Below are 144,179 nucleotides of genomic sequence, written 5' to 3'. Positions count from 1 at the left end.
CTTGTTAAGCTGCAGCATTACATTTAATGATTGGTGGAGCTGAACCCCAGATCTCTTTGCCATTTAAACTGTTATATTGCAAGGAGTATGTGAGCTCATTTCTCCGACCACAAATGCATCATCTTACACATATCGACATTGAAATCGTTTGCCATTTACACGCCCGTGCTTCGAGTTTTCAGCCTCTCCGGTGTAAAAAAGATTTCGAGCATCTTCTGTTCATGGGGACTGAGTGATTTCTGCTCCTCCCCTGGGGCATTTCTTTGGTAACAGGCTATGGGTCAGTGAGAAGAGAATGCTAAAGTTATTGAGCTGTCATGGACATTATCTCCCAAATGAGTGCATGCATCCCGTGGTGCTGAACCGCAGTAATGCATTATCCCTTTAAATGCAGTGTAGGATCTTTCCGCTCTCTTGTTCACAATACACCAGTTCAAGGGGTAAGTCAGACACTAGTTACTTTCTAACTTCAAAGAATTTAATTTGATTTACAGACATGACAGTTTTTTAGAAACATAGAAATTTACAGCACAGAAGGAGGCCATTTCGGCCCATCATGTGCGACAAAGAGCCGCACGGCCCTTGGTCAGCAGCCCTGACGGTTACATATAAACCTATGAACAATGAACAATGGCGGAAAGAGTATCTGGCTCAACCAGTCCGCCTCACACAACTGCGACACCCCTTACACTAAAACATTCTACACTCCACCCCAACTGGAGCCATGCGATCTCCCGGGAGAGGCAAAAACCAGGTACGTTTTGACCCAAAAGAAGGCAATAGCTTCCCACACAATCTTTTTCTAGCGAGTACAATTCAAATCAAAGGATTGATCAAGTTCTGTCTTCTTGAGAGAATATGCCGCCTTGTTCTCACGTCGCATGTGGCTGCCCCGAAAACCCTTGTAGAATGGGTGGTTTTAATCTACTATTGAAGATCACACCATATTTGGGATGTTTGCAATGTCAACACCAAGGAATGTCTGATCATTTACATAAACCATTCCATTCTGGCCTTGCTGACACACTGAGCCTGAAATTCCGATGTCCCGGGTCCGTACGAAGTTCCTACGGATCCGGGAAGGCATCGGAAAAGCTGGTTTTTGGCGCGCAAGGCACATGCGCTGAAAACCGGCTTTTCCGATCTGTCAAATTTCTGGCTTGACAGATCATCCGCAGATCGGGAGTGAGGACACTTGCAGGGCAAGATTTCCGATATTTACGAATATCTTGCCCAGCAAATGTCCTCAAAAATCTTGCGTCTGAAAAAGCAGGCGCATAGCCTACTTTTACAGGCCAAGTGTTTAAAAACATACATAAAGGCAATAAAATTAAATTAAATAAACACATATGAAATCTTATTTTATTGTTAGAAACCCTCCCCACTACGGTAAGTGTATTTTAAGGCATAATTAAAAAAACTAAAACAAGTCAGGAAAATATATTTTTTTATAATAACTTTCATTTAAATGAATCTTAAATATGTGGTGTATTTTTCTATTTTTTTATTAGTGTTTTGTGTGTTTGGGTGGGGGGGGGGTTCTCATTCATAACAATGGGAATTCCAACTTATGGATTTCCCATTATTATGAATGAGAAAATACTGTACCTTGATTGGCTGCCCAGAGCCATGTGACTCCAGCTCCAGCATGCGCATGTCCCAAGGTGCACGCACTCCGACGCGCAGGGAGTGAAGGCCTCAGGATTGGGATCTCGAGTGGGTGCAGCATCTTTAGGTAAATGCACATTTTTTTTCCTTTTTTCAGTAATTTGCACATGGGGAGACCTCGACCGGGATTTCTGGGCCATTGTCTCTGCAAACCTGCAACCTGCCCGGAGAGATTATTTGCAACAACTTTATTGTGTCCATCTGCGCATGCGTGCTTGATCTGGTTACGTATGCGCAGTGTGACAGAGAGAAGCTGTAGGAGGCGGGGGACCGAACCGTGTGGAGCTCAGTGCCGCTGGAACTGCTTCTCTGGCTTTTGCCTAAAATATCACTGTGATTATTGTCATGTATCTCACATTACTGTATATAACTGTATCTTACCATGCTATACATGACTGTAACTGGATATGACTTGTAACAATAAGCATACCTTACCACCAGGGGTGCACTTGCAGGAGACACTCCATACCTGTCCCACTGTGGTATATAAAGGGAGGTCTCAGGCAAGTGCAGCACTGGAGAGCTAGAATTAAAGGTTCCTGAGTGACCTTGACTTCAGCATGTGTCTCATGTAAGTCAGTACATTAGAGTCAGGACTTAACAGTGGCGATGAGTTACGGGATCACAGAATCCACAGAATGGCTACCAACAGCTCAGATGGGAAATACAATGCTGGAGACAATTGGGATGACTTTATAGAAAGGCTCTAGCAAAGCTTTGTGACCAAAGACTGGCTGGGCCACAATAAGGCAGACAAGAGAAGAGCCCAGCTCTTGACCAGCTGTGGCTCAAAAACATACGCTTTAATGAAAGACCTGCTGTCACCCGAGAAACCAGCAAGCAAGTCGTTTGAGGAGTTGAGCACACTGGTGAGAGACCACCTGAAGCCAGCGAGCAGCCTACACATGGCCAGACACAGGTTCTACAACTACAGACGCTGTGTGGGCCAAAGCATACCCGACTTCGTGGCGGAACTTCGGAGGCTGGCTAGTTCATGTGAGTTTCCCGATGAACTCAGGAGAGAAGTACTGAGAGACTTTTTTATTGAAGGAATAGGCCATGCAGGCATATTCCAAAAGCTTATAGAGACTAAGAACTTGACTCTAGAGGCAGCAGCACTGGTCGCACAGACGTTCTTGGCAGGTGAAGAAGAAACGAGGCTGATCTATACTTCGGGTACGACAACCAACGAGGCATCGGAACAAGAGGTTCACATTGTAAAACAAACCGCTACCCCCACACACAGACAAAGGCAGGAGAGCAGGCCTTCAACAGCAGACAGTGGCGCCAGAGGCCATCAAAATCAAGGGCCACATGAACGGCCGATCACACCTCATCAACCCACAATGCGATCAATTAATAACAGATTGAGAGAAGCTCAAGGGAGATCAGCCAGATACAACTCATCCTTCGGAAACAATGGAAATGGTCTGTGTTGGAGATGTGGGGGAAGGCACTCAACCAGGGTGTGTCGATTTCAGCATGCCGTTTGCAGAAACTGCAACTACACAGGGCATCTGGCTCACATGTGCAGAAAAACAGCAGCTCGGCTGGTATATGAATCGGAAGGGTCGGAAAGCGGACCAGAAGATGGTTGGAACAGTGCACGGGTCGCCGAGGTACAGCGGTTAACACGATCAATGTTCACTGTTCTTACACCACGACGCTTCCAATTATGATGAGGGTTCTACTCAATGGGATACCCGTCAACATGGAACTGGACACGGGGGCCAGCCAATCCCTCATGGGCAGTTTGAACAGCTGTGGCCGCACAAAAGCAACAGACCAAAACTCACAAAGATCGACACCAAACTAAGGACCTATGCTAAAGAAAACGTCCCAGTCCTTGGCAGCTCTCTGTCACACACAAAGGGATGGTGAACCGACTTCCCCTGTGGATTGTCCCCGGAGATCTCCCAGCACTGTTGGGGAGAAGCTGGCTGGCAAAACTAAATTGGAAATGGGATGATGTTCACGCCATGTCGTCAGAGGAATGGAGCTCCTGCTCAACAGTTCTAAGTCACTTGGAACATCTCTTTCAGCCAGGTGTGGTCACTTTCAAAGGGGCTAAAGTTAAAATCTACATCACACAGGATATCAGACAGGTCCATCACAAGGCTAGAGCTGTGCCTTATGTAATGAGGGAAAAGATTGAACATTAACTGGACCAGCTTCTGCGGGAAGGCATTATCTAATCCGTGGAATTTAGCGACTGGGCAAGTCCCATCGTCCCCGTCATGAAGCCTGATGGATCCGTATGAATCTGTGGGGATTACAAATCCACCATAAACAGAGTCTCCTTACAGGACCAATACCAGCTGCCCAGAGCGGAGGACTTATTTGCCACATTGGCTGGAGGAAAACTTTTCTCGAAACTTGACTGTGTGCAGTTTTGGTCACCTTACTTAAGGAAGGATATACTAGCTTTGGAGGGGGTACAGAGACGATTCACTCGGCTGATACCGGAGATGAGGGGGTTACCTTATAATGATGGATTGAGTAGACTGGGTCTTTACTCGTTGGAGTTCAGAAGGATGAGGGGTGATCTTATAGAAACATTTAAAATAATGAAAGGGATAGACAAGATAGAGGCAGAGAGGTTGTTTCCACTGGTCGGGGAGACTAGAATTAGGGGGCACAGCCTCAAAATACGGGGGAGCTAATTTAAAACTGAGTTGAGAAGGAATTTCTTCTCCCAGAGGGTTGTGAATCTGTGGAATTCTCTGCCCAAGGAAGCAGTTGAGGCTAGCTCATTGAATGTATTCAAATCACAGATAGATAGATTTTTAACCAATAAGAAAATTAAGGGTTATGGGGAGCGGGCGGGTAAGTGGAGCTGAGTCCACGGCCAGATCAGCCATGATCTTGTTGAATGGCGGAGCAGGCTCGAGAGGCTAGATGGCCTACTCCTGTTCCTAATTCTTATGTCTTTATGACCTCACATCTGCGTATATGACGCAAGAACTGATCGAAGAGTCTAAGCTACTCACCACCATCAACACACATCGAGGCCTTTTTGTGTACAATCGATGTCCATTCGGCATCAGGTCGGCAGCTGCTATATTCCAGCGCAACATGGAAAGTCTGCTCAAGTCCATCCCGGGGACGGTTGTGTTTCAAGATGACATATTCATCACGGGCAGGGACACCGATTCTCATCTCCGCAATCTTGAGGAAGTACTAAGTCGATTGGATCAGGTAGGCCTAAGAGTTAAGAAATTCAAGTATCTGTTTCTCGCGCCTGAGGTTGAATTTTTGGGCAGAAGGATTGCCGCTGATGGAATCCGCCCAACCGAATCCAAAACCGAAGCGATTCGCCTGGCACCCAGGCCCCGGAACTGCGCGCCTATCTCGGGCTACTCAATTACTTTGGGAACTTTATGCAGAACTTGAGCATGCTGATGGAGCCTCTCCACATGCTGCTCAGAAAGGGGTACGATTGGTTTTGGGGGGACGCCCAAGAATGCGCCTTCAATAAGGCACGCAACCTTCTATGTTCCAAGAGTGTTTTAGTCTTTTTTGACCCAGGTAAAAAGTTAGTCCTTACATGTGATGCATCAGCATACGGGATCGGCTGTGTTTTACAGCACGTCAATGATGCGGGTAAATTGCAGCCCGTTGCTTATGCCTCCAGGTCACTTTCGCGGGCGGAGCGCGGGTACGGTATGGTTGAGAAGGAGGCGCTCGCGTGCATGTACGGTGTCAAAAAGATGCACCAATGCCTTTTCGGGGCCAAATTTGCATTAGAAACCGACCATAAACCCCTCACGTCCCTACTATCCGAGTGCAAGGCAATCAACGCCAATGCTTCGGTGCGCATTCAGCGCACTCATGCTGGCGGCTTACGACTACACGATAAGGCACAGAACAGGCACAGACAACTGTGCCAACGCGCTTAGCAGGCTACCCCTGGCGACCACAGAAGGGTCCGACGAACAGGACTGTGAGATGGTCATGGCAATAAATGCCTTTGAATCCACAGGTTCGCCCATGACGGCTTGCCAAATCAAAGCCTGGACGACCAGCGACCCCATGTTATCTCTAGTTAATAGATGTGTTTTAACCAGTGACTGGGCAGAGGCTCGCGATGCCTGCCCCGAGGAGGTCAAACTCTTCCATAGGCGCATGCATGAACTCTCACTATAGACAGACTGCCTGATGTGGGGCAGCTGAGTAGTTATGCCCTTACGAGGCAGGGAGGCGTTTGTCCGGGAGCTCCATCGCGAGCACCCGGGGATCGTCCTTATGAAGGCCACAGCCAGATCTCATGTCTGGTGGCCTGGTATTGACGCGGACTTGGAGCTCTGCGTCCATCGGTGCACCATTTGTGCCCAACTCAGTAATGCCCCCAGGGAGGCCCCCCTAAGCCCCTGGCCCTGGCCCACCAAACCGTGGTCGCGGGTGCATGTGGATTATGCAGGCCCATTCATGGGCAAAATGTTCCTCGTAGTCGTTGATGCATTTTCAAAGTGGATCGAGTGCACCATTTTAAACTCGAGCACCATCTCCACCACTGTGGAGAGCCTTAGAACCATGTTTGTAACGCACGGCATTCCTGACATATTGGTCAGTGATAATGGTCCGTGCTTCACCAGCGCAGAATTTCACGATTTTGTAGTTGACCATAGTATAAATCACGTTAAGACGGCACCTTGGCAAGGCGGAGCGAGCAGTGCAGATCATTAAACAAGGCATGCTCAGAATCCAAGGTCCCACGCTGCAGAGCCGCCTGACGCGACTGCTGCTGGCATACAGATCTCGTCCGCGTTCGTTGACTGGGGGTTCCCCCCGCGCATCTATTGATGAAACGAACCTTAAAGACAAGGCTCTCGTTAATCCTCCCAGACATGCATGAAATTGTTGAGGTTAAGCGTCAAAAGCTAACTGAGTGCCATGACCGAAATTCGAAGGGGAGGTGGAATGAGATAGGGGACAAAGTGTTTGCGCTAAACTATGGCCGGGGTCCCAAATGGCTTGCAGGGACAGGAGCAGGCAAAGAGGAAAACAGGCTACTGGTTGTACAAATGGACAATGGCCAAACCTGCCGGAGGCATGTAGACCAAGTTAAAAAGTAGATTCACTGATAACACTGAAGAACCAGAGGCAGACTACAATGTGGAACTCACACCACACCTGGTGGACAGACAGGTGGAACAACCTGAGGAAAGGGCAGTCTCAACAGACATCCCAGGCGAGATACCAGCAATCACACAAAATGAAACAGACAGCCCAGGCAAGATACCAGCAATCACACCAAATGAAAAACAGGCACCAAGGCAAACAACTGAACCACAACTAAGACGCTCCACGTGCGAGTGCAGACCACCTGAGAGACTGAATCTATAAAGGCAATAAGACCTTGGGGGAGGTTGATGTCATGTATCTCACATTACTGTATATAACTGTATCTTACCATGCTATACATGACTGTAACTAGATATGACCTGTAACAATAAGCATACCTTACCACCAGGGGTGCACTTGCAGGAGACACTCCATACCTGTCCCACTGTGGTATATAAAGGGAGGTCTCAGGCAAGTGCAGCACTGGAGAGCTGGAATTAAAGGTGCAAGTCCTGAGTGAACTTGACTTCAACATGTGTCTCGTGTAAGTCAGTACATTAGAGTCAGGACTTAACAATTATCTACACAAACATTTTCACGGCCTTCTGTGGGAGAGAAAACATCAGAGGTGGGAGAGAGAGAGAGACTGGGGGAGACAGAGGGGGTGGGGCAGAGAGAGAGAGAGAGAGAGAGAGAGAGAGAGAGAGAGAGAGAGAGAGAGAGGAAGAAAGGGGCAGAGAGGGAGAGAGAGTGGGACAGATAGAGGGAGCGAGAGAGTGGGGGGCAGAGAGGAAGAGAGCGTTGGACAGAGAAAGAGAGTAGGACACAGAGAGAGAGTGGGACAGAGCAAGAGAGAGAGAGGGGGGGCAGAGAGGGAAAGACTGGAGGAGAGTGGGGGGCAGAGAGAGAGAGAGGGGTGGAAGAGAGGGAGAGAGAGCGGGACAGAGAGAGAGAGAGTGGGGCAGAGAGAGAGAGAGAGGGGGTCAGAGAGGGAGGGAGAGAGGCAGAGGGAGGGAGAGAGAGAGAGAGAGACGGGGAGAGAGAAAGTGCGGCAGAGAGAGAGGGGGGGGCAGAGAGGGAAAGAGAGTGGGCAGAGAGGGAGAGAGAGTGGGCAGAGAGGGAGAGAGAGTGGGGCAGAGAGGGAGAGAGAGTGGGGCAGAGAGGGAGAGAGAATGGGGCAGAGAGAGAGAGAAAGTGGGGCAGAGAGGGAGAGAAAGTAGGCAGAGAGGGAGCGAGAGTGGGGCAGAGAGGGAAAGAGAGTGGGGCAGAGAGGGAGAGAGAGTGGGGCAGAGAGAGAGAGCGTGAGAGAGGCTGGGTGAGAGAGAGTGGGGCAGAGAGAGAGAGGGGGTCAGAGGGGGGCGGCAGAGAGAGAGAGTGGGGCAGAGAGAGAGGTCAGAGAGGATGAGAGATGGGGGGCAGAGAGAGAGAGGGGGGGGCAGAGGCAGAGAGAGTGGGACAAAAAGAAAGAGGGGGGGCAGAGAGGGAGAGAGGGCGGGCAGAGAGGGAGAGAGTGGGGCAGAGAGGGAAAGTGAGTGGGGCAGAGAGGGAAAGAGAGAGAGAGACTGGGGGAGAGAGGGAATGAGGGAGAGGGGATAGGAGGGGAGGGAAAGAGGGAACTCAGGGAAGACAGATCACGTTCTTCCAACCCCACCCCCTTTACACCCGTACCCTTTCACCTTCTCCTTCCCCCATACCTGGTTGATTTCTCGGAAAGCTTAATGCGTGTGTGAGAAGTGACATCATTGGAGTGGATGATATCCTGAAATCACAACACTGTCACAACTCACTTCATACCCAATAAACCGGTTAATAATCTGTGACCCACACACAATGCCACATTATTGGCAGCAGGGCGGGGGATGTGGGCGGGTCAGGTCAGGAACTTGGGCTGGGGGCTGGGCAGGAACTTGGGCTGGGGGGTGGGCAGGAATTTGGGCTGGGGGGTGAGCAGGAACTTGGGCTGGGGGGTGGGCAGGAATTTGGGCTGGAAGGTTGGCAGGAACTTGGGCTGGGGAGGGATCAGGAACTTGGGCTGGGGGGGTGTCAGGAACTTGGGCTGGGGAGGGGTCAGGAACTTGGGCTGGGGAGGGGTCAGGAACTTGGGCTGGGGGGGGTGTCAGGAACTTGGGCTGGGGAGGGGTCAGGAACTTGGGCTGGAGGGGTGTCAGGAACTTGGGCTGGGGGGGTGTCAGGAACTTGGGCTGGGGAGGGGTCAGGAAAGTGAGTTGAAGTTGATGATCAGCCATGATCTTATTGAATGGCTGAGCAGGCTGGAGGGAGTGTAAGGCCTTCTCCTGCTCCTATTTCTTATGTTCTTATGCTCTGCTGTTAGGGAGGGAGTTCCAGGATTTAGACCCAGCGGCGATGAAGGAACGGCGATATATGTCCAAGTCGGGATGGTGTGTGACATGGAGGGGAACGTAGAGGTAGTTCTGTTCAGATGGTCTTGCTGTTCTAGTTTTTCTTGGTGGTAGAGGTCACGGGGCTGGGCAGTGCTGTCGAAGTAAGCTCAATGAATTGCTAAAATACACACTCCAGGTGGAGGCCAGAACATTGTTATCTGATACCACCTGGGACACTTAATTCATTCTCAGGATATGGACGTCGCTAGCAAAGCAGCCATTTATTGCTAATCCTTAGTTGCCCTTGAGAAGGGGTGGTGAACCTTCTTCTTGAACCACTGCAGTCTGTGTGGTGATGGTACACTCACAATGCTGTTAAGAAAATGTTGTGTGTGGACTAGCTGCTGTGTGGCTGTGTTCACTGATTTGCTGACTCTATCTCTCCAGCATTATCCATGATGTAATGCTGGGACCTGGGAGCAACCATTGTAATACTGAAAGTGAAGGGTATATAATAGTGACTGGGCTGTGGAGACCTATTTCATCCTTTCCTTTGTCCATCCCCCAAAACAACAACAACTTGTATTTGTATAGCACCTTTAACATAGTAAAACGTCCCAAGGCGTTTCACAGGAGTATTATAAGATGAAAAAATTGACACCGAGCCACATAGGAGAAATTAGGGCAGATGAACAAAAGCTTGGTCAACGAGATAGGTTTTAAAGAGAATCTTAAAGGAGGATAGAGAGGTTTAGGGAGATGATTCCAGAGCTTGGGGCGGCAGAAGGCGCGGCCACCAGTGGTTGAGCGATTATAATCAGTGATGCTCAAGAGGGCAGAATTAGAGGGGTGGTTGTGGAGCTGGAGGACATTACAGAGATAGGCAGGGGCGAGGTGATGACGGGATTTGAAAACAAGGATGAGAATTTTGAAATCGAGGCATTGTTTAACCAGGAGCTTATTCAGGGTTGTACCACCTCCAATAAACATATTGAATATTTCTACCGTTCTGTCAAAGTAGAATCTAGGTGGTAGAATTTCTGTGGCGATTCTCCAGATCGCCTTCCGTTTCTCTGGGATTTCCATGGATCTACAGCCAAAATTATGGTGGACGATCGGGAGGACCCCTGTAGAATATACTAGTGTAGGTGTCTCCACCAGGATCATACTGAAGAACTAACAGTGGGGTAGTACCATCTCAGCACATTTCACACATTCCCATAATGTAAGTGATAATGAGGGTTACCTGTCAATATCTTGGCAGAGGTTTTCAATGACCGGGGTAGTTATTCTCTTCACCAACTGGGCAGTAATCTGGTGAAGGGGATTGGCTGCCTTTTACAGAAACCGTCTGATTTTCACAATTGATTTTTAAGATGAAAATCTCCATAGTATTTATGGGGTTGAATTGCTCCGGGGTTTATCCTGATTAACAGCTATAACTTTGGTGGAATATCCATAAAAAACCTGGACAAATCACGTAAATGCTGTTTGTCATTTCCCCAGGGTTTCTGCAAATCTCACCATCATTTGCAGTGTCTGATAAAATGTAAATTCCCAGATGTTTAATCTGTGTGTCCAGAGTAAAACTGGTGAAGTAACCACAAGAATGTTGATGATACCAGTCCCGGAGGAGGATGAGCAAATGGGGATGTGAAATTTGGGATGGAGGAATCTTCAGTGATGCACTCTGGTCATATGGAATCTAGGTAACAAATGTGTTGAACTATCTGCAGGGAGGGTAGGGAAAGGAGTCAGAGTAGAGTTGCCACAAACTACACGGACTTGCAGGTAGTAGATCAAAACCCCTAAGTTCTGAGAGGTGGAACAGTTTCAAGTTCCAACTTGCCTTGCTTTTCAGTTTACTAAAAATGTGAAGAATTCACGCAGGTGAATTGCTGTGTGGAATTTCTAACTCTTGATAGAATTGAAATGTGATACATATCTCAACAGATCACTACAATTACAGGATTACACACACTTAAATGCAGCTAAATGAATTTTATATTCTGGGGTAAGGTCTGACTAAGATTTCTTTTTCTGCCAGCAACATTTACATTTGAGGCAGGCAGAAGGTGCGATTCAGGACAAGGGCTTTTTCTATTCAAAGAAGTCGGAAAAGTTTTCCACATTATTGAAATAATATCCAACAGAAAAAAAAGTTTAAGTTTAATCTCTGTTGGCTCTGAGAGTTCCACAGCATTCAATCGACTACTGCCAAATGCATTAAATTCTTCTCGAGAATCCTTCGATGAAAAATCACAAGATGGAAGGATGCCTGTCTTGAAGGATGTACAGAGGCCAGCCGCTCGACTCGACTGCGTGGAGTCAACACAGACCGCTCAACCCAAAGGCGAGATGATCCAGCCCCAACGACCCGACCTCACCTTCCAGGCTCCAGTGGCAGGACTCCGGAGGAAGAAAATCGACGCAGAAGGTAACTTCTCTGCTTCCGTGGCAGAACCTGGGGAGAAAAGGATCACCACAGCGTACTCGTGGAGAGAAAGAAGATGGCGCCTGCACCACGAGGTGAATCGCCTGAAGTAAAGAAGGCGGTGGCCAGACCACAAGGGGCAGCATTGAGGGAGCAACACATGATGCCGAGCAGCAAATCGGATTGGGGTAAAGATTGCAAGGCCCTCTTAAAGGAGACTGGCAACCCATCACATTTAAAGGGACAGTTCCACTCTTTCTAGAGTGATGCCGGTAATACACATGTAAAGGATGTAATTGACAAGTGCAAGTATGTAAATGTAACTAACCGTGTTGAGTCAGGCGATTGCGGTCGGAGCCAATGTATTATGACAGTAAATGAAGTAATGATGTGCGATGCCGGGTTCTACATGTATACCGACAAAACAAAGGGCAACCTCCCGTCGGAGGCACCCAGGTCCAGCAGGCTACCCGATCATGTAGCCTGTGCCCCCGGGACCAATGTGATGCCCCAGGGAGCGTGGCCACACACAGAGGGTGCATACCAGCTGCAGGGCCAGCGATCAGTGGACGGCAAAGGCACCACTATTGGTACCCTGCCCCAGATCGGCTCTATCTGTCTGGCCACCAGGGCCAGTACCGGGAGCAAGAGTCTTGCACCCACCAGCCGTCCCAATGGGACCTGGGATGACCAGGCTCCCACTACCATCGATGGGCGGAAGGGAGACACTGCAGCCCTCAAAGGAGGACAGGGAGGCCACACACTCCTGTGGCTCTGCCCACACTAGGCAATGGCAAAGGTCCTGAGACTCAGTTAGGTGAGCGATCTGAGCCCACCCAGCCGGCAGTGCGCGCAGTGCCGCCATCAGACAATCTGGACACAATCCGATTACTCTGGAACTAGCGTCCTCACCCACCTGCACCTCTACAACCCAGGGGCAAAACTGTGATACCACGTATGTACCTTACCTGTAAAATGTACTTGTTCCACTACTGCTAAACTCAAACAGTCATATAATTATTCCCATATTCTTGTTTTTGTTCTTTCCTTCTTTACATGTATGCACATGCAGGGTGGGGGGAGGGGGGGGGGGAATGGATGGATGTAGCCATGGACACACATAGATCACACCCAGAACCCACTCAACCCCCAAAGCAACCTCTAACCGTCCACTGCTGACCATTTCCCAATGTTGTGGCAATAAGGACTTGGGTGTCAACAGGGAGCGAGCCTAGCCAAAACATAGACATGGTGCAAGGGCTTTGGACACTCAAGTCTCGTGCCAGAGCACACAATGCAAAGGCCAGTGGCACAAGACTTAAGGGAGAGTGATGTTGTCTATGTAAAACATCAGTATATACCCTGTACACTCAATGTACAGTTACATAAGACCATTGAATGTATCTTCACACTGTGTACGCTAGACTTGTACCACCAGAGGGTGCAACTGGTGGAGACCTAGGGGTCACCTGAACATGACAGGTAACTGTCATGTATCTTACATTATTATATATAACTGTATCCTAACATGCTATACATGACTGTAATAAGATATGACCTGTAACCACCAGCATACCTTACCACCAGGGGTGCACTTGCAAGAGACAGGTATATAATGACAGGTCTCAGGCAAGTGCAGCATTCCACAGCTGTGAAATAAAGGTGCAGGTGCAGAGTGACCTTGACTTCACTACATGTCTCGTGTGAATCTGTACTGAGGGGACAGGACTTTACAGTGGCGACGGGTTACGGGATTACAGAATCCACAGAATGGTGAACAACGGATCAGATGAAAAGTACAATGCGGGAGACAAATGGGAGGACTTTATAGAAAGGCTCCAGCAAAGCTTTGTAACCAAAGACTGGTTAGGCGACGATAAGGCAGACAAGAGAAGAGTCTATCTCTTGACCAGCTGTGGCTCGAAAACATACGCTTTAATGAAGGATCTGTTGGCACCCGAGAAACCAGCAAGCAAGTCGTTTGAAGAATTGGGCACACTGGTAAGAGACCACCTGAAGCCAGTGAGCAGCCTACACATGGCCAGACACAGGTTCTACAACTACAGACGCTGTGTGGGCCAGAGCATACCCGACTTTGTGGCGGAACTTCGGAGGTTGGCTAGTTTATGTGAGTTCTCCGATGAACTGAGGAGAGAAATGCTGAGGAACTTTTTCATTGAAGGAATAGGCCACGTAGGCATATTCCAAAAGCTCATTGAGAACAAGAACCTGACCTTAGAGGCAGCAGCACTGGTTGCACAGACATTCTTGGTCGGGGAAGAAGAAACAAGGTTGATTTACAATGCAGGTACGACAACTAACGAAATATCGGAAGAAGAAGTTCACAGCAGTAAACAAGCACCAAACGAAAATGAATTTAAGGAGCTAGGAGCTAAATTTAAAAGTAGGACCTCAAAAGTAGTAATCTCGGGATTGCTACCAATGCCACATGCTAGTCAGAGTAGGAATCGCAGGATAGCGCAGATGAATACATGGCTTGAGCAGTGGTGCAGCAGGGGGGGATTCAAATTCCTGAGGCATTGGAACCGGTTCTGGGGGAGGTGGGACCAGTACAAAGCGGACGGTCTGCACCTGGGCAGCACCGGAACCAATGTCCTAGGGGGAGTGTTTGCTAGTGCTGTTGGGGAGGAGTTAAACTAATATGGCAGGGGGATGGGAATCAATGCAGGGAGACAATGGGAAACAAAAAGGAGACAAAAGCAAAAGACAGAAAGGAGATGAGGAAAAGTGGAGGGCAGAGAAACCCAAGACAAAAAACAAAAAGGGCCACTGTACAGCAAAATTCTAAAAGGAATAAGGGTGTTAAAAAAACAAGCCTGAAGGCTTTGTGTCTTAATGCAAGGAGTATCCGTAATAAGGTGGATGAATTAACTGTGCAAATAAATGTTAACAAATATGATGTGATTGGGATTACGGAGACGTGGCTCCAGGATGATCAGGGCTGGGAACTCAACATCCAGGGGTATTCAACATTCAGGAAGGGTAGAATAAAAGGAAAAGGAGGTGGGGTAGCATTGCTGGTTAAAGAAGAGATTAATGCAATAGTTAGAATGGACATTAGCTTGGATGATGTGGAATCTATATGGGTAGAACTGCAGAACACCAAAGGGCAAAAAACGTTAGTGGGAGTTGTGTACAGATCTCCAAACAGTAGTAGTAATGTTGGGGAGGGCATCAAACAGGAAATTAGGCGTGCATGCAATAAGGATGCAGCAGTTATAATGGGAGACTTTAATATGCACATAGATTGGGCTAACCAAACTGGAAGCAATACGGTGGAGGAGGATTTCCTGGAGTGCATAAGGGATGGTTTTCTAGACCAATATGTCGAGGAACCAACTAGGGGGGAGGCCATCTTAGACTGAGTGTTGTATAATGAGAGAGGATTAATTAGCAATACCATTGTGCGAGGCCCCTTGGGGAAGAGTGACCATAATATGGTGGAATTCTGCATTAGGATGGAGAATGAAACAGTTAATTCAGAGACCATGGTCCAGAACTTTAAGAAGGGTAACTTAGAAGGTATGAGGCGTGAATTAGCTAGGATTGATTGGCGAATGATACTTAAGGGGTTGACTGTGGATGGGCAATGGCAGACATTTAGAGACCGCATGGATGAACTACAACAATTGTACATTCCTGTCTGTCTTAAAAATAAAAAAGGGAAGGTGGATCAACCGTGGCTATCAAGGGAAATCAGGGATAGTATTAAAGCCAAGGAAGTGACATACAAATTGGCCAGAAATAGCAGTGAACCCGGAGACTGGGAGAAATTTAGAACTCAGCAGAGGAGGACAAAGGGTTTGATTAGGGCAGGGAAAATGGAGTACGAGAAGAAGCTTGCAGGGAACATTAAGACGGATTGCAAAAGTTTCTATAGATATGTAAAGAGAAAAAGGTTAGTAAAGACAAACGTAGGTCCCCTGCAGTCAGAATCAGGGGAAGTCATAACAGGGAACAAAGAAATGACGGACCAATTGAACAAGTACTTTGGTTCGGTATTCACTAAGGAGGACACTAACAACCTTCCGGATATAAGAGGGGTCAGAGGGTCTAGTAAGGAGGAGGAACTAAGGGAAATCCTTATTAGTTGGGAAATTGTGTTGGGGAAATTAATGGGATTGAAGGCCGAAAAATCCCCAGGGCCTGATGGACTGCACCCCAGAGTAATTAAGGAGGTGGCCTTGGAAATAGCGGATGCATTGACAGTCATTTTCCAACATTCCATTGACTCTGGATGAGTTCTTATCGAGTGGAGGGTAGCCAATGTAACCTCACTTTTTAAAAAAGGAGGGAGAGAGAAAACAGGGAATTATAGACCGGTAAGCCTGACATCGGTAGTGAGTAAGATGATGGAATCAATTATTAAGGATGTCATAGCAGCGCATTTGGAAAGAGGTGACATGATAGGTCCAAGTCAACATGGATTTGTAAAAGGGAAATCATGCTTGACAAATCTTCTAGAATTTTTTGAGGATGTTTCCAGTCGAGTGGACAAGGGAGAACCAGTTGATGTGGTATATTTGGACTTTCAGAAGGCTTTCGATAAGGTCCCACACAAAAGATTAATGTGCAAAGTTAAAGCACATGGGATTGGGGGTAGTGTGCTGACATGGATTGAGAACTGGTTGTCAGACAGGAAGCAAAGAGTAGGAGTAAATGAGTACTTTTCAGAATGGCAGGCACTGACTAGTGGGGTACCACAAGGTTCTGTGCTGGGGCCCCAGCTGTTTACACTGTACATTAATGATTTAGACGAGGGGATTAAATGTAGTATCTCCAAATTTGCGGATGACACTAAGTTAGGTGGCAGTGTGAGCTGCGAGGAGGATGCTATGAGGCTGCAGAGTGACTTGGATAGGTTAGGTGAGTGGACAAATGCATGGCAGATGAAGTATAATGTGGATAAATGTGAGGTTATTCACTTTGGTGGTAAAAACAGAGAGACAGACTATTATCTGAATGGTGACAGATTAGGAAAAGGAGAGGTGCAACGAGACCTGGGTGTCATGGTACATCAGTCATTGAAGGTTGGCATGCAGGTACAGCAGGCGGTTAAGAAAGCAAATGGCATGCTGGCCTTCATAGCGAGGGGATTTGAGTACAGGGGCAGGGAGGTGTTGCTACAGTTGTACAGGGCATTGGTGAGGCCACACCTGGAGTATTGTGTACAGTTTTGATCTCCTAACCTGAGGAAGGACATTCTTGCTATTGAGGGAGTGCAGCGAAGGTTCACCAGACTGATTCCCGGGATGGCGGGACTGACCTATCAAGAAAGATTGGATCAACTGGGCTTGTATTCACTGGAGTTCAGAAGAATGAGAGGGGACCTCATAGAAACGTTTAAAATTTTGATGGGTTTCGACAGGTTAGATGTAGGAAGAATGTTCCCAATGTTGGGGAAGTCCAGAACCAGGGGTCACTGTCTAAGGATAAGGGGTAAGCCATTTAGGACCGAGATGCGCAGAAACATCTTCACCCAGAGAGTGGTGAACGTGTGGAATTCTCCACCGCAGAAAGTTGTTGAGGCCAATTCACTAAATATATTCAAAAAAGAGTTAGATGTAGTCCATACTACTAAGGGTTCAAGGGGTATGGTGAGAAAGCAGGAATGGGGTACTGAAGTTGCATGTTCAGCCATGAACTCATTGAATGGCGGTGCAGGCTAGAAAGGCCGAATGGTCTACTCCTGCACCTATTTTCTATGTTTCGAAGCTGCTACCCCCACACACAGACAAAACCGGGAGAACAGGCTCTCGACAGCAGGCAGAAGCCATCAAGCTGCTACCCCCACACACAGACAAAACAGGGAGAACAGGCTCTCGATAGCAAGCAGAGGCCATCAAGGGCCACAGGAATGGCCGTTCACACCTCAGCAACCCACAATGCGAGCAATCAACTACAAACTGAGAGAAACTCAAGAGAGATCAGCCAGACGCAGCTCATTCTTTCGGAACTCTTTGAACAATGGAACAGGTCTGAGCTGGAGGTGTGGGGGTGGGCACTCATCAAGGGGATGTCGATTTCAGCAGGCTGTTTGCAGAAATTGTGAATATACAGGGCATTTGGCCCGCATGTGCAAAAAAACGGCAGCTCGGCTGGTATACGAATCAGATGGGTCGGAAAGCGGACCAGAAGCGGACAGTACCCGGGACACCGATGTTCAGCGGGTCAACGCGATCAATGGCCGCTGCTCCTACAACAGTACACCTCCTATAATGATGAGGGTTCTACTCAACGGGATATCTATCAACATGGAGCTGGATACAGGAGCGAGTCAATCTCTCATGGGCGCTCAACAATTTGAACAACTGTGGCCGCATAAAAGAGACAGACCAAAACTCACAAGGGTCGACACCACACTAAGGACCTATACCAAAGAAATCGTACTAGTCCTCGGCAGTGCCATGCTCTCTGTCACACACAAAGGGACAGTAAACCGACTTCCCCTTTGGATTGTCCCTGGAGACCCCCCAGCACTGCTGGGGAGAAGCTGGCTGGCAAAACTAAACTGGAAATGGGATGATGTCCATGCCATGTCATTAGAGGAACAGACCTCCTGCTCAACAGTTATAAAGCGATTTGAACATCTCTTTCAGCCAGGTGTGGGCACTTTCAAAGGGGCCAAAGTCAAAATCTACATCACACAGGATGCTCAACCGGTCCATCACAAGGCCAGAGCTGTACCCTATGTGATGAGGGAAAAGATTGAACACAAACTAGACAGGCTTCTGCGGGAAGGCATTATATCACCTGTGGAATTTAGCGACTGGGCAAGTCCCATCGTCCCAGTCATGAAGCCTGATGGATCCGTACGAATCTGTGGGGACTACAAATCTACCATAAACAGAGTCTCCCTACAGGACCAGTACCCGCTGCCCAGAGCGGAGGACTTATTTGCCACATTGGCTGGAGGTAAACTTTTCTCAAAATTAGACCTGCGTATATGACGCAAGAATTGACCGAGGAATCCAAGCTACTCAGCACCATCAACACACATCGAGGCCTTTTCATGTACAATCGATGCCCATTCGGCATCAGGTCGGCAGCTGCCATATTCCAGTGCAACATGGAGAGTCTGCTCAAGACCATCCCGGGGACGGTTGTATTTCAAGACGACATACTTATCATGGGCAGGGACACCGACTCCCTTCTCCGAAATTTGGAGGAAGTACCAAAACGGTTGGATCGGGTAGGGCTACGAGTCAAGAAATCCAAGTGCCTGTTTCTCGCACCCGAGGTTGAATTTTTGGGCAGAAGGATTGCCGCTGATGGAATCCGCCCAACAGAGTCCAAAACAGAAGCAATTTGCCTGGTACCCAGGCCCTGGAATGTCTCAGAACTTCGCACCTTTCTCGGGCTACTCAATTACTTTGGGAACCTTATGCAGAACTTAAGCACGCTGCTGGAGCCTCTCCATGTGCTCCTCAGGAAGGGGTGTGATTGGTTTTGGGGGGACGCCCAGGAACGCGCCTTCAATAAGGCACGCAACCTCCTGTGTACCAACAGCGTTTTGACTTTCTTTGACCCAGATAAAAAGCTCGTTCTCACATGTGATGCATCAGTGTATGGGGTTGGGTGTGTTTTGCAACATGTCAATAGTGCGGGCAAATTACAACCCATAGTTTATGCCTCCAGGTCACTTTCGCGGGCGGAGCGCGGGTACGGAATGGTAGAGAAGGAGGCGCTCGCGTGCGTATATGGTGTCAAAAAGATGCACCAATACTTTTTCGGGGCCAAGTTCATTAGAAACCGACCACAAGACCCTCACGTCCCTCCTATCCGAGAGCAAGGCAATAACCGCCAACGCCTCAGCGTGAATTCAACGGTGGGCACTCATGCTGGCGTCCTACGACTGTACCATAAGGCACAGACCAGGCACAGAGAACTGTGCCGACGCGCTCAGCAGGCTACCCCTGGCGACCACGGAAGTGTCTGACGAACAGGACTGTGAGATAGTCATGGCAATCAATGTCTTTGAGTCTACAGGTTTGCCCATGACGGCTCGCCAACTCAGAGCCTGGACGGCCAGTGACCCGACGTTATCCTTAGTAAAAAGATATGTCCTAACCGATGACTGGGCAGAGGCTCGCGATGCCTGCCCCGAGGAATTAAAACCCTTTGACAGTCGCATGCATGAGCTATCACTACAAGCAGACTGCCTGATGTGGGGCAGCCGAGTAGTCATGCCTCTGCGAGGCAGAGAGGCATTTGTCCGGGAGCTCCAGCTCGAGCACCCGGGGATCGTTCTCATGAAGGCCATAGCCAGATCCCACGTCTGGTGGCCTGGTATTGACGCGGATTTGGAGCTCTGCATCCGAAGGTGCACCATTTGTGCCCAACTCAGCAATGCCCCCGGGGAGGCTCCACTGAGCCCCTGGCCCTGGCCTTCAAAACCGTGGTCGCGAGTGCACGTAGACTATGCGGGCCCATTCATGGGCAAAATGTTCCTCGTAGTTGTAAATGCATTTTCAAAGTGGATCGAAAGCACCATTTTAAACTCGAGCACAACCTCCACCACTGTGGAGAGCCTCGCAACCATGTTTGCAACGCACGGAATCCCTGACATATTGGTCAGTGACAATGGTCCGTGCTTCACCAGCGCAGAATTCTAAGACTTCATAATTGACCACGGCATAAATCACGTCAAGACAGCACCATTCAAGCCGGCCTCCAACGGCCAGGCGGAGAGAGCAGTGCAAATCATTAAACAAGGCATGCTTAAAATCCAAGGTCCCACGCTGCAGGGTTGCCTGTCGCGACTGCTGCTGGCATACAGATGTTGTCCGCACTCACTGACTGGGATCACCCCCGCGCAACTGTTGATGAAAAGGACTTTAAAAACAAGGCTCTCATTAATCCTCCCAGACATGCACAAAATCGTTGAGGCAAAGCACCGTAAGCTGACTGAGTACCATGACAGAAATTCGAGGGGGAGATGGATTGAGATAGGGGACAAAGTGTTTGGACTAAACTATGCAGGGGTCCCAAATGGCTTGCAGGGACAGTAACGGGCATGGAAGGAAACCGGCTACTGTAGTACAAATGGACAATGGCTGAGGCGTGTAGACCAAGTCAAAAGCAGATTTACCAACAGCAATGTGGAACTCGCACCACACCTGGTGGACAGACAGAGGGAACAACCTGAGGAAAGGGCAATCCCAACAGACAGCCCAGGCAAGTCAACAACAATCACACCAATCGAAACAGACAGCCCAGACGAGATACCAGCAACCACGCCCAAAGAAAAACAGACACCAAGGCAAACAACTGAACCACAACTCAGACGCTCCACGCGAGAGCGTAGACCACCTGAGAGACTGAACCTATAAAGACAATAAGACCTTGGGGGAGGGTGATGTCATGTATCTTACATTATTATATATAATTGTATCCCAACATGCTATACATGACTGTAATAAGATATGACCTGTAACCACTAGCATACCTTAGCACCAGGGATGCACTTGCAAGAGACAGGTATATAAGGACAGGTCTCAGGCAAGTGCAGCATTCCAGAGCTGTGAAATAAAGGTGCAGGTCCAGAGTGACCTTGACTTCACTACATGCCTCGTGTGAATCTGTACTGAGGGGACAGGACTTTACATCTACAACATGGGCCTTACTCTAAACATCCGAAAGACAAAGGTCCTCCACCAGCCTGTCCTCACCGCACAGCCCTGCCCCCCAGTCATCAAGATCCATGACATGGCCCTGGACACCGTGGACCACTTCCCATATCTCGGGAGCCTCCAGTCAACAAGAGCAGGCATCGACGACGAGATCCAGTGCGTCCCCAGTGAGCCAGTGCAGTCTTCGGCCACCTGAGGAAAAGAGTGTTTGAAGACCAGCCCTCAAAACTGCCACCAAGCTCATGCTCTACAGGGCTGAAGTAATACCTGCCCTCCTGTATGGCTCAGAGACATGGACCATGTACAGTAGACACCTCAAGTTGCTGGAGAAATATCACCAATGATGTCTCTGCAAGATCCGACAAATCCCCTTGGTGGACAGACGCACCAACATTAGCGTCCTCGACCAGGCCAACATCCCCAGCATTGAAGCACTGACCACACTCGCTCGGCTCCACTGGGCAGGCCACATAGTTCGCATGCCAGGCACGAAACTCCCAAAGCAAGTGCCCTACTCGGAGCTCCTTCACGGCAAACGAGTCAAAGGTGGGCAGTGGAAATGCTACAAGGAAATCCTCAAAGCCTCCCTGATAAAGTACGACATCCCCAATGGCACCTGGGAGTCCCTGGCCCAAGACGGCCCTAAGTGGAGGAAGTGCCTCTGAGAGGGCGCTGAGCACCTCGAGTCTCAACACCGAGAGCATGCAGAAATTAAGTGCAGACAGCGGAAAGAGCATGCGGCAAACCAGTCCCACCCACCCCTTCCCTGAATGACTATCTGCCCCACCTGTGACAGAGTCTGTGGTTCTCATATTATACTGTTCAGCTCCCTAAGAACTCATATTAAGAGTGGAAGCAAGTCTTCCTCGATTCCAAGGGACTACCAATGATGATATTGAATTTATAATATTCACAGAATGGGTAAATCTAATTTGTGTATTCATAGGCTGGGTATATCTAATTTGTGTATTCATAGGATGAGTATATCCACTTGTGGTATTCAAGGGATGTGTATATCTAATTTGGTTATTCACAGGGTAGGTATATCTAATTTGAAGTATTCACAGGGTGGGTATATCTAATTTGGATATTCACAGGGCAGGGAGACTATTCAAGGGGTGTGTATATCTAATTTGGTTCCGTGAACTCATGTGAAAGCAAGTCATCCTCGTTCAAGGGACAGCCTATGATGATTCACAGGGTGGGTATAGCTAATTTGGTGTATTCGTAGGGTGGATATAACAAATTTGGGTATTCATACGATGGATTTATCTAATTTGCGATATTCATAATGTATCTAATTTGGATATTCATAGGTTGGGTATAACTCATTTGGGGTATTCACAGGGTGGATGATGATGATATCTAATTTGGGATATTTACAAAGTGGGTATATCCAATTTGGATATTCATAGGGGGAGGCGGTATATATAATTTGGTTAGTACACAGGGTGGGCCAGCCCACACTGCGATATGTGTTCGCACCAGGTCCGTGCAGCAGAGCTGGTCCCCAGTCCTCTTGGTTAACCCTTGCCATTGGACCAAGACCTAGCTCTGTCAAGCCCGTGTGATGGCTGGTGTGCAACGGTCACCACACGTTAAAAAAATCCACGTACAGGCATCTTCCACCCTTCAACATGTAGTTTGGGATCTGGAATATTAGGTCCTTCATTGAAACACCTGTGAACTCATCCCTTTTTGGCATGGAAGCAAGTCATCCTCGCTTCGAGGAAGTGCATATGATGATTCATTCACACGGTGGGAATATCTAATTTGTTGTATACACAGGCTGGATATATCTAATTTGGGATATTCACAGGCTGAGTGTATCTCATTTGGATATTCACAGGGTGGGTATATCTCACTTGGGTATTCACAGGGTGGGTAGATCTCACTTGGGTATTCACAGGGTGGGTAGATCTCACTTGGGTATTCACAGGGTGGGTAGATCTAATTTGGGGTATTCACAGGGTGGGTATATCTACTTGTGGTATTTAAGGGGTGTGTATATCTAATTTGGTGCCGTGAACTCAAGTGGGAACAAGCCGTCCTCGTTCAAGGGACTGTCTATGATGATGATGATGATTCACAGGGTGGGGATATCTAATTTGGATATTCATGGAGCAGGGGGGCCGGATATATCTAAATTGGTTTTTCACAGGGTGGGTATAACTAGGTTGGGATATTCACAGGGTGGGTATATCTAATTTGGACATTCATAGGGTGGGTATATCTAACTTAGGGCATTCACAGGGTGGGTATAACTAATTTAGGGTATTCACAGGGTGGGTATAACTAATTTAGGGTATTCACAGGGTGGGTATAACTAATTTAGGGTATTCACAGGGTGGGTATAACTAATTTGGGTATTCACAGGGTGGGTATATCTAATTTGGGCTATATAGACATCACCAAGGTCCAGGTCGCTGATTGGACGTGGGCAGGTACAGCTCGAGCGGCGAGGGTGGGGCGAAAGAGTGGCGAAAGATTGTCGAGGGACATGATCAGGGCCCAGGAGAGGCATGAGGTCGGGGCCCAGAAGAGGCAAAGGCCCAGGGGCAGCCCACAGTGTGATATTTGTGTGCACTAGGTCTGTGCAGCAGAGCAGGTCCCCAGTCGTCTTGAATAACCCTTGCCACTGGACCAAGACCTAGCTCTGTCAAGCCCGTGTGGTGGCTGGTGTGCAATGGCCACCACATGTTAAATAAATCCACGCACAGGCATCTTCCACCCTTCAGGATGTTGTTCAGGATATAGAATATTAGGCACTTCATTGAAACACATGGGAACTGATCACTTTTTGGCGTGGAAGCAAGTCATCCTCGATATGAGGGACCACCTATGATGATGATGATGATGATTCACAGGATGGGTATACCTAAGTTCAGGTATTCGCAGGGTGGGTATATCTCGTTTCGAGGGACTGCCTATGATGATGATATCTAATTAAGGGTATTGGGAATCTACAGCGGTGCCAATCCTTACAGCACACTATCCACTGGAAGATAAAGAAAGTGTACCTGGTTTGTTCTCCCTGTGTTTGTCATATGACTGCATCGACCAGCTAGATTCATGTTCCAGGGCTCTCGTGAACAAAGTGCGTTGAAGATGTGAGGGCACCAAATCTGTCCAGTGTAAGATGCAGCTGTGCGGTATGCCCTCTGTGTCTGGGTGTGTAGGAGGTTTAGCTGGGCCAGGCGTGACAGGGAGGAGAAAGATATCGAGAGGGAGGGAGTGCCTGGAAGGCAGGGGAGGAAGTGATCAAATGCGAGCCAGGATTGGGAGAGGGAGTGAGGAATTATGGCGGAGAGGGCTGACTGGGAGGGAAATCTGGGGCCAGAAACAATCCTGTGTGCTGCAGTGGACCAGGAATGAGCTCTCCTGTACCTTCTCGATCCACATTCAGGTTAAGTATTTTTGTTTTAAAATCTTTCCTATTTGATGGCAGCCTGCAGTGGCCCTTCACAGACGTCTGGTTAGGCTGCACGTTGACCATGTTTACCTCAACACAGCGGTGCGGCACTGGCTGCGTACATAGCAGCACAGTTTTGAACAGGGGACATTGAACTGGCGTTAGGCCGCCCAATTTCCACAAGCTGAGCGCATCCCCTGTTTCTGGTGCAGACTCAGGACGCCTCTTTTGAAGCCTATACTGATACGGTGGGCAAAGCGCCACCAGCGTAAAATTTGCAGCTATGACCCAGGGGGCAGCACTCTCGCCTCTGAGTCAGAAGGTTGTGGGTTCAAGTCCCACTCCAGGGACTGGAGCACAAAAATCCAGTGCAGTGCTGAGGGAGCGTCAGAGGTGCCTTTCGAATGAGAGGTTCAACCGAGGCCCCGTCTGCTCTCTCGGGTGGACATAAAACATCGATTGCCACTATCTCGAAGAAGAGCAGGGGTATTATCCCCAATGTCCTGGCCAATATTTATCCCTCAAATCAACAAAATTAATACAGATGATTTGGTCATAACCATATTGCTGTTTCCACATTACACTGTGAAAAGTACTTCATTGGTTGTCCGGTGGTCGTGATGTGAATGTTTAAAAATGTACAAAGTCGAGAAGTTGAGAACGTGGGAATTATATATGGACAGTATAAGCTAACAAAGAATTCATGGAGGAATAGCCATGACATCTCAGACTCGAGACTGCAAAATGTTACAATACTAACACATATTGAAACAAAACCCACAGCTTGCAGAAAAACCTCAAGGTCTTATTAAATCATGTTATTAACCTGAAACATTAACAGAAGGTCTTTGTTTAAAATCAGACCATACTTAGGTCGGCTTATGAGTGGACAAAGGGAAAGAGGGATCAAAAGGGATAGGCTGGACTAGGATGTCACTCTAGCCCTATCTTGTTATCTTTTGCCGAAAATGTATAACTGTCGTCCCTTTACAATGTAACGTCACCTTGTCCGTAGGAAATGTGTACGCTCTATCAAGAGAGTATTCCTTCTGTCTGATAAGGTCCCCGATCGGGATTTGCTTTTTAAATAAAAGCTTGCTTTGTTTAAAGCACAATCGGTATTCGACTCAGTGATTTCACTGAATCAGATTGAGGTAAAAGAATCCAGGAATCAACATTGAAAGGTGCTATATAAATGCAAGTCTTTCTTTTATACCGCCTGCCACATTGGGCTCTTGGCCGCAATTTCTGCGCCAGAAAAACAGTCGATGCAGCATCAAATTTCAATTCCACTGGCTTTTATAACCAACAACAACTTGTATTTATATAGTACCTTAAATGTAGTAAAACATCACAAGGTGCTTCACAGGAGCGTTATTAAATAAAATTCGCCACCGAGCCACATGAGGAGATATTAGGGCAGCTGACCAGAAGCTTGGTCAAAGAGGTAGGTTTTAAGGAGCGTCTTAAAGGAAGGGAGAGAGGTAGAGAGGAAGAGAGATTTAGGGTGGGAATTTCAAAGTTTTGGTGCTTGGCCGTTGAAGGCACAGCTGCCAATGTCGGAGTGATTAAAATAGGGGATCTGCAAGAGGCCAGAACTGCAGAGATCTGGGAGGGTATTAGGGCTGGAAGAGGTTACATAGATAGGGAGGGGTGAGAACACACAGATTTGAAAACAAGGATGAGTATTTAAAATTGAGCCTTTGCTGGACCGGGAGCCAATGAATGTCATCATGCACAGGGGTGATGGGTGAACGGGACTTGGTGCAAGTTAGAATACAGGCAGCAGAGTTTTGGATCAAGTTTATGGAGAGTGGAAGATAGGAGGCCAGCCAGGAAAGCATTGGGATATTCAAGTCTGGAGGCAACAAAGACATGGATGAGGTTTTCAGCAGCAGATGATCTGAGGCAGGGGTGGAGATGGGTGATGTTACAGAATGGAACTAGACGGTGTTGGTGATGGTGTGGATAGGTAGTCAGAAGCTCATCTCAGGGTCAAATACAACACCATTGTTGCGGATGATCTGGTTCAGCCTCAGACTGTTGCAAAGTAGAGAATGGAGGCAGTAGGTGTCACAATTTCTGCCCCAATATATGTGAGCCCATCCCTTTAAATGTACCCACAATGCAATGTCAGCAGCACTAAAGGACAAGTCCTCTCTGGTTTATTTGCACCAGGTGAGTTCAGACTAATTTATTGTCACATTAAATTCATTCAATTGACAATTTGCAAATATGAAACTCCCAGAATAACCCAGGACTGGTGACAGAATCATTACTTCTTCCTGTAGACAGCCACAAGCCCATCAACGTACTCTTCTGTTATGTGGGTTGGCAGAATTGCCTTCTGCCACTGCTCCACATGTTGCTCCACAATCTTCTCCCACTGCCCTTTGCACACCAGCTCGTGGACTGAAGCAAGCACTTTATTTCTGTAATCACACTTTATAGTTGGCAGTGTGAAACAGATCAAGCCTCCTGCAAGAGAGATGAGTACCTGTCAGACAGCTCCATTTAATACAAGCATTCTCCAAGAACAGAGTTATACTGCACGCAATATAGCAGTCTCAGGCCATTTGAACAGTCGGCACCTGCAGTATCGCTCAGTGCACTCTGACCCTGCAGTACCGCTCAGTGCACTCTGACCCTGCAGTATCACTCAGTGCACTCTGACCCCACTCTAACAGCCGGTACCTGCAGTATAACTGAACATTCACCTGCAATTATTCTACAAGCAGTATGATTTTGAAGATGAACAATATGATTGGAACATCCCCCTCCTACAGCTAGATATTTCTGTTTGCCGACACATGACTGTAAAAGGAGCTTTCTGTGTAGAATTAGACCTGCCCCTGGAGCTGTTGCCTTGTGACAGTCACCTTGTTTGGGTGGCACGGCCTGTGGATGCTACAATGGCAGGCCGAGCTGTCTTACGGGGATGGGCCTTTCTACTCACCTGGTTTGGTGACTCTCAGTATCTCGGGAAGGATGTCCCACGGCAGATGTTGTTGAACCAGTCCACCAACAATAGTCACTAAATCATAGGTACCTACAGCAATTTAATCCAACAACAAAGAGGTTTGTTAGACTGCACAGGCCAACTGTTACCTGACGTCATATTAAAAAAGGTCTCTCATTTTGTTATAAGTCGAGTTCCCTTTAAACTCAACCAGTCAGATCAAAGAAGACACCACTCCTCTACCAGTAGAGGAATATCCTATGAATAATCTTTTAAAAATCCGATTATTGAAGTGGTTTATGTTTCACCTTTAATTAAGACAACTTAAGTGCAAACCGTAACATTGGGTTACTTACACTAACTGGTCTGTAATTTACCCTCTAATTTCCTGGTACAAGATGAATATCTGAGAAAAATTGAAAATCTATGGTCTTGCCCTGATCTTCTCTCTGGCATCTTTCAACAGGCCAGTGTGCATGGCACCAGGGCCCAGTGACATATCCACCGAGTTCTGATTATTTGTTCAGAACCAATTCCTTTTCCCAGCTCCCCAACAATTCCTGCATTATTTGTAAAAAGCCATTTATTTACTATATCTCCACCATATCCACTCGCCATCACTAGACTCCCTGCTCTCCTTTAACTGTTTTTACTTATGATAATGAAAACCCTACTTCCTTCTAAATTATCGGCTAACCTTTTTCTTGTATAATCCCGTTTAACCCTTTAGATCTCCCTCTTCAGCTCCCTACTTCACTTTCGACATTCCTCAGGATTTTCTTCAGTAATATAAGCCCTAATTTATCACTCTCGTCCTTTTAAGTTTCAATTTACTTTTAATCTTTCTACTTATCCGTGGAACTCTAGTGTTTGATACACAACTTCTCATTGAAGATTTCTTGTTGCTGATTCTGCACTTTTAGGGGTAGAAAGTGGCCCCCGCCCAAAACACACACATGGCGATGGTTTATACCGCAACTGCGGTTTAGGTCAAATATTTTGCAAAATTGCGCTTTGTTTTTTTCTTGTTTTGATCCAGAAGTCGGTGTTAGTGGTGGGCGGTGACTACACCGGAGCGGCAAAGACGGGTGGTGACAGCAACTGAGAGGCGGAAGTATGGGGCGGTGCAAATCACCGCAGATAACGTCATTGTGGAGTCACATTACCACGGCTCTCCTTTCACTTAAAGGGGAGAGCCTCCGCCATTTTAAAACTGTCAGCCCACTGGGCCACCAGGGAACAGCGGCCTGGCACGCAAGAGAGAGTGCCAGGCTGCCTTTTGGCGGTCTGGCCGAACTCGGGCATAATTGTCGGGCTGACATGGCAATCGGCCGACAAAAACACAGCGGCAGTGCGCCCTCCCCTTTAAGGGGAGCCGCACAACCGCTGCAGAAGGCCACAGCCTCGCTGGACCACCAGGAAAAGGTTGTTTTGGCACCGCCGGGCAAGCCGAAGACTTTCCATGGGTAATATTGCAGTCGGGGTTTAGATCGGCGGTACGCATGGTGCTGATGTGCTTAACACTGAACGGCAGCAACGGAGTGGTAAGGCGGGGATCGGTGCACCGTTGGGAAAACTCGGGAGGGCAATTGGACTAGCAGCGGCCATTCCACTCCGCAGCATGGCTGCCAATTTGCGGTGGCAACACGCCTTAAGGAGAGGGGCAATTTCAGCCCCTTAACTTCTAATTTTTCTGCTCTGTTAATGGGTCATGTCACTTTTTTGTTGCACTGAACTTAGCCTGATTCCAGTATCATTGGGCAAACAATTTGTGTGGTTTGCACCACCCATTAACGCCATGAAATGTTGAAAACAGCGATCGGTGCTCTTCTGCCAGTTGGTGCCATTTTGCCAGGACTGGTAGCCCTGCCCGTAAATGCGATCGCAGAGGGCTTTAAATGAACAAGATATTGATGTCAGTGAGTGTGTAACGCTCACTTGACACCCGGTCTACAACAATTGTGTTCACCATTCAACTTAGCGGTGTCTCTAAACGACAGGGAGAGCAGGCACCCAACAGCAGGAGGGAGGCAGCAGCAGCGATATTTAACGGGATCAGCAGCAATCAGTTACAGTGACATGGTTCTGCAGATTGAGTGGCTGTGTGCTACTTTCTGCAACTCCAACAGCTCTTTACTTATTTCAAGGTTCTTTGGTAACAGGATGTTGTTGCAAGGCTTCTGTTCACAACATTTACTCATAGTCATGGGGGCTGTACTGGCTGCCGACCTCACCTCCAGGATCTACGGTAGAGGGAGTGGAGACAGACAGAAACATGTGCACAGAGGGAGGAGGAGGGCCATGAGCCTCTCAACCAAGAGACCTTACCCAGCTAGGGTCTTCCGCAGCACTCCCCCCTCCAATTAAGTGAGGAGAAATGTATTAGGAGGCCACACTTCACCAAGGAGGTGGTCACAGAACTCTGCTGCCTCCTGCAACCAGACCTGCAGCCTCAGAGCAAGGCGACCATGGCTCTCCCAGTGGCCCTCACGGTCACCATGGCACTAAATTTCTTCACCAGCGGATCCTTCCAGTCTGCAGCAGGAGACGTAGCTTACACCAGTTCTCCATCCATCACAGCATCCAAGAGGTTGCTGAGGCTCTGTACCAGGAGAAGGGATTACATTGGCTTCACTCACAGCAGAGAGAAGCAGGATGAGTGCGCATGTGGCTTTGCCAGGATAGTGGGCTTCCTCATTGTTATGTTCAGAATAACTCCACAAGACTGTATGCTGCAAGCTCAAACTGTTGTGACCTTGGTCTCTAATGTAACTCCAGGGTGCCTAAGCAGCATGGTAGACTAACTTTTATACCGGTTTGCCCGGGGTGTGCAGGTGACCCTTGGGTCTCCCACAGGTGCACCCCCTGGTGGCAAGTCTTACACCTATGTATGTAAACTTTACCAAACACCCATGGTGCAAGGCGTCATTGACTGTACCCACGTGTCTTTCCAGGCACCACATAACTATCCGGCAATCTTCCGTAACCGCAAAGGCCTTCACTCACTTAATGTGTTGTGGGTGTGCCACCATACCCAGTGAATCCTCAATCTCAATGACCACTATCCTGGCAGCAACCATGACGCCTTCATCCTATGCCAGACCGGAGTGCCAGCAATCTTCCAGCCACCACCGCAAACCTCAGTGTGGCTCCTCGGAGACGGGCTATCTGCACTACAGCTGGTTCATGACTCGCCTCCTCGGAGACGGGCTATCTGCACTACAGCTGGTTCATCACTCGCTTCCAGCAGTCAGTGAGAGCTCTGCCTCCACCAGGAACATCATCGAGCAGACCATCGACCTACTGAAGTAACAGTTCCGCTCCCGTGACCACTCAGGAGGAGCCCTCCAGTACTCGCCAGAGAGGGTGTCCCATTTTGTGGTGGTCTGCTATATGCTCCACAACTTGACCATGAGGGCATACCCATTGCCACCAGGGATTGTGGAACCACCTCAGGAGGAGGACAAGGGAGTGAAGAAGGATAAAGGCGAGGAGGAAGAGGATGAGGACAAAGAAGTTGAAGAAGGAGTGAGGAGGCAGGTAGACAATTATCCATCTGGACAGGCTGTCCATGAACGGCTCATCAGACTCCGATTCCAATGAATAAAACCCAAGCTCCCCATTGCTAAACATGTCCCCATCCTACCACCCCCATCTGATGTGAAGGAGGTGCAAAATTCACAAGAACCCCTCCCAGTGTTTGGGCTCATTCAAAAGCAAATTTAATTTAGGACTACCTACCAAGAAGTTTGGAACTCTCAAGTGCTTACTGAAGAAACTACAAACTAATATAATTTTGTATTTTTTAAAAAGACAAATTCAAGGCTGTGGGCGGGCCTAAGGAACTAGCAGGAGACAATCTGATTAAGTGAGGTTACCTGGGTGTGATGACTAAGTTAATCTGTCTGAAGGAATGAGTATTCAAGAATCCTTCTCCACAAGAGACATTAACATCATAAAATCACCCAGAGATAGCTACCCATCAACATAGGTCTGGAAAACCATTTCAGCATATACATCACAAAGAGGCCCAATCCAGCCTGCATGCGAAAGACTGAGCACAAAAGGACATTGCAATTACAAAACTAATATTTCCATTAGGAAACAGTTTTCGAACATCAACTCACCCAAAACATGTCAACGTTTAACGAGCCCGCCAAAATATTACAAAGAAGAGCCAAGCCCACCAAATTTATACAAAGAATTTTGAACTGATTTGACGCCAAGATTAGAACCACTGAAATCGTAAAACTGCCCCTGTTTTCAACAGAGAGTAAGACATACTTGGCTATACACCAATCTATACACTTGTGTCATCAAGACAAGGAGAGAAACCATTGTAAACTAACTTCTCCAGCCTCGAAGTCCTGAAGTCCTGAAGGAAGGAAGAACATTACCATCGCGGCAGCAACCGATCACAGTCAACGTTGTATCAACCGAAAAACCACCGCGATCGACCAAACTCGAACCAAACTCCAACGGGAAAAAAACGAAGAATCGAAAAGCTTCCACTCTACAATCTAATCCTGACCTACCAACGGGTAAAACATTACCTAAAAGACTGTAGACACCTATTTCTAACCAAAGAAAACGGGTACTTACCCCCCAGATCCAAAACGCACCTTACCACATCAGCAGACTCAACCCAACTGAAGATTGTGCAGCTAGAAGTCTTCTCTGACATTCGGGGTACGGCAAGCAGACCCTAACCGCATGCAGCAAACCCAAAACCGCGATCTACTGTTAACTGTCAAAAGGATTAGTAATCTTAGTCCCTACCTGCCCTGGAGTCCAACCTAGCTAGAATTAGGTATTGGAAGGTGGGAGGTATAATTTTACTGTAACTCCCTTTGAATGTTTAGTGTATGGTTCTTTATTCGAGTATTATAAGTTTGACCTTGTACCTTTCCTTGTATTGTCCCTTATTACAATGATTGTAAGTTTGGCCTTGTATTTCCTTGCGAGTGTAATAAGCTTGTATTTCCTTGACTAATAAAAACAAAGTTCTTTTGCATCAATCCAGTGTCCTTTGCACTTTTGTCATACCCCCCAAATAAATCCAGAGTATAGAACCCAAGGGAGTGGGAGTGATTCGAACCGCTCAAGTTGGTCAGAAGGGAACCTGACCCCCTCATAGAAACCACCCCCTTACAGATGGAATATCACAGTATTCTGGACGCAAAGCTGAAATGAAAGTCAGCACAAAATTAAGATTCCAAACAAAATGAATGAAACTGATCAATGATCACATGACATATTTACAATAATACTATTAACTAATCACCTTTGTGCAATCCCTTAGTGTCTGTTGTTCGTGTGGGTTTTCCTGATGAATTAACTGTGCAAATAGATGTTAACAAATATGATGTGATTGGGATTACGGAGACGTGGCTCCAGGATGAGCAGGGCTGGGAACTCAACATCCAGGGGTATTCAACATTCAGGAAGGATAGAATAAAAGGAAAAGGAGGTGGGGTAGCATTGCTGGTTAAGGAGGAGATTAAGGCAATAGTTAGGAAGGACATTAGCTTGGATGATGTGGAATCTGTATGGGTAGAGCTGCAGAACACCAAAGGGCAAAAAACGTTAGTGGGAGTTGTGTACAGACCTCCAAACAGTAGTAGTGATGTTGGGGAGGGCATCAAACAGGAAATTAGGGGTGCGTGCAATAAAGGTGCAGCAGTTATAATGGGAGACTTTAATATGCACATAGATTGGGCTAACCAAACTGGAAGCAATACGGTGGAGGAGGATTTTCTGGAGTGCAATATGTCGAGGAACCAACTAGGGGGGAGGCCATCTTAGACTGGGTGTTATGTAATGAGAAAGGATTAATTAGCAATCTTGTTGTGCGAGGCCCCTTGGGGAAGAGTGACCATAATATGGTGGAATTCTGCATTAGGATGGAGAATGAAACAGTTAATTCAGAGACCATGGTCCAGAACTTAAAGAAGGCTAACTTTGAAGGTATGAGGCGTGAATTGGCTGAGATGGATTGGCGAATGATACTTAAGGGGTTGACTGTGGATGGGCAATGGCAGACATTTAGAGACCGCATGGATGAACTACAACAATTGTACATTCCTGTCTGGCATAGAAATAAAAAAGGGAAGGTGGCTCAACCGTGGCTATCAAGGGAAATCAGGGATAGTATTAAAGCCAAGGAAGTGGCATACAAATTGGCCAGAAATAGCAGCGAACCTGGGGACTGGGAGAAATTTAGAACTCAGCAGAGGAGACAAAGGGTTTGATTAGGGCAGGGAAAATGGAGTATGAGAAGAAGCTTGCAGGGAACATTAAGACGGATTGCAAAAGTTTCTATAGATATGTAAAGAGAAAAAGGTTAGTAAAGACAAACGTAGGTCCCCTGCAGTCAGAATCAGGGGAAGTCATAACGGGGAACAAAGAAATGGCGGACCAATTGAACAAGTACTTTGGTTCGGTATTCACGAAGGAGGACACGAACAACCTTCCGGTTATAAAAGGGGTCGGGGGGGTCTAGTAAGGAGGAGGAACTGAGGGAAATCCTTATTAGCCGGGAAATTGTGTTGGGGAAATTGATGGGATTGAAGGCCGATAAATCCCCAGGGCCTGATGGACTGCATCCCAGAGTACTTAAGGAGGTGGCCTTGGAAATAGTGGATGCGTTGACAGTCATTTTCCAACATTCCATTGACTCTGGATCAGTTCCTATGGAGTGGAGGGTAGCCAATGTAACCCCACTTTTTAAAAAAGGAGGGAGAGAGAAAACAGGGAATTATAGACCGGTCAGCCTGACATCGGTAGTGGGTAAAATGATGGAATCAATTATTAAGGATGTCATAGCAGTGCATTTGGAAAGAGGTGACATGATAGGTCCAAGTCAGCATGGATTTGTGAAAGGGAAATCATGCTTGACAAATCTTCTGGAATTTTTTGAGGATGTTTCCAGTAGAGTGGATAAGGGAGAACCAGTTGATGTGGTATATTTGGACTTTCAGAAGGCGTTCGACAAGGTCCCACACAAGAGATTGATGTGCAAAGTTAGAGCACATGGGATTGGGGGTAGTGTACTGACATGGATTGAGAACTGGTTGTCAGACAGGAAGCAAAGAGTAGGAGTAAATGGGTACTTTTCAGAATGGCAGGCAGTGACTAGTGGGGTACCGCAAGGTTCTGTGCTGGGGCCCCAGCTGTTTACACTGTACATTAATGATTTAGATGAGGGGATTAAATGTAGTATCTCCAAATTTGCGGATGACACTAAGTTGGGTGGCAGTGTGAGCTGCGAGGAGGATGCTGTGAGGCTGCAGAGCGACTTGGATAGGTTAGGTGAGTGGGCAAATGCATGGCAGATGAAGTATAATGTGGATAAATGTGAGGTTATCCACTTTGGTGGTAAAAACAGAGAGACAGACTATTATCTGAATGGTGACAGATTAGGAAAAGGGGAGGTGCAAAGAGACCTGGGTGTCATGGTACATCAGTCATTGAAGGTTGGCATGCAGGTGCAGCAGGCGGTTAAGAAAGCAAATGGCATGTTGGCCTTCATAGCAAGGGGATTTGAGTACAGGGGCAGGGAGGTGTTGCTACAGTTGTACAGGGCATTGGTGAGGCCACACCTGGAGTATTGTGTACAGTTTTGGTCTCCTAACCTGAGGAAGGACATTCTTGCTATTGAGGGAGTGCAGCGAAGGTTCACCAGACTGATTCCCGGGATGGCGGGACTGACCTATCAAGAAAGACTGGATCAACTGGGCTTGTATTCACTGGAGTTCAGAAGAATGAGAGGGGACCTCATAGAAACATATAAAATTCTGACGGGGTTAGACAGGTTAGATGCAGGAAGAATGTTCCCAATGTTGGGGAAGTCCAGAACCAGGGGTCACAGTCTAAGGATAAGGGGTAAGCCATTTAGGACCGAGATGCGGAGGAACTTCTTCACCCAGAGAGTGGTGAACCTGTGGAATTCTCTACCACAGAAAGTTGTTGAGGCCAATTCACTAAATATATTCAAAAAGGAGTTAGATGAAGTCCTTACTGCTAGGGGGATCAAGGGGTATGGTGAGAAAGCAGGAATGGGGTACTGAAGTTGAATGTTCAGCCATGAACTCATTGAATGGCGGTGCAGGCTAGAAGGGCCGAATGGCCTACTCCTGCACCTATTTTCTATGTTTCTATGTTTCTACCTCATGCCCCTACGAAGTGCTGCCCCAGTGGCTGCAGAATACCTGGTGGGAGGCTGCTGTGTTTCCATGTGAGACACCTCAGATAGCCTTGCAAGACGAACTCGAGCAGCTCGGGACCTTGAAACCCGGCTGTACAGAGCACCATCTCAGCATGGGCAGCAGCAGTCTGGGCTGGCTGGATGGTGGAGCGACAAGGACAATTGCAGAGTGGCAGCAGTCTGGGCTGGCTGGATGACAGGCAGCGACAAGGGCAATTGCAGAATGGCAGTGGCAGGTACAGGAATCCTTTCATCCCGAGAGAGGAGAGCAGGTTCCTGCTCCATTGACCCATTGACCCCCGGAGCAGCGCTTCAACATTCCTCGCAATCGGTTGGAGCACAGGTTGCTGGCCTGCTGTGACCGTGAAAGGCCCGGTCAATGGTGGTAGACCCAACCATGGTGGCAGCAGTCAGAGCTTGCTTGGCTTCAAACTGAGGCTGAATGAAAGCAGTCTGAGCGTGGGTAGGCTCAAGTTGAGACGACACGAGAGCAGTCTGAGCTTCCACTGCAGCACTAAGACGATGAGTGGCTCCTGCCTGTGCGACAATGGAAGATGCAAAATCACCCAGCATGTGTGACGTCACGTCCGAATCGCCATAGTCTCTCTGGGAGTGTACAATCACTTCCAGGCTGGAAATCCTGGGCTCCTCGCTCTGCTCAAAGCCACATGCAATGTTGGAGCCGGACTCCTCCATGCTCTTTGACATTGTCGAGAGACTCTCGGGCAGCCTTGCCATTGCACCCATCAATTATTTGTGCATGTCCATCACCCTTCTTCTGAAGACTTGCCCATTGAGGACCTGATGTGAATCGTGTGCAGCAGACCTCATGCATGTACCCGCCTTCTGGGGAGCTGGCCCCGGAGCTATCCTTTCCCCCTGGTCTTGCTGCAGCCCACTCATGCCTGGTGCCTCACCCTGTGCAGCTCCCGCTTCCACACTAACCTCTAAAGTTGACGTAGTGCCAATTTCCGAGCTAGTGTCTGCGAGTGAGAGATGCAGCGATGCAGTGTCTTCTCCCCCCTGCCTCGCTCGCTCTCTGCGCTGCCCTGGGGACAGGCTACTCGGGAGCTTGTTGATTATCGGAAAGCAGCAAGGCCCAAGAGTTGGGTTACGGTGGGGCATGGGGGGAGGGGGGGGGGGAGGCATACAGCATGGATTGAGAAAAGATTGAGGTCTGAGGGGGAAGTGGGGTGCGAAAAGGATTAGGAATAAGCAAACTGTTGTTGTCCCCAAGGGGTTCAACCTTGCCGGTTACCACAGCGTCGAGCAATACCTGCTCCTCAGACTGGCTTAATTGCTGACTGCCTGCCTGGCCCCTGCCTGCTCCCACTCACAGCGATTATGTGCCACCTTGGCCTACAAGAGAAAGAGAAGTGTTGAGTGAGTTCAGTGCAATGCGTTTGAATGCTGTGCCTGCCATAGTTGAATAGCTGTCAGTATGTGCAAGGTGTGGGATATGGGTGTCAGTGTTGCATCTGTGATGATTGTGAGGGTTAAGTGAAGCTATGATTGTGAGGTGTGAGTGGTGATAGGTAGTGATTGTAGCTTTGGAAGTGCTGGGCAGTATGATGCATTCATAGAGTCATAAAATCATGGAATGGTGGTTACAGCTCAGAAGGAAGCCATTCAGCCAATCAAACCCATGCAGGCTCTCTGCAAGAGCACTTTAGCTAGTCCCAGCCCCCACCCTTTCCCCTACAAATTTTTTTTCCCCCGTTCAAGGTTTTCCAATTCCCTTTTGAAAGCTGTGATTGAATCTGCCTCCACCACCCTTTCAGGCCGTGCATTCCAGATCCTAACCACTCGCTGCAGAGACATGTTTTTCCTCATGTTGCCTTTGTTTCTTCTCCAAATCACCTTAAATCTGCATCCTCTAGTTCTCAACCCTTCCACCAATAGGAACAGTCTGTCTCTGTCTAGATCCCTCATGAATTTGAGCAGCTATCAAATCTTCTCTCAATCTTCTCTGTTCAAATGGAAACCTCAGCTTCTCTAGTCTATCCACGTAATTGAAGTCCCTCAACCCTGGAACCATTCTTGTAGATTTCTTCTGCACCTTCTCCAAGGCCTTCACATCCTTCCTAAAGTGCGGTGCCCAGAATGGAACACAATACTTCCGTTGAGGCCGAAGCAGTGTTTTATAAAGGTTCATCATAACTTCCTTGCTTTTATGCTCTATGCCACTATTTATGAAACACAGGATCCCATTTGGTTTGTGAACTGTTTTCTCAACTTGCCCTACCACCTTCAAAAATTTGTGCACATATACCCCCCAAGTCTCGCTGTTCATGCACCCCCTTTACCCTTTAGTTTATATTGCCACTCCTCATTCTTTCTAACAAAATGTATCACTTCGTACTTTTTTGCGGAAAATTTTATCTACCATATGTCCACCTATTCCACCAGCCTATGTATGTCCTCTTGAAGTCTATCATTATCCTCCCCACTGTTCATTATACTTCCAAGTTTTGTATCATCTGAAAATTTTGAAATATTGCCCTGTACACCCAAGTCAAAGTCCTTAATACACATCATGAAAAGCAGTAGCCCTAGTACCAGCCCTCAAAGCAGAGTGTGAAGCTTGTGGTGCAGATGGTAGTATGTGGCACTTGCTGAAATATTCACTCACCTTGACGAACCATGTGAGGTCATTAAACTTCTTCCTGCACTGGGTGTGGATCCTGGTGACAAGAGTGTGAGCCGTGACGTGGCCTGCGATCTCACGCCATATGGTCCAGGATGTGTGTAGCGAGGGCCTCCTGCCAGTCTGCGGGTATGGGACCACCTACCCGCCCACTGTGAATACCGATGCTGCATAGCTTCACCAGTGACTTCTGGGCTCTCTCCCTTGGTCTCGGTTCTGCCATGATGATTTGTAACTGTCTGTTACTTATCCTTAACCTTGTCCAGTTTGTTGTTAGGGCAGCTGAAGACCCAACCACCCTGACAATGAGGTGCTGCAGCATTAATGCACCTCCCCTTTAAGTGGAAAAAGCCTGTGGCAAGCATGACTGTGAATTAGACTGGCCCAGATATTGGTCCATCTGTTGAGTGTTAAGCCAATGAGCATCAGTTTTAGCACTGAAATCATGAGTACAATCATGTTAATAAAGAGTGAGCAGAATTTTGCGTGCTAACTAGACCATTTTCAGGTGGCACAGTTTAACCTCACTTAGTCTTAACTCTGAACATTGCTGGGCTACAACCAATCTCTAGGCCCTTGTCTTTGACTCTTCATTGTCCTTTGCTGTTTTCACATTGAGCCTATTGTATTGCTGCTATTCCCCAATTAATGCTTACTTTCACGTTGGCGATCTTACCCAAACTCATTCCCAGATATAAAGCTAGCAACGCTTTCTCACCATCTTAGGAGAAGACATAAAACTCAGAATGTCTGAAGAATGAAGGGGCTTGCTCCCTGAGGGCTATGAGTGCTGTTTAGATGAGTTAGAATGAGCTGCTTTACCTGCTTTTAGAGGCAGTGGCTTATCTGCAGTTATCATCCACTGTGTGAGACGCTGATACAGGCCTTTGGATTCAGCTGTCTTCAGCATTCCTTCATTGCCGTCTATTCCATGGATATTCTTAAATCCCACTTTCTGCAACTACAGAAATCAGATTTATTTACATTATGTGTTATCCAACAAGCCACCGATTGTCCATTACACTTGTCTCCACGGTATTTTATCAAGCTCCGCATGAAGGGTTAAGTGTGCCACACAATTTGGAGTCCCAGCATCTACACTACTCCATGATTTGGTCAGGAGAGTATCATTTTGGGGACTTGCACCAATTGCAACAAACTGAAACAAATTTATGACAAAAATGAAGCATTTTTCTCTCTCGTGTCATTATCATAGGCAGTCTATCATGTATCTTACATTATTATATATAACTGTATCCTAACATGCTATACATGACTGTAATAAGATATGACCTGTAACCACCAGCATACCTTACACCAGGGGTGCACTTGCAAGAGACAGGTATATAAGGACAGGTCTCAGGCAAGTGCAGCATTCCAGAGCTGTGAAATAAAGGCGCAGGTGCAGAGTGACCTTGACTTCACTACATGCCTCGTGTGAATCTGTACTGAGGGGACAGGACTTTACACAGTCCTCCGAAATCGAGGAAGACTTGCTTCCACTCAAAAAGTGGGTTCTCTGGTGACGGTACAGTCCAATACGGGAATTATAGTCTCTGTCACAGGTGGGGCAGACAGTTGTTGAAGGAAAGGGTGGGTGGGGAGTCTGGTTTGCCGCACGCTCCTTCCGCTGTCTGCCTTTGATTTCCGCATGCTCTCGGCGACGAGACTCGAGGTGCTCTGTACCTCCCGGATGCTCTTCCTCTTCTTTGGGCGGTCTTGGGCCAGGAATACCCAGGTGCCCATGGGGATGTTGCACTTTATCAAGGAGGCTTTGAGGGTGTCCTTGAAATGTTTCCTCTGCCTACTTGGGGTTCGCTTGCCGTGTCGGAGCTCTAAGCAGAGCACTTGCTTTGGGAGTCTCGTGTCGGGCATGCGGACAATGTGGCCCGCCCAACGGAGCTAGTCAAGCTTCGATGCTGGGGATATTAGCCTGAGTGAGAACTCGTGTATCTTTTTCTACCACGGTTCATGGGACCAAAAACAGAAAATGTTACTAACAGAAAATGGGCTTGCTTCTTTTCATACCCCGAGATTTCCCTGCGTCTGTGCCCAACTGAGCTGGATTTCCTGTGTGCAGGACAGTAGCAGGTAAGGTGCTGGATTAACTGTCCAGAAGTTGTGAGTTCAAATCCCACCAGGGCAAGTTGGGAAATTGAATTCATTAAATCTTGAAATTTGTGGGCTGACAACAGAAAAAATGATCTTGGAAGCTGCCGGATTGTCATAAAATCCCAACTTGTTCATTTATGTCCTTCAGGGAAGGGAACCTGCTTCTCCTCCCCATCCTGGCCTCCGTACTCCAGTCCCACGCTACATGGTTCACTCTTAATGTCCTCAGAGAAACTTGGGCTGGGCAACAATTGCTGCTTTCCCAGCGTTGCTCACATCCTGAGAATGAATTAAATTAGAAATGTTTGGAAAGTTGGTCAGGCTACAGCGCATATCTACAAAAGAGCCTCCTGATTGCAGCGATACGGGCAAAGAGTGGGGGAGTGGGGCTAACTGGCTCTTCGATAGAGCCACCACAGACTCGATGGACTGAATGGCCTCCTTCTGTACTGTGCTATTCGATGATTCCATGATATTCCAGCAATACTTTAAATGGAGGGAAATTGAGCAGTTCCTTTAGGTGTGTGTGCTCCAACACACCTGATTTTCTGATACCCACTGTGCACAGATGTGATAATGTGTAGCAAGCAGGGTCAATAACAGGAAGATCTGCCCTGTTATGTCAGGTATCTGAGGGAGGGGCCGTTTAATTCAAATACAAGCACCCCGTGGGTTCTGTTTGCACACGTGTTGGATCGGCACCTTTATTTAAGTTTAAGCGATTCACATTTCTCTTTGTCCTGGGGAATTTTGGGAAGCCCATCTCAGCCTGTCTTGTTCAAATGGAATCACCACTGGAAACTTTTAGAGATAAAAAGATATATTCCCCCAGGAATATACAGTGATCATTGTCAGTATATTTGAACATGCTTGTGGGGAAGTTGTCAGTACCTTCACCCACTTCACACTTTCTCTTCCTCCGCTCACACCAACAATAGCAGCATGTTCAATAACAGGAAATGTAGACATTCTAAAACCTTCACACTATCGAAAGAAAGAAAGACTTGCATTTATATAGCACCTTTCACAACCACTGGTCGTCCCAACAGGTTTACAGCCAACAAAGTACTTTTTGGAAGTATTGTAGTGTAGGAAATGCAGCAACCAATTTGTGGACAGCAATATTCCACAAATAGCAATGTGATAATGACCAGAAGATCTGTTTTTGTTGTGTTGATTGAGGAATAAATATTGGCAGGACACCAGGGATAACTCCCCTGTTCCTCTTCAAAATTGTGCCATGAGATCTTTTACGTCCACCTGAGAGAGCAGACAGGGCCTCAGTTTAACATCTCATACGAAAGACGGCACCTCCGACAGTGCAGCATTCCCTCAGCACTGCACTGGAGTGTCGGCCTAGATTTTTCTGCTCAACTATCTGGAGTGGGTCTTGAACCCACAACCTTTTGACTCAGGTGAGAGTGCTACCCACTGAGTCACAGCTGACACTACGCTGCCCAGAGCGATGAATGTAAGGGTAGTTTGCACGGGTTTATATCAATATCTCCGTGGCATTTGATTACCGTTTCATTGTCTCTTACCCCTTCAGCCACCTGTCCTGTTCCACAGGGCACGTCAAGGACCAGTGCACTGCCTCGATCTTCTGGATACACAGAGTCCAAGGTCTCCACACCGAACCTGGGAGCCTCGTACTCCATCACAGTCATTTGCTGAGGGCAAAAAGAGATTTCATTCATTCATACATCTGGCTACTGAAGAGTTTCGCTCTCCACAATCTTTATCTTGGAGAATGGCAGTGGGGCGGGGTCACGGGGGAAGTGAGGGGGAGCTCATTCTGGAGTATGCACTGGACCAGGGGAGTCGATTGAACCAGGCTACCCATGACCCTGCTTGTATCCATCGCCACTCTGCTCACCCATACACCCACTGCTGTCCTTTACTGTACCTAACCTGCTCTCAGAACAGCCGTGCTTCTGCAGTCTGAGATTGTCACATCTGATGGTGACAGATAGATCTGCTGCCTATCTGCTGTACCTAGTGACCACCACCCTCACCCTTTTTGTCTCCGGACCCTTCCTGGGCACTACCGGAGACTCCAGAATCTCCTAGTCAGTTGCACAAAAAAAGCATAAGGCAGCCCACTGATGGATTGTTTGCTAAGGCTGGCAATGATGTAAGTTTCCCTAGTGATAACAGCCAGACTGAGCAGGAATTCAGAATGGGAGACTTCAACTATCCTATTATAGACTGGAACAGTGGTAGTGTAAAGGACAGAGTAGGGGAGAAAATTCTGTAGTGTGTTCAGGAGAACTTTCTTGATCAGTACATTTCTGGCCCAAAGAGGAAGGAGACATTGTTGGATCTGGTCCTTGGGAATGAGATGGGTCAAATGAAGCAAGTGTCAGTGGAGGAACATTTCGAGAACAGTGATTGAGATTTGGGTGCACAGGGCACAATTTCAAAGTCTGCAGATGACACAAAACTTGGAAGTATAGTGAACAGTGAGGAGGATAGTGATAGACTTCAAGAGGACATATACAGACTGGTGGAATGGGCGGACACGTGGTAGATGAAATTTAATGCAGCAAAGTGTGAAGTGATACATTCTGGTAGGAAGAACGAGGAGAGGCAATATAAGCTAAAGGGTACAATTGTAAAGCGTGTGAAGGAAGAGCGGGACCTGGGGGTACATGTGCTCAAATCATTGAAGGTAACAGGGCAGGTTGAGAAACCATTTAAAAAATCTTACGGGATCCTGGGCTTCATAAATAGAGGCAGAGTACAACAACAAGGAAGTTATGATGAACCTTTATAAAACACTGGTTCGGACTCAACTGGAGTATTGTGTCCAATTCTGGGCACCGTACTTTAAGAAGGATGTGAAGGCCTTGGGGAAGGTGCAGAAAAGATTTACAAGACTGTTTCCAGGGATGAGGGACTTCAATTATGTTGATGGACTGGAGAAGCTGGGTTGTTCTCCTTAGAGCAGAGAAGGGTGAGAGGAGAATTAATAGAGGTGTTCGAAATCATGAGGGGCTCAGACAGAGTAGATAGAGAGAAACTGTTCCCATTGGCGGTAGGATGGAGAACCAGAGGACACAGATTTAAGGTGGTGGACAAAAGAACCAAAGGTGACACGAGGAAAAAAACTTTACGCAGCGAAGGGTTGGGATCTGGAATGCACGGCCTGAAAAGGTGATCGAGGCAGATTCAATTGTGGCTTTCAACAGGAGTGTGAGAGTGACATGTGCTACCTGGTCATAGTTCTCACACCAAGAGTTGTAAAACGCGAGTTTCTCTTCAATTTCCATGTCTCGGTACATACTGAGTACATTCTCGGTGGCAGCAACAACATCTATTTCAGACTGTTCCATCCTGTGGAAATATAGAATAAGAGCCGGTAATAGGAAGGTTCGGATAAAATATTGCAGCAAAAAGGTCCTTTCTTTCAAATTACAAGGGATTGAAATGAGACTGTTGTGTATGTATAACCGAAGTATATACCTTGTACACTCAATGTACAGTTATATAAGACTACTGGATGTATCTTCACACTGTATACACGATGCTTGTACCACAAGAGGGCGCAACTGGTGGAGACCTAGGGGTCACCTGTACACGACAAGTAACCAGGTATAAAAGGGAGCTCACCATGCTGTACCCTCAGGAGATGTAATAAATGGACTAAGGTCACCACAGTTCAAGTACAATACCTTACCTCGTGAAGTCATTACTAGAGTGCTTACAGACACAATAATTGGCAACGAGATTACGAATTTCCACTCGAAAAATGGCTAACCTTGGCATCTTTCAACAATTCGCCGATGGGGAAGATTGGGAGGCCTTTGTGGAAAGGCTCAAACACTTTCATTGCGAATGACCTGGCGGGAGACACACCGACCTCGCTGGCTGATAAGAGCAGAGCTATCCTGCACAGCAGTTGTGGGCCCACCGTCTATGGCCTTGTCAGGGACTTGCTAGCCCCAGAGAAGACAACAACAAAAACATATACGGAGCTCATAACGATGATACAGGGACAGCGCAAACCTAAAGAGAGCATCCTCACCGCCAGACACCGGTTCTACACCCACTGGCAGCCCGAAGGCCAAGAAATCGCGAAATATGCTGCAGACCTCAGACGATCGCCTGCACCATGTGATTTTGGCAACCACCTCACCGAAGCACTGCGGAACATCTTCGTTATCGGAATCGACCACGAGGACCTTCTCCACAGGCTGCTTTCTGCAGACACCACGGTCACCCTGCAGAAGGCAATTAACGTCAGCCAGGCATTCATGGTCTCGGCCTGCGATTCCAAGCGGATGACTCACCTCCAGGACTCTAACCCGGCAAGTTCTGTGAACCGACTGGCACCTTTTAGAGGCAAGGCTGCTGCTAGCAGTCTCTCTCAGGGTAGAGAGAACAGAACCCCGAGTCCCGCAACCCTGAGTCCGCCACATGGGGCCAACTGGCCAACCCCATGCTGGTGCTGTGCGGGAAATCACAGGGCCCACCAGTGCCACTACAAAGACTATACTTGCAAAGGCTGTAACCCGAAGGGCCACCTCCAGCGAATGTGCAAGAAAAATTTTACTCACCGAGTCAATGAAGAGTCGGCCGATCATCCGGACTCCAGCGAGATGAAGAGAGAATCCATGAGGCGGCTCAGCCCCTCAAAGAGGTGTACGGAGTGTTTACCTGCTCCACTGAGAGTTCTCCGTTGAAAATGGGAGTTAAAATAAACGGTGTTCCAGTCATGATGGAGGTGGACATGGGGGCGAGCCATTTGCTGATGAATCAGGCGGCCTTTGAGAAACTTTGGGAAAATCCAATCGAACGACTTAAAATGATCCTGATCTAAGTGAAGCTGCTCACCTACACAAACGACACCATCCCAGTCGCTGGCAGCGTGGATGTCCAGGTGTCCCATGATGGCGCGATGTATAAGCTACCTTTGTGGATCGTTGCTGGTGATCCTCTTTCTACAGCGATGCCGGTAATACTCATGTAAAGGATGTAATTGACAAATGCAAGTATGTAAATGTAACTAACCGTGTTGAGTCGGTGATTGCGGTCGGAGCCAATGTATTATGACAGTAAATGAAGTAATGATGTGCGATGCCGGGTTCTACATGTATACCGACAAAACCAAGGGCAACCTCCCGTCGGAAGCACCCAGGTCCAGCAGGCTACCCGATCATGTAGCCTGTGCACCCGGGACCAATGTGATGCTCCAGGGAGCGTGGCCACACACAGAGGGAGCATACCAGCTGCAGGGTCAGCGATCAGTGGATGGCAAAGGCACCACTATTGGTACTCTGCCCCAGATCGGCTCTATCTGTCTGGCCTCCAGGGCCAGTACCGGGAGCAAGAGGCTTGCACCCTCCAGCCGTCCCAATGGGACCTGGGATGACCAGGCTCCCACTACCATCGATGGGCGGAAGGGAGACACTGCAGCCCTCAAAGGAGGACAGGGAGGCCACACACTCCTGTGGCTCTGCCCACACTAGGCAATGGCAAAGGCCCTGAGACTCAGCCAGGTGAGCGATCCGAGCCCACCCAGCTGGCAGGGGGCGCAGTGCCGCCATCAGACAACCTGGACACTGTCCGGTTACTCTGGAACTAGCGTCCTCACCCACCTGCACCTATACAGCCCAGGGGCAAGACTGTGATACCACGTATGTACCTGACCTGTAAAATGAACTTGTTCCACTACTGCTAAACTCAAACAGTGATATAATTAATCCTATGAGTTTTTTTTGTTCTTTCCTTCTGTACATTTATGCACATGCAGGTGTTGAGCCACACACATGGTCTATGTATGGGGGCAGGGGGAGGGGGGGGAAATGGATGTATGTAGCCATGGACACACATGGATCACACCCAGAACCCACTCAAACCCCAATGCAACCTCTAACCGTCCACTGCTGACCATTTCCCAATGTTGCGGCAATAAGGACTTGGGTGTCAACAGGGAGAGAGCCTAGCCAAAGCATAGACAAGGTGCAAGGGCTTTGGGCACTCAAGTCTCTTGCCAGAGCACACAATGCAAAGGCCAGTGGCACAAGACTTAAGGGAGAGTGATGTTGTGTATGTAAAACGTAAGTATATACCATGTACACTCAATGTACAGTTACATAAGACCATTGAATGTATCTTCACACTGTGTACACTACACTTGTACCACCAGAGGGTGCAACTGGTGGAGACCTAGGGGTCACCTGTACATGACAGGTAACCAGGCATAAAAGGGAGCTCTCACCATGCTGTACTCTCACTCAGGAGCTGTAATAAATGGACTAAGGTTATCACAGTTCAAATACAATACCTTGTCTCATGGAGTCATCACTAGAGTGCTTACAGACACAATAGAGATGATACACCCTACCTGTAATTACAGGATAGGACAACAATGAGATAGATACACTCTGCCTTGCAGGCAACAAGGAAACAATTCAGTGTTTTGACTTTTCCATAATTGCATTACATTTTGAGACTGAGAAAGAAAGGGGGCGAAATTGCCCCGCGCCTGTTTGGAGGCGGTAACCTTCCGGGGCTGGGACATTTATTGCATGGCCTGAAATTTCTGCCCCCAGCGAGGAATTCGACCCCTTAACGGAGGTGGAGCATGATGAGTCCAACGCCCCACCAGCAACGTCAGTGCTCCACATTGCACTGACACGGCAGAACGTCCTACCTCTTCAATTAAAGGGGAGGGGCATTGTGCGCTCCGCAGTCCCTTTGGTGACTGCCACTGGGCCACCAGGAACACCATTGACTGGGTCAGGCTGCAGGATGCCGGCAAACAGAAAAATATGACGGCCATTGCGTAAACAGCCTCCCCTGTAAAAGGCGCCCCGGCTGCGGATGTCCCCCAGCTTCACGACCCGCGAAGGTGGCGGTAACATCGGCCAGCGCCATCCTCGCCGTCTGCGGGGTAATTTCCCCCCCGCGGGACACAAAGGGGTCAACGCAGGGCGAGGAGGGGTCAGCACGCATGGCGATGTCGTCATTGGCGTGTGTGCGCCAACCCAGGGCGCAAATCGTGGGGAACAGCACTAACAACACAACCACCCCTAAACCTCCGGGGCAGAGGCACTGACTTTTACACCCTTTTTGCTGATCAGAACTCCGGTCAATCTCGACTCCACATTGACGCAGATTCTTACAACATTCACCTTGATAAATTATTGTCAATGCTGAGCCAGTAGTTTATGTGTCCCTCTGCTTCGACAGGAGGAGGAAGCAGCAGTATTAGAGGATATAGACATGGGATTCCAGGAATCTTACACTCAGTTACAGACCACCAACGTATGGGTTCAGAGCTCTGAAGACATTCTCACTGTAAAACCTCTTCAGATTGCACTGTTCTATTCATCGAATCATAGAATCTTACAGCACCGGGGGAGGCCATTTGGCCCATCGTGCCCGGGTTATCTCTTTGAAAGTGATCCCCAATTAGTCCCACTCCCCTGCCCTTTCCTCATAGCCCAGCAATTTTCCTTTTTAAATGATTTACTCAATTGGGTGTGAAAGTTACTATTGAATCTGCTGCCACCACCCTTTCAGGCAGTGCATTCCAGATCATAACAGCTCGGTTTAAACACAATTTCCCCATCTCACCTCTGGTTCTTTTGTTAATTATCCTAAATCTGTGGACTCTGGTTACCGACCCCCTGCCAGTGGAAACCATTTCTCCAAATTTACTCTGAAAATCCTTCATAATTTTGAACACCTCAATGAAACCTTCCCTTAACCCTCTCTGCTCTAAGGAGATGAATTCTCCAGTCACTCCACATAACTAATGTCTCTCATCCTTGGTCTCATTCGAAATCCCCTCCACCACCTTGACATGCTTCCTAAAGTGTGGTGCCCAGAATACTCCAGCTGGGGCTGAACTAGTGATTTATAAAGGTTTAGCAACTTCCTTTCAGAAGTCCAACCATTAGCCCCATTAATAAGTTGGTTCCCACTTCAGATGTATTAGTCAGTGTTTTTTGATTTTCACAAGGTTTAGGGGGTGGAATTGCCCCTCTGCGCAAAGCCCGTCAGCGCCTCCAGCCGGCGCTAACATGGCGATAAGTGGTTTGCGCCCGGGGGCAGACGGCGGAAGCGACCTGGCCGGAATTGTTTCCAGGAGGCTGCGGGTGAATACGGCTTTGCGGCTCTGACCCCTTATTGCCCCTTTGCGTCCGGCGGGGGAAATTGCCCTGCTGGAGCGCGGTCAGTGCTGGACGATGCCACCGACTGTTTCAGTGACTGGGGCGCTGTGGCCTCTCTTAAAGGGGAGGGCCTAGCGCTGTGACCGCCATCTTAATTGAATTGTGGGCTGACTCTGGAGTCGACCCAATGATGACAGCTGCTGGTTCGGTCAGGCCTCCAACAATTAGCACCGGCAGCCCCTTTTGAGTGCCGGACCACTGGCCCAGCCGAAACCCTCCCTGGTAGCCCAGTGAGCACCACGGAGCCGGCCCGAAGTATCACAGCATCCCTCCCCTTTAAGAGAACAGGATCATTTTTAAAATTAAATAAGACATAAGAACATCAGAAATAGGAGCAGGAATAGGCCATACTGCCCCTTGAGCCTGCTCCGCCATTCAATAAGATTATGGCTGATCTGATCATGGACTCGGGTCCACTTCCCTGCTCTCCATAACCCCTTATTCCCTTATCAGTTAAGAAACTGTCTATCTCTGTCATAAATTTATTTAATGTCCCAGCTGCCACAGCTCTCTGAGGCAGCAACTTCCACAGATTTACAACCCCCTGAGAGAAGAAATTCCTCCTCAATTCAGTGTTAAATGGGCGGCCCTTTATTGTAAGATTATGCCCCCTAGTTCTAATCTCTCCCATCAGTGGAAATATTCTCTCTGCATCCACCTTGTCAAGCCCCCTCATAATCTTAAACGTTTCGATAAGATCACCTCTCAATCTTCTGAATTCCAATGAGTAGAGGCCCAACCTACTCAACCTTTCCTCATAAGTTAACCCCCTCATCTCCAGAATCAACCTAGTGAACATTCTCTGAACTGCCTCCAAAGCAAGTATATCCTTTCGTAAATACGAAAAACAAAACTGCGCGCAGTATTCCAGATGTGGCCTCAACTTCCCTGCTTTTATACTCCATCCCCTTTGCAATAAAGGCCAAGATTGCATTGGCCTTTCTGATCAGTTGCTGTACCTGCATACTAACCTTTTGTGTTTCATGCATAAGTACCCCCAGGTCCTGCTGAACTGCAGCACTTTGCAAACTTTTTCCATTTAAATAATAATTGGTCTTTGATTTTTTCTGCCAAATTAAGTGCATGACCTCACATGTTCCAACATTATACTGCATCTGCCAAATTTTTGCCCGCTCACTTAGCCTGTCTATGTCCTTTTGCAAATTTTTTGTGTCCTCCTCACACATTGCTTTTCCTCCCATCTTTGTATTGTCAGCAAACTTGGCTACATTACACTCAATCCCTTCTTCCAAGTCGTTAATATAGATTGTAAGTAGTTGGGGTCCCAGCAGTGATCCCTGCGACACCCCACTGGTTAAATAAGAACATAAGAACATAAGAATTAGGGACAGGAGTAGGCCATCTAGCCCTCGAGCCTGCTCCGCCATTCAACAAGATCATGGCTGATCTGGCCGTGGACTCAGCTCCACTTACCCGCCCGCTCCCCGTAACCCTTAATTCCCTTATTGATTAAAAATCTATCTATCTGTGATTTGAATACATTCAATGAGCTAGCCTCAACTGCTTCCTTGGGCAGAGAATTCCACAGATTCACAACCCTCTGGGAGAAGAAATTCCTTCTCAACTCGGTTTTAAATTGGCTCCCCCGTATTTTGAGGCTGTGCCCCCTAGTTCTAGTCTCCCCGACCAGTGGAAACAACCTCTCTGCCTCTATCTTGTCTATCCCTTTCATTATTTTAAATGTTTCAATAAGATCACCCCTCATCCTTCTGAACTCCAACGAGTAAAGACCCAGTCTACTCAATCTATCATCATAAGGTAACCCCCTCATCTCCGGAATCAGCCGAGTGAATCGTCTCTGTACCCCCTCCAAAGCTAGTATATCCTTCCTTAAGTAAGGTGACCAAAACTGCACACAGTACTCCAGGTGCGGCCTCACCAATACCCTATACAGTTGCAGCAGGACCTCCCTGCTTTTGTACTCCATCCCTCTCACAATGAAGGCCAACATTCCATTCGCCTTCCTGATTACCTGCTGCACCTGCAAACTAATTTTCTGGGATTCATGCACAAGGACCCCCAGGTCCCTCTGCACCGCAGCATGTTGTAATTTCTCCCCATTCAAATAATATTCCCTTTTACTGTTTTTTTTCCCAAGGTAGATGACCTCACACTTTCCGACATTGTATTCCATCTGCCAAACCTTAGCCCATTCACTTAACCTATCTAAATCTCTTTGCAGCCTCTCTGTTTCCTCTACACAACCCGCTTTCCCACTAATCTTTGTGTCATCTGCAAATTTTGTTACACTATACTCTGTCCCCTCTTCCAGGTCATCTATGTATATTGTGACCCCAGCACCGATCCCTGTGGCACACCACTAACCATCGATTTCCAACCCGAAAAGTACCCATTTATCCCGACTCTCTGCTTTCTGTTAGCCAGCCAATTCTCTATCCATGCTAATACATTTCCTCTGACTCCGCATACCTTTATCTTCTGCAGTAACCTTTTGTGTGGCACCTTATCGAATGCCTTTTGGAAATCTAAATACCCTATATCCATCGGTACACCTCTATCCACCATGCTCATTATATCCTGATACTGATTGCCAAACAGAGAATGACCCATTTATCCCGACACCCTGTTTTCTGTTAGTTAGCCAATCCTCGATCCATGCGAATATATTACCCCCAATCCTGTGAACTTTTACCTTGTGCAATAACCTTTCATGTGACACCTTGTCAAATGCCTTCTGGAAATCCAAATACACCACATCCACTGGTTCCCCTTTTTATTAAAGTCCGCAATTACGGGCTCATACGTCCACCTTACGCTGGGCGATAAAAAAAACCTGTGTCCCAAACCCAGGCGGGGCTATTTCGCCCCTCAGTCGGTCTGACAAATGAATGCACAGCTGGAGACTAGCAGATATTTACTGTTGCTGAGCGACAAAACACAAAGTGAAAAGTTGAAACCTTATCTGAGCGTTCCAGATTCTGCAGCAACTCGATGCCAAGATCAGGGAATTAGTTGTGCTTGACTCTGCTTATAAACCGTCACTTTTACAGAATAGACTCTTAGCTACTGGACAATTCAAATCACCAATGAAACAGTACGAAGCAGCTTCTAACGACAGTCAAACCTGTTTTCAGTACAGTTGACAAACTACAATTTACATTAATTCCAGGAATTAAGCTTTATCAGATTGTGACACGCCTGTATGAAGCGAAAGGTCTTTATTGAACTACATTATTAACCCTGTGGATGTGGTGTATTTAGACTTTCAAAAGGCCTTTAACAAGGTCCCACACAAGAGGTTAGTGTGCAAAACTAAAGCACATGGTATTGTGGGTAATGTATTGACTTGGATAGAGAACTGGTTGGCAGACAGGAAGCAAAGAGTGGGAATAAAGGGGTCCTTTTCAGAATGGCAGACTAGTGGGGTACCACAAGGCTCAGTGCTGGGACCCCAGCTATTTACAATCTTGGTCGTCTGTCGTATCCAACAAAGATGTTGATGTGCTAATCATCAATGGCATGTGTCTTCAAGTGGCTGTATAGGCCAATGCTGCATGCACGTAGTCTCTTGCACGTCGGACAAGGGAAGTTCGATGTGCCTGATGCTGACAGTACTGCCACCTGATGTCGTCTATCTCTAGTGTCCCGCAGGCGTTGACATCGGCTTTCTTCGAAGGTCTGGCAGGCAGTCCTCGTGAGGGTTCTCCACTGGATTTTATTAGCGGCTGTATTCTCGAGGTCCTTTGGTCGGATGCCGCAGTACTGGAGCTTAGCCTTGATGCAATCTTTGTAGTGCTTGTGGGGGTGCCCCTGGTGTTTTGACCTTCACAGAGCTCGCTGTGAAGAAGCTGACAAGGGATCCTTGACTTATCCATGCGGATGACATGTCCAGCCCACCGGAACTGGGCTCGCATGATCATCACCTCGATGCTAGTTGATTGTGCTCTCTCCAGAACCTCACAGTTTGACACCTGGTTTTGCCAGCGTATGTGGAGTATAGATCTGAGACTGCGCATATGGAAAGCTTCCAACTTTTTGATGTGATGCCTGTAGGGTGTCCAGGTCTCACATCCATAAAGGAGAGATGAGAGAACGACTGCTCGATACACCAACAGTTTAGTTGACAGTCAGATGTGGTGGTGACTCAACACCTTAGTGTGCAAGCGACCAAGTGCCTGGCTGGCTTTACAGATCCTTGCATCAATCTCCTTGTCCAAGGACCCATCATTTGATATGATTCTGCCAAGGTACTTGAAGCTGTCCACTGACTTTAGTTGCATACTGCCGATGGAGACTGTGGGAGCAGGTGCTGTGGTGCCAGGGGCAGGCTGATAGAGAACCTCGGTTTTACTAAGGCTGACGGTTAGGCCAAACAATTCTGTTGCCTCAGCAAATTTGCTGAGTGTGAATTGTAGGTCACTCTCCTTGTGTGCCATGAGGGCGCAGTCGTCAGCAAAGAGTGCCTCTAGGATGGGTCGTTTCCGTACTTTGGTCTTTGCAGCAAGGCGGCGGAGGTCGAACAGTGAACCATCTAATCGATATTTCAGGTAGACCCTACACTATTGCTGGGAAGATCATCGCCCGAATAGTATTGAACTGACTCATAGCTCGTGTCTCAGAAGTAAATCTTCCAGAAACACAATGTGGCTTTCGACCTGGTCGGAGCACAGCAGACATGATCTTTGCACTCAGACAAGTGCAGGAAAAGTGCATTGAGCAGAACATGGACCTGTACACTGTATTTATTGACCTCACCAAGGCCTTTGATACTGTCAATGGAGCAGTGCTGTGGTCAATCTTGATGAAACTTGGGTGCCCAAGGAAATTTGTCCACATCATTGAGCTGTTTCATGACAACATGACAGGTGAAGTGCTCTCAGACAGCACAACCACGGCCCCATTTGCCATCTCAAATGGAGTGAAACAAGGTTGTGTACTCCCTTCAGTTCTGTTCAACCTATTCTTTACCTGCGTCTTGAACTGTGCCATAAAAGACTTGGAGTTTGGGGTCGACCTGAAATATTTACAATATACATTAATGATTTAGACGAAGGAATTGAATGTAATATCTCCAAGTTTGCAAATGACACTAAGCTGGGTGGCAGTGTGAGCTGTGAGGAGGATGCTAAGAGGCTGCAGGGTGACTTGGACAGGTTGGATGCATGGGCAAATACATGGCAGATGCTGTATAATGTAGATAAATTGAGGTTATCCACTTTGGTGGTAAAAACAGGAAGACAGACTATTATCTGAATGGTGACAGATTAGTAAAAGTGGAGGTGCAACGAGACCTGGGTGTCATGGTACATCAGTCATTGAAAGTAGGCATGCAGGTACAGCATGTAGTTAAGAAAGCAAAGAGCATGTTAGCCTTCATAGCGAGAGGATTTGAGTATAGCAGCAGGGAGGTCTTACTGCAGTTGTACAGGGCCTTGGTGAGGCCACACCTTGAATATTGTGTACAGTTTGGTCTCCTAATCTGAGGAAGGACATTCTTGCCATTGAGGGAGTGCAGCGAAGGTTCACCAGACTGATTCCCGGGATGGCAGGACTGACATATGAAGAAAGACTGGATCGACTAGGCTTATATTCACTGGAATTTAGAAGAATGAGAGGGGATCTCATAGAAGCATATAAAATTCTGACGGGACTGGACAGGTTAGATGCTGGAAGAATGTTCCCTATGTTGGGGAAGTCCAGAACCAGGGGTCATAGTCTACGGATAAAGGGTAAGCCATCTTGGACCGAGATGAGGAAAAACTTTTTCACCCAGAGAATTGAGAACCTATGGAATTCTCTACCACAGAAAGTTGTTAAGTCCAGTTTGTTGGATATATTCAAAAGGGAGTTAGATGTGGCCCTTACGGCTAAAGGGACCAGGGTGTATGGAGAGAAGACAGGAGTGGGGTACTGAAGTTGCATGATCAGCCATGATCATATTGAATGGTGGTGCAGGCTGGAAGGGCCGAATGGCCTGCTCTTGCACCTATTTTCTATGTTTTCTATGTTAATACCCTTATCTCCGGAATGAACCTGGTGAACCTTCTCTGAACAGCCTCCAATGCAAATATGTCCTTCCTTAAATACGGAGACCAAAACTGTACGCAGTACTCCAGGTGTGGTCTCACCAATACCCTGTACCTTTGTAGCAGGACGTCCCTGCTTTTATACTCTATCCCCTTGCAATAAAATCCAACAATCCATTTGCCTTCTTGATTACTTGCTGTGCCTGCATACTAACTTTTTGTGTTTCGTGCACAAGCCAGGTCTCTCTGTACTGCAGCACTTTGCAATTTTTCTCAATTTAAATTATAATTTACTTTTTTATTATTTCTGCCAAAGTGGATAACCTCACATTTTCCCACATTATACTCGATTTGCCAAATTGTTGCTCACTCACTGAGCCTTTCTATATCCCTTTGCAAATTTTTTGTTCCTCACAATTTGCTTTCCCACCCATCTTTGTATCATCAGCAAACTTGGCTGCATTACACTCAGTCCCTTCATCCAAGTCATTAATATAGATTGTACATAGTTGAGGACTCAGCACCGATCCTTGCGGTACCCCACTTGTTACTGTTTGCCAACTGGAAAATGACCCATTTATCCCGACTCTCTGTTTTCTGTTGGTTAACCAATCCTCCATCCATGCCAAAACATTACCCCCAACCCCGTGAACTTTTATCTTGTGCAGTAACCTCTTATGTGGCACCTTATCGAATGCCTTCTGAAAATCCAAATACACCACATCCACTGGTTCCCCCTTATCCACCCTGCTCGATACATCCTCAAAGAACTCAGCAAATTTGTCAAACATGATTTCCCTTTCATAAAACCATGCTGACTCTGCTTGATTGAATCGTGCTTTTCCAAATGTTCCGCTACTGCTTCCTTAATAACGGACTCCATACTACTATCCTTTGTAACATTATAAGCCTCTTCTTTTAATCTACTACCAATCTTAACTTCTTTATTTAGCCATAAATTCATCACTTTTCCTTTGGAGATTTTGTTTCTCAATGGAATGTATATTCGGTGAAAATTTTTGACTATTTCTTTAAATGTTTGCCACTGCTTATCCACTGTCATATCTTTCAATTTAATTTCCCAATCTAGCTTAGTCAACTCGTCCCTCATACTTGTGTAATTGGCTTTATTTAATGGGGAGAAATTGGCCTCCTTTGCGCCTGCCATTAGCGCCTCCGGTGGCGGGGTTGGGGGGGGCGATAATGGGGTGCTAAGGGCTTACCGAGCGGGCACGGTGAAATTACTGACGCCCACACTGATGGAGCAATGGATGCCAAACTGGGAGTTGTTGGAGATGTCTCCTGTTGCTCCCTGGAAAGATCCATTGGTGCAGAAATTGAGCGCGATGGTGACCTTGGCTGCCACTGAGAGAGCCTTGCTCACCCTGGTCTGAGCTCAAGGTCTGGTTGTAGCAGATGGCAGAGCTCTGTGACCACGTCCTTCCGGAAACACAGCCTCAGTGAAATTGATGTCAGTGAACTGCTGCCGGAATACCCATGGAGGGTAAAGCCTTCTGTTGCCACCCCGTGACACTTTCTTCCTCTGGCTGATGTGCTTCTCCCTGTGCTGCTAGATGTGCTTCGCTGCCTCTCCCTTTCCCTCTCCCTGTCCCTCTCCCTGTGGTGCTCCCTGTCCCTCTCCCTGTAACGTGCTCCCTGTCCCTCTCCCTGTAACGTGCTCCCTGTCCCTCTCCCTGTAACATGCTCCCTGTCCCTCTCCCTGTAACGTGCTCCCTGTCCCTCTCCCTGTAACATGCTCCCTGTCCCTCTCCCTGTAACGTGCTCCCTGTCCCTCTCCCTGTAACGTGCTCCCTGTCCCTCTCCCTGTAACGTGCTCCCTGTCCTTCTCCCTGTAACGTGCCCCCTGTCCCTCTCCCTGTAACGTGCTCCCTATCCCTCTCCCTGTAACGTGCTCCCTGTCCCTCTCCCTGTAATGTGCTCCCTGTCCCTCTCCCTGTAACGTGCTCCCTGTCCCTCTCCCTGTAACGTGCTCCCTGTCCCTCTCCCTGTAACGTGCTCCCTGTCCTTCTCCCTGTAACGTGCTCCCTGTCCCTCTCCCTGTAACGTGCTCCCTGTCCTTCTCCCTATAACGTGCTCCCTGTCCCTCTCCCTGTAACGTGCTCCCTGTCCCTCTCCCTGTAACGTGCTCCCTGTACCTCTCTCTGTAACGTGCTCCCTGTCCCTCTCCCTGTAACGTGCCCCCTGTCCCTCTCCCTGTAACGTGCTCCCTGTCCCTCTCCCTGTAACGTGCCCCCTGTCCCTCTCCCTGTAACGTGCTCCCTGTCCCTCTCCCTGTAACGTGCTCCCTGTCCCTCTCCCTGTAACGTGCTCCCTGTCCTTCTCCCTGTAACGTGCTCCCTGTCCCTCTCCCTGTAACGTGCTCCCTGTCCTTCTCCCTATAACGTGCTCCCTGTCCCTCTCCCTGTAACGTGCTCCCTGTCCCTCTCCCTGTTACGTGCTCCCTGTCCTTCTCCCTGTAACGTGCTCCCTGTCCTTCTCCCTGTAACGTGCTCCCTGTCCCTCTCCCTGTAACGTGCTCCATGGACCTCTCCCTGAGGTGCTCCCTGTCCTTCTCCCTGTAACGTGCTCCCTGTCCCTCTCCCTGTAACGTGCTCCCTGTCCCTCTCCCTGTAACGTGCTCCATGGACCTCTCCCTGTAACGTGCTCCATGGACCTCTCCCTGTAACGTGCTCCCTGTCCTTCTCCCTGTAACGTGTTCCCTGTCCTTCTCCCTGTAACGTGTTCCCTGTCCTTCTCCCTGTAACGTGCTCCCTGTCCCTCTCCCTGTAACGTGCTCCATGGACCTCTCCCTGTAACGTGCTCCCTGTCCTTCTCCCTGTAACGTGTTCCCTGTCCTTCTCCCTGTAACGTGCTTCCTGTCCCTCTCCCTGTAACGTGCTCCATGGACTTCTCCCTGTGGTGCTCCCTCCCTTTGTTGTAGCCTTTCTCTCTCCCACTTTCGATGCCTTTCCCCATATAATTGGCGGCGCCGTTGTCTTCGGCGAAGCATCTTCTGACAATGAAATGGTCGAGTGCCAGCACAGCTCCCATAAAGCGACAGGAATGGTAGTACGTCAAAATAGTTTTGAGTGAAACAGGTGAAAATGTAGGAGGCAGAAAAATATTTGAGCAAAATATCGCTGCTATTGGTTCAGCAGCCACACTGACTAACCGTTGCAAACCAGAAAAAATAATGGCCACCAAATTTTATTTTTCCAAGATTGTGCCTTGGAATAGTGCTGGAGAATCCTGTTCCCGACTGCAACACGCCAGTTCAAGCTGTCGTTGTCATCACCAAGCAGTAAGGTAGGGTGCGCGGGGCAAGTTCACTTCCGGGACGGTAACGGGGTTCTGCGCACGGTGATGACATCATCATGACCGAACGGGCCGCTCGCGCCATCAGTGCCTCCACAAAAGCACTGGCCAATTCCCCCTGGGCGATTCTCTCACCACGCCCGGGCCGTATCTCCTCGCTAAAAGAGGCAATTTAGGCCCCTCTAGCCCTTCCTGTACTGCTTATTTTTACCCAATTTCTAAACTGCTTCATTGCCTTGACTTTTCTCTTTAGATTTCTAAATTTCCCCATACCTGACCCCATTCCCCACCATTTTAGTTTCAAGCCCTATCTATAGCCCTCGTTATTCGCCAGGACACTGGTTCCAGCCAGTGAAGCCTGTCCCAATGGAACAGCTTCCTCTTTCCCCAGTACTGGTGTCAGTGCCCCATGAATCAAAACCCCTTCCTCCCACACCAGTCTTTGAGTCACACATTTAACTCTCTGATCTGCTTGCCCAATACCAATGCAGAGATCCCCGACCACTAACCAGACCTGTACCACTACCTATCCTAAAGGGTGTGACTGCCTCCTGGGTCAAGGTGTCCATGTAACTCATTCCCCTCCCGGAAGCTCAACAACTCTGAGCTGAAGACAGGCACTTACTGCAGACATGGTCATCCAGGATTGTGATGCTCTCCACAAACTCCCACAGCTGCATTTATAACACACTACCTGCACTGCCATCGCTATATAACTTTGTTTTATTTATTCATTAATTAGAGTTCATGGACTAGAAATTCATCTACTTACCACCACTCTGTAGTGTCATGAAATGGGGATAAAATGGCGGCTGCCACTCTTTTGCCAACTGATGGGGATCCCACAGTGGTCGCCATATTGGTCTCCCACTTTGCACGGCCAGTAACTGGTAGCGCCCTGAAACAGATATCGCAGCGTGGTGACATCAGTCGGCGTGCAGCGAATTCAGCGCTGGCTTTCAAGCCACTAAGCTAACCTGGCATGCAAGCAGGCTGACAGATGCTGACAGGGCGATGAAAAAACCTCTAAAAGGGACACACACATCATTAGGTAAGTTTGAATGAAAGGTTTTGGATAGTTTTTGATTTTATTGAAATGATGGCTTGCTGCAATAGATGTGAAAAACGTGCAGGGAGTGAAGCTGGAAGCCTGCAAGGGCTTCGAAGGTAAATGAAGGCCTGAGTAGGCCACAAGACCAAAGGGCTGGCATTGTGGCATCCTTCAAAGTGGGCAATGCTCAGAGGGCCTACTTTGTCCTGGAGCTGCAGGCGATGGCCAACTACCCACCGTAGAAGGCTAAGATCCAAGCCAGGGCTGGCATCACTTTAACTGCACAGGTGCAGGCGTTCAATGTCTGGATCTACCAGCAGGAAGAGGCACCTCGCTCTCAATTGTTTGACTTTCTACAAATGGCCCATTGGTTGCTTCAACTTGACAGCAGCTCCCCTCCCAGGATGGTGAAGCTTCTGATAATGGACGACTATCTACAAGTACTTCCATCCCAGATCAGGAAGTGGTAGGCCAAGGGCACCCAATCAATGCCCAGGAGTTGATTGCATTTGTAGGCAGACAACTTGCTGCAGAGGAACTGGTCAGATACCTAAACTTCTCCAGGCCACGCAACCCTGGGTGACCCCCAAGTCCAAAAAATGGGTCCGGATCCTGGGTGGATAAGACGCTAGGTGGTGCTGAAGACCAGCAAAGGCCAAAATCAGACTTGTGGTGGGGAAAACAGAAAACACGGGAAGATGTACTGGCAATTGCAATGTGGTGAATGGGGCCATGTTGTGGCACATGGCCCAAAGCAGGAGGAGCCCATGCAATGTAACTCTGTGAATTGGGGCTGCCAGCAGGGATTCCCCGCGTTGTCAGTACAGCTTGTGAGCCATGTGGAGGCTGCTCAGTCCTTCCTAGAAACAGTAAAGGTTAATGGAAAGGAGCTGATGGGCCTTACTGTCTCGGGGAGCGCAGTAACCCTGCTTTCCTTCAGATCGAGACCATGTGCATGAAACGGAATAAAGTGCGTACATGTTATGTATTCTATTACTCACCACCTGGGTCAAGGTGGAAATGAAGGGGGGTGCCTCAGAAGGAAAGGCTAGGTTGCTACACAAGCATCCTCAGCCTGCAATATGGATTTCTCGGGGTTTAATACCCTAATTCAAAGGAAGGGAGGGAGTCCAGACATGCTGTTTTTACTCATTTGAAATGTAGAGGTTTTTTTCGGAGTATTCCCAGTGATACTTATGGGCCTTGAAATTGGCCTCCTTAGCACCTCTATTATCACCTGCGGGGGGCGATAACGGCGCAATAACCACTAACCAACCAGACGCGGCGAGATGATCGACACCTGCTAAATTAAGCGGGAGGTTTGCGATAGGACGTTTTTCGGATTTCCTTCACCCGGAGATCGTGACATCATTGCCGGGCGACAACACCGGCAGCTGCAGGAGGCGTTCATCGGGAGGCCGGGCACTTTGGGGCGATGCTTAAAGGCCAGGTGGCTGAGGTAAGGAACAAAAATTCAGAAATGGTGTTTCTCTTTTTTTTAAGATTTGTCTTCGGCCGCAATCGATCAGCCTGGTACTCTGCTGCAGTGCATTGGGCTGATCGGGCCGACCACAGCTGCCCTCAGGTAAGTCTTTCCATTGCAGAGACTACAGCAATGGCCCTTCCCTTCAATGGAGGGAGGGAGCCTCTGAACTCGGCGGTGCTGCATGGCCCATTGTGCAGTGCTGCACACCTACTGTCCCACTTGCGTCCTGTTGCGCTCCAGGAAGGAAGTGGAGCACTTATTTTAGCGCTCCACTTCCTTCCTGGGGCACAAATCCTAAATTTTTTAATTAAATTCATTAGTGCCTGGTGCTAATTTAAAAGTTAACATCCCAACACACTTCTGAATTTCTCCCCCTTGAGGTTTCTGTACATATGGAATCCCCATAAGCATGAAAGGGGATTCTCTTCTGTCATTTGTTGGGCCAGCCCATGTGATCCCAGGGGCATTTGAGGATTGCATGAGCCCCTGAGATACGTGGGCCTCTACCCATAGGTACCCAAAGAGGCCCAGGACCGCGAGTCTCCGTACCTCCCAGACCACCAGGTACGCGGCGGGCACTTTATTTGCGGATCAGAAGCATTTCCCCGCAGGAAGCCACCGAACACAAATTCAGGGCCAAAATAACTTTGGAGGTTAACACCAGGAGATGATGCTAAAGCCCGGTGACAGCTGTAACAACAGCTGATGCCGATTCCAGCGCCGCATGCCATATCGGTGATGTCGTTGGCGGTGCCGGTAAACTCAATCGCCAGGGAGTTTGCAATGATGGAGAGTGCGACATCAGTGTGTGTACAACATTGAATGTAGCAACTTAACTTAACGGCAGCGCAGAACAACAACAGGGAGAGCTGGTGTCTACAAGCAGAAAGCAGGCAGCAGCAGCAATATTTAAAGGCACATAGAAACATAGAAAATAGGTGCAGGAGTTGGCCATTTGGCCCTTTGAGCCTGCACCACCATTCAATAAAATCATGGCTGATCATTCCCGCATTACCTCTTTCCTGCTTTCTCTCCATACCCCTTGATCCCTTTAGCCGCAAGGGCCATATCTAACTCCCACAAGAATATATCCAATGAACTGGCATCAACAACTCTCTGAGGCAGGGAATTCCACAGGTTAACAACTCTCTGAGTGAAGAAGTTTCCCCTCATCTCAGTCCAAAATGGCCTACCCCTTATCCTAAGACTGTATCCTCTGGTTCACGACTTCCCCAACATTGGGAACATTCTTCCTGCATCTAACCTGTCCTGTCCTGTCAGAATCTTATACGTTTCTATGATATCCCCTCTCATCCTTCTAAAATCCAGTGTATAAAGGCCCAGTTGATCCAGTCTCTCCTCATATGTCAGTCCAGCCATCCCTGGAATCAGTCTGGTGAAACTTCGCTGCACTCCCTCAATAGCAACAACGTCCTTCCTCAGATTAGGAGACCAAAACTGAACACAATATCCCAGGTGAGGCCTCACCAAGGCCCTGTCCAACTGCAGTAAGGCCTCCCTGCTCCTATACTCAAATACCCTAGCTATGAAGGCCAACATGCCATTTGCCTTCTTCACCACCTGCTGTACCTGCATGCCAACTTTCAATGACTGATGCACCATGACACCCAGGTTTCGTTGCACCTCCCCTTTTCCTAATCTGCCACAATTCAGATAATATTCTGCCTTCGTGCTTTTGTCACCAAAGAGAATAACCTCACATTTATCCACATTACACTGCATCTGCCATGCATTTGCCCACTCACCTAACCTGTCCAAGTCACCCTGCAGCCTCTTAGCGTCCTCCTCACAGCTCACATCGCCACCCAGTTTAGTGTCATTTGCAAACTTGGAGATATTACACTCAATTCCTTCATCCAAATCATTGATGCATATTGTAAAGAGCTGGGGTCCAAGCACTGAGCTCTGCGGCACTCCACTAGTCACTGCCTCCCATTCTGAAAAGGACCCGTTTATCCCGACTCTCTGCTTCCTGTCTGCTAATCAATTCTCTATCCACGCCAGTACATTACCCCGCAATACCATGTGCTTTGATTTTGCACACCAATATCTTATGTGGGACTTTGTCAAAGGCCTTTTGAAAGTCCAAATACATCAAATCCATTGGTTCTCCTTATCCACTCTACTAGTTACATCCTCAAAAAATTCCAGAAGATTTGTCAAGCATCATAAATCCATGCTGACTTGGACCGATCCTGTCACTGCTTTCCAAATGCGCTGCTATTTCATCCTTAATAATTGATTCCAACGTTTTCCCCACTACTGATGTCAGGCTAACCAGTCTATAATTACCCGTTTTCTCTCTCCCTCCTTTTTAAAAAGTGGTATTACATTAGCTACACTCCAGTCCATAGGAACTGATCCAGAGTCGATAGACTGTTGGAAAATGATCACCAGTGCATCCACTATTTCTAGGGCCACTTCCTTAAGTACTCTGGGATGCACACTATCAGGCCCCAGGGATTTATCGGCCTTCAATCCCATCAATTTCCCCAACACAATTTTCCGTCTAATAGGAATATCCTTGAGTTCTTCCTTCTCACGAGACCCTCGGTCCCTAGTATATCCGAAAGGTTATTTGTGTCTTCCTTTGTGAAGACAGAACCAAAGTATTTGTTCAATTGGTCTGCCATTTCTTTGTTCCCCATTATAAATTCACCTGAGTCCGACTGCAAGGGACCTACGTTTGTCTTCACTAATCTTTTTCTCTTCACATATCTATAGAAGCTTTTGCAGTCAGTTTTTATGTTCCCGGCAAGCTTCCTCTCGTACTCTATTTTCCCCCTCCTAATTAAATTGTTTGTCCTCCTCTGCTGAATTCTAAATTTCTCCAGGTCCTCAGGTTTGCTGCTTTTTCTGGCCAATTTATAGGCCTCTTCCTTAGATCTAACACTATCCTTAATTTCCCTTGTTAGCCACGGTTGAGCCACCTTCCCTGTTTTATTTTTACTCTAGACAGGGATGTATAATTATTGAAGTTCATCCACGTGATCTGTAAATGTTTGCCATTGCCTATCCACCGTCAACCCTTTAAGTATCATTTGCCAGTCTATTCTAGCCAATTCACGCCTCAGACTGTTGAAGTTAGCTTTCTTTAAGTTCAGGACCCTAGTTTCTGAATTAACTCTGTCACTCTCCATCTTAATAAAGAATTCTACCATATTATGGTCACTCTTCCCCAAGGGTCCTCGCACAACAAGATTGCTAATTAGTCCCTTCTCATTACACATCACCCACACTAGGATGGCCAGCTCTCTAGTTGGTTCCTCGTCGTATTGGTCAAGAAAATCATCCCTAATACACTCCAGGAAGTCCTCCTCCACCGCATTGCTACCAGTTTGGTTAGCCCAATCTATATGTAAATTAAAGTCGCCCATGATAACTGCTGTACCTTTATTGCACACAGCCCTTATTTCTTGTTTGATGCTGTCTTCAACCTCACTACTGCTGCTTGGTGGCCTGTACACAACTCCCACTAGCATTTTCAGTCCTTTGGTATTCCGTAGCTCCACCCATACCGATTCCACATCATCCAGGCTAATGTCCTTCCTTATAATTGCATTAATTTCCTCTAACTAGCAGTGCCACCCCACCTCCTTTTCCTTTCTGTCTATCCTTCCGAAATGTTGAATACCCCTGGATGTTGAGTTCCCAGCCTTGGTCACCCTGGAGCCATGTCCCCGTGATGCCAGTTACATCATATCCGTTAACTGCTATCTGCGCAGTTAATTCATCGACCTTATTCCGAATACTCCTCGCATTGAGGCACAGAGCCTTCAGGCTTGTCTTTTTAAAACACTTTGCCCTTTTACAATTTTGCTGTAATGTGGCCCTTTTTGTTTTTTGCCTTTGGTTTCTCTGCCCTCCACTTTTACTATTCCCCATCAGCTGTACCTGATTGGGTTCTGCAGTTTCGGTGCGGGCTTGCTACTTGCTGCAACTGAACAGCTCTTTTTAATTATTTCAAGTTGTCATGTATCTTACATTATTAGCTACAACTGTATCCTAACATGCTATCCATGACTGTAATAAGATATGACCTGTAACCACCAGCATACCTTACCACCAGGGGTGCACTTGCAAGAGACAGGTATATAAGGACAGGTCTCAGGCAAGTGCAGCATTCCAGAGCTGTGAAATAAAGGTGCAGGTCCAGAGTGACCTTGACTTCACTACATGCCTCGTATGAATCTGTACTGAGGGGACAGGACTTTACAGTGGCGACGAGTTACGGGATGACAGAATCCACAGAATGGCGAACAACGGATCAGATGGAAAGTGCAATGCAGGAGACAATTGGGAGGGCTTTAGAGAAAGGCTCCAGCAAAGCTTTGTAACCAAAGACTGGTTAGGCGACGATAAGGCAGGCAAGAGAAGAGCCCATCTCTTGACCAGCTGTAGCTCGAAAACATACGCTTTAATGAAGGATCTGTTGGCACCCAAAAAACCAGCAAGCAAGTCGTTTGAAGAATTGAGCACACTGGTAAGAGACCACCTGAAGCCAACGAGCAGCCTACACATGGCCAGACACAGGTTCTACACTACAGACGCTGCGTGGGCCAGAGCATACCCGACTTCGTGGCGGAACTTCGGAGGTTAGCTAGTTTATGTGAGTTCTCCGATGAACTGAGGAGAGAAATGCTGAGAGACTTTTTCATTGAAGGAATAGGCCACACAGGCATATTCCGAAAGCTAATAGAGACCAAGAACCTGACCTTAGAGGCAGCAGCACTGGTTTGACAGACATTCTTGGTAGGGGAAGAAGAAACGAGGTTGATTTACAATGCAGGTACGACAACTAATGAAATATCGGAACAAGAAGTTCACAGCACTAAACAAGCTGCTACCCCCACACACAGACAAAACTGGGAGAACAGGCTCTCGACAGCAAGCAGAAGCCATCAAGGGCCACAGGAACAGTCGTTCACACCTCATCAACCCACAATGCGAACAATCAACTACAAACTGAGAGAAGCTAAAGAGAGATCAGCCAGACGCAGCTCATTCTTTGGGAACACTTTGAAGAATGGAACAGGTCTGTGCTGGAGGTGTGGGGGTGGGCATTCTGAAAAGGGATGTCGATTTCAGCAGGCTGTTTGCAGAAATTGTGAATATACAGGGCATTTGGCCCGCATGTGCAAAAAAACAGCAGCTCGGCTGGTATACGAATCGGATAGGTCGGAAAGCGGACCAGAAGATGGGGGGAACAGTAGCCGGGACACCGATGTACAGTGGGTCAACACGATCAATGGCCGCTGCTCCTACAACAGGACGCCTCCTATAATGATGAGGGTCCTACTCAACGGGATATCTGTCAACATGGAGCTGGATACGGAAGCGAGTCAATCTCTCATGGGCGCTCAACAATTTGAAAAACTGTGGCCGCATCAAAACTCACAAGGGTCGACACCAAACTAAGGACCTATACCAAAGAAACCGTACCAGTCCTCGGCAGCGCCATGTTCTCTGTCACACACAAAGGGACAGTGAACCGACTTCCCCTGTGGATTGTCCCCGGAGACCCCCCAGCACTGCTGGGGAGAAGCTGGCTGGCAAAACTAAACTGGAAATGGGATGATGTCCATACCATGTCATTAGAGGAACGGACCTCCTGCTCAACAGTTATAAAGTGATTTGAACATCTCTTTCAGCCAGGTGTGGGCACTTTCAAAGGGGCCAAAGTCAAAATCTACATCACACAGGATGCTCAACCGGTCCATCACAAGGCCAGAGCTGTACCCTATGTGATGAGGGAAAAGATTGAACACGAACTAGACAAGCTTCTGCGGGAAGGCATTATATCACCTGTGGAATTTAGCGACTGGGCAAGTCCCATCATCCCAGTCATGAAGTCTGATGGATCCGTACGAATCTGTGGGGACTACAAATCTACCATAAACAGAGTCTCCCTACAGGACCAGTACCTGCTGCCCAGAGCGGAGGACTTATTTGCCACATTGGCTGGAGGTAAACTTTTCTCAAAATTAGACCTCACATCTGCGTATATGACGCAAGAATTGACCGAGGAATCCAAGCTACTCAGCACCATCAACACACATCGAGGCCTTTTCATGTACAATCGATGCCCATTCGGCATCAGGTCGGCAGCTGCCATATTCCAGCGCAATATGAAGAGTCTGCTCAAGTCCATCCCGGGGACGGTTGTATTTCAAGACGACATACTTATCATGGGCAGGGACACCGACTCCCATCTCCGTAATTTAGAGGAAGTACTAAAGCGGTTGGATCGGGTAGGCCTACGAGTCAAGAAATCCAAGTGCCTGTTTCTCGCACCCGAGGTTGAATTTTTGGGCAGAAGGATTGCCGCTGATGGAATCCGCCCAACGGAGTCCAAACAGAAGCAATTCGCCTGGTACCCAGGCCCCGGAATGTCTCAGAACTGCGCGCCTTTCTCGGGCTACTCAATTATTTTGGGAACTTTATGCAGAACTTAAGAATGCTGCTGGAGCCTCTCCATGTGCTACTCAGGAAGGGGTGTGATTGGTTTTGGGGGGACGCCCAGGAACGCGCCTTCAATAAGGCACGCAACCTTCTGTGATCCAACAGTGTTTTGACTTTCTTTGACCCAGGTAAAAAGCTCGTTCTCACATGTGATGCGTCAACGTATGGGGTCGGGTGCGTTTTGCAACATGTCAATAGTGCGGGCAAATTACAACCCATAGCTTATGCCTCCAGGTCACTTTCGCGGGCGGAGCGCGGGTACAGAATGGTAGAGAAGAGGCGCTCGCGTGCGTGTAAGGTTTCAAAAAGATGCACCAATACCTTTTCTGGGCCTTGTTCACATTAGAAACCGACCACAAGCCCCTCACGTCCCTCCTATCCGAGAGCAAGGCAATGAACACCAACGCCTCGGCGCGAATTCAACGGTGGGCACTCATGCTGGCATCCTACGACTATACCATAAGGCACAGACCAGGCACAAACAACTGTGCCGACGCGCTCAGCAGGCTACCCCTGGCGACCACGGAAGTGTCTGACGAACAGGACTGTGAGATAGTCATGGCAATCAATGCCTTTGAGTCCACAGGTTCGCCCATGACGGCTCGCCAAATCAGAGCCTGGACGGCCAGCGATCCCACGTTATCCTTAGTAAAAAGATGTGTCCTAACTGGTGACTGGGCAGAGGCTCGCGATGCCTGCCCCGAGGAATTAAAACACTTTCACAGGCGCATGCATGAGCTATCACTACAAGCAGACTGCCTGATGTGGGGCAGCCGAGTAGTCATGCCTCTGCGAGGCAGAGAGGCATTTGTCCGGGAGCTCCACCGCGAGCACCCGGGAATCGTTCTCATGAAGGCCATAGCCAGATCCCACGTCTGGTGGCCTGGTATTAATGCGGACTTGGAGCTCTGCGTCCGAAGGTGCACCATTTGTGCCCAACTCAGCAATGCCCCCAGGGAGGCTCCACTGAGCCCCTGGCCCTGGCCTACCAAACCGTGGTCGCGGGTGCACGTAGACTATGCGTGCCCATTCATGGGCAAAATGTTCCTCGTAGTTGTAGATGCATTTTCAAAGTGGATCGAATGCACCATTTTAAACTCAAGCACAACCTCCACCGTTGTGGAGAGCCTCGCAACCATGTTTGCAACGCACGGAATCCCTGACACATTGGTCAGTGACAATGGTCCGTGCTTCACCAGCGCAGAATTCCAATTGACCACGGCATAAATCATGTCAAGACGGCACCATTCAAGCCGGCCTCCAACGGCCAGGCAGAGAGAGCAGTGCAAATCATTAAACAAGGCATGCTTAAAATCCAAGGTCCCGTGCTGCAGCGTCTCCTGTCGCGACTGCTGCTGGCATACAGATCTCGTCCGCACTCATTAACTGGGATCCCCCCCGCGCAACTGTTGATGAAGAGGACTTTAAAAACAAGGCTCTCATTAATCCTCCCAGACATGCACAAAATCATTGAGGCAAAGCGCCGTAAGCTGACTGAGTACCATGACAGAAATTCGAGGGGGAGATGGAATGAGATAGGGGACAAAGTATTTGCACTAAACTATGGCAGGGGTCCCAAATGGCATGCAGGGACTGTAATAGGCAAGGAAGGAAACAGGCTACTGGTAGTACAAATGGACAATGGCAAAACCTGCCAGAGGCATGTAGACCAAGTCAAAAGCAGATTTACCAACAACATTGCGGAACCAGAGGCAGGCTACAATGTGGAACTCGCACCACACATGGTGGACAGACAGAGGGAACAACCTGAGGATGTTCCCAAATGGGTATGATTTGGTGGCCATTACAGAAACATGGTTGCAGGGTGCCCAAGACTGGGAATTAAACATACAGGGGTATCTGACGATTCGGAAAGATAGACAAGAAGGGAAAGGAGGTGGGGTAGCTCTGTTAATAAAGGATGATATCAGGGCAGTTGTGAGAGACGATATTGGCTCTAATGAACAAAATGTTGAATCATTGTGGGTGGAGATTAGAGATAGTAAGGGGAAAAAGTCACTGGTGGGCGTAGTTTATAGGCCCCCAAATAATAACTTCACGGTGGGGCGGGCAATAATCAAGGGAATAATGGAGGCATGTGAAAAAGGAATGGCAGTAATCATGGGGGATTTTAACCTACATATCGATTGGTCAAATCAAATCGCACGGGGTAGCCTGGAGGAGGAATTCATAGAATGCATATGGGATTGTTTCTTAGAACAGTATGTTACAGAACCTACAAGGGAGCAAGCTATCTTAGATCTGATCCTGTGTAATGAGACAGGAATAATAAACAATCTCCTCGTAAAAGATCCTCTCGGAATGAGTGATCACAGTATGGTTGAATTTGTAATACAGATTGAGGGTGAGGAAGTAGTGTCTCAAACGAGCGTACTATGCTTAAACAAAGGGGACTACAGTGGGATGAGGGCAGAGTTGGCTAAAGTAGACTGGAAACACAGTCTAAATGGTGGCACAATTGAGGAACAGTGGAGGACTTTTAAGGAGCTCTTTCATAGTGCTCAACAAAAATATATTCCAGTGAAAAAGAAGGGTGGTAAGAGAAGGGATAAACAGCTGTGGATAACCAAGGAAATAAAGGAGAGTATCAAATTAAAAACCAATGCGTATAAGGTGGCCAAGGTTAGTGGGAAAATAGAAGATTGGGAAAATTTTAAACGACAGCAAAGAATGACTAAGAAAGCAATAAAGAAAGGAAAGATAGATTACGAAGGTAAACTTGCGCAAAACATAAAAACGGATAGTAAAAGCTTTTACAGATATATAAAATGGAAAAGATGACTAAAGTAAATGTTGGTCCCTTAGAAGATGAGAAAGGGGATTTAATAATGGGAAAGGTGGAAATGGCTGAGACCTTAAACAATTATTTTGCTTCGGTCTTCACAGTGGAAGACACAAAAACCATGCCAGAAATTGCTGGTCACAGGAATGTGGGAAGGGAGGACCTTGAGACAATCACTATCACTAGTGGGGTAGTGCTGGACAGGCTAATGGGACTCAAGGTAGACAAGTCCCCTGGTCCTGATGAAATGCATCCCAGGGTATTAAAAGAGATGGCGAAGTTATAGCAGATGCACTCGTTATAATCTACCAAAATTCTCTGGACTCTGGGGAGGTACCAGCGGATTGGAAAGCAGCTAATGTAACGCCTCTGTTTAAAAAAGGGGGCAGACAAAAGGCAGGTAACTATAGGCCGGTTAGTTTAACATCTGTAGCGGGGAAAATGCTTGAAACTATCATTAAGGAAGAAATAGTGGGACATCTAGATAGGAATAGTGCAATCAAGCAGACGCAGCATGGATTCATGAAGGGGAAATCATGTTCAACTAATTTACTGGAATTCTTTGAGGATATAATGAGCATGGTGGATAGAGGTGTACCAATGGATGTGGTGTATTTAGATTTTCAAAAGGCATTCGATAAGGTGCCACACAAAAGGTTACTGCAGAAGATCAAGGTACGCGGAGTCAGAGGAAATGTATTAGCATGGATAGAGAATTGGCTGGCTAACAGAAAGCAGAGAGTCGGGATAAATGGGTTGGAAATCGGTGGTTAGTGGTGGGCCACAGGGATCGGTGCTGGGATCACAACTGTTTACAATATACATAGATGACCTGGAAGAGAGGACAGAGTGTAATGTAACAAAATTTGCAGATGTCACAAAGATTAGTGGGAAAGCGGGTTGTGTCGAGGACACAGAGAGGCTGCAAAGAGATTTAGATAGGTTAAGCGAATGGGCTAAGGTTTGGCAGATGGAATACAATGTCGGACAGTGTGAGGTCATCCACCTTGGGAAAAAAAACAGTAAAAGGGAATATTATTTGAATGGGGAGAAATTACAACATGCTGAGGTGCAGAGGAACCTGGGGGTCCTTGTGCATGAAACTCTTTTGAGTTAACCTGCAGAAACATAAAACATTAAAACCATGCCACCTGACCTGGGTGACACAGCAGACATTTTCAAGGCCCCTTTTTTTTTTTGGTTTTTTGTTTTTTTTTGGGGCGCTAAAATCAAATTTTCCCAGTGCCCCCTATAAAAGGGGAGGGGGACACTAAAAGCACCGGCAATGAAAACAAATTAAACTTTAAAACGTAAAATCAAATTAAAATTTGGTTGCCGGGCGTGATGATGCACTCCAGTCCCTCCGGTGCCCACCTCTCGCGGAAGGCCGCGAGCGTACCGGTGGACACCGCGTGCTCCATCTCCAAGGACACCCTGGACCGGATGTAAGAGCGGAAGAGAGGCAGGCAGTCAGGTTGAACGACCCCCTCGACCGCCCGCTGCCTGGACCGGCTGATGGCACCCTTGGCCGTGCCCAGGAGCAGTCCTACGAGGAGGCCTTCGGACCTACCCGCTCCCCTCCGCACAGGGTGCCCAAAGATCAGGAGAGTGGGACTGAAGTGCAGCCAGAATTTCAGGAGCAGCCCCTTCAAATAGTGGAACAGGGGCTGCAACCTTGTGCATTCAATAAAAACATGGAACACGGACTCCTCCAGACCGCAGAAATTGCAGGCGGCCTGGGAGTCCGTGAACCGGCTTAAAAATTTATTGCACGGCACTGCTCCGTGCACCACCCTCCAGGCCAAGTCCCCGATGAATAGTGGGAGGACCCCCGCGTAGAGTGCCCTCCATCGGGGACCCCCGCCTCCTCCGGACGGCAAGATGGTACGCCATGGCGTGTCCGGACGGCCGGCGAGGATGGCAAAGTTGAGGGTGTGCAGGAGCAGCCCGTACAGGAAACCCCTCCGCGCGGAACTGAAAGGCACGGAGGGGATTTCCCCGAGGCGGCTCAAGTTGTGAGGCGCCGGCCCCCGAGGGAGGTTCCGGGGTTTGGCGCCGATGAGGAATTCCGTCCGGACGGGGGTCAGTTCGGACGGGATTTCCCCACGTGCCTGAGCCTCCTCGATGCACCTAACGGAGTCAGGGCCCAGAGCTGTTTTTAGCGACTCGATGGCATCGGCCGCGCGGCGGACGTTGGCAGAATTTAGGCGCCGCGCCAGCGTGTCTGGCGCCATCCAGCCCGCTCCTCCGCCATCGAGCAGGTCCCTGACCCTGGTCACCTCACCAGCCACAGCCCTCTCTTCCGACCGCCACATAAAGCCTCGGCCGTGGAGGTACGGATTCCCGAGCAGCGGTTCCTGCAGGACGGCCGCCACTCCAGCCGGCGGAGAGCTGCGCTTGGTGGAGACTTTGTTCCAGACCCTGATGAGTTCCCTGTAAAAGACAGGCAGCTCCCGGAGGGCGGTCCTGGCACCCCCCAAGTTCACAAACAGGAGCTGCGTGTCATAATTGAGGTCGAGCTGCTGGCGGAAGAAATACCTCGCCAGAGCACACCACCTAGGAGGGGGCTCGACGTAAAGGTATCTCTGCAGGGTCTGAAGACGGAAAGTCGCGAGCTGGGCGCTGACGCACACCAACGACTGACCGCCCTCCTCAAGCGGGAGACTCAAGACCGCAGCAGAGACCCAGTGCTTCCTGTTGTTCCAGAAGAAGTCCACCAGCTTCTTCTGTATCTTGGCGACAAACGCAGGGGGAGGGGTCAAAGTGACCAGCCGGTACCACAGCATTGCGGCCACCAGCTGGTTTATGACTAGCGCTCGACCCCTGTAGGACAGCACTCGGAGCAGTTCTGTCCAGCGCCCTAGGCGAGCGGCGACCTTGGCCTCCAGCTCCTGCCAGTTCGCCGGCCAGGCTCCCTCGTCGGGGCTAAGGTAGACTCCCAGATAGAGGAGATGGGTCGTGCTCCAGGCAAAAGGCCTGAGCTCCTCCGGCAGGGAGTCCACCCGCCACTGACCCACCAGGAGTCCGGAACATTTCTCCCAGTTGATCCTGGCGGAGGACGCGGCCGAGTAAATCTCCTGGCACTCACGCATCCTCCGCAGGTCAGCGGGATCCTCTACCGCGAGGAGCACGTCATCGGTGTAAGCCGAGAGGACGACCTCCACGCCCGGCCCTTGCAGAGCCAGTCCCGTCAACCTCGTCCGCAAGAGGCGCAGGAAAGGCTCCACGCAAACGGCGTATAACTGGTCGGACATGGGGCATCCCTGGCGCACCCCTCTCCTAAAGCGAAGGGGCGCCGTCAAGGACCCGTTAACCTTAATCAGACACTCCGCGGCGGCGTACAAAAGTCGGATCCGGGCGACGAAATGCGTCCCGAACCCGAAAGCTAGCAGAGTTCCGAGCAGATAGTCGTGATCCACCCTATCGAACGCCTTCTCTTGGTCGAGGGATAGGAAGGCGACCGACAGACCAGCCTCCTGGGAACAATGGATGAGGTCCCGGACCAGATGGATGTTATCGTGGATTGTCCGGCCCGGGACCGTGTATGACTGGTCGGGGTGGATCATGTGGTCCAGCACGGCACCAAGGCGAGCAGACATCGCCCTGGCGAAGATTTTGTAGTCCGTGCTGAGGAGGGAGACCGGGCGCCAGTTCTTAAGGAGGCGGAGATCGCCCTTCTTAGGCAGCAGGACGATGATTGCCCTGCGCCAAGAGAGGGGCATCTCCCCGGTCGCCAGACTTTCCCCCAGGACCCGCGCGTAGTCGCTCCCCAGGACGTCCCAGAACGCCCTGTGGAACTCCACGGTCAGCCCGTCCAGCCCCGGGGATTTTCCCCTCGAGAGCCGGGCGAGGGCACCGGTCAGCTCCGCCAGGCTTAGCGGAGCTTCCAGATTTTCGGCGCCCTCCGGGCTGACCTTCGGCAGGTCCTCCCACAAAACTCTACGCGCTTCCTCGCTGGACGGATCCGGAGAGAACAGAGCCCCGTAATATTCACGGACCCTGTTGTTGACGCCCTCCGGATCCGAGACGAGAGAGCCGTCGTCGGCCAGCAGCGTCAAGAGCTGCTTACGGACACTCTGCCTTTTTTCCAGTGAGTAGAAGAAGGGGGAGCCGCGGTCCAGATCCCGCAGGAACCGGATCCGCGACCTCACGAACGCGCCTCGGGACCCGACGAGCTGCAGGTCCTTCAGCGCGGCCTTCTTCGCTTCGTACACCGTCCGCAGGGCCGGGTCCTGGACGACTTGACCGAGACGGGCTTCCAGGTCGAGCACCTCTTTTTCTAGGCGCCCGACTCTGGCCGCCCGCCTCTTGGTCGACCCCCTCGCGTACTCTTGACAGAAGACGCGGACGTGAGCCTTGCCCACGTCCCACCATAGCCTCAAGGAGGGGAAGCCCCCCTGCTTCCTTCTCCAGTCGGACCAGAATCGACGGAACGAGTCCTGGAACCGCACGTCCTCCAGCAGCCGGTTGTTAAAGTGCCAGTACGCGGACCCCGTCCTCGCGCGGAGCGAAGCGAGCTCCGCCCACACCAGGTGGTGGTCCGAACACGGCACCGGCCGCATGGAGGCCGCCGGGACGCAGGAAACGTACGCCCGAGACACGTAAAGGCGGTCGACTCTAGACCATCCAACTCCAGGCCTCACCCAAGTAAAGGCGCTGGAGTCGGGGTGGAGATTTCGCCAGACGTCCACCAAGTCGAAGGACCCGACCAGGTCCCTCAACTTCTCCATCGCCGTCATGCACTGCGGGGCACCGGAGCGGTCCCTCGCCTCGAGGGTGCAGTTAAAATCCCCCCCGAGGACAATGCAGTCGCCGACGTCGACGGAGCCAAGAAGAGCGGACACCTCTTCAAAGAAGCGCGTTTGCTGCGGGCCGGGATGAGGGGCGTACACGTTCACGAGATGGAGCGGCACGTCCCCCAGGCGAACCGTTACGTGCAGCAAGCGGCCTGGCACGGGCTCCTCGACTCCCAAGATCTCCGGCTGAAAATGCGGGCCCAGCAAGATGGCCACCCCACTAGAAATGGTGGTGAGGTGGCTCATGCGGACCTCTCCTTGCCATTCCAGGAGCCACGTGGCTTCGTCTCCCGGAACGGTGTGGGTTTCTTGCAGGAAGCACACCGCATATTTCCCCTCCCGCAGGAGCGAAAAATTGTCAAATCTACGGCGTGCCCCTCTGCCGCCGTTGATGTTGAGGCTGGCTATGGTTATCTTCATGGCAAAAGCATAGTGCAACCTCTACCTTAACCTATTGTGGGGGAGGGAGCGGAGTCTTTTGTTGAACTCCGCTCCCTCCGCAGCCCAGCGAGGAGTCCCTCGAGCTCGCGCAGCTCAAGGTGCTGCTCCTTTGTCAAGGGCCCGCCCGCGGCCATGGTTTTAACGGCGGCGCGGACGGACCCCTTGATCAGCTCTGGCTCGGACCATTTTTCCAGGGCCAGTCGGGCTTGGTCGCGGCGACCCCGGCTCTGGGCCAAAAAGTCCCGGAGTTCCTTTGCAGGAATGAGGAGGGCCTCAGCGGCGGCCGCGAGCAGATCCACCGCCTCACTGGCGGTGGTCTCTAGGTCTTCACCCGCGTCCCCCACCGAGTCCCCGTCCTCCTCCGGGAGGTAGCCGCCAGCAGCCGGCCCATCGACCGCACAAGGTACGGCAAATGAACCGGCCGCTCCAACCGGCCCTGGCACTGCCCCGATCCCACCCCCAGGATCGTCGGCAGAGGAGTCCCCACTGGGCTCTTTTAAAAATGGTGCTGGGTCGGGAAATGACAGCGGAAGGGGTTCCCCCTCCGCCCCAGGAACCGGAGAACAAGGAGAGACCCGGCCATAGGAGATCCCCAGGCTCCCCAAGTGCTCCAGCTCCAAAGTAAGAGGCGAGGGTGGGTGTTCCTCCCCCTCCCCGCTGCCACCCCCCGGCCCAGCATCTACTGTTTCATTAAAAACAGTAAATTGTGTTTCTGCCGGGTCGAGCGACTCCCGGGGGAAGTTGGGTATTGGCTGGGCGGGCTCAGGTTCGGCCTTTGCGGCCTCGCCCGCCTCAGTCCCCGGGACGCCCGGCCCGGCGGCTACGCATTCCTCCGCGGTCCCCACGCCCCCCACGACAGGCAGATCTTCCACTCCATCCCCGGGAGGCAGAGGCTGGGCAGCCTCAACTGTTTCACCCTCCCCGGGGACAGACTCCTCCCGCCTACGGCGCTGCTTGGGGGCGCTGGTTGGGGACGCGGGACACGCGGCGGGCACCGACTCCTCCGCGGAGGGATGTTGTTCCCCCTCCGCCTCATCGGAGCCGCGCCTCCTTTTGTTCCTGGGGGTGCTCGGAGGCAGGGAGACCCCCATGTCTGCCGAGGCCTCCCGCTCCGCCCCCCCCTTTTCCTTTCCTTTCCCGCGCCCGGGCCCCTCTGTGGTGTTATTCAAGGGCTCGGGCACGGGCTCAGGGCACCACGCGCTCGCCGGTGACGGGGTTGGGCTGAGCGCGGTGGTCAAATTATCTGGCGCACCGAGGGGACCCGCCTCTAGATGTTTTGCCTTCTTCCGCGCCTTCTTTCCGGTCGGACGCTCTCCCTCCCCCCCGCCGGAGGCCCTGAAAACAAAGGCCTCCGACGATGCCCGCGCACCCATGGCTCCCGGCACGCGGACGCAACTAGGGGGAGGGGTGGCGGCGGCGCCAGCCTTGGCCGCCTTCGGTGGTTTGGTGGCCTTGGAGGCGGGGCAGTTCTTGCGAACGTGCCCCACCTCCCTGCAGGCATGGCACCGCACGCCGTCCGACGTCCAAAAGACGCGGTAGGCAGTCCCCTCGTGCACCACATTAAAGTTCCCCTCCGTCGTCTCCTCCCGCGCCAGCCGGACAAAGAGCTGGCGGCGGAAGGAGAACACGTGGCGCAGGCTGCTCTCCCTGAGGCCGAGCGGTATGGGGTTGATCCCCGACCTTACCTCCCCCAGTTGGTGTAGGTGAGGGAGGAGGAGCTCAGCGGGAACAAAGGGCGGGACGTTTGAAATGATGACCCTCTGCGCGGTGGCCTCGAGAGGGTCCACCGGCAGGAACGTCCCGCCCACCGTGAGCCCCTTTTCAAGGGCCAGGGACACCGCCCGCTCCGACCCCAGGAAGAACACGGCCTTCCCAGACATCTTGGAGGCTGCGACAATGGCCGAGGGGCCGACTACCCCAGCCATCGCCCGCACGCACTCCTCAATGCTCATTGTGGGGTGAGTGTAGCTCTTGACCCCGTGTTTTTTTGTAATGAGTCTGAATGGTGGCAGGGCAGCGGGTGGCGCAGGAGGTGCCGTGGAAGCGGTTGCCACCTACGCATACGTCTTCGCTGGCCCTGCTACCGGCGTGGATGGGGTCGCCATCACGGGGTCCCTTTAAGGGCTACACCCACCCCAAAGTCACAGGCCTTAATGGTCTTTAATGGCCTCGTATATTAACTGAGCAGAGGAGCCCTTAACGAGGCACCTCTCCCCTCGTTGACAATTGGGGAGAGGCCTTGCTCCCTCTGCTCAGTTGTCTTAATTGTTTTTTTTTTAAATTAGGAAGAAAAGGGGCCTCAGAGAGAGAGGGGAGAAACAGAGGGTAACGGAGAAAGAGAGAGGGGGGTGGGAAGGGGGGGGACTGCGAGGGCAGGTCTCCCCTCGCAGCTGTGGGTGGGTGCACTCCCCAGATGGCAAAACACACAAAAAACACAGTCTTTGGGTTGGTCTTCAGGTGGGGGGAGAAGACGTCTTCACCTGGGGTAGCTAGAGCCACCAGGCACACAATCCTAAACGATCTTTAATAGGATGATTAATGACAATCTTCAGCCTGGTAGCTCCAGCTATCCCAGGCTAGGCAAATGTGGGGGGGGGTGGGGGGGGTTCCAATTGTGGGGGGGGGCCTAGTTGTAAGCAAGGCCCCCACGCACACTACCACACACACACACACCCCCCGCGATGTTCCGGCCCTCAGTGGTCTTCTTTCCTCCCCCCACCGATACAACAAAGTCTGTTTGGGGAAATGCACCCACACCCACCTGTAGAATGTTGGGTCTCCCTCCTTCCACACTGGATGTTGTTGGTTTTTCCCCCTCTCTCCAACTCCTTGCAGAATGGTAAAAAGATGTTAAAAGTTTTCTGTTCTCCTCCTCTCCCTCTGGGTTAAAGTGGTGGTGAAGCCCCTTCCTTCCTTCTCTTCCTGGGCTGGTCTCAGGGCTCTCCAGGCAGGAGCTCAAGTTGCTAGCTGCTTCCCTCACTGCTCACAGCTCCAACTGAGCAGGACACGCCTCCACTGCTCCACAATTGGTCCTTGTGCATGAAACTCTTTTGAGTTTACCTGCAAAACATAAAACATTAAGACCATGCCACCCGACCTGGGTGACACAGCAGACATTTTCAAGGCTAATACATTTCCTCTGACTCCGCATACCTTTATCTTCTGCAGTAACCTTTTGTGTGGCACCTTATCGAATGCCTTTTGGAAATCTAAATACCCTATATCCATCGGTACACCTCTATCCACCATGCTCATTATATCCTGATACTGATTGCCAAACAGAGAATGACCCATTTATCCCGACACCCTGTTTTCTGTTAGTTAGCCAATCCTCGATCCATGCGAATATATTACCCCCAATCCTGTGAACTTTTACCTTGTGCAATAACCTTTCATGTGACACCTTGTCAAATGCCTTCTGGAAATCCAAATACACCACATCCACTGGTTCCCCTTTTTATTAAAGTCCGCAATTACGGGCTCATACGTCCACCTTACGCTGGGCGATAAAAAAAACCTGTGTCCCAAACCCAGGCGGGGCTATTTCGCCCCTCAGTCGGTCTGACAAATGAATGCACAGCTGGAGACTAGCAGATATTTACTGTTGCTGAGCGACAAAACACAAAGTGAAAAGTTGAAACCTTATCTGAGCGTTCCAGATTCTGCAGCAACTCGATGCCAAGATCAGGGAATTAGTTGTGCTTGACTCTGCTTATAAACCGTCACTTTTACAGAATAGACTCTTAGCTACTGGACAATTCAAATCACCAATGAAACAGTACGAAGCAGCTTCTAACGACAGTCAAACCTGTTTTCAGTACAGTTGACAAACTACAATTTACATTAATTCCAGGAATTAAGCTTTATCAGATTGTGACACGCCTGTATGAAGCGAAAGGTCTTTATTGAACTACATTATTAACCCTGTGGATGTGGTGTATTTAGACTTTCAAAAGGCCTTTAACAAGGTCCCACACAAGAGGTTAGTGTGCAAAACTAAAGCACATGGTATTGTGGGTAATGTATTGACTTGGATAGAGAACTGGTTGGCAGACAGGAAGCAAAGAGTGGGAATAAAGGGGTCCTTTTCAGAATGGCAGACTAGTGGGGTACCACAAGGCTCAGTGCTGGGACCCCAGCTATTTACAATCTTGGTCGTCTGTCGTATCCAACAAAGATGTTGATGTGCTAATCATCAATGGCATGTGTCTTCAAGTGGCTGTATAGGCCAATGCTGCATGCACGTAGTCTCTTGCACGTCGGACAAGGGAAGTTCGATGTGCCTGATGCTGACAGTACTGCCACCTGATGTCGTCTATCTCTAGTGTCCCGCAGGCGTTGACATCGGCTTTCTTCGAAGGTCTGGCAGGCAGTCCTCGTGAGGGTTCTCCACTGGATTTTATTAGCGGCTGTATTCTCGAGGTCCTTTGGTCGGATGCCGCAGTACTGGAGCTTAGCCTTGATGCAATCTTTGTAGTGCTTGTGGGGGTGCCCCTGGTGTTTTGACCTTCACAGAGCTCGCTGTGAAGAAGCTGACAAGGGATCCTTGACTTATCCATGCGGATGACATGTCCAGCCCACCGGAACTGGGCTCGCATGATCATCACCTCGATGCTAGTTGATTGTGCTCTCTCCAGAACCTCACAGTTTGACACCTGGTTTTGCCAGCGTATGTGGAGTATAGATCTGAGACTGCGCATATGGAAAGCTTCCAACTTTTTGATGTGATGCCTGTAGGGTGTCCAGGTCTCACATCCATAAAGGAGAGATGAGAGAACGACTGCTCGATACACCAACAGTTTAGTTGACAGTCAGATGTGGTGGTGACTCAACACCTTAGTGTGCAAGCGACCAAGTGCCTGGCTGGCTTTACAGATCCTTGCATCAATCTCCTTGTCCAAGGACCCATCATTTGATATGATTCTGCCAAGGTACTTGAAGCTGTCCACTGACTTTAGTTGCATACTGCCGATGGAGACTGTGGGAGCAGGTGCTGTGGTGCCAGGGGCAGGCTGATAGAGAACCTCGGTTTTACTAAGGCTGACGGTTAGGCCAAACAATTCTGTTGCCTCAGCAAATTTGCTGAGTGTGAATTGTAGGTCACTCTCCTTGTGTGCCATGAGGGCGCAGTCGTCAGCAAAGAGTGCCTCTAGGATGGGTCGTTTCCGTACTTTGGTCTTTGCAGCAAGGCGGCGGAGGTCGAACAGTGAACCATCTAATCGATATTTCAGGTAGACCCTACACTATTGCTGGGAAGATCATCGCCCGAATAGTATTGAACTGACTCATAGCTCGTGTCTCAGAAGTAAATCTTCCAGAAACACAATGTGGCTTTCGACCTGGTCGGAGCACAGCAGACATGATCTTTGCACTCAGACAAGTGCAGGAAAAGTGCATTGAGCAGAACATGGACCTGTACACTGTATTTATTGACCTCACCAAGGCCTTTGATACTGTCAATGGAGCAGTGCTGTGGTCAATCTTGATGAAACTTGGGTGCCCAAGGAAATTTGTCCACATCATTGAGCTGTTTCATGACAACATGACAGGTGAAGTGCTCTCAGACAGCACAACCACGGCCCCATTTGCCATCTCAAATGGAGTGAAACAAGGTTGTGTACTCCCTTCAGTTCTGTTCAACCTATTCTTTACCTGCGTCTTGAACTGTGCCATAAAAGACTTGGAGTTTGGGGTCGACCTGAAATATTTACAATATACATTAATGATTTAGACGAAGGAATTGAATGTAATATCTCCAAGTTTGCAAATGACACTAAGCTGGGTGGCAGTGTGAGCTGTGAGGAGGATGCTAAGAGGCTGCAGGGTGACTTGGACAGGTTGGATGCATGGGCAAATACATGGCAGATGCTGTATAATGTAGATAAATTGAGGTTATCCACTTTGGTGGTAAAAACAGGAAGACAGACTATTATCTGAATGGTGACAGATTAGTAAAAGTGGAGGTGCAACGAGACCTGGGTGTCATGGTACATCAGTCATTGAAAGTAGGCATGCAGGTACAGCATGTAGTTAAGAAAGCAAAGAGCATGTTAGCCTTCATAGCGAGAGGATTTGAGTATAGCAGCAGGGAGGTCTTACTGCAGTTGTACAGGGCCTTGGTGAGGCCACACCTTGAATATTGTGTACAGTTTGGTCTCCTAATCTGAGGAAGGACATTCTTGCCATTGAGGGAGTGCAGCGAAGGTTCACCAGACTGATTCCCGGGATGGCAGGACTGACATATGAAGAAAGACTGGATCGACTAGGCTTATATTCACTGGAATTTAGAAGAATGAGAGGGGATCTCATAGAAGCATATAAAATTCTGACGGGACTGGACAGGTTAGATGCTGGAAGAATGTTCCCTATGTTGGGGAAGTCCAGAACCAGGGGTCATAGTCTACGGATAAAGGGTAAGCCATCTTGGACCGAGATGAGGAAAAACTTTTTCACCCAGAGAATTGAGAACCTATGGAATTCTCTACCACAGAAAGTTGTTAAGTCCAGTTTGTTGGATATATTCAAAAGGGAGTTAGATGTGGCCCTTACGGCTAAAGGGACCAGGGTGTATGGAGAGAAGACAGGAGTGGGGTACTGAAGTTGCATGATCAGCCATGATCATATTGAATGGTGGTGCAGGCTGGAAGGGCCGAATGGCCTGCTCTTGCACCTATTTTCTATGTTTTCTATGTTAATACCCTTATCTCCGGAATGAACCTGGTGAACCTTCTCTGAACAGCCTCCAATGCAAATATGTCCTTCCTTAAATACGGAGACCAAAACTGTACGCAGTACTCCAGGTGTGGTCTCACCAATACCCTGTACCTTTGTAGCAGGACGTCCCTGCTTTTATACTCTATCCCCTTGCAATAAAATCCAACAATCCATTTGCCTTCTTGATTACTTGCTGTGCCTGCATACTAACTTTTTGTGTTTCGTGCACAAGCCAGGTCTCTCTGTACTGCAGCACTTTGCAATTTTTCTCAATTTAAATTATAATTTACTTTTTTATTATTTCTGCCAAAGTGGATAACCTCACATTTTCCCACATTATACTCGATTTGCCAAATTGTTGCTCACTCACTGAGCCTTTCTATATCCCTTTGCAAATTTTTTGTTCCTCACAATTTGCTTTCCCACCCATCTTTGTATCATCAGCAAACTTGGCTGCATTACACTCAGTCCCTTCATCCAAGTCATTAATATAGATTGTACATAGTTGAGGACTCAGCACCGATCCTTGCGGTACCCCACTTGTTACTGTTTGCCAACTGGAAAATGACCCATTTATCCCGACTCTCTGTTTTCTGTTGGTTAACCAATCCTCCATCCATGCCAAAACATTACCCCCAACCCCGTGAACTTTTATCTTGTGCAGTAACCTCTTATGTGGCACCTTATCGAATGCCTTCTGAAAATCCAAATACACCACATCCACTGGTTCCCCCTTATCCACCCTGCTCGATACATCCTCAAAGAACTCAGCAAATTTGTCAAACATGATTTCCCTTTCATAAAACCATGCTGACTCTGCTTGATTGAATCGTGCTTTTCCAAATGTTCCGCTACTGCTTCCTTAATAACGGACTCCATACTACTATCCTTTGTAACATTATAAGCCTCTTCTTTTAATCTACTACCAATCTTAACTTCTTTATTTAGCCATAAATTCATCACTTTTCCTTTGGAGATTTTGTTTCTCAATGGAATGTATATTCGGTGAAAATTTTTGACTATTTCTTTAAATGTTTGCCACTGCTTATCCACTGTCATATCTTTCAATTTAATTTCCCAATCTAGCTTAGTCAACTCGTCCCTCATACTTGTGTAATTGGCTTTATTTAATGGGGAGAAATTGGCCTCCTTTGCGCCTGCCATTAGCGCCTCCGGTGGCGGGGTTGGGGGGGGCGATAATGGGGTGCTAAGGGCTTACCGAGCGGGCACGGTGAAATTACTGACGCCCACACTGATGGAGCAATGGATGCCAAACTGGGAGTTGTTGGAGATGTCTCCTGTTGCTCCCTGGAAAGATCCATTGGTGCAGAAATTGAGCGCGATGGTGACCTTGGCTGCCACTGAGAGAGCCTTGCTCACCCTGGTCTGAGCTCAAGGTCTGGTTGTAGCAGATGGCAGAGCTCTGTGACCACGTCCTTCCGGAAACACAGCCTCAGTGAAATTGATGTCAGTGAACTGCTGCCGGAATACCCATGGAGGGTAAAGCCTTCTGTTGCCACCCCGTGACACTTTCTTCCTCTGGCTGATGTGCTTCTCCCTGTGCTGCTAGATGTGCTTCGCTGCCTCTCCCTTTCCCTCTCCCTGTCCCTCTCCCTGTGGTGCTCCCTGTCCCTCTCCCTGTAACGTGCTCCCTGTCCCTCTCCCTGTAACGTGCTCCCTGTCCCTCTCCCTGTAACATGCTCCCTGTCCCTCTCCCTGTAACGTGCTCCCTGTCCCTCTCCCTGTAACATGCTCCCTGTCCCTCTCCCTGTAACGTGCTCCCTGTCCCTCTCCCTGTAACGTGCTCCCTGTCCCTCTCCCTGTAACGTGCCCCCTGTCCTTCTCCCTGTAACGTGCCCCCTGTCCCTCTCCCTGTAACGTGCTCCCTATCCCTCTCCCTGTAACGTGCTCCCTGTCCCTCTCCCTGTAACGTGCTCCCTGTCCCTCTCCCTGTAACGTGCTCCCTGTCCCTCTCCCTGTAACGTGCTCCCTGTCCCTCTCCCTGTAACGTGCTCCCTGTCCTTCTCCCTGTAACGTGCTCCCTGTCCCTCTCCCTGTAACGTGCTCCCTGTCCTTCTCCCTATAACGTGCTCCCTGTCCCTCTCCCTGTAACGTGCTCCCTGTCCCTCTCCCTGTAACGTGCTCCCTGTACCTCTCTCTGTAACGTGCTCCCTGTCCCTCTCCCTGTAACGTGCCCCCTGTCCCTCTCCCTGTAACGTGCTCCCTGTCCCTCTCCCTGTAACGTGCCCCCTGTCCCTCTCCCTGTAACGTGCTCCCTGTCCCTCTCCCTGTAACGTGCTCCCTGTCCCTCTCCCTGTAACGTGCTCCCTGTCCTTCTCCCTGTAACGTGCTCCCTGTCCCTCTCCCTGTAACGTGCTCCCTGTCCTTCTCCCTATAACGTGCTCCCTGTCCCTCTCCCTGTAACGTGCTCCCTGTCCCTCTCCCTGTTACGTGCTCCCTGTCCTTCTCCCTGTAACGTGCTCCCTGTCCTTCTCCCTGTAACGTGCTCCCTGTCCCTCTCCCTGTAACGTGCTCCATGGACCTCTCCCTGAGGTGCTCCCTGTCCTTCTCCCTGTAACGTGCTCCCTGTCCCTCTCCCTGTAACGTGCTCCCTGTCCCTCTCCCTGTAACGTGCTCCATGGACCTCTCCCTGTAACGTGCTCCATGGACCTCTCCCTGTAACGTGCTCCCTGTCCTTCTCCCTGTAACGTGTTCCCTGTCCTTCTCCCTGTAACGTGTTCCCTGTCCTTCTCCCTGTAACGTGCTCCCTGTCCCTCTCCCTGTAACGTGCTCCATGGACCTCTCCCTGTAACGTGCTCCCTGTCCTTCTCCCTGTAACGTGTTCCCTGTCCTTCTCCCTGTAACGTGCTTCCTGTCCCTCTCCCTGTAACGTGCTCCATGGACTTCTCCCTGTGGTGCTCCCTCCCTTTGTTGTAGCCTTTCTCTCTCCCACTTTCGATGCCTTTCCCCATATAATTGGCGGCGCCGTTGTCTTCGGCGAAGCATCTTCTGACAATGAAATGGTCGAGTGCCAGCACAGCTCCCATAAAGCGACAGGAATGGTAGTACGTCAAAATAGTTTTGAGTGAAACAGGTGAAAATGTAGGAGGCAGAAAAATATTTGAGCAAAATATCGCTGCTATTGGTTCAGCAGCCACACTGACTAACCGTTGCAAACCAGAAAAAATAATGGCCACCAAATTTTATTTTTCCAAGATTGTGCCTTGGAATAGTGCTGGAGAATCCTGTTCCCGACTGCAACACGCCAGTTCAAGCTGTCGTTGTCATCACCAAGCAGTAAGGTAGGGTGCGCGGGGCAAGTTCACTTCCGGGACGGTAACGGGGTTCTGCGCACGGTGATGACATCATCATGACCGAACGGGCCGCTCGCGCCATCAGTGCCTCCACAAAAGCACTGGCCAATTCCCCCTGGGCGATTCTCTCACCACGCCCGGGCCGTATCTCCTCGCTAAAAGAGGCAATTTAGGCCCCTCTAGCCCTTCCTGTACTGCTTATTTTTACCCAATTTCTAAACTGCTTCATTGCCTTGACTTTTCTCTTTAGATTTCTAAATTTCCCCATACCTGACCCCATTCCCCACCATTTTAGTTTCAAGCCCTATCTATAGCCCTCGTTATTCGCCAGGACACTGGTTCCAGCCAGTGAAGCCTGTCCCAATGGAACAGCTTCCTCTTTCCCCAGTACTGGTGTCAGTGCCCCATGAATCAAAACCCCTTCCTCCCACACCAGTCTTTGAGTCACACATTTAACTCTCTGATCTGCTTGCCCAATACCAATGCAGAGATCCCCGACCACTAACCAGACCTGTACCACTACCTATCCTAAAGGGTGTGACTGCCTCCTGGGTCAAGGTGTCCATGTAACTCATTCCCCTCCCGGAAGCTCAACAACTCTGAGCTGAAGACAGGCACTTACTGCAGACATGGTCATCCAGGATTGTGATGCTCTCCACAAACTCCCACAGCTGCATTTATAACACACCACCTGCACTGCCATCGCTATATAACTTTGTTTTATTTATTCATTAATTAGAGTTCATGGACTAGAAATTCATCTACTTACCACCACTCTGTAGTGTCATGAAATGGGGATAAAATGGCGGCTGCCACTCTTTTGCCAACTGATGGGGATCCCACAGTGGTCGCCATATTGGTCTCCCACTTTGCACGGCCAGTAACTGGTAGCGCCCTGAAACAGATATCGCAGCGTGGTGACATCAGTCGGCGTGCAGCGAATTCAGCGCTGGCTTTCAAGCCACTAAGCTAACCTGGCATGCAAGCAGGCTGACAGATGCTGACAGGGCGATGAAAAAACCTCTAAAAGGGACACACACATCATTAGGTAAGTTTGAATGAAAGGTTTTGGATAGTTTTTGATTTTATTGAAATGATGGCTTGCTGCAATAGATGTGAAAAACGTGCAGGGAGTGAAGCTGGAAGCCTGCAAGGGCTTCGAAGGTAAATGAAGGCCTGAGTAGGCCACAAGACCAAAGGGCTGGCATTGTGGCATCCTTCAAAGTGGGCAATGCTCAGAGGGCCTACTTTGTCCTGGAGCTGCAGGCGATGGCCAACTACCCACCGTAGAAGGCTAAGATCCAAGCCAGGGCTGGCATCACTTTAACTGCACAGGTGCAGGCGTTCAATGTCTGGATCTACCAGCAGGAAGAGGCACCTCGCTCTCAATTGTTTGACTTTCTACAAATGGCCCATTGGTTGCTTCAACTTGACAGCAGCTCCCCTCCCAGGATGGTGAAGCTTCTGATAATGGACGACTATCTACAAGTACTTCCATCCCAGATCAGGAAGTGGTAGGCCAAGGGCACCCAATCAATGCCCAGGAGTTGATTGCATTTGTAGGCAGACAACTTGCTGCAGAGGAACTGGTCAGATACCTAAACTTCTCCAGGCCACGCAACCCTGGGTGACCCCCAAGTCCAAAAAATGGGTCCGGATCCTGGGTGGATAAGACGCTAGGTGGTGCTGAAGACCAGCAAAGGCCAAAATCAGACTTGTGGTGGGGAAAACAGAAAACACGGGAAGATGTACTGGCAATTGCAATGTGGTGAATGGGGCCATGTTGTGGCACATGGCCCAAAGCAGGAGGAGCCCATGCAATGTAACTCTGTGAATTGGGGCTGCCAGCAGGGATTCCCCGTGTTGTCAGTACAGCTTGTGAGCCATGTGGAGGCTGCTCAGTCCTTCCTAGAAACAGTAAAGGTTAATGGAAAGGAGCTGATGGGCCTTACTGTCTCGGGGAGCGCAGTAACCCTGCTTTCCTTCAGATCGAGACCATGTGCATGAAACGGAATAAAGTGCGTACATGTTATGTATTCTATTACTCACCACCTGGGTCAAGGTGGAAATGAAGGGGGGTGCCTCAGAAGGAAAGGCTAGGTTGCTACACAAGCATCCTCAGCCTGCAATATGGATTTCTCGGGGTTTAATACCCTAATTCAAAGGAAGGGAGGGAGTCCAGACATGCTGTTTTTACTCATTTGAAATGTAGAGGTTTTTTTCGGAGTATTCCCAGTGATACTTATGGGCCTTGAAATTGGCCTCCTTAGCACCTCTATTATCACCTGCGGGGGGCGATAACGGCGCAATAACCACTAACCAACCAGACGCGGCGAGATGATCGACACCTGCTAAATTAAGCGGGAGGTTTGCGATAGGACGTTTTTCGGATTTCCTTCACCCGGAGATCGTGACATCATTGCCGGGCGACAACACCGGCAGCTGCAGGAGGCGTTCATCGGGAGGCCGGGCACTTTGGGGCGATGCTTAAAGGCCAGGTGGCTGAGGTAAGGAACAAAAATTCAGAAATGGTGTTTCTCTTTTTTTTAAGATTTGTCTTCGGCCGCAATCGATCAGCCTGGTACTCTGCTGCAGTGCATTGGGCTGATCGGGCCGACCACAGCTGCCCTCAGGTAAGTCTTTCCATTGCAGAGACTACAGCAATGGCCCTTCCCTTCAATGGAGGGAGGGAGCCTCTGAACTCGGCGGTGCTGCATGGCCCATTGTGCAGTGCTGCACACCTACTGTCCCACTTGCGTCCTGTTGCGCTCCAGGAAGGAAGTGGAGCACTTATTTTAGCGCTCCACTTCCTTCCTGGGGCACAAATCCTAAATTTTTTAATTAAATTCATTAGTGCCTGGTGCTAATTTAAAAGTTAACATCCCAACACACTTCTGAATTTCTCCCCCTTGAGGTTTCTGTACATATGGAATCCCCATAAGCATGAAAGGGGATTCTCTTCTGTCATTTGTTGGGCCAGCCCATGTGATCCCAGGGGCATTTGAGGATTGCATGAGCCCCTGAGATACGTGGGCCTCTACCCATAGGTACCCAAAGAGGCCCAGGACCGCGAGTCTCCGTACCTCCCAGGTGATAATAGAGGTGCTAAGGAGGCCAATTTCAAGGGCCATAAGTATCACTGGGAATACTCCGAAAAAAACCTCTACATTTCAAATGAGTAAAAACAGCATGTCTGGACTCCCTCCCTTCCTTTGAATTAGGGTATTAAACCCCGAGAAATCCATATTGCAGGCTGAGGATGCTTGTGTAGCAACCTAGCCTTTCCTTCTGAGGCACCCCCCTTCATTTCCACCTTGACCCAGGTGGTGAGTAATAGAATACATAACATGTACGCACTTTATTCCGTTTCATGCACATGGTCTCGATCTGAAGGAAAGCAGGGTTACTGCGCTCCCCGAGACAGTAAGGCCCATCAGCTCCTTTCCATTAACCTTTACTGTTTCTAGGAAGGACTGAGCAGCCTCCACATGGCTCACAAGCTGTACTGACAACACGGGGAATCCCTGCTGGCAGCCCCAATTCACAGAGTTACATTGCATGGGCTCCTCCTGCTTTGGGCCATGTGCCACAACATGGCCCCATTCACCACATTGCAATTGCCAGTACATCTTCCCGTGTTTTCTGTTTTCCCCACCACAAGTCTGATTTTGGCCTTTGCTGGTCTTCAGCACCACCTAGCGTCTTATCCACCCAGGATCCGGACCCATTTTTTGGACTTGGGGGTCACCCAGGGTTGCGTGGCCTGGAGAAGTTTAGGTATCTGACCAGTTCCTCTGCAGCAAGTTGTCTGCCTACAAATGCAATCAACTCCTGGGCATTGATTGGGTGCCCTTGGCCTACCACTTCCTGATCTGGGATGGAAGTACTTGTAGATAGTCGTCCATTATCAGAAGCTTCACCATCCTGGGAGGGGAGCTGCTGTCAAGTTGAAGCAACCAATGGGCCATTTGTAGAAAGTCAAACAATTGAGAGCGAGGTGCCTCTTCCTGCTGGTAGATCCAGACATTGAACGCCTGCACCTGTGCAGTTAAAGTGATGCCAGCCCTGGCTTGGATCTTAGCCTTCTACGGTGGGTAGTTGGCCATCGCCTGCAGCTCCAGGACAAAGTAGGCCCTCTGAGCATTGCCCACTTTGAAGGATGCCACAATGCCAGCCCTTTGGTCTTGTGGCCTACTCAGGCCTTCATTTACCTTCGAAGCCCTTGCAGGCTTCCAGCTTCACTCCCTGCACGTTTTTCACATCTATTGCAGCAAGCCATCATTTCAATAAAATCAAAAACTGAGAGAGCCTTGCTCACCCTGGTCTGAGCTCAAGGTCTGGTTGTAGCAGATGGCAGAGCTCTGTGACCACGTCCTTCCGGAAACACAGCCTCAGTGAAATTGATGTCAGTGAACTGCTGCCGGAATACCCATGGAGGGTAAAGCCTTCTGTTGCCACCCCGTGACACTTTCTTCCTCTGGCTGATGTGCTTCTCCCTGTGCTGCTAGATGTGCTTCGCTGCCTCTCCCTTTCCCTCTCCCTGTCCCTCTCCCTGTGGTGCTCCCTGTCCCTCTCCCTGTAACGTGCTCCCTGTCCCTCTCCCTGTAACGTGCTCCCTGTCCCTCTCCCTGTAACATGCTCCCTGTCCCTCTCCCTGTAACGTGCTCCCTGTCCCTCTCCCTGTAACATGCTCCCTGTCCCTCTCCCTGTAACGTGCTCCCTGTCCCTCTCCCTGTAACGTGCTCCCTGTCCCTCTCCCTGTAACATGCTCCCTGTCCCTCTCCCTGTAACGTGCTCCCTGTCCCTCTCCCTGTAACGTGTTCCCTGTCCTTCTCCCTGTAACGTGCTCCCTGTCCCTCTCCCTGTAACGTGCTCCCTGTCCCTCTCCCTGTAACGTGCTCCCTGTCCCTCTCCCTGTAACGTGCTCCCTGTCCCTCTCCCTGTAACGTGCTCCCTGTCCCTCTCCCTGTAACGTGCTCCCTGTCCCTCTCCCTGTAACGTGCTCCATGGACTTCTCCCTGTGGTGCTCCCTCCCTTTGTTGTAGCCTTTCTCTCTCCCACTTTCGATGCCTTTCCCCATATAATTGGCGGCGCCGTTGTCTTCGGCGAAGCATCTTCTGACAATGAAATGGTCGAGTGCCAGCACAGCTCCCATAAAGCGACAGGAATGGTAGTACGTCAAAATAGTTTTGAGTGAAACAGGTGAAAATGTAGGAGGCAGAAAAATATTTGAGCAAAATATCGCTGCTATTGGTTCAGCAGCCACACTGACTAACCGTTGCAAACCAGAAAAAATAATGGCCACCAAATTTTATTTTTCCAAGATTGTGCCTTGGAATAGTGCTGGAGAATCCTGTTCCCGACTGCAACACGCCAGTTCAAGCTGTCGTTGTCATCACCAAGCAGTAAGGTAGGGTGCGCGGGGCAAGTTCACTTCCGGGACGGTAACGGGGTTCTGCGCACGGTGATGACATCATCATGACCGAACGGGCCGCTCGCGCCATCAGTGCCTCCACAAAAGCACTGGCCAATTCCCCCTGGGCGATTCTCTCACCACGCCCGGGCCGTATCTCCTCGCTAAAAGAGGCAATTTAGGCCCCTCTAGCCCATCCTGTACTGCTTATTTTTACCCAATTTCTAAACTGCTTCATTGCCTTGACTTTTCTCTTTAGATTTCTAAATTTCCCCATACCTGACCCCATTCCCCACCATTTTAGTTTCAAGCCCTATCTATAGCCCTAGTTATTCGCCAGGACACTGGTTCCAGCCAGTGAAGCCTGTCCCAATGGAACAGCTTCCTCTTTCCCCAGTACTGGTGTCAGTGCCCCATGAATCAAAACCCCTTCCTCCCACACCAGTCTTTGAGTCACACATTTAACTCTCTGATCTGCTTGCCCTATACCAATGCAGAGATCCCCGACCACTAACCAGACCTGTACCACTACCTATCCTAAAGGGTGTGACTGCCTCCTGGGTCAAGGTGTCCATGTAACTCATTCCCCTCCCGGAAGCTCAACAACTCTGAGCTGAAGACAGGCACTTACTGCAGACATGGTCGTCCAGGATTGTGATGCTCTCCACAAACTCCCACAGCTGCATTTATAACACACTACCTGCACTGCCATCGCTATATAACCTTGTTTTATTTATTCATTAATTAGAGTTCATGGACTAGAAATTCATTTACTTACCACCACTCTGTAGTGTCATGAAATGGGGATAAAATGGCGGCTGCCACTCTTTTGCCAACTGATGGGGATCCCACAGTGGTCGCCATATTGGTCTCCCACTTTGCACGGCCAGTAACTGGTAGCGCCCTGAAACAGATATCGCAGCGTGGTGACATCAGTCGGCGTGCAGCGAATTCAGCGCTGGCTTTCAAGCCACTAAGCTAACCTGGCATGCAAGCAGGCTGACAGATGCTGACAGGGCGATGAAAAAACCTCTAAAAGGGACACACACATCATTAGGTAAGTTTGAATGAAAGGTTTTGGATAGTTTTTGATTTTATTGAAATGATGGCTTGCTGCAATAGATGTGAAAAACGTGCAGGGAGTGAAGCTGGAAGCCTGCAAGGGCTTCGAAGGTAAATGAAGGCCTGAGTAGGCCACAAGACCAAAGGGCTGGCATTGTGGCATCCTTCAAAGTGGGCAATGCTCAGAGGGCCTACTTTGTCCTGGAGCTGCAGGCGATGGCCAACTACCCACCGTAGAAGGCTAAGATCCAAGCCAGGGCTGGCATCACTTTAACTGCACAGGTGCAGGCGTTCAATGTCTGGATCTACCAGCAGGAAGAGGCACCTCGCTCTCAATTGTTTGACTTTCTACAAATGGCCCATTGGTTGCTTCAACTTGACAGCAGCTCCCCTCCCAGGATGGTGAAGCTTCTGATAATGGACGACTATCTACAAGTACTTCCATCCCAGATCAGGAAGTGGTAGGCCAAGGGCACCCAATCAATGCCCAGGAGTTGATTGCATTTGTAGGCAGACAACTTGCTGCAGAGGAACTGGTCAGATACCTAAACTTCTCCAGGCCACGCAACCCTGGGTGACCCCCAAGTCCAAAAAATGGGTCCGGATCCTGGGTGGATAAGACGCTAGGTGGTGCTGAAGACCAGCAAAGGCCAAAATCAGACTTGTGGTGGGGAAAACAGAAAACACGGGAAGATGTACTGGCAATTGCAATGTGGTGAATGGGGCCATGTTGTGGCACATGGCCCAAAGCAGGAGGAGCCCATGCAATGTAACTCTGTGAATTGGGGCTGCCAGCAGGGATTCCCCGTGTTGTCAGTACAGCTTGTGAGCCATGTGGAGGCTGCTCAGTCCTTCCTAGAAACAGTAAAGGTTAATGGAAAGGAGCTGATGGGCCTTACTGTCTCGGGGAGCGCAGTAACCCTGCTTTCCTTCAGATCGAGACCATGTGCATGAAACGGAATAAAGTGCGTACATGTTATGTATTCTATTACTCACCACCTGGGTCAAGGTGGAAATGAAGGGGGGTGCCTCAGAAGGAAAGGCTAGGTTGCTACACAAGCATCCTCAGCCTGCAATATGGATTTCTCGGGGTTTAATACCCTAATTCAAAGGAAGGGAGGGAGTCCAGACATGCTGTTTTTACTCATTTGAAATGTAGAGGTTTTTTTCGGAGTATTCCCAGTGATACTTATGGGCCTTGAAATTGGCCTCCTTAGCACCTCTATTATCACCTGTGGGGGGCGATAACGGCGCAATAACCACTAACCAACCAGACGCGGCGAGATGATCGACACCTGCTAAATTAAGCGGGAGGTTTGCGATAGGACGTTTTTCGGATTTCCTTCACCCGGAGATCGTGACATCATTGCCGGGCGACAACACCGGCAGCTGCAGGAGGCGTTCATCGGGAGGCCGGGCACTTTGGGGCGATGCTTAAAGGCCAGGTGGCTGAGGTAAGGAACAAAAATTCAGAAATGGTGTTTCTCTTTTTTTTAAGATTTGTCTTCGGCCGCAATCGATCAGCCTGGTACTCTGCTGCAGTGCATTGGGCTGATCGGGCCGACCACAGCTGCCCTCAGGTAAGTCTTTCCATTGCAGAGACTACAGCAATGGCCCTTCCCTTCAATGGAGGGAGGGAGCCTCTGAACTCGGCGGTGCTGCATGGCCCATTGTGCAGTGCTGCACACCTACTGTCCCACTTGCGTCCTGTTGCGCTCCAGGAAGGAAGTGGAGCACTTATTTTAGCGCTCCACTTCCTTCCTGGGGCACAAATCCTAAATTTTTTAATTAAATTCATTAGTGCCTGGTGCTAATTTAAAAGTTAACATCCCAACACACTTCTGAATTTCTCCCCCTTGAGGTTTCTGTACATATGGAATCCCCATAAGCATGAAAGGGGATTCTCTTCTGTCATTTGTTGGGCCAGCCCATGTGATCCCAGGGGCATTTGAGGATTGCATGAGCCCCTGAGATACGTGGGCCTCTACCCATAGGTACCCAAAGAGGCCCAGGACCGCGAGTCTCCGTACCTCCCAGACCACCAGGTACGCGGCGGGCACTTTATTTGCGGATCAGAAGCATTTCCCCGCAGGAAGCCACCGAACACAAATTCAGGGCCAAAATAACTTTGGAGGTTAACACCAGGAGATGATGCTAAAGCCCGGTGACAGCTGTAACAACAGCTGATGCCGATTCCAGCGCCGCATGCCATATCGGTGATGTCGTTGGCGGTGCCGGTAAACTCAATCGCCAGGGAGTTTGCAATGATGGAGAGTGTGACATCAGTGTGTGTACAACATTGAATGTAGCAACTTAACTTAACGGCAGCGCAGAACAACAACAGGGAGAGCTGGTGTCTACAAGCAGAAAGCAGGCAGCAGCAGCAATATTTAAAGGCACATAGAAACATAGAAAATAGGTGCAGGAGTTGGCCATTTGGCCCTTTGAGCCTGCACCACCATTCAATAAAATCATGGCTGATCATTCCCGCATTACCTCTTTCCTGCTTTCTCTCCATACCCCTTGATCCCTTTAGCCGCAAGGGCCATATCTAACTCCCACAAGAATATATCCAATGAACTGGCATCAACAACTCTCTGAGGCAGGGAATTCCACAAGTTAACAACTCTCTGAGTGAAGAAGTTTCCCCTCATCTCAGTCCAAAATGGCCTACCCCTTATCCTAAGACTGTATCCTCTGGTTCACGACTTCCCCAACATTGGGAACATTCTTCCTGCATCTAACCTGTCCTGTCCTGTCAGAATCTTATACGTTTCTATGATATCCCCTCTCATCCTTCTAAAATCCAGTGTATAAAGGCCCAGTTGATCCAGTCTCTCCTCATATGTCAGTCCAGCCATCCCTGGAATCAGTCTGGTGAAACTTCGCTGCACTCCCTCAATAGCAACAACGTCCTTCCTCAGATTAGGAGACCAAAACTGAACACAATATCCCAGGTGAGGCCTCACCAAGGCCCTGTCCAACTGCAGTAAGGCCTCCCTGCTCCTATACTCAAATACCCTAGCTATGAAGGCCAACATGCCATTTGCCTTCTTCACCACCTGCTGTACCTGCATGCCAACTTTCAATGACTGATGCACCATGACACCCAGGTTTCGTTGCACCTCCCCTTTTCCTAATCTGCCACAATTCAGATAATATTCTGCCTTCGTGCTTTTGTCACCAAAGAGAATAACCTCACATTTATCCACATTACACTGCATCTGCCATGCATTTGCCCACTCACCTAACCTGTCCAAGTCACCCTGCAGCCTCTTAGCGTCCTCCTCACAGCTCACATCGCCACCCAGTTTAGTGTCATTTGCAAACTTGGAGATATTACACTCAATTCCTTCATCCAAATCATTGATGCATATTGTAAAGAGCTGGGGTCCAAGCACTGAGCTCTGCGGCACTCCACTAGTCACTGCCTCCCATTCTGAAAAGGACCCGTTTATCCCGACTCTCTGCTTCCTGTCTGCTAATCAATTCTCTATCCACGCCAGTACATTACCCCGCAATACCATGTGCTTTGATTTTGCACACCAATATCTTATGTGGGACTTTGTCAAAGGCCTTTTGAAAGTCCAAATACATCAAATCCATTGGTTCTCCTTATCCACTCTACTAGTTACATCCTCAAAAAATTCCAGAAGATTTGTCAAGCATCATAAATCCATGCTGACTTGGACCGATCCTGTCACTGCTTTCCAAATGCGCTGCTATTTCATCCTTAATAATTGATTCCAACGTTTTCCCCACTACTGATGTCAGGCTAACCAGTCTATAATTACCCGTTTTCTCTCTCCCTCCTTTTTAAAAAGTGGTATTACATTAGCTACACTCCAGTCCATAGGAACTGATCCAGAGTCGATAGACTGTTGGAAAATGATCACCAGTGCATCCACTATTTCTAGGGCCACTTCCTTAAGTACTCTGGGATGCACACTATCAGGCCCCAGGGATTTATCGGCCTTCAATCCCATCAATTTCCCCAACACAATTTTCCGTCTAATAGGAATATCCTTGAGTTCTTCCTTCTCACGAGACCCTCGGTCCCTAGTATATCCGAAAGGTTATTTGTGTCTTCCTTTGTGAAGACAGAACCAAAGTATTTGTTCAATTGGTCTGCCATTTCTTTGTTCCCCATTATAAATTCACCTGAGTCCGACTGCAAGGGACCTACGTTTGTCTTCACTAATCTTTTTCTCTTCACATATCTATAGAAGCTTTTGCAGTCAGTTTTTATGTTCCCGGCAAGCTTCCTCTCGTACTCTATTTTCCCCCTCCTAATTAAATTGTTTGTCCTCCTCTGCTGAATTCTAAATTTCTCCAGGTCCTCAGGTTTGCTGCTTTTTCTGGCCAATTTATAGGCCTCTTCCTTAGATATAACACTATCCTTAATTTCCCTTGTTAGCCACGGTTGAGCCACCTTCCCTGTTTTATTTTTACTCTAGACAGGGATGTATAATTATTGAAGTTCATCCACGTGATCTGTAAATGTTTGCCATTGCCTATCCACCGTCAACCCTTTAAGTATCATTTGCCAGTCTATTCTAGCCAATTCACGCCTCAGACTGTTGAAGTTAGCTTTCTTTAAGTTCAGGACCCTAGTTTCTGAATTAACTCTGTCACTCTCCATCTTAATAAAGAATTCTACCATATTATGGTCACTCTTCCCCAAGGGTCCTCGCACAACAAGATTGCTAATTAGTCCCTTCTCATTACACATCACCCACACTAGGATGGCCAGCTCTCTAGTTGGTTCCTCGTCGTATTGGTCAAGAAAATCATCCCTAATACACTCCAGGAAGTCCTCCTCCACCGCATTGCTACCAGTTTGGTTAGCCCAATCTATATGTAAATTAAAGTCGCCCATGATAACTGCTGTACCTTTATTGCACACAGCCCTTATTTCTTGTTTGATGCTGTCTTCAACCTCACTACTGCTGCTTGGTGGCCTGTACACAACTCCCACTAGCATTTTCAGTCCTTTGGTATTCCGTAGCTCCACCCATACCGATTCCACATCATCCAGGCTAATGTCCTTCCTTATAATTGCATTAATTTCCTCTAACTAGCAGTGCCACCCCACCTCCTTTTCCTTTCTGTCTATCCTTCCGAAATGTTGAATACCCCTGGATGTTGAGTTCCCAGCCTTGGTCACCCTGGAGCCATGTCCCCGTGATGCCAGTTACATCATATCCGTTAACTGCTATCTGCGCAGTTAATTCATCGACCTTATTCCGAATACTCCTCGCATTGAGGCACAGAGCCTTCAGGCTTGTCTTTTTAAAACACTTTGCCCTTTTACAATTTTGCTGTAATGTGGCCCTTTTTGTTTTTTGCCTTTGGTTTCTCTGCCCTCCACTTTTACTATTCCCCATCAGCTGTACCTGATTGGGTTCTGCAGTTTCGGTGCGGGCTTGCTACTTGCTGCAACTGAACAGCTCTTTTTAATTATTTCAAGTTGTCATGTATCTTACATTATTAGCTACAACTGTATCCTAACATGCTATCCATGACTGTAATAAGATATGACCTGTAACCACCAGCATACCTTACCACCAGGGGTGCACTTGCAAGAGACAGGTATATAAGGACAGGTCTCAGGCAAGTGCAGCATTCCAGAGCTGTGAAATAAAGGTGCAGGTCCAGAGTGACCTTGACTTCACTACATGCCTCGTATGAATCTGTACTGAGGGGACAGGACTTTACAGTGGCGACGAGTTACGGGATGACAGAATCCACAGAATGGCGAACAACAGATCAGATGGAAAGTGCAATGCAGGAGACAATTGGGAGGGCTTTAGAGAAAGGCTCCAGCAAAGCTTTGTAACCAAAGACTGGTTAGGCGACGATAAGGCAGGCAAGAGAAGAGCCCATCTCTTGACCAGCTGTAGCTCGAAAACATACGCTTTAATGAAGGATCTGTTGGCACCCAAAAAACCAGCAAGCAAGTCGTTTGAAGAATTGAGCACACTGGTAAGAGACCACCTGAAGCCAACGAGCAGCCTACACATGGCCAGACACAGGTTCTACACTACAGACGCTGCGTGGGCCAGAGCATACCCGACTTCGTGGCGGAACTTCGGAGGTTAGCTAGTTTATGTGAGTTCTCCGATGAACTGAGGAGAGAAATGCTGAGAGACTTTTTCATTGAAGGAATAGGCCACACAGGCATATTCCGAAAGCTCATAGAGACCAAGAACCTGACCTTAGAGGCAGCAGCACTGGTTTGACAGACATTCTTGGTAGGGGAAGAAGAAACGAGGTTGATTTACAATGCAGGTACGACAACTAATGAAATATCGGAACAAGAAGTTCACAGCACTAAACAAGCTGCTACCCCCACACACAGACAAAACTGGGAGAACAGGCTCTCGACAGCAAGCAGAAGCCATCAAGGGCCACAGGAACAGTCGTTCACACCTCATCAACCCACAATGCGAACAATCAACTACAAACTGAGAGAAGCTAAAGAGAGATCAGCCAGACGCAGCTCATTCTTTGGGAACACTTTGAAGAATGGAACAGGTCTGTGCTGGAGGTGTGGGGGTGGGCATTCTGAAAAGGGATGTCGATTTCAGCAGGCTGTTTGCAGAAATTGTGAATATACAGGGCATTTGGCCCGCATGTGCAAAAAAACAGCAGCTCGGCTGGTATACGAATCGGATAGGTCGGAAAGCGGACCAGAAGATGGGGGGAACAGTAGCCGGGACACCGATGTACAGTGGGTCAACACGATCAATGGCCGCTGCTCCTACAACAGGACGCCTCCTATAATGATGAGGGTCCTACTCAACGGGATATCTGTCAACATGGAGCTGGATACGGAAGCGAGTCAATCTCTCATGGGCGCTCAACAATTTGAAAAACTGTGGCCGCATCAAAACTCACAAGGGTCGACACCAAACTAAGGACCTATACCAAAGAAATCGTACCAGTCCTCGGCAGCGCCATGTTCTCTGTCACACACAAAGGGACAGTGAACCGACTTCCCCTGTGGATTGTCCCCGGAGACCCCCCAGCACTGCTGGGGAGAAGCTGGCTGGCAAAACTAAACTGGAAATGGGATGATGTCCATACCATGTCATTAGAGGAACGGACCTCCTGCTCAACAGTTATAAAGTGATTTGAACATCTCTTTCAGCCAGGTGTGGGCACTTTCAAAGGGGCCAAAGTCAAAATCTACATCACACAGGATGCTCAACCGGTCCATCACAAGGCCAGAGCTGTACCCTATGTGATGAGGGAAAAGATTGAACACGAACTAGACAAGCTTCTGCGGGAAGGCATTATATCACCTGTGGAATTTAGCGACTGGGCAAGTCCCATCATCCCAGTCATGAAGTCTGATGGATCCGTACGAATCTGTGGGGACTACAAATCTACCATAAACAGAGTCTCCCTACAGGACCAGTACCTGCTGCCCAGAGCGGAGGACTTATTTGCCACATTGGCTGGAGGTAAACTTTTCTCAAAATTAGACCTCACATCTGCGTATATGACGCAAGAATTGACCGAGGAATCCAAGCTACTCAGCACCATCAACACACATCGAGGCCTTTTCATGTACAATCGATGCCCATTCGGCATCAGGTCGGCAGCTGCCATATTCCAGCGCAATATGAAGAGTCTGCTCAAGTCCATCCCGGGGACGGTTGTATTTCAAGACGACATACTTATCATGGGCAGGGACACCGACTCCCATCTCCGTAATTTAGAGGAAGTACTAAAGCGGTTGGATCGGGTAGGCCTACGAGTCAAGAAATCCAAGTGCCTGTTTCTCGCACCCGAGGTTGAATTTTTGGGCAGAAGGATTGCCGCTGATGGAATCCGCCCAACGGAGTCCAAACAGAAGCAATTCGCCTGGTACCCAGGCCCCGGAATGTCTCAGAACTGTGCGCCTTTCTCGGGCTACTCAATTATTTTGGGAACTTTATGCAGAACTTAAGAATGCTGCTGGAGCCTCTCCATGTGCTACTCAGGAAGGGGTGTGATTGGTTTTGGGGGGACGCCCAGGAACGCGCCTTCAATAAGGCACGCAACCTTCTGTGATCCAACAGTGTTTTGACTTTCTTTGACCCAGGTAAAAAGCTCGTTCTCACATGTGATGCGTCAACGTATGGGGTCGGGTGCGTTTTGCAACATGTCAATAGTGCGGGCAAATTACAACCCATAGCTTATGCCTCCAGGTCACTTTCGCGGGCGGAGCGCGGGTACAGAATGGTAGAGAAGAGGCGCTCGCGTGCGTGTAAGGTTTCAAAAAGATGCACCAATACCTTTTCTGGGCCTTGTTCACATTAGAAACCGACCACAAGCCCCTCACGTCCCTCCTATCCGAGAGCAAGGCAATGAACACCAACGCCTCGGCGCGAATTCAACGGTGGGCACTCATGCTGGCATCCTACGACTATACCATAAGGCACAGACCAGGCACAAACAACTGTGCCGACGCGCTCAGCAGGCTACCCCTGGCGACCACGGAAGTGTCTGACGAACAGGACTGTGAGATAGTCATGGCAATCAATGCCTTTGAGTCCACAGGTTCGCCCATGACGGCTCGCCAAATCAGAGCCTGGACGGCCAGCGATCCCACGTTATCCTTAGTAAAAAGATGTGTCCTAACTGGTGACTGGGCAGAGGCTCGCGATGCCTGCCCCGAGGAATTAAAACACTTTCACAGGCGCATGCATGAGCTATCACTACAAGCAGACTGCCTGATGTGGGGCAGCCGAGTAGTCATGCCTCTGCGAGGCAGAGAGGCATTTGTCCGGGAGCTCCACCGCGAGCACCCGGGAATCGTTCTCATGAAGGCCATAGCCAGATCCCACGTCTGGTGGCCTGGTATTAATGCGGACTTGGAGCTCTGCGTCCGAAGGTGCACCATTTGTGCCCAACTCAGCAATGCCCCCAGGGAGGCTCCACTGAGCCCCTGGCCCTGGCCTACCAAACCGTGGTCGCGGGTGCACGTAGACTATGCGTGCCCATTCATGGGCAAAATGTTCCTCGTAGTTGTAGATGCATTTTCAAAGTGGATCGAATGCACCATTTTAAACTCAAGCACAACCTCCACCGTTGTGGAGAGCCTCGCAACCATGTTTGCAACGCACGGAATCCCTGACACATTGGTCAGTGACAATGGTCCGTGCTTCACCAGCGCAGAATTCCAATTGACCACGGCATAAATCATGTCAAGACGGCACCATTCAAGCCGGCCTCCAACGGCCAGGCAGAGAGAGCAGTGCAAATCATTAAACAAGGCATGCTTAAAATCCAAGGTCCCGTGCTGCAGCGTCTCCTGTCGCGACTGCTGCTGGCATACAGATCTCGTCCGCACTCATTGACTGGGATCCCCCCCGCGCAACTGTTGATGAAGAGGACTTTAAAAACAAGGCTCTCATTAATCCTCCCAGACATGCACAAAATCATTGAGGCAAAGCGCCGTAAGCTGACTGAGTACCATGACAGAAATTCGAGGGGGAGATGGAATGAGATAGGGGACAAAGTATTTGCACTAAACTATGGCAGGGGTCCCAAATGGCATGCAGGGACTGTAATAGGCAAGGAAGGAAACAGGCTACTGGTAGTACAAATGGACAATGGCAAAACCTGCCAGAGGCATGTAGACCAAGTCAAAAGCAGATTTACCAACAACATTGCGGAACCAGAGGCAGGCTACAATGTGGAACTCGCACCACACATGGTGGACAGACAGAGGGAACAACCTGAGGATGTTCCCAAATGGGTATGATTTGGTGGCCATTACAGAAACATGGTTGCAGGGTGCCCAAGACTGGGAATTAAACATACAGGGGTATCTGACGATTCGGAAAGATAGACAAGAAGGGAAAGGAGGTGGGGTAGCTCTGTTAATAAAGGATGATATCAGGGCAGTTGTGAGAGACGATATTGGCTCTAATGAACAAAATGTTGAATCATTGTGGGTGGAGATTAGAGATAGTAAGGGGAAAAAGTCACTGGTGGGCGTAGTTTATAGGCCCCCAAATAATAACTTCACGGTGGGGCGGGCAATAATCAAGGGAATAATGGAGGCATGTGAAAAAGGAATGGCAGTAATCATGGGGGATTTTAACCTACATATCGATTGGTCAAATCAAATCGCACGGGGTAGCCTGGAGGAGGAATTCATAGAATGCATATGGGATTGTTTCTTAGAACAGTATGTTACAGAACCTACAAGGGAGCAAGCTATCTTAGATCTGATCCTGTGTAATGAGACAGGAATAATAAACAATCTCCTCGTAAAAGATCCTCTCGGAATGAGTGATCACAGTATGGTTGAATTTGTAATACAGATTGAGGGTGAGGAAGTAGTGTCTCAAACGAGCGTACTATGCTTAAACAAAGGGGACTACAGTGGGATGAGGGCAGAGTTGGCTAAAGTAGACTGGAAACACAGTCTAAATGGTGGCACAATTGAGGAACAGTGGAGGACTTTTAAGGAGCTCTTTCATAGTGCTCAACAAAAATATATTCCAGTGAAAAAGAAGGGTGGTAAGAGAAGGGATAAACAGCTGTGGATAACCAAGGAAATAAAGGAGAGTATCAAATTAAAAACCAATGCGTATAAGGTGGCCAAGGTTAGTGGGAAAATAGAAGATTGGGAAAATTTTAAACGACAGCAAAGAATGACTAAGAAAGCAATAAAGAAAGGAAAGATAGATTACGAAGGTAAACTTGCGCAAAACATAAAAACGGATAGTAAAAGCTTTTACAGATATATAAAATGGAAAAGATGACTAAAGTAAATGTTGGTCCCTTAGAAGATGAGAAAGGGGATTTAATAATGGGAAAGGTGGAAATGGCTGAGACCTTAAACAATTATTTTGCTTCGGTCTTCACAGTGGAAGACACAAAAACCATGCCAGAAATTGCTGGTCACAGGAATGTGGGAAGGGAGGACCTTGAGACAATCACTATCACTAGTGGGGTAGTGCTGGACAGGCTAATGGGACTCAAGGTAGACAAGTCCCCTGGTCCTGATGAAATGCATCCCAGGGTATTAAAAGAGATGGCGAAGTTATAGCAGATGCACTCGTTATAATCTACCAAAATTCTCTGGACTCTGGGGAGGTACCAGCGGATTGGAAAGCAGCTAATGTAACGCCTCTGTTTAAAAAAGGGGGCAGACAAAAGGCAGGTAACTATAGGCCGGTTAGTTTAACATCTGTAGCGGGGAAAATGCTTGAAACTATCATTAAGGAAGAAATAGTGGGACATCTAGATAGGAATAGTGCAATCAAGCAGACGCAGCATGGATTCATGAAGGGGAAATCATGTTCAACTAATTTACTGGAATTCTTTGAGGATATAATGAGCATGGTGGATAGAGGTGTACCAATGGATGTGGTGTATTTAGATTTTCAAAAGGCATTCGATAAGGTGCCACACAAAAGGTTACTGCAGAAGATCAAGGTACGCGGAGTCAGAGGAAATGTATTAGCATGGATAGAGAATTGGCTGGCTAACAGAAAGCAGAGAGTCGGGATAAATGGGTTGGAAATCGGTGGTTAGTGGTGGGCCGCAGGGATCGGTGCTGGGATCACAACTGTTTACAATATACATAGATGACCTGGAAGAGAGGACAGAGTGTAATGTAACAAAATTTGCAGATGTCACAAAGATTAGTGGGAAAGCGGGTTGTGTCGAGGACACAGAGAGGCTGCAAAGAGATTTAGATAGGTTAAGCGAATGGGCTAAGGTTTGGCAGATGGAATACAATGTCGGACAGTGTGAGGTCATCCACCTTGGGAAAAAAAACAGTAAAAGGGAATATTATTTGAATGGGGAGAAATTACAACATGCTGAGGTGCAGAGGAACCTGGGGGTCCTTGTGCATGAAACTCTTTTGAGTTAACCTGCAGAAACATAAAACATTAAAACCATGCCACCCGACCTGGGTGACACAGCAGACATTTCCAAGGCCCCTTTTTTTTTTTGGTTTTTGTTTTTTTTTTGGGGCGCTAAAATCAAATTTTCCCAGTGCCCCCTATAAAAGGGGAGGGGGACACTAAAAGCACCGGCAATGAAAACAAATTAAACTTTAAAACGTAAAATCAAATTAAAATTTGGTTGCCGGGCGTGATGATGCACTCCAGTCCCTCCGGTGCCCACCTCTCGCGGAAGGCCGCGAGCGTACCGGTGGACACCGCGTGCTCCATCTCCAAGGACACCCTGGACCGGATGTAAGAGCGGAAGAGAGGCAGGCAGTCAGGTTGAACGACCCCCTCGACCGCCCGCTGCCTGGACCGGCTGATGGCACCCTTGGCCGTGCCCAGGAGCAGTCCTACGAGGAGGCCTTCGGACCTACCCGCTCCCCTCCGCACAGGGTGCCCAAAGATCAGGAGAGTGGGACTGAAGTGCAGCCAGAATTTCAGGAGCAGCCCCTTCAAATAGTGGAACAGGGGCTGCAACCTTGTGCATTCAATAAAAACATGGAACACGGACTCCTCCAGACCGCAGAAATTGCAGGCGGCCTGGGAGTCCGTGAACCGGCTTAAAAATTTATTGCACGGCACTGCTCCGTGCACCACCCTCCAGGCCAAGTCCCCGATGAATAGTGGGAGGACCCCCGCGTAGAGTGCCCTCCATCGGGGACCCCCGCCTCCTCCGGACGGCAAGATGGTACGCCATGGCGTGTCCGGACGGCCGGCGAGGATGGCAAAGTTGAGGGTGTGCAGGAGCAGCCCGTACAGGAAACCCCTCCGCGCGGAACTGAAAGGCACGGAGGGGATTTCCCCGAGGCGGCTCAAGTTGTGAGGCGCCGGCCCCCGAGGGAGGTTCCGGGGTTTGGCGCCGATGAGGAATTCCGTCCGGACGGGGGTCAGTTCGGACGGGATTTCCCCACGTGCCTGAGCCTCCTCGATGCACCTAACGGAGTCAGGGCCCAGAGCTGTTTTTAGCGACTCGATGGCATCGGCCGCGTGGCGGACGTTGGCAGAATTTAGGCGCCGCGCCAGCGTGTCTGGCGCCATCCAGCCCGCTCCTCCGCCATCGAGCAGGTCCCTGACCCTGGTCACCTCACCAGCCATAGCCCTCTCTTCCGACCGCCACATAAAGCCTCGGCCGTGGAGGTACGGATTCCCGAGCAGCGGTTCCTGCAGGACGGCCGCCACTCCAGCCGGCGGAGAGCTGCGCTTGGTGGAGACTTTGTTCCAGACCCTGATGAGTTCCCTGTAAAAGACAGGCAGCTCCCGGAGGGCGGTCCTGGCACCCCCCAAGTTCACAAACAGGAGCTGCGTGTCATAATTGAGGTCGAGCTGCTGGCGGAAGAAATACCTCGCCAGAGCACACCACCTAGGAGGGGGCTCGACGTAAAGGTATCTCTGCAGGGTCTGAAGACGGAAAGTCGCGAGCTGGGCGCTGACGCACACCAACGACTGACCGCCCTCCTCAAGCGGGAGACTCAAGACCGCAGCAGAGACCCAGTGCTTCCTGTTGTTCCAGAAGAAGTCCACCAGCTTCTTCTGTATCTTGGCGACAAACGCAGGGGGAGGGGTCAAAGTGACCAGCCGGTACCACAGCATTGCGGCCACCAGCTGGTTTATGACTAGCGCTCGACCCCTGTAGGACAGCACTCGAAGCAGTTCTGTCCAGCGCCCTAGGCGAGCGGCGACCTTGGCCTCCAGCTCCTGCCAGTTCGCCGGCCAGGCTCCCTCGTCGGGGCTAAGGTAGACTCCCAGATAGAGGAGATGGGTCGTGCTCCAGGCAAAAGGCCTGAGCTCCTCCGGCAGGGAGTCCACCCGCCACTGACCCACCAGGAGTCCGGAACATTTCTCCCAGTTGATCCTGGCGGAGGACGCGGCCGAGTAAATCTCCTGGCACTCACGCATCCTCCGCAGGTCAGCGGGATCCTCTACCGCGAGGAGCACGTCATCGGCGTAAGCCGAGAGGACGACCTCCACGCCCGGCCCTTGCAGAGCCAGTCCCGTCAACCTCGTCCGCAAGAGGCGCAGGAAAGGCTCCACGCAAACGGCGTATAACTGGTCGGACATGGGGCATCCCTGGCGCACCCCTCTCCTAAAGCGAAGGGGCGCCGTCAAGGACCCGTTAACCTTAATCAGACACTCCGCGGCGGCGTACAAAAGTCGGATCCGGGCGACGAAATGCGTCCCGAACCCGAAAGCTAGCAGAGTTCCGAGCAGATAGTCGTGATCCACCCTATCGAACGCCTTCTCTTGGTCGAGGGATAGGAAGGCGACCGACAGACCAGCCTCCTGGGAACAATGGATGAGGTCCCGGACCAGATGGATGTTATCGTGGATTGTCCGGCCCGGGACCGTGTATGACTGGTCGGGGTGGATCATGTGGTCCAGCACGGCACCAAGGCGAGCAGACATCGCCCTGGCGAAGATTTTGTAGTCCGTGCTGAGGAGGGAGACCGGGCGCCAGTTCTTAAGGAGGCGGAGATCGCCCTTCTTAGGCAGCAGGACGATGACTGCCCTGCGCCAAGAGAGGGGCATCTCCCCGGTCGCCAGACTTTCCCCCAGGACCCGCGCGTAGTCGCTCCCCAGGACGTCCCAGAACGCCCTGTGGAACTCCACGGTCAGCCCGTCCAGCCCCGGGGATTTTCCCCTCGAGAGCCGGGCGAGGGCACCGGTCAGCTCCGCCAGGCTTAGCGGAGCTTCCAGATTTTCGGCGCCCTCCGGGCTGACCTTCGGCAGGTCCTCCCACAAAACTCTACGCGCTTCCTCGCTGGACGGATCCGGAGAGAACAGAGCCCCGTAATATTCACGGACCCTGTTGTTGACGCCCTCCGGATCCGAGACGAGAGAGCCGTCGTCGGCCAGCAGCGTCAAGAGCTGCTTACGGACACTCTGCCTTTTTTCCAGCGAGTAGAAGAAGGGGGAGCCGCGGTCCAGATCCTGCAGGAACCGGATCCGCGACCTCACGAACGCGCCTCGGGACCCGACGAGCTGCAGGTCCTTCAGCGCGGCCTTCTTCGCTTCGTACACCGTCCGCAGGGCCGGGTCCTGGACGACTTGACCGAGACGGGCTTCCAGGTCGAGCACCTCTTTTTCTAGGCGCCCGACTCTGGCCGCCCGCCTCTTGGTCGACCCCCTCGCGTACTCTTGACAGAAGACGCGGACGTGAGCCTTGCCCACGTCCCACCATAGCCTCAAGGAGGGGAAGCCCCCCTGCTTCCTTCTCCAGTCGGACCAGAATCGACGGAACGAGTCCTGGAACCGCACGTCCTCCAGCAGCCGGTTGTTAAAGTGCCAGTACGCGGACCCCGTCCTCGCGCGGAGCGAAGCGAGCTCCGCCCACACCAGGTGGTGGTCCGAACACGGCACCGGCCGCATGGAGGCCGCCGGGACGCAGGAAACGTACGCCCGAGACACGTAAAGGCGGTCGACTCTAGACCATCCAACTCCAGGCCTCACCCAAGTAAAGGCGCTGGAGTCGGGGTGGAGATTTCGCCAGACGTCCACCAAGTCGAAGGACCCGACCAGGTCCCTCAACTTCTCCATCGCCGTCATGCACTGCGGGGCACCGGAGCGGTCCCTCGCCTCGAGGGTGCAGTTAAAATCCCCCCCGAGGACAATGCAGTCGCCGACGTCGACGGAGCCAAGAAGAGCGGACACCTCTTCAAAGAAGCGCGTTTGCTGCGGGCCGGGATGAGGGGCGTACACGTTCACGAGATGGAGCGGCACGTCCCCCAGGCGAACCGTTACGTGCAGCAAGCGGCCTGGCACGGGCTCCTCGACCCCCAAGATCTCCGGCTGAAAATGCGGGCCCAGCAAGATGGCCACCCCACTAGAAATGGTGGTGAGGTGGCTCATGCGGACCTCTCCTTGCCATTCCAGGAGCCACGTGGCTTCGTCTCCCGGAACGGTGTGGGTTTCTTGCAGGAAGCACACCGCATATTTCCCCTCCCGCAGGAGCGAAAAATTGTCAAATCTACGGCGTGCCCCTCTGCCGCCGTTGATGTTGAGGCTGGCTATGGTTATCTTCATGGCAAAAGCATAGTGCAACCTCTACCTTAACCTATTGTGGGGGAGGGAGCGGAGTCTTTTGTTGAACTCCGCTCCCTCCGCAGCCCAGCGAGGAGTCCCTCGAGCTCGCGCAGCTCAAGGTGCTGCTCCTTTGTCAAGGGCCCGCCCGCGGCCATGGTTTTAACGGCGGCGCGGACGGACCCCTTGATCAGCTCTGGCTCGGACCATTTTTCCAGGGCCAGTCGGGCTTGGTCGCGGCGACCCCGGCTCTGGGCCAAAAAGTCCCGGAGTTCCTTTGCAGGAATGAGGAGGGCCTCAGCGGCGGCCGCGAGCAGATCCACCGCCTCACTGGCGGTGGTCTCTAGGTCTTCACCCGCGTCCCCCACCGAGTCCCCGTCCTCCTCCGGGAGGTGGCCGCCAGCAGCCGGCCCATCGACCGCACAAGGTACGGCAAATGAACCGGCCGCTCCAACCGGCCCTGGCACTGCCCCGATCCCACCCCCAGGATCGTCGGCAGAGGAGTCCCCACTGGGCTCTTTTAAAAATGGTGCTGGGTCGGGAAATGACAGCGGAAGGGGTTCCCCCTCCGCCCCAGGAACCGGAGAACAAGGAGAGACCCGGCCATAGGAGATCCCCAGGCTCCCCAAGTGCTCCAGCTCCAAAGTAAGAGGCGAGGGTGGGTGTTCCTCCCCCTCCCCGCTGCCACCCCCCGGCCCAGCATCTACTGTTTCATTAAAAACAGTAAATTGTGTTTCTGCCGGGTCGAGCGACTCCCGGGGGAAGTTGGGTATTGGCTGGGCGGGCTCAGGTTCGGCCTTTTCGGCCTCGCCCGCCTCAGTCCCCGGGACGCCCGGCCCGGCGGCTACGCATTCCTCCGCGGTCCCCACGCCCCCCACGACAGGCAGATCTTCCACTCCATCCCCGGGAGGCAGAGGCTGGGCAGCCTCAACTGTTTCACCCTCCCCGGGGACAGACTCCTCCCGCCTACGGCGCTGCTTGGGGGCGCTGGTTGGGGACGCGGGACACGCGGCGGGCACCGACTCCTCCGCGGAGGGATGTTGTTCCCCCTCCGCCTCATCGGAGCCGCGCCTCCTTTTGTTCCTGGGGGTGCGCGGAGGCAGGGAGACCCCCATGTCTGCCGAGGCCTCCCGCTCCGCCCCCCCCTTTTCCTTTCCTTTCCCGCGCCCGGGCCCCTCTGTGGTGTTATTCAAGGGCTCGGGCACGGGCTCGGGGCACCACGCGCTCGCCGGTGACGGGGTTGGGCTGAGCGCGGTGGTCAAATTATCTGGCGCACCGAGGGGACCCGCCTCTAGATGTTTTGCCTTCTTCCGCGCCTTCTTTCCGGTCGGACGCTCTCCCTCCCCCCCGCCGGAGGCCCTGAAAACAAAGGCCTCCGACGATGCCCGCGCACCCATGGCTCCCGGCACTCGGACGCAACTAGGGGGAGGGGTGGCGGCGGCGCCAGCCTTGGCCGCCTTCGGTGGTTTGGTGGCCTTGGAGGCGGGGCAGTTCTTGCGAACGTGCCCCACCTCCCTGCAGGCATGGCACCGCACGCCGTCCGACGTCCAAAAGACGCGGTAGGCAGTCCCCTCGTGCACCACATTAAAGTTCCCCTCCGTCGTCTCCTCCCGCGCCAGCCGGACAAAGAGCTGGCGGCGGAAGGAGAACACGTGGCGCAGGCTGCTCTCCCTGAGGCCGAGCGGTATGGGGTTGATCCCCGACCTTACCTCCCCCAGTTGGTGTAGGTGAGGGAGGAGGAGCTCAGCGGGAACAAAGGGCGGGACGTTTGAAATGATGACCCTCTGCGCGGTGGCCTCGAGAGGGTCCACCGGCAGGAACGTCCCGCCCACCGTGAGCCCCTTTTCAAGGGCCAGGGACACCGCCCGCTCCGACCCCAGGAAGAACACGGCCTTCCCAGACATCTTGGAGGCTGCGACAATGGCCGAGGGGCCGACTACCCCAGCCATCGCCCGCACGCACTCCTCAATGCTCATTGTGGGGTGAGTGTAGCTCTTGACCCCGTGTTTTTTTGTAATGAGTCTGAATGGTGGCAGGGCAGCGGGTGGCGCAGGAGGTGCCGTGGAAGCGGTTGCCACCTACGCATACGTCTTCGCTGGCCCTGCTACCGGCGTGGATGGGGTCGCCATCACGGGGTCCCTTTAAGGGCTACACCCACCCCAAAGTCACAGGCCTTAATGGTCTTTAATGGCCTCGTATATTAACTGAGCAGAGGAGCCCTTAACGAGGCACCTCTCCCCTCGTTGACAATTGGGGAGAGGCCTTGCTCCCTCTGCTCAGTTGTCTTAATTGTTTTTTTTTTAAATTAGGAAGAAAAGGGGCCTCAGAGAGAGAGGGGAGAAACAGAGGGTAACGGAGAAAGAGAGAGTGGGGTGGGAAGGGGGGGGACTGCGAGGGCAGGTCTCCCCTCGCAGCTGTGGGTGGGTGCACTCCCCAGATGGCAAAACACACAAAAAACACAGTCTTTGGGTTGGTCTTCAGGTGGGGGGAGAAGACGTCTTCACCTGGGGTAGCTAGAGCCACCAGGCACACAATCCTAAACGATCTTTAATAGGATGATTAATGACAATCTTCAGCCTGGTAGCTCCAGCTATCCCAGGCTAGGCAAATGTGGGGGGGGGTGGGGGGGGTTCCAATTGTGGGGGGGGGCCTAGTTGTAAGCAAGGCCCCCACGCACACTACCACACACACACACACCCCCCGCGATGTTCCGGCCCTCAGTGGTCTTCTTTCCTCCCCCCACCGATACAACAAAGTCTGTTTGGGGAAATGCACCCACACCCACCTGTAGAATGTTGGGTCTCCCTCCTTCCACACTGGATGTTGTTGGTTTTTCCCCCTCTCTCCAACTCCTTGCAGAATGGTAAAAAGATGTTAAAAGTTTTCTGTTCTCCTCCTCTCCCTCTGGGTTAAAGTGGTGGTGAAGCCCCTTCCTTCCTTCTCTTCCTGGGCTGGTCTCAGGGCTCTCCAGGCAGGAGCTCAAGTTGCTAGCTGCTTCCCTCACTGCTCACAGCTCCAACTGAGCAGGACACGCCTCCACTGCTCCACAATTGGTCCTTGTGCATGAAACTCTTTTGAGTTTACCTGCAAAACATAAAACATTAAGACCATGCCACCCGACCTGGGTGACACAGCAGACATTTTCAAGGCTAATACATTTCCTCTGACTCCGCATACCTTTATCTTCTGCAGTAACCTTTTGTGTGGCACCTTATCGAATGCCTTTTGGAAATCTAAATACCCTATATCCATCGGTACACCTCTATCCACCATGCTCATTATATCCTGATACTGATTGCCAAACAGAGAATGACCCATTTATCCCGACACCCTGTTTTCTGTTAGTTAGCCAATCCTCGATCCATGCGAATATATTACCCCCAATCCTGTGAACTTTTACCTTGTGCAATAACCTTTCATGTGACACCTTGTCAAATGCCTTCTGGAAATCCAAATACACCACATCCACTGGTTCCCCTTTTTATTAAAGTCCGCAATTACGGGCTCATACGTCCACCTTACGCTGGGCGATAAAAAAAACCTGTGTCCCAAACCCAGGCGGGGCTATTTCGCCCCTCAGTCGGTCTGACAAATGAATGCACAGCTGGAGACTAGCAGATATTTACTGTTGCTGAGCGACAAAACACAAAGTGAAAAGTTGAAACCTTATCTGAGCGTTCCAGATTCTGCAGCAACTCGATGCCAAGATCAGGGAATTAGTTGTGCTTGACTCTGCTTATAAACCGTCACTTTTACAGAATAGACTCTTAGCTACTGGACAATTCAAATCACCAATGAAACAGTACGAAGCAGCTTCTAACGACAGTCAAACCTGTTTTCAGTACAGTTGACAAACTACAATTTACATTAATTCCAGGAATTAAGCTTTATCAGATTGTGACACGCCTGTATGAAGCGAAAGGTCTTTATTGAACTACATTATTAACCCTGTGGATGTGGTGTATTTAGACTTTCAAAAGGCCTTTAACAAGGTCCCACACAAGAGGTTAGTGTGCAAAACTAAAGCACATGGTATTGTGGGTAATGTATTGACTTGGATAGAGAACTGGTTGGCAGACAGGAAGCAAAGAGTGGGAATAAAGGGGTCCTTTTCAGAATGGCAGACTAGTGGGGTACCACAAGGCTCAGTGCTGGGACCCCAGCTATTTACAATCTTGGTCGTCTGTCGTATCCAACAAAGATGTTGATGTGCTAATCATCAATGGCATGTGTCTTCAAGTGGCTGTATAGGCCAATGCTGCATGCACGTAGTCTCTTGCACGTCGGACAAGGGAAGTTCGATGTGCCTGATGCTGACAGTACTGCCACCTGATGTCGTCTATCTCTAGTGTCCCGCAGGCGTTGACATCGGCTTTCTTCGAAGGTCTGGCAGGCAGTCCTCGTGAGGGTTCTCCACTGGATTTTATTAGCGGCTGTATTCTCGAGGTCCTTTGGTCGGATGCCGCAGTACTGGAGCTTAGCCTTGATGCAATCTTTGTAGTGCTTGTGGGGGTGCCCCTGGTGTTTTGACCTTCACAGAGCTCGCTGTGAAGAAGCTGACAAGGGATCCTTGACTTATCCATGCGGATGACATGTCCAGCCCACCGGAACTGGGCTCGCATGATCATCACCTCGATGCTAGTTGATTGTGCTCTCTCCAGAACCTCACAGTTTGACACCTGGTTTTGCCAGCGTATGTGGAGTATAGATCTGAGACTGCGCATATGGAAAGCTTCCAACTTTTTGATGTGATGCCTGTAGGGTGTCCAGGTCTCACATCCATAAAGGAGAGATGAGAGAACGACTGCTCGATACACCAACAGTTTAGTTGACAGTCAGATGTGGTGGTGACTCAACACCTTAGTGTGCAAGCGACCAAGTGCCTGGCTGGCTTTACAGATCCTTGCATCAATCTCCTTGTCCAAGGACCCATCATTTGATATGATTCTGCCAAGGTACTTGAAGCTGTCCACTGACTTTAGTTGCATACTGCCGATGGAGACTGTGGGAGCAGGTGCTGTGGTGCCAGGGGCAGGCTGATAGAGAACCTCGGTTTTACTAAGGCTGACGGTTAGGCCAAACAATTCTGTTGCCTCAGCAAATTTGCTGAGTGTGAATTGTAGGTCACTCTCCTTGTGTGCCATGAGGGCGCAGTCGTCAGCAAAGAGTGCCTCTAGGATGGGTCGTTTCCGTACTTTGGTCTTTGCAGCAAGGCGGCGGAGGTCGAACAGTGAACCATCTAATCGATATTTCAGGTAGACCCTACACTATTGCTGGGAAGATCATCGCCCGAATAGTATTGAACTGACTCATAGCTCGTGTCTCAGAAGTAAATCTTCCAGAAACACAATGTGGCTTTCGACCTGGTCGGAGCACAGCAGACATGATCTTTGCACTCAGACAAGTGCAGGAAAAGTGCATTGAGCAGAACATGGACCTGTACACTGTATTTATTGACCTCACCAAGGCCTTTGATACTGTCAATGGAGCAGTGCTGTGGTCAATCTTGATGAAACTTGGGTGCCCAAGGAAATTTGTCCACATCATTGAGCTGTTTCATGACAACATGACAGGTGAAGTGCTCTCAGACAGCACAACCACGGCCCCATTTGCCATCTCAAATGGAGTGAAACAAGGTTGTGTACTCCCTTCAGTTCTGTTCAACCTATTCTTTACCTGCGTCTTGAACTGTGCCATAAAAGACTTGGAGTTTGGGGTCGACCTGAAATATTTACAATATACATTAATGATTTAGACGAAGGAATTGAATGTAATATCTCCAAGTTTGCAAATGACACTAAGCTGGGTGGCAGTGTGAGCTGTGAGGAGGATGCTAAGAGGCTGCAGGGTGACTTGGACAGGTTGGATGCATGGGCAAATACATGGCAGATGCTGTATAATGTAGATAAATTGAGGTTATCCACTTTGGTGGTAAAAACAGGAAGACAGACTATTATCTGAATGGTGACAGATTAGTAAAAGTGGAGGTGCAACGAGACCTGGGTGTCATGGTACATCAGTCATTGAAAGTAGGCATGCAGGTACAGCATGCAGTTAAGAAAGCAAAGAGCATGTTAGCCTTCATAGCGAGAGGATTTGAGTATAGCAGCAGGGAGGTCTTACTGCAGTTGTACAGGGCCTTGGTGAGGCCACACCTTGAATATTGTGTACAGTTTGGTCTCCTAATCTGAGGAAGGACATTCTTGCCATTGAGGGAGTGCAGCGAAGGTTCACCAGACTGATTCCCGGGATGGCAGGACTGACATATGAAGAAAGACTGGATCGACTAGGCTTATATTCACTGGAATTTAGAAGAATGAGAGGGGATCTCATAGAAGCATATAAAATTCTGACGGGACTGGACAGGTTAGATGCTGGAAGAATGTTCCCTATGTTGGGGAAGTCCAGAACCAGGGGTCATAGTCTACGGATAAAGGGTAAGCCATCTTGGACCGAGATGAGGAAAAACTTTTTCACCCAGAGAATTGAGAACCTATGGAATTCTCTACCACAGAAAGTTGTTAAGTCCAGTTTGTTGGATATATTCAAAAGGGAGTTAGATGTGGCCCTTACGGCTAAAGGGACCAGGGTGTATGGAGAGAAGACAGGAGTGGGGTACTGAAGTTGCATGATCAGCCATGATCATATTGAATGGTGGTGCAGGCTGGAAGGGCCGAATGGCCTGCTCTTGCACCTATTTTCTATGTTTTCTATGTTAATACCCTTATCTCCGGAATGAACCTGGTGAACCTTCTCTGAACAGCCTCCAATGCAAATATGTCCTTCCTTAAATACGGAGACCAAAACTGTACGCAGTACTCCAGGTGTGGTCTCACCAATACCCTGTACCTTTGTAGCAGGACGTCCCTGCTTTTATACTCTATCCCCTTGCAATAAAATCCAACAATCCATTTGCCTTCTTGATTACTTGCTGTGCCTGCATACTAACTTTTTGTGTTTCGTGCACAAGCCAGGTCTCTCTGTACTGCAGCACTTTGCAATTTTTCTCAATTTAAATTATAATTTACTTTTTTATTATTTCTGCCAAAGTGGATAACCTCACATTTTCCCACATTATACTCGATTTGCCAAATTGTTGCTCACTCACTGAGCCTTTCTATATCCCTTTGCAAATTTTTTGTTCCTCACAATTTGCTTTCCCACCCATCTTTGTATCATCAGCAAACTTGGCTGCATTACACTCAGTCCCTTCATCCAAGTCATTAATATAGATTGTACATAGTTGAGGACTCAGCACCGATCCTTGCGGTACCCCACTTGTTACTGTTTGCCAACTGGAAAATGACCCATTTATCCCGACTCTCTGTTTTCTGTTGGTTAACCAATCCTCCATCCATGCCAAAACATTACCCCCAACCCCGTGAACTTTTATCTTGTGCAGTAACCTCTTATGTGGCACCTTATCGAATGCCTTCTGAAAATCCAAATACACCACATCCACTGGTTCCCCCTTATCCACCCTGCTCGATACATCCTCAAAGAACTCAGCAAATTTGTCAAACATGATTTCCCTTTCATAAAACCATGCTGACTCTGCTTGATTGAATCGTGCTTTTCCAAATGTTCCGCTACTGCTTCCTTAATAACGGACTCCATACTACTATCCTTTGTAACATTATAAGCCTCTTCTTTTAATCTACTACCAATCTTAACTTCTTTATTTAGCCATAAATTCATCACTTTTCCTTTGGAGATTTTGTTTCTCAATGGAATGTATATTCGGTGAAAATTTTTGACTATTTCTTTAAATGTTTGCCACTGCTTATCCACTGTCATATCTTTCAATTTAATTTCCCAATCTAGCTTAGTCAACTCGTCCCTCATACTTGTGTAATTGGCTTTATTTAATGGGGAAAAATTGGCCTCCTTTGCGCCTGCCATTAGCGCCTCCGGTGGCGGGGTTGGGGGGGGGCGATAATGGGGTGCTAAGGGCTTACCGAGCGGGCACGGTGAAATTACTGACGCCCACACTGATGGAGCAATGGATGCCAAACTGGGAGTTGTTGGAGATGTCTCCTGTTGCTCCCTGGAAAGATCCATTGGTGCAGAAATTGAGCGCGATGGTGACCTTGGCTGCCACTGAGAGAGCCTTGCTCACCCTGGTCTGAGCTCAAGGTCTGGTTGTAGCAGATGGCAGAGCTCTGTGACCACGTCCTTCCGGAAACACAGCCTCAGTGAAATTGATGTCAGTGAACTGCTGCCGGAATACCCATGGAGGGTAAAGCCTTCTGTTGCCACCCCGTGACACTTTCTTCCTCTGGCTGATGTGCTTCTCCCTGTGCTGCTAGATGTGCTTCGCTGCCTCTCCCTTTCCCTCTCCCTGTCCCTCTCCCTGTGGTGCTCCCTGTCCCTCTCCCTGTAACGTGCTCCCTGTCCCTCTCCCTGTAACGTGCTCCCTGTCCCTCTCCCTGTAACATACTCCCTGTCCCTCTCCCTGTAACGTGCTCCCTGTCCCTCTCCCTGTAACATGCTTCCTGTCCCTCTCCCTGTAACGTGCTCCCTGTCCCTCTCCCTGTAACGTGCTCCCTGTCCCTCTCCCTGTAACATGCTCCCTGTCCCTCTCCCTGTAACGTGCTCCCTGTCCCTCTCCCTGTAACGTGTTCCCTGTCCTTCTCCCTGTAACGTGCTCCCTGTCCCTCTCCCTGTAACGTGCTCCCTGTCCCTCTCCCTGTAACGTGCTCCCTGTCCCTCTCCCTGTAACGTGCTCCCTGTCCCTCTCCCTGTAACGTGCTCCCTGTCCCTCTCCCTGTAACGTGCTCCATGGACTTCTCCCTGTGGTGCTCCCTCCCTTTGTTGTAGCCTTTCTCTCTCCCACTTTCGATGCCTTTCCCCATATAATTGGCGGCGCCGTTGTCTTCGGCGAAGCATCTTCTGACAATGAAATGGTCGAGTGCCAGCACAGCTCCCATAAAGCGACAGGAATGGTAGTACGTCAAAATAGTTTTGAGTGAAACAGGTGAAAATGTAGGAGGCAGAAAAATATTTGAGCAAAATATCGCTGCTATTGGTTCAGCAGCCACACTGACTAACCGTTGCAAACCAGAAAAAATAATGGCCACCAAATTTTATTTTTCCAAGATTGTGCCTTGGAATAGTGCTGGAGAATCCTGTTCCCGACTGCAACACGCCAGTTCAAGCTGTCGTTGTCATCACCAAGCAGTAAGGTAGGGTGCGCGGGGCAAGTTCACTTCCGGGACGGTAACGGGGTTCTGCGCACGGTGATGACATCATCATGACCGAACGGGCCGCTCGCGCCATCAGTGCCTCCACAAAAGCACTGGCCAATTCCCCCTGGGCGATTCTCTCACCACGCCCGGGCCGTATCTCCTCGCTAAAAGAGGCAATTTAGGCCCCTCTAGCCCATCCTGTACTGCTTATTTTTACCCAATTTCTAAACTGCTTCATTGCCTTGACTTTTCTCTTTAGATTTCTAAATTTCCCCATACCTGACCCCATTCCCCACCATTTTAGTTTCAAGCCCTATCTATAGCCCTAGTTATTCGCCAGGACACTGGTTCCAGCCAGTGAAGCCTGTCCCAATGGAACAGCTTCCTCTTTCCCCAGTACTGGTGTCAGTGCCCCATGAATCAAAACCCCTTCCTCCCACACCAGTCTTTGAGTCACACATTTAACTCTCTGATCTGCTTGCCCTATACCAATGCAGAGATCCCCGACCACTAACCAGACCTGTACCACTACCTATCCTAAAGGGTGTGACTGCCTCCTGGGTCAAGGTGTCCATGTAACTCATTCCCCTCCCGGAAGCTCAACAACTCTGAGCTGAAGACAGGCACTTACTGCAGACATGGTCGTCCAGGATTGTGATGCTCTCCACAAACTCCCACAGCTGCATTTATAACACACTACCTGCACTGCCATCGCTATATAACCTTGTTTTATTTATTCATTAATTAGAGTTCATGGACTAGAAATTCATCTACTTACCACCACTCTGTAGTGTCATGAAATGGGGATAAAATGGCGGCTGCCACTCTTTTGCCAACTGATGGGGATCCCACAGTGGTCGCCATATTGGTCTCCCACTTTGCACGGCCAGTAACTGGTAGCGCCCTGAAACAGATATCGCAGCGTGGTGACATCAGTCGGCGTGCAGCGAATTCAGCGCTGGCTTTCAAGCCACTAAGCTAACCTGGCATGCAAGCAGGCTGACAGATGCTGACAGGGCGATGAAAAAACCTCTAAAAGGGACACACACATCATTAGGTAAGTTTGAATGAAAGGTTTTGGATAGTTTTTGATTTTATTGAAATGATGGCTTGCTGCAATAGATGTGAAAAACGTGCAGGGAGTGAAGCTGGAAGCCTGCAAGGGCTTCGAAGGTAAATGAAGGCCTGAGTAGGCCACAAGACCAAAGGGCTGGCATTGTGGCATCCTTCAAAGTGGGCAATGCTCAGAGGGCCTACTTTGTCCTGGAGCTGCAGGCGATGGCCAACTACCCACCGTAGAAGGCTAAGATCCAAGCCAGGGCTGGCATCACTTTAACTGCACAGGTGCAGGCGTTCAATGTCTGGATCTACCAGCAGGAAGAGGCACCTCGCTCTCAATTGTTTGACTTTCTACAAATGGCCCATTGGTTGCTTCAACTTGACAGCAGCTCCCCTCCCAGGATGGTGAAGCTTCTGATAATGGACGACTATCTACAAGTACTTCCATCCCAGATCAGGAAGTGGTAGGCCAAGGGCACCCAATCAATGCCCAGGAGTTGATTGCATTTGTAGGCAGACAACTTGCTGCAGAGGAACTGGTCAGATACCTAAACTTCTCCAGGCCACGCAACCCTGGGTGACCCCCAAGTCCAAAAAATGGGTCCGGATCCTGGGTGGATAAGACGCTAGGTGGTGCTGAAGACCAGCAAAGGCCAAAATCAGACTTGTGGTGGGGAAAACAGAAAACACGGGAAGATGTACTGGCAATTGCAATGTGGTGAATGGGGCCATGTTGTGGCACATGGCCCAAAGCAGGAGGAGCCCATGCAATGTAACTCTGTGAATTGGGGCTGCCAGCAGGGATTCCCCGTGTTGTCAGTACAGCTTGTGAGCCATGTGGAGGCTGCTCAGTCCTTCCTAGAAACAGTAAAGGTTAATGGAAAGGAGCTGATGGGCCTTACTGTCTCGGGGAGCGCAGTAACCCTGCTTTCCTTCAGATCGAGACCATGTGCATGAAACGGAATAAAGTGCGTACATGTTATGTATTCTATTACTCACCACCTGGGTCAAGGTGGAAATGAAGGGGGGTGCCTCAGAAGGAAAGGCTAGGTTGCTACACAAGCATCCTCAGCCTGCAATATGGATTTCTCGGGGTTTAATACCCTAATTCAAAGGAAGGGAGGGAGTCCAGACATGCTGTTTTTACTCATTTGAAATGTAGAGGTTTTTTTCGGAGTATTCCCAGTGATACTTATGGGCCTAGAAATTGGCCTCCTTAGCACCTCTATTATCACTTGTGGGGGGCGATAACGGCGCAATAACCACTAACCAACCAGACGCGGCGAGATGATCGACACCTGCTAAATTAAGCGGGAGGTTTGCGATAGGACGTTTTTCGGATTTCCTTCACCCGGAGATCGTGACATCATTGCCGGGCGACAACACCGGCAGCTGCAGGAGGCGTTCATCGGGAGGCCGGGCACTTTGGGGCGATGCTTAAAGGCCAGGTGGCTGAGGTAAGGAACAAAAATTCAGAAATGGTGTTTCTCTTTTTTTTAAGATTTGTCTTCGGCCGCAATCGATCAGCCTGGTACTCTGCTGCAGTGCATTGGGCTGATCGGGCCGACCACAGCTGCCCTCAGGTAAGTCTTTCCATTGCAGAGACTACAGCAATGGCCCTTCCCTTCAATGGAGGGAGGGAGCCTCTGAACTCGGCGGTGCTGCATGGCCCATTGTGCAGTGCTGCACACCTACTGTCCCACTTGCGTCCTGTTGCGCTCCAGGAAGGAAGTGGAGCACTTATTTTAGCGCTCCACTTCCTTCCTGGGGCACAAATCCTAAATTTTTTAATTAAATTCATTAGTGCCTGGTGCTAATTTAAAAGTTAACATCCCAACACACTTCTGAATTTCTCCCCCTTGAGGTTTCTGTACATATGGAATCCCCATAAGCATGAAAGGGGATTCTCTTCTGTCATTTGTTGGGCCAGCCCATGTGATCCCAGGGGCATTTGAGGATTGCATGAGCCCCTGAGATACGTGGGCCTCTACCCATAGGTACCCAAAGAGGCCCAGGACCGCGAGTCTCCGTACCTCCCAGACCACCAGGTACGCGGCGGGCACTTTATTTGCGGATCAGAAGCATTTCCCCGCAGGAAGCCACCGAACACAAATTCAGGGCCAAAATAACTTTGGAGGTTAACACCAGGAGATGATGCTAAAGCCCGGTGACAGCTGTAACAACAGCTGATGCCGATTCCAGCGCCGCATGCCATATCGGTGATGTCGTTGGCGGTGCCGGTAAACTCAATCGCCAGGGAGTTTGCAATGATGGAGAGTGTGACATCAGTGTGTGTACAACATTGAATGTAGCAACTTAACTTAACGGCAGCGCAGAACAACAACAGGGAGAGCTGGTGTCTACAAGCAGAAAGCAGGCAGCAGCAGCAATATTTAAAGGCACATAGAAACATAGAAAATAGGTGCAGGAGTTGGCCATTTGGCCCTTTGAGCCTGCACCACCATTCAATAAAATCATGGCTGATCATTCCCGCATTACCTCTTTCCTGCTTTCTCTCCATACCCCTTGATCCCTTTAGCCGCAAGGGCCATATCTAACTCCCACAAGAATATATCCAATGAACTGGCATCAACAACTCTCTGAGGCAGGGAATTCCACAAGTTAACAACTCTCTGAGTGAAGAAGTTTCCCCTCATCTCAGTCCAAAATGGCCTACCCCTTATCCTAAGACTGTATCCTCTGGTTCACGACTTCCCCAACATTGGGAACATTCTTCCTGCATCTAACCTGTCCTGTCCTGCCAGAATCTTATACGTTTCTATGATATCCCCTCTCATCCTTCTAAAATCCAGTGTATAAAGGCCCAGTTGATCCAGTCTCTCCTCATATGTCAGTCCAGCCATCCCTGGAATCAGTCTGGTGAAACTTCGCTGCACTCCCTCAATAGCAACAACGTCCTTCCTCAGATTAGGAGACCAAAACTGAACACAATATCCCAGGTGAGGCCTCACCAAGGCCCTGTCCAACTGCAGTAAGGCCTCCCTGCTCCTATACTCAAATACCCTAGCTATGAAGGCCAACATGCCATTTGCCTTCTTCACCACCTGCTGTACCTGCATGCCAACTTTCAATGACTGATGCACCATGACACCCAGGTTTCGTTGCACCTCCCCTTTTCCTAATCTGCCACAATTCAGATAATATTCTGCCTTCGTGCTTTTGTCACCAAAGAGAATAACCTCACATTTATCCACATTACACTGCATCTGCCATGCATTTGCCCACTCACCTAACCTGTCCAAGTCACCCTGCAGCCTCTTAGCGTCCTCCTCACAGCTCACATCGCCACCCAGTTTAGTGTCATTTGCAAACTTGGAGATATTACACTCAATTCCTTCATCCAAATCATTGATGCATATTGTAAAGAGCTGGGGTCCAAGCACTGAGCTCTGCGGCACTCCACTAGTCACTGCCTCCCATTCTGAAAAGGACCCGTTTATCCCGACTCTCTGCTTCCTGTCTGCTAATCAATTCTCTATCCACGCCAGTACATTACCCCGCAATACCATGTGCTTTGATTTTGCACACCAATATCTTATGTGGGACTTTGTCAAAGGCCTTTTGAAAGTCCAAATACATCAAATCCATTGGTTCTCCTTATCCACTCTACTAGTTACATCCTCAAAAAATTCCAGAAGATTTGTCAAGCATCATAAATCCATGCTGACTTGGACCGATCCTGTCACTGCTTTCCAAATGCGCTGCTATTTCATCCTTAATAATTGATTCCAACGTTTTCCCCACTACTGATGTCAGGCTAACCAGTCTATAATTACCCGTTTTCTCTCTCCCTCCTTTTTAAAAAGTGGTATTACATTAGCTACACTCCAGTCCATAGGAACTGATCCAGAGTCGATAGACTGTTGGAAAATGATCACCAGTGCATCCACTATTTCTAGGGCCACTTCCTTAAGTACTCTGGGATGCACACTATCAGGCCCCAGGGATTTATCGGCCTTCAATCCCATCAATTTCCCCAACACAATTTTCCGTCTAATAGGAATATCCTTGAGTTCTTCCTTCTCACGAGACCCTCGGTCCCTAGTATATCCGAAAGGTTATTTGTGTCTTCCTTTGTGAAGACAGAACCAAAGTATTTGTTCAATTGGTCTGCCATTTCTTTGTTCCCCATTATAAATTCACCTGAGTCCGACTGCAAGGGACCTACGTTTGTCTTCACTAATCTTTTTCTCTTCACATATCTATAGAAGCTTTTGCAGTCAGTTTTTATGTTCCCGGCAAGCTTCCTCTCGTACTCTATTTTCCCCCTCCTAATTAAATTGTTTGTCCTCCTCTGCTGAATTCTAAATTTCTCCAGGTCCTCAGGTTTGCTGCTTTTTCTGGCCAATTTATAGGCCTCTTCCTTAGATATAACACTATCCTTAATTTCCCTTGTTAGCCACGGTTGAGCCACCTTCCCTGTTTTATTTTTACTCTAGACAGGGATGTATAATTATTGAAGTTCATCCACGTGATCTGTAAATGTTTGCCATTGCCTATCCACCGTCAACCCTTTAAGTATCATTTGCCAGTCTATTCTAGCCAATTCACGCCTCAGACTGTTGAAGTTAGCTTTCTTTAAGTTCAGGACCCTAGTTTCTGAATTAACTCTGTCACTCTCCATCTTAATAAAGAATTCTACCATATTATGGTCACTCTTCCCCAAGGGTCCTCGCACAACAAGATTGCTAATTAGTCCCTTCTCATTACACATCACCCACACTAGGATGGCCAGCTCTCTAGTTGGTTCCTCGTCGTATTGGTCAAGAAAATCATCCCTAATACACTCCAGGAAGTCCTCCTCCACCGCATTGCTACCAGTTTGGTTAGCCCAATCTATATGTAAATTAAAGTCGCCCATGATAACTGCTGTACCTTTATTGCACACAGCCCTTATTTCTTGTTTGATGCTGTCTTCAACCTCACTACTGCTGCTTGGTGGCCTGTACACAACTCCCACTAGCATTTTCAGTCCTTTGGTATTCCGTAGCTCCACCCATACCGATTCCACATCATCCAGGCTAATGTCCTTCCTTATAATTGCATTAATTTCCTCTAACTAGCAGTGCCACCCCACCTCCTTTTCCTTTCTGTCTATCCTTCCGAAATGTTGAATACCCCTGGATGTTGAGTTCCCAGCCTTGGTCACCCTGGAGCCATGTCCCCGTGATGCCAGTTACATCATATCCGTTAACTGCTATCTGCGCAGTTAATTCATCGACCTTATTCCGAATACTCCTCGCATTGAGGCACAGAGCCTTCAGGCTTGTCTTTTTAAAACACTTTGCCCTTTTACAATTTTGCTGTAATGTGGCCCTTTTTGTTTTTTGCCTTTGGTTTCTCTGCCCTCCACTTTTACTATTCCCCATCAGCTGTACCTGATTGGGTTCTGCAGTTTCGGTGCGGGCTTGCTACTTGCTGCAACTGAACAGCTCTTTTTAATTATTTCAAGTTGTCATGTATCTTACATTATTAGCTACAACTGTATCCTAACATGCTATCCATGACTGTAATAAGATATGACCTGTAACCACCAGCATACCTTACCACCAGGGGTGCACTTGCAAGAGACAGGTATATAAGGACAGGTCTCAGGCAAGTGCAGCATTCCAGAGCTGTGAAATAAAGGTGCAGGTCCAGAGTGACCTTGACTTCACTACATGCCTCGTATGAATCTGTACTGAGGGGACAGGACTTTACAGTGGCGACGAGTTACGGGATGACAGAATCCACAGAATGGCGAACAACGGATCAGATGGAAAGTGCAATGCAGGAGACAATTGGGAGGGCTTTAGAGAAAGGCTCCAGCAAAGCTTTGTAACCAAAGACTGGTTAGGCGACGATAAGGCAGGCAAGAGAAGAGCCCATCTCTTGACCAGCTGTAGCTCAAAAACATACGCTTTAATGAAGGATCTGTTGGCACCCAAAAAACCAGCAAGCAAGTCGTTTGAAGAATTGAGCACACTGGTAAGAGACCACCTGAAGCCAACGAGCAGCCTACACATGGCCAGACACAGGTTCTACACTACAGACGCTGCGTGGGCCAGAGCATACCCGACTTCGTGGCGGAACTTCGGAGGTTAGCTAGTTTATGTGAGTTCTCCGATGAACTGAGGAGAGAAATGCTGAGAGACTTTTTCATTGAAGGAATAGGCCACACAGGCATATTCCGAAAGCTCATAGAGACCAAGAACCTGACCTTAGAGGCAGCAGCACTGGTTTGACAGACATTCTTGGTAGGGGAAGAAGAAACGAGGTTGATTTACAATGCAGGTACGACAACTAATGAAATATCGGAACAAGAAGTTCACAGCACTAAACAAGCTGCTACCCCCACACACAGACAAAACTGGGAGAACAGGCTCTCGACAGCAAGCAGAAGCCATCAAGGGCCACAGGAACAGTCGTTCACACCTCATCAACCCACAATGCGAACAATCAACTACAAACTGAGAGAAGCTAAAGAGAGATCAGCCAGACGCAGCTCATTCTTTGGGAACACTTTGAAGAATGGAACAGGTCTGTGCTGGAGGTGTGGGGGTGGGCATTCTGAAAAGGGATGTCGATTTCAGCAGGCTGTTTGCAGAAATTGTGAATATACAGGGCATTTGGCCCGCATGTGCAAAAAAACAGCAGCTCGGCTGGTATACGAATCGGATAGGTCGGAAAGCGGACCAGAAGATGGGGGGAACAGTAGCCGGGACACCGATGTACAGTGGGTCAACACGATCAATGGCCGCTGCTCCTACAACAGGACGCCTCCTATAATGATGAGGGTCCTACTCAACGGGATATCTGTCAACATGGAGCTGGATACGGAAGCGAGTCAATCTCTCATGGGCGCTCAACAATTTGAAAAACTGTGGCCGCATCAAAACTCACAAGGGTCGACACCAAACTAAGGACCTATACCAAAGAAATCGTACCAGTCCTCGGCAGCGCCATGTTCTCTGTCACACACAAAGGGACAGTGAACCGACTTCCCCTGTGGATTGTCCCCGGAGACCCCCCAGCACTGCTGGGGAGAAGCTGGCTGGCAAAACTAAACTGGAAATGGGATGATGTCCATACCATGTCATTAGAGGAACGGACCTCCTGCTCAACAGTTATAAAGTGATTTGAACATCTCTTTCAGCCAGGTGTGGGCACTTTCAAAGGGGCCAAAGTCAAAATCTACATCACACAGGATGCTCAACCGGTCCATCACAAGGCCAGAGCTGTACCCTATGTGATGAGGGAAAAGATTGAACACGAACTAGACAAGCTTCTGCGGGAAGGCATTATATCACCTGTGGAATTTAGCGACTGGGCAAGTCCCATCATCCCAGTCATGAAGTCTGATGGATCCGTACGAATCTGTGGGGACTACAAATCTACCATAAACAGAGTCTCCCTACAGGACCAGTACCTGCTGCCCAGAGCGGAGGACTTATTTGCCACATTGGCTGGAGGTAAACTTTTCTCAAAATTAGACCTCACATCTGCGTATATGACGCAAGAATTGACCGAGGAATCCAAGCTACTCAGCACCATCAACACACATCGAGGCCTTTTCATGTACAATCGATGCCCATTCGGCATCAGGTCGGCAGCTGCCATATTCCAGCGCAATATGAAGAGTCTGCTCAAGTCCATCCCGGGGACGGTTGTATTTCAAGACGACATACTTATCATGGGCAGGGACACCGACTCCCATCTCCGTAATTTAGAGGAAGTACTAAAGCGGTTGGATCGGGTAGGCCTACGAGTCAAGAAATCCAAGTGCCTGTTTCTCGCACCCGAGGTTGAATTTTTGGGCAGAAGGATTGCCGCTGATGGAATCCGCCCAACGGAGTCCAAACAGAAGCAATTCGCCTGGTACCCAGGCCCCGGAATGTCTCAGAACTGTGCGCCTTTCTCGGGCTACTCAATTATTTTGGGAACTTTATGCAGAACTTAAGAATGCTGCTGGAGCCTCTCCATGTGCTACTCAGGAAGGGGTGTGATTGGTTTTGGGGGGACGCCCAGGAACGCGCCTTCAATAAGGCACGCAACCTTCTGTGATCCAACAGTGTTTTGACTTTCTTTGACCCAGGTAAAAAGCTCGTTCTCACATGTGATGCGTCAACGTATGGGGTCGGGTGCGTTTTGCAACATGTCAATAGTGCGGGCAAATTACAACCCATAGCTTATGCCTCCAGGTCACTTTCGCGGGCGGAGCGCGGGTACAGAATGGTAGAGAAGAGGCGCTCGCGTGCGTGTAAGGTTTCAAAAAGATGCACCAATACCTTTTCTGGGCCTTGTTCACATTAGAAACCGACCACAAGCCCCTCACGTCCCTCCTATCCGAGAGCAAGGCAATGAACACCAACGCCTCGGCGCGAATTCAACGGTGGGCACTCATGCTGGCATCCTACGACTATACCATAAGGCACAGACCAGGCACAAACAACTGTGCCGACGCGCTCAGCAGGCTACCCCTGGCGACCACGGAAGTGTCTGACGAACAGGACTGTGAGATAGTCATGGCAATCAATGCCTTTGAGTCCACAGGTTCGCCCATGACGGCTCGCCAAATCAGAGCCTGGACGGCCAGCGATCCCACGTTATCCTTAGTAAAAAGATGTGTCCTAACTGGTGACTGGGCAGAGGCTCGCGATGCCTGCCCCGAGGAATTAAAACACTTTCACAGGCGCATGCATGAGCTATCACTACAAGCAGACTGCCTGATGTGGGGCAGCCGAGTAGTCATGCCTCTGCGAGGCAGAGAGGCATTTGTCCGGGAGCTCCACCGCGAGCACCCGGGAATCGTTCTCATGAAGGCCATAGCCAGATCCCACGTCTGGTGGCCTGGTATTAATGCGGACTTGGAGCTCTGCGTCCGAAGGTGCACCATTTGTGCCCAACTCAGCAATGCCCCCAGGGAGGCTCCACTGAGCCCCTGGCCCTGGCCTACCAAACCGTGGTCGCGGGTGCACGTAGACTATGCGTGCCCATTCATGGGCAAAATGTTCCTCGTAGTTGTAGATGCATTTTCAAAGTGGATCGAATGCACCATTTTAAACTCAAGCACAACCTCCACCGTTGTGGAGAGCCTCGCAACCATGTTTGCAACGCACGGAATCCCTGACACATTGGTCAGTGACAATGGTCCGTGCTTCACCAGCGCAGAATTCCAATTGACCACGGCATAAATCATGTCAAGACGGCACCATTCAAGCCGGCCTCCAACGGCCAGGCAGAGAGAGCAGTGCAAATCATTAAACAAGGCATGCTTAAAATCCAAGGTCCCGTGCTGCAGCGTCTCCTGTCGCGACTGCTGCTGGCATACAGATCTCGTCCGCACTCATTGACTGGGATCCCCCCCGCGCAACTGTTGATGAAGAGGACTTTAAAAACAAGGCTCTCATTAATCCTCCCAGACATGCACAAAATCATTGAGGCAAAGCGCCGTAAGCTGACTGAGTACCATGACAGAAATTCGAGGGGGAGATGGAATGAGATAGGGGACAAAGTATTTGCACTAAACTATGGCAGGGGTCCCAAATGGCATGCAGGGACTGTAATAGGCAAGGAAGGAAACAGGCTACTGGTAGTACAAATGGACAATGGCAAAACCTGCCAGAGGCATGTAGACCAAGTCAAAAGCAGATTTACCAACAACATTGCGGAACCAGAGGCAGGCTACAATGTGGAACTCGCACCACACATGGTGGACAGACAGAGGGAACAACCTGAGGATGTTCCCAAATGGGTATGATTTGGTGGCCATTACAGAAACATGGTTGCAGGGTGCCCAAGACTGGGAATTAAACATACAGGGGTATCTGACGATTCGGAAAGATAGACAAGAAGGGAAAGGAGGTGGGGTAGCTCTGTTAATAAAGGATGATATCAGGGCAGTTGTGAGAGACGATATTGGCTCTAATGAACAAAATGTTGAATCATTGTGGGTGGAGATTAGAGATAGTAAGGGGAAAAAGTCACTGGTGGGCGTAGTTTATAGGCCCCCAAATAATAACTTCACGGTGGGGCGGGCAATAATCAAGGGAATAATGGAGGCATGTGAAAAAGGAATGGCAGTAATCATGGGGGATTTTAACCTACATATCGATTGGTCAAATCAAATCGCACGGGGTAGCCTGGAGGAGGAATTCATAGAATGCATATGGGATTGTTTCTTAGAACAGTATGTTACAGAACCTACAAGGGAGCAAGCTATCTTAGATCTGATCCTGTGTAATGAGACAGGAATAATAAACAATCTCCTCGTAAAAGATCCTCTCGGAATGAGTGATCACAGTATGGTTGAATTTGTAATACAGATTGAGGGTGAGGAAGTAGTGTCTCAAACGAGCGTACTATGCTTAAACAAAGGGGACTACAGTGGGATGAGGGCAGAGTTGGCTAAAGTAGACTGGAAACACAGTCTAAATGGTGGCACAATTGAGGAACAGTGGAGGACTTTTAAGGAGCTCTTTCATAGTGCTCAACAAAAATATATTCCAGTGAAAAAGAAGGGTGGTAAGAGAAGGGATAAACAGCTGTGGATAACCAAGGAAATAAAGGAGAGTATCAAATTAAAAACCAATGCGTATAAGGTGGCCAAGGTTAGTGGGAAAATAGAAGATTGGGAAAATTTTAAACGACAGCAAAGAATGACTAAGAAAGCAATAAAGAAAGGAAAGATAGATTACGAAGGTAAACTTGCGCAAAACATAAAAACGGATAGTAAAAGCTTTTACAGATATATAAAATGGAAAAGATGACTAAAGTAAATGTTGGTCCCTTAGAAGATGAGAAAGGGGATTTAATAATGGGAAAGGTGGAAATGGCTGAGACCTTAAACAATTATTTTGCTTCGGTCTTCACAGTGGAAGACACAAAAACCATGCCAGAAATTGCTGGTCACAGGAATGTGGGAAGGGAGGACCTTGAGACAATCACTATCACTAGTGGGGTAGTGCTGGACAGGCTAATGGGACTCAAGGTAGACAAGTCCCCTGGTCCTGATGAAATGCATCCCAGGGTATTAAAAGAGATGGCGAAGTTATAGCAGATGCACTCGTTATAATCTACCAAAATTCTCTGGACTCTGGGGAGGTACCAGCGGATTGGAAAGCAGCTAATGTAACGCCTCTGTTTAAAAAAGGGGGCAGACAAAAGGCAGGTAACTATAGGCCGGTTAGTTTAACATCTGTAGCGGGGAAAATGCTTGAAACTATCATTAAGGAAGAAATAGTGGGACATCTAGATAGGAATAGTGCAATCAAGCAGACGCAGCATGGATTCATGAAGGGGAAATCATGTTCAACTAATTTACTGGAATTCTTTGAGGATATAATGAGCATGGTGGATAGAGGTGTACCAATGGATGTGGTGTATTTAGATTTTCAAAAGGCATTCGATAAGGTGCCACACAAAAGGTTACTGCAGAAGATCAAGGTACGCGGAGTCAGAGGAAATGTATTAGCATGGATAGAGAATTGGCTGGCTAACAGAAAGCAGAGAGTCGGGATAAATGGGTTGGAAATCGGTGGTTAGTGGTGGGCCACAGGGATCGGTGCTGGGATCACAACTGTTTACAATATACATAGATGACCTGGAAGAGAGGACAGAGTGTAATGTAACAAAATTTGCAGATGTCACAAAGATTAGTGGGAAAGCGGGTTGTGTCGAGGACACAGAGAGGCTGCAAAGAGATTTAGGTAGGTTAAGCGAATGGGCTAAGGTTTGGCAGATGGAATACAATGTCGGACAGTGTGAGGTCATCCACCTTGGGAAAAAAAAGTAAAAGGGAATATTATTTGAATGGGGAGAAATTACAACATGCTGAGGTGCAGAGGAACCTGGGGGTCCTTGTGCATGAAACTCTTTTGAGTTAACCTGCAGAAACATAAAACATTAAAACCATGCCACCCGACCTGGGTGACACAGCAGACATTTTCAAGGCCCCTTTTTTTTTTTTGGTTTTTGGTTTTTTTTTTTTGGGGCGCTAAAATCAAATTTTCCCAGTGCCCCCTATAAAAGGGGAGGGGGACACTAAAAGCACCGGCAATGAAAACAAATTAAACTTTAAAACGTAAAATCAAATTAAAATTTGGTTGCCGGGCGTGATGATGCACTCCAGTCCCTCCGGTGCCCACCTCTCGCGGAAGGCCGCGAGCGTACCGGTGGACACCGCGTGCTCCATCTCCAAGGACACCCTGGACCGGATGTAAGAGCGGAAGAGAGGCAGGCAGTCAGGTTGAACGACCCCCTCGACCGCCCGCTGCCTGGACCGGCTGATGGCACCCTTGGCCGTGCCCAGGAGCAGTCCTACGAGGAGGCCTTCGGACCTACCCGCTCCCCTCCGCACAGGGTGCCCAAAGATCAGGAGAGTGGGACTGAAGTGCAGCCAGAATTTCAGGAGCAGCCCCTTCAAATAGTGGAACAGGGGCTGCAACCTTGTGCATTCAATAAAAACATGGAACACGGACTCCTCCAGACCGCAGAAATTGCAGGCGGCCTGGGAGTCCGTGAACCGGCTTAAAAATTTATTGCACGGCACTGCTCCGTGCACCACCCTCCAGGCCAAGTCCCCGATGAATAGTGGGAGGACCCCCGCGTAGAGTGCCCTCCATCGGGGACCCCCGCCTCCTCCGGACGGCAAGATGGTACGCCATGGCGTGTCCGGACGGCCGGCGAGGATGGCAAAGTTGAGGGTGTGCAGGAGCAGCCCGTACAGGAAACCCCTCCGCGCGGAACTGAAAGGCACGGAGGGGATTTCCCCGAGGCGGCTCAAGTTGTGAGGCGCCGGCCCCCGAGGGAGGTTCCGGGGTTTGGCGCCGATGAGGAATTCCGTCCGGACGGGGGTCAGTTCGGACGGGATTTCCCCACGTGCCTGAGCCTCCTCGATGCACCTAACGGAGTCAGGGCCCAGAGCTGTTTTTAGCGACTCGATGGCATCGGCCGCGTGGCGGACGTTGGCAGAATTTAGGCGCCGCGCCAGCGTGTCTGGCGCCATCCAGCCCGCTCCTCCGCCATCGAGCAGGTCCCTGACCCTGGTCACCTCACCAGCCACAGCCCTCTCTTCCGACCGCCACATAAAGCCTCGGCCGTGGAGGTACGGATTCCCGAGCAGCGGTTCCTGCAGGACGGCCGCCACTCCAGCCGGCGGAGAGCTGCGCTTGGTGGAGACTTTGTTCCAGACCCTGATGAGTTCCCTGTAAAAGACAGGCAGCTCCCGGAGGGCGGTCCTGGCACCCCCCAAGTTCACAAACAGGAGCTGCGTGTCATAATTGAGGTCGAGCTGCTGGCGGAAGAAATACCTCGCCAGAGCACACCACCTAGGAGGGGGCTCGACGTAAAGGTATCTCTGCAGGGTCTGAAGACGGAAAGTCGCGAGCTGGGCGCTGACGCACACCAACGACTGACCGCCCTCCTCAAGCGGGAGACTCAAGACCGCGACAGAGACCCAGTGCTTCCTGTTGTTCCAGAAGAAGTCCACCAGCTTCTTCTGTATCTTGGCGACAAACGCAGGGGGAGGGGTCAAAGTGACCAGCCGGTACCACAGCATTGCGGCCACCAGCTGGTTTATGACTAGCGCTCGACCCCTGTAGGACAGCACTCGGAGCAGTTCTGTCCAGCGCCCTAGGCGAGCGGCGACCTTGGCCTCCAGCTCCTGCCAGTTCGCCGGCCAGGCTCCCTCGTCGGGGCTAAGGTAGACTCCCAGATAGAGGAGATGGGTCGTGCTCCAGGCAAAAGGCCTGAGCTCCTCCGGCAGGGAGTCCACCCGCCACTGACCCACCAGGAGTCCGGAACATTTCTCCCAGTTGATCCTGGCGGAGGACGCGGCCGAGTAAATCTCCTGGCACTCACGCATCCTCCGCAGGTCAGCGGGATCCTCTACCGCGAGGAGCACGTCATCGGCGTAAGCCGAGAGGACGACCTCCACGCCCGGCCCTTGCAGAGCCAGTCCCGTCAACCTCGTCCGCAAGAGGCGCAGGAAAGGCTCCACGCAAACGGCGTATAACTGGTCGGACATGGGGCATCCCTGGCGCACCCCTCTCCTAAAGCGAAGGGGCGCCGTCAAGGACCCGTTAACCTTAATCAGACACTCCGCGGCGGCGTACAAAAGTCGGATCCGGGCGACGAAATGCGTCCCGAACCCGAAAGCTAGCAGAGTTCCGAGCAGATAGTCGTGATCCACCCTATCGAACGCCTTCTCTTGGTCGAGGGATAGGAAGGCGACCGACAGACCAGCCTCCTGGGAACAATGGATGAGGTCCCGGACCAGATGGATGTTATCGTGGATTGTCCGGCCCGGGACCGTGTATGACTGGTCGGGGTGGATCATGTGGTCCAGCACGGCACCAAGGCGAGCAGACATCGCCCTGGCGAAGATTTTGTAGTCCGTGCTGAGGAGGGAGACCGGGCGCCAGTTCTTAAGGAGGCGGAGATCGCCCTTCTTAGGCAGCAGGACGATGACTGCCCTGCGCCAAGAGAGGGGCATCTCCCCGGTCGCCAGACTTTCCCCCAGGACCCGCGCGTAGTCGCTCCCCAGGACGTCCCAGAACGCCCTGTGGAACTCCACGGTCAGCCCGTCCAGCCCCGGGGATTTTCCCCACGAGAGCCGGGCGAGGGCACCGGTCAGCTCCGCCAGGCTTAGCGGAGCTTCCAGATTTTCGGCGCCCTCCGGGCTGACCTTCGGCAGGTCCTCCCTCAAAACTCTACGCGCTTCCTCGCTGGACGGATCCGGAGAGAACAGAGCCCCGTAATATTCACGGACCCTGTTGTTGACGCCCTCCGGATCCGAGACGAGAGAGCCGTCGTCGGCCAGCAGCGTCAAGAGCTGCTTACGGACACTCTGCCTTTTTTCCAGCGAGTAGAAGAAGGGGGAGCCGCGGTCCAGATCCCGCAGGAACCGGATCCGCGACCTCACGAACGCGCCTCGGGACCCGACGAGCTGCAGGTCCTTCAGCGCGGCCTTCTTCGCTTCGTACACCGTCCGCAGGGCCGGGTCCTGGACGACTTGACCGAGACGGGCTTCCAGGTCGAGCACCTCTTTTTCTAGGCGCCCGACTCTGGCCGCCCGCCTCTTGGTCGACCCCCTCGCGTACTCTTGACAGAAGACGCGGACGTGAGCCTTGCCCACGTCCCACCATAGCCTCAAGGAGGGGAAGCCCCCCTGCTTCCTTCTCCAGTCGGACCAGAATCGACGGAACGAGTCCTGGAACCGCACGTCCTCCAGCAGCCGGTTGTTAAAGTGCCAGTACGCGGACCCCGTCCTCGCGCGGAGCGAAGCGAGCTCCGCCCACACCAGGTGGTGGTCCGAACACGGCACCGGCCGCATGGAGGCCGCCGGGACGCAGGAAACGTACGCCCGAGACACGTAAAGGCGGTCGACTCTAGACCATCCAACTCCAGGCCTCACCCAAGTAAAGGCGCTGGAGTCGGGGTGGAGATTTCGCCAGACGTCCACCAAGTCGAAGGACCCGACCAGGTCCCTCAACTTCTCCATCGCCGTCATGCACTGCGGGGCACCGGAGCGGTCCCTCGCCTCGAGGGTGCAGTTAAAATCCCCCCCGAGGACAATGCAGTCGCCGACGTCGACGGAGCCAAGAAGAGCGGACACCTCTTCAAAGAAGCGCGTTTGCTGCGGGCCGGGATGAGGGGCGTACACGTTCACGAGATGGAGCGGCACGTCCCCCAGGCGAACCGTTACGTGCAGCAAGCGGCCTGGCACGGGCTCCTCGACCCCCAAGATCTCCGGCTGAAAATGCGGGCCCAGCAAGATGGCCACCCCACTAGAAATGGTGGTGAGGTGGCTCATGCGGACCTCTCCTTGCCATTCCAGGAGCCACGTGGCTTCGTCTCCCGGAACGGTGTGGGTTTCTTGCAGGAAGCACACCGCATATTTCCCCTCCCGCAGGAGCGAAAAATTGTCAAATCTACGGCGTGCCCCTCTGCCGCCGTTGATGTTGAGGCTGGCTATGGTTATCTTCATGGCAAAAGCATAGTGCAACCTCTACCTTAACCTATTGTGGGGGAGGGAGCGGAGTCTTTTGTTGAACTCCGCTCCCTCCGCAGCCCAGCGAGGAGTCCCTCGAGCTCGCGCAGCTCAAGGTGCTGCTCCTTTGTCAAGGGCCCGCCCGCGGCCAAGGTTTTAACGGCGGCGCGGACAGACCCCTTGATCAGCTCTGGCTCGGACCATTTTTCCAGGGCCAGTCGGGCTTGGTCGCGGCGACCCCGGCTCTGGGCCAAAAAGTCCCGGAGTTCCTTTGCAGGAATGAGGAGGGCCTCAGCGGCGGCCGCGAGCAGATCCACCGCCTCACTGGCGGTGGTCTCTAGGTCTTCACCCGCGTCCCCCACCGAGTCCCCGTCCTCCTCCGGGAGGTGGCCGCCAGCAGCCGGCCCATCGACCGCACAAGGTACGGCAAATGAACCGGCCGCTCCAACCGGCCCTGGCACTGCCCCGATCCCACCCCCAGGATCGTCGGCAGAGGAGTCCCCACTGGGCTCTTTTAAAAATGGTGCTGGGTCGGGAAATGACAGCGGAAGGGGTTCCCCCTCCGCCCCAGGAACCGGAGAACAAGGAGAGACCCGGCCATAGGAGATCCCCAGGCTCCCCAAGTGCTCCAGCTCCAAAGTAAGAGGCGAGGGTGGGTGTTCCTCCCCCTCCCCGCTGCCACCCCCCGGCCCAGCATCTACTGTTTCATTAAAAACAGTAAATTGTGTTTCTGCCGGGTCGAGCGACTCCCGGGGGAAGTTGGGTATTGGCTGGGCGGGCTCAGGTTCGGCCTTTTCGGCCTCGCCCGCCTCAGTCCCCGGGACGCCCGGCCCGGCGGCTACGCATTCCTCCGCGGTCCCCACGCCCCCCACGACAGGCAGATCTTCCACTCCATCCCCGGGAGGCAGAGGCTGGGCAGCCTCAACTGTTTCACCCTCCCCGGGGACAGACTCCTCCCGCCTACGGCGCTGCTTGGGGGCGCTGGTTGGGGACGCGGGACACGCGGCGGGCACCGACTCCTCCGCGGAGGGATGTTGTTCCCCCTCCGCCTCATCGGAGCCGCGCCTCCTTTTGTTCCTGGGGGTGCGCGGAGGCAGGGAGACCCCCATGTCTGCCGAGGCCTCCCGCTCCGCCCCCCCCTTTTCCTTTCCTTTCCCGCGCCCGGGCCCCTCTGTGGTGTTATTCAAGGGCTCGGGCACGGGCTCGGGGCACCACGCGCTCGCCGGTGACGGGGTTGGGCTGAGCGCGGTGGTCAAATTATCTGGCGCACCGAGGGGACCCGCCTCTAGATGTTTTGCCTTCTTCCGCGCCTTCTTTCCGGTCGGACGCTCTCCCTCCCCCCCGCCGGAGGCCCTGAAAACAAAGGCCTCCGACGATGCCCGCGCACCCATGGCTCCCGACACGCGGACGCAACTAGGGGGAGGGGTGGCGGCGGCGCCAGCCTTGGCCGCCTTCGGTGGTTTGGTGGCCTTGGAGGCGGGGCAGTTCTTGCGAACGTGCCCCACCTCCCTGCAGGCATGGCACCGCACGCCGTCCGACGTCCAAAAGACGCGGTAGGCAGTCCCCTCGTGCACCACATTAAAGTTCCCCTCCGTCGTCTCCTCCCGCGCCAGCCGGACAAAGAGCTGGCGGCGGAAGGAGAACACGTGGCGCAGGCTGCTCTCCCTGAGGCCGAGCGGTATGGGGTTGATCCCCGACCTTACCTCCCCCAGTTGGTGTAGGTGAGGGAGGAGGAGCTCAGCGGGAACAAAGGGCGGGACGTTTGAAATGATGACCCTCTGCGCGGTGGCCTCGAGAGGGTCCACCGGCAGGAACGTCCCGCCCACCGTGAGCCCCTTTTCAAGGGCCAGGGACACCGCCCGCTCCGACCCCAGGAAGAACACGGCCTTCCCAGACATCTTGGAGGCTGCGACAATGGCCGAGGGGCCGACTACCCCAGCCATCGCCCGCACGCACTCCTCAATGCTCATTGTGGGGTGAGTGTAGCTCTTGACCCCGTGTTTTTTTGTAATGAGTCTGAATGGTGGCAGGGCAGCGGGTGGCGCAGGAGGTGCCGTGGAAGCGGTTGCCACCTGCGCATACGTCTTCGCTGGCCCTGCCACCGGCGTGGATGGGGTCGCCATCACGGGGTCCCTTTAAGGGCTACACCCACCCCAAAGTCACAGGCCTTAATGGTCTTTAATGGCCTCGTATATTAACTGAGCAGAGGAGCCCTTAACGAGGCACCTCTCCCCTCGTTGACAATTGGGGAGAGGCCTTGCTCCCTCTGCTCAGTTGTCTTAATTGTTTTTTTTTAAATTAGGAAGAAAAGGGGCCTCAGAGAGAGAGGGGAGAAACAGAGGGTAACGGAGAACGAGAGAGGGGGGTGGGAAGGGGGGGGACTGCGAGGGCAGGTCTCCCCTCGCAGCTGTGGGTGGGTGCACTCCCCAGATGGCAAAACACACAAAAAACACAGTCTTTGGGTTGGTCTTCAGGTGGGGGGAGAAGACGTCTTCACCTGGGGTAGCTAGAGCCACCAGGCACACAATCCTAAACGATCTTTAATAGGATGATTAATGACAATCTTCAGCCTGGTAGCTCCAGCTATCCCAGGCTAGGCAAATGTGGGGGGGGGTGGGGGGGGTTCCAATTGTGGGGGGGGGCCTAGTTGTAAGCAAGGCCCCCACGCACACTACCACACACACACACACCCCCCGCGATGTTCCGGCCCTCAGTGGTCTTCTTTCCTCCCCCCACCGATACAACAAAGTCTGTTTGGGGAAATGCACCCACACCCACCTGTAGAATGTTGGGTCTCCCTCCTTCCACACTGGATGTTGTTGGTTTTTCCCCCTCTCTCCAACTCCTTGCAGAATGGTAAAAAGATGTTAAAAGTTTTCTGTTCTCCTCCTCTCCCTCTGGGTTAAAGTGGTGGTGAAGCCCCTTCCTTCCTTCTCTTCCTGGGCTGGTCTCAGGGCTCTCCAGGCAGGAGCTCAAGTTGCTAGCTGCTTCCCTCACTGCTCACAGCTCCAACTGAGCAGGACACGCCTCCACTGCTCCACAATTGGTCCTTGTGCATGAAACTCTTTTGAGTTTACCTGCAAAACATAAAACATTAAGACCATGCCACCCGACCTGGGTGACACAGCAGACATTTTCAAGGCCCCCTTTTTTTTTTTTTAATTATTTTTTTGGTTTTTTTTTTGGGGCGCTAAAATCAAATTTTCCCAGTGCCCCCTATAAAAGGGGAGGGGGACACTAAAAGCACCGGCAATGAAAACAAATTAAACTTTAAAACGTAAAATCAAATTAAAATTTGGTTGCCGGGCGTGATGATGCACTCCAGTCCCTCCGGTGCCCACCTCTCGCGGAAGGCCGCGAGCGTACCGGTGGACACCGCGTGCTCCATCTCCAAGGACACCCTGGACCGGATGTAAGAGCGGAAGAGAGGCAGGCAGTCAGGTTGAACGACCCCCTCGACCGCCCGCTGCCTGGACCGGCTGATGGCACCCTTGGCCGTGCCCAGGAGCAGTCCTACGAGGAGGCCTTCGGACCTACCCGCTCTCCTCCGCACAGGGTGCCCAAAGATCAGGAGAGTGGGACTGAAGTGCAGCCAGAATTTCAGGAGCAGCCCCTTCAAATAGTGGAACAGGGGCTGCAACCTTGTGCACTCCATAAAAACATGGAACACGGACTCCTCCAGACCGCAGAAATTGCAGGCGGCCTGGGAGTCCGTGAACCGGCTTAAAAATTTGTTGCACGGCACTGCTCCGTGCACCACCCTCCAGGCCAAGTCCCCGATGAATAGCGGGAGGACCCCTGCGTAGAGTGCCCTCCATCGGGGACCCCCGCCTCCTCCGGACGGCAAGATGGTACGCCATGGCGTGTCCGGACGGCCGGCGAGGATGGCAAAGTTGAGGGTGTGCAGGAGCAGCCCGTACAGGAAACCCCTCCGCGCGGAACTGAAAGGCACGGAGGGGATTTCCCCGAGGCGGCTCAAGTTGTGAGGCGCCGGCCCCCGAGGGAGGTTCCGGGGTTTGGCGCCGATGAGGAATTCCGTCCGGACGGGTGTCAGTTCGGACGGGATCTCCCCACGTGCTTGAGCCTCCTCGATGCACCTAACGGAGTCAGGGCCCAGAGCTGTTTTTAGCGACTCGATGGCATCGGCCGCGTGGCGGACGTTGGCAGAATTTAGGCGCCGCGCCAGCGTGTCTGGCGCCATCCAGCCCGCTCCTCCGCCATCGAGCAGGTCCCTGACCCTGGTCACCTCACCAGCCACAGCCCTCTCTTCCGACCGCCACATAAAGCCTCGGCCGTGGAGGTACGGATTCCCGAGCAGCGGTTCCTGCAGGACGGCCGCCACTCCAGCCGGCGGAGAGCTGCGCTTGGTGGAGACTTTGTTCCAGACCCTGATGAGTTCCCTGTAAAAGACAGGCAGCTCCCGGAGGGCGGTCCTGGCACCCCCCAAGTTCACAAACAGGAGCTGCGTGTCATAATTGAGGTCGAGCTGCTGGCGGAAGAAATACCTCGCCAGAGCTCACCACCTAGGAGGGGGCTCGACGTAAAGGTATCTCTGCAGGGTCTGAAGACGGAAAGTCGCGAGCTGGGCGCTGACGCACACCAACGACTGACCGCCCTCCTCAAGCGGGAGACTCAAGACCGCGGCAGAGACCCAGTGCTTCCTGTTGTTCCAGAAGAAGTCCACCAGCTTCTTCTGTATCTTGGCGACAAACGCAGGGGGAGGGGTCAAAGTGACCAGCCGGTACCACAGCATTGCGGCCACCAGCTGGTTTATGACTAGCGCTCGACCCCTGTAGGACAGCACTCGGAGCAGTCCTGTCCAGCGCCCTAGGCGAGCGGTGACCTTGGCCTCCAGCTCCTGCCAGTTCGCAGGCCAGGCTCCCTCGTCGGGGCTAAGGTAGACTCCCAGATAGAGGAGATGGGTCGTGCTCCAGGCAAAAGGCCTGAGCTCCTCCGGCAGGGAGTCCACCCGCCACTGACCCACCAGGAGTCCGGAACATTTCTCCCAGTTGATCCTGGCGGAGGACGCGGCCGAGTAAATCTCCTGGCACTCACGCATCCTCCGCAGGTCAGCGGGATCCTCTATCGCGAGGAGCACGTCATCGGCGTAAGCCGAGAGGACGACCTCCACGCCCGGCCCTTGCAGAGCCAGTCCCGTCAACCTCGTCCGCAAGAGGCGCAGGAAAGGCTCCACGCAAACGGCGTATAACTGGCCGGACATGGGGCATCCCTGGCGCACCCCTCTCCTAAAGCGAAGGGGCGCCGTCAAGGACCCGTTAACCTTAATCAGACACTCCGCGGCGGCGTACAAAAGTCGGATCCGGGCGACGAAATGCGTCCCGAACCCGAAAGCGCGCAGAGTTCCGAGCAGATAGTCGTGATCCACCCTGTCGAACGCCTTCTCTTGGTCGAGGGATAGGAAGGCGACCGACAGACCAGCCTCCTGGGAACAATGGATGAGGTCCCGGACCAGATGGATGTTATCGTGGATTGTCCGGCCCGGGACCGTGTATGACTGGTCAGGGTGGATCATGTGGTCCAGCACGGCACCAAGGCGAGCAGACATCGCCCTGGCGAAGATTTTGTAGTCCGTGCTGAGGAGGGAGACCGGGCGCCAGTTCTTAAGGAGGCGGAGATCGCCCTTCTTAGGCAGCAGGACGATGACTGCCCTGCGCCAAGAGAGGGGCATCTCCCCGGTCGCCAGACTTTCCCCCAGGACCCGCGCGTAGTCGCTCCCCAGGACGTCCCAGAACGCCCTGTGGAACTCCACGGTCAGCCCGTCCAGCCCCGGGGATTTTCCCCTCGAGAGCCGGGCGAGGGCACCGGTCAGCTCCGCCAGGCTTAGCGGAGCTTCCAGATTTTCGGCGCCCTCCGGGCCGACCTCCGGCAGGTCCTCCCACAAAACTCTACGCGCTTCCTCGCTGGACGGATCCGGAGAGAACAGAGCCCCGTAATATTCACGGACCCTGTTGTTGACGCCCTCCGGATCCGAGACGAGAGAGCCGTCGTCGGCCAGCAGCGTCAAGAGCTGCTTACGGACACTCTGCCTTTTTTCCAGCGAGTAGAAGAAGGGGGAGCCGCGGTCCAGATCCCGCAGGAACCGGATCCGCGACCTCACGAACGCGCCTCGGGACCCGACGAGCTGCAGGTCCTTCAGCGCGGCCTTCTTCGCTTCGTACACCGTCCGCAGGGCCGGGTCCTGGACGACTTGACCGAGACGGGCTTCCAGGTCGAGCACCTCTTTTTCTAGGCGCCCGACTCTGGCCGCCCGCCTCTTGGTCGACCCCCTCGCGTACTCTTGACAGAAGACGCGGACGTGAGCCTTGCCCACGTCCCACCATAGCCTCAAGGAGGGGAAGCCCCCCTGCTTCCTTCTCCAGTCGGACCAGAATCGACGGAACGAGTCCTGGAACCGCACGTCCTCCAGCAGCCGGTTGTTAAAGTGCCAGTACGCGGACCCCGTCCTCGCGCGGAGCGAAGCGAGCTCCGCCCACACCAGGTGGTGGTCCGAACACGGCACCGGCCGCATGGAGGCCGCCGGGACGCAGGAAACGTACGCCCGAGACACGTAAAGGCGGTCGACTCTAGACCATCCAACTCCAGGCCTCACCCAAGTAAAGGCGCTGGAGTCGGGGTGGAGATTTCGCCAGACGTCCACCAAGTCGAAGGACCCGACCAGGTCCCTCAACTTCTCCATCGCCGTCATGCACTGCGGGGCACCGGAGCGGTCCCTCGCCTCGAGGGTGCAGTTAAAATCCCCCCCGAGGACAATGCAGTCGCCGACGTCGACGGAGCCAAGAAGAGCGGACACCTCTTCAAAGAAGCGCGTTTGCTGCGGGCCGGGATGAGGGGCGTACACGTTCACGAGATGGAGCGGCACGTCCCCCAGGCGAACCGTTACGTGCAGCAAGCGGCCTGGCACGGGCTCCTCGACCCCCAAGATCTCCGGCTGAAAATGCGGGCCCAGCAAGATGGCCACCCCACTAGAAATGGCGGTGAGGTGGCTCATGCGGACCTCTCCTTGCCATTCCAGGAGCCACGTGGCTTCGTCTCCCGGAACGGTGTGGGTTTCTTGCAGGAAGCACACCGCATATTTCCCCTCCCGCAGGAGCGAAAAATTGTCAAATCTACGGCGTGCCCCTCTGCCGCCGTTGATGTTGAGGCTGGCTATGGTTATCTTCATGGCAAAAGCATAGTGCAACCTCTACCTTAACCTATTGTGGGGGAGGGAGCGGAGTCTTTTGTTGAACTCCGCTCCCTCCGCAGCCCAGCGAGGAGTCCCTCGAGCTCGCGCAGCTCAAGGTGCTGCTCCTTTGTCAAGGGCCCGCCCGCGGCCAAGGTTTTAACGGCGGCGCGGACGGACCCCTTGATCAGCTCCGGCTCGGACCATTTTTCCAGGGCCAGTCGGGCTTGGTCGCGGCGACCCCGGCTCTGGGCCAAAAAGTCCCGGAGTTCCTTTGCAGGAATGAGGAGGGCCTCAGCGGCGGCCGCGAGCAGATCCACCGCCTCACTGGCGGTGGTCTCTAGGTCTTCACCCGCGTCCCCCACCGAGTCCCCGTCCTCCTCCGGGAGGTGGCCGCCAGCAGCCGGCCCATCGACCGCACAAGGTACGGCAAATGAACCGGCCGCTCCAACCGGCCCTGGCACTGCCCCGATCCCACCCCCAGGATCGTCGGCAGAGGAGTCCCCACTGGGCTCTTTTAAAAATGGTGCTGGGTCGGGAAATGACAGCGGAAGGGGTTCCCCCTCCGCCCCAGGAACCGGAGAACAAGGAGAGACCCGGCCATAGGAAATCCCCAGGCCCTCCAAGTGCACCAGCTCCAAAGTAAGGGGCGAGGGTGGGTGTTCCTCCCCCTCCCGGCTGCCACCCCCCGGCACAGCATCTACAGTGTCATTAAAACCAATAAATTGTTTTTCTGCCGGGTCGAGCGACTCCCGGGGGAAGTTGGGTATTGGCTGGGCGGGCTCAGGTTCGGCCTTTTCGGCCCCGCCCGCCTCGGTCCCCGGGACGCTCGACCCGGCGGCTACGCATTCTTCCACTGGCCCCACGCCCCCCACGACAGGCAGATCTTCCATGCCCTCCCCAGGAGGCAGCGGCTGGGCAGCCTCGACTGCCTCACCCTCCCCGGGGACAGACTCCTCGCGCCTGCAGCGCAATTTGGGAGCGCTGGTGGGGGACGCGGGACACGCGGCGGGCACCGACTCCTCCACGGAGGGATGTTGTTCCCCCTCCGCCTCATCGGAGCCGCGCCTCCTTTTGTTCCTGGGGGTGCGCGGAGGCAGGGAGACCCCCATGTCTGCCGAGGCCTCCCGCTCCGCCCCCCCCTTTTCCTTTCCTTTCCCGCGCCCGGGCCCCTCTGTGGTGTTATTCAAGGGCTCGGGCACGGGCTCGGGGCACCACGCGCTCGCCGGTGACTGGGTTGGGCTGAGCGCGGTGGTCAAATTATCTGGCGCACCGAGGGGACCCGCCTCTAGATGTTTCGCCTTCTTCCGCGCCTTCTTTCCGGTCGGACGCTCTCCCTCCCCCCCGCCGGAGGCCCTGAAAACAAAGGCCTCCGACGATGCCCGCGCACCCATGGCTCCCGGCACGCGGACGCAACTAGGGGGAGGGGTGGCGGCGGCGCCAGCCTTGGCCGCCTTCGGTGGTTTGGCGGCCTTGGAGGCGGGGCAGTTCTTACGAACGTGCCCCACCTCCCTGCAGGCATGGCACCGCACGCCGTCCGACGTCCAGAAGACGCGGTAGGCAGTCCCCTCGTGCACCACATTAAAATTCCCCTCCGTCGTGTCCTCCCGCGCCAGCCGGACAAAGAGCTGGCGGCGGAAGGAGAACACGTGGCGCAGGCTGTTCTCCCTGAGGCCGAGCGGTATGGGGTTGATCCCCGACCTTACCTCCCCCAGTTGGTGTAGGTGAGGGAGGAGGAGCTCAGCGGGAACAAAGGGCGGGACGTTTGAAATGATGACCCTCTGCGCGGTGGCCTCGAGAGGGTCCACCGGCAGGAACGTCCCGCCCACCGTGAGCCCCTTTTCAAGGGCCAGGGACACCGCCCGCTCCGACCCCAGGAAGAACACGGCCTTCCCAGACATCTTGGAGGCTGCGACAATGGCCGAGGGGCCGACTACCCCAGCCATCGCCCGCACGCACTCCTCGATGGTCATTGTGGGGTGAGTGTAGCTCTTGACCCCGTGTTTTTTAGTAATGAGTCTGAAAGGTGGCAGGGCAGCGGGTGGCGCAGGAGGGGCCGTGGAAGCGGTTGCCACCTGCGCATACGTCCTTGCTGGCCCTGCCACCGGCGTGGATGGGGTCGCCATCACGGGGTCCCTTTAAGGGCTACACCCACCCCAAAGTCACAGGCCTTAATGGTCTTTAATGGCCTCGTATATTAACTGAGCAGAGGAGCCCTTAACGAGGCACCTCTCCCCTCGTTGACAATTGGGGAGAGGCCTTGCTCCCTCTGCTCAGTTGTCTTAATTGGGTTTTGTTTTTTTAAAATTAGGAAGAAAAGGGGCCTCAGAGAGAGAGGGGAGAAACAGAGAGTAACGGAGAAAGAGAGAGGGGGGGTGGGAAGGGGGGGGGGCTGCGAGGGCAGGTCTCCCCTCGCAGCTGTGGGTGGGTGCACTCCCCAGATGGCAAAACACACACAAAAAACACAGTCTTTGGGTTGGTCTTCAGGTGGGGGGAGAAGACGTCTTCACCTGGGGTAGCTGGAGCCACCAGGCACACAATCCTAAACGATCTTTAATAGGATGATTAATGACAATCTTCAGCCTGGTAGCTCCAGCTATCCCAGGCTAGGCAAATGTGGGGGGGGTGGGGGGGGTTCCAATTGTGGGGGGGGCCTAGTTGTAAGCACGGCCCCCACGCACACTACCACACACACACACACCCCCCGCGATGTTCCGGCCCTCAGTGGTCTTCTTTCCTCCCCCCACCGATACAACAAAGTCTGTTTGGGGAAAATGCACCCACACCCACCTGTAGAATGGTAGAGTCTCCCTCCTTCCACACCGGATGTTGTTGTGGTTTTTCCCCCTCTCTCCAACTCCTTGCAGAAATGGTAAAGTTGTTTAAATGTTTTCTGTCCTCCTCCTCTCCCTCTGGATAAAAGTTGGTGGTGAAGCCCCTTCCTTCCTTCTCTTCCTGGGCTGGTCTCAGGGCTCTCCAGGCAGGAGCTCAAGTTGATGGCTGCTTCCCTCACTGCTCACAGCTCCAACTGAGCAGGACACGCCTCCACTGCTCTCCAATTGGTCCTTGTGCATGAAACTCTTTTGAGTTTACCTGCAAAACATAAAGACATTAAACGGTGCCACCCGACCTGGGTGACACTCCAGACATTTACAAGGCCCTTTTTTTCCCCCCTTTTTTGTTTTTTTTATGTTTTTTCTTTTTTTTTTTTT

At 50.7% G+C, this 144,179-nt stretch overlaps 1 protein-coding gene and 1 long non-coding RNA gene across 10 annotated transcripts; both read right to left on the bottom strand.

Moving 5' to 3' along the window:
* Positions 1-26,737: 26,737 nt before the first annotated feature.
* Positions 26,738-86,279, bottom strand: LOC139227768 (methyltransferase-like protein 27). 9 transcript variants are annotated; one of them, XM_070858775.1, is made up of 8 exons: positions 85,861-86,279; positions 77,825-78,123; positions 58,776-58,901; positions 43,713-43,833; positions 42,039-42,167; positions 39,208-39,346; positions 27,530-27,622; positions 26,738-27,051 (listed from the first exon to the last, which is right to left on the bottom strand). In XM_070858775.1, exons 3-8 carry the CDS (start codon positions 58,859-58,861, stop codon positions 26,849-26,851), a joined length of 771 nt encoding a protein of 256 aa, XP_070714876.1. In that variant the 5' UTR covers positions 58,862-58,901; positions 77,825-78,123; positions 85,861-86,279; the 3' UTR covers positions 26,738-26,848. The 9 variants fall into 9 exon arrangements, with proteins under 9 accessions (XP_070714876.1, XP_070714877.1, XP_070714881.1 ...); XM_070858776.1 differs by lacking the exon at positions 85,861-86,279 and adding an exon at positions 78,440-78,680; XM_070858780.1 differs by lacking the exon at positions 58,776-58,901 and having other exon boundaries at positions 85,861-86,075.
* Positions 86,280-91,287: 5,008 nt separating this feature from the next.
* Positions 91,288-136,857, bottom strand: LOC139228195 (uncharacterized). Its single transcript, XR_011587521.1, has 4 exons — positions 136,563-136,857; positions 117,513-117,638; positions 110,332-110,630; positions 91,288-91,408 (listed from the first exon to the last, which is right to left on the bottom strand). It is a non-coding gene; the product is annotated as an uncharacterized lncRNA (long non-coding RNA).
* Positions 136,858-144,179: the final 7,322 nt, after the last annotated feature.

Source organism: Pristiophorus japonicus, chromosome 17 (genome assembly GCF_044704955.1).
Source record: "Pristiophorus japonicus isolate sPriJap1 chromosome 17, sPriJap1.hap1, whole genome shotgun sequence".
NCBI classification, from domain to species: Eukaryota; Metazoa; Chordata; class Chondrichthyes; family Pristiophoridae; genus Pristiophorus; species Pristiophorus japonicus.
This window is presented reverse-complemented; position numbering and strand designations above follow the sequence as displayed.

Excerpts from the sequence above, each read along its gene's own strand:
- LOC139227768 (XM_070858774.1), bottom strand. The coding sequence starts at position 78,504 with ATGTGGTGTATTTGGATTTCCAGAAGGCATTTGACAAGGTGTCACATG. Across the intron at positions 43,834-58,775 it reads CATGACACTACAGAGTGGTG|GATGGAACAGTCTGAAATAG; the intron begins GTAAGTAGATGA and ends ATATTTCCACAG. Across the intron at positions 39,347-42,038 it reads CAGGACAGGTGGCTGAAGGG|TTGCAGAAAGTGGGATTTAA; the intron begins GTAAGAGACAAT and ends TGATTTCTGTAG.